This window comes from Schistocerca piceifrons, chromosome 8, assembly GCF_021461385.2.
Source record: "Schistocerca piceifrons isolate TAMUIC-IGC-003096 chromosome 8, iqSchPice1.1, whole genome shotgun sequence".
In the NCBI taxonomy this organism is placed as follows: Eukaryota; Metazoa; Arthropoda; class Insecta; order Orthoptera; family Acrididae; genus Schistocerca; species Schistocerca piceifrons.
Window position 1 is genome coordinate 479,487,931 of NC_060145.1, and position 144,179 is coordinate 479,632,109.

The window sequence follows — 144,179 nt, forward strand, 5'->3', positions numbered from 1 at the left end:
CTGATTTGATGCATCTCTCTACACAAGTCTATCCTGTGCAAGCCTCTTCATCTCTGAAAACTGCAGCCTACATCCATCTGATCCTGTCAACCAACCCCTTCTTTTATTCAAGTTGTACGACAAATTGCTTTTTTTCTCTGTTCGATTCAGTACCCCTTAGTAAGTGATACCCTCTGCCCATCCAATATTCAGCAGTCTTCTGTAACGCTACAGTTTAAAACCTATTCTGGTCTTGTCTAAACTGATTACCATTCACATTTCACTTCCGTACAAAGCTACACTACAAATACCCTCAACTACTTCACTGGAGTAGCGTATTTTGTTTGGTTGCCGCGAATAAAATTCAGAGAATAACATTAAGTTAGTGAATGTCATCTCGTATAACTTACTATTGCGGGGAAACTATTGGTTAAAAAGTTTGATTATTTCAAATTGTAAGTCTCATATCGCAGCATGACGACGAGGTGGTTATCTTTTCGTTATTCTTCATCTTTATTACGATACTTCAAAACTGAGTAACTCACTGCCCGTTGTTCGAATAATTTGCAGTTAATTAAGAATCTGAATTACGACAGCTAATCTGAGGGAAGCAGAAATTGGCAGTCTGAAATTGTCGTCATATTTCTAAATGCGTCTCTCAACGATCTGTACAAGTGTTTTAAAATTTTGTATATTACTCCTCAAGAAATTTCTGTATGCCATTCAAGGAGTGGTACCTGGTGGGTAGGTGGTCAGAGAGCGCACAGGATAAGGTTAAGGTTGTGGATGGGGCCGCAAACAGTTACTGTGAGTCGCACAATCAAACATATAACTTTATTTTTCTGAGAACCACTGATTTACACATTGGCTTAAAAGATGACAATTAAACAATACGGCTGAAAGCCTACTTTAAAAAAACTTGAGATGCTTTCTGGACTGAAGGCCCAAAACCATACAGCAAACCGAAGAACGGCTGAAGGCCTGGCTTAGAAATCGAAAACAATTAAAAATAGAAGGTAAAAAAAGTTGTAAAAACATGCAATGAAAACAATTAATGGCTGAAGGCCTACACTACACGTCGGAAGGACAACTATAATTAAGGCACATTAATAAACAACTTTTTAACCAAGAAAATTTCTTTTAAAACTTCAACAGAACGTAAGAAACCTGATTAACTTATTGCACGGATGAAGACCACAAACAAATTTGAAACAACGGCTAAAGGCCTGAACAACAAGTCAGATAAATAATCTAGAATAAACCCCTTGCTTCTTATTAAAAAAAATTCCCTTAGAGAATACACGTGACTGAAGGCCTTATTAAGGGGTTCACGCCAATCCTCGGCTGAAAGCCACACATAACACATGGAAGAACTAACGGCTTACGGCCTGAATTACAAACAATTTCAGATAGAACAATTTCTAAGAAAAAAATTTTTTCTCTAGGACAGTCAGTGGTCAAAATTTTTATTTAACACGGATGAAGGCCTTCATGTAAAATTTAAAAAAACGGAATTAATACGCGGCCATAGGCCTTGTACAATAGTTAAACTAAAATGAAAATCAAAATTTAAAACAAACAGAACAAGTGGTGCTCAGAAGTGTTCCAAGGGTCGGCCTGGGAAGGTAGCTCAAACGTGAGGTGAGACAGGCAGTCAAGAGTTGAAGTTAGGTAATCTGATGGCAACCCAAACTAGGGACGGCCCAACGACCGACCAACAATTTAACCAATTTCCTTCTGTCCGACCAACGGCATGATGGTGGAGAATGTCGGCCGAGGACGAGAATACGAACAGCACTACGCCTCTAGAAATTGGCGTCTAAAAACAGGCAGGGGAACAATAATCACTCTAAGCAAATACGAACCAAACAACTTAAAGGGCTGTCGAACTACAAGCCGTGCTGGACTGCAACAACGCGACGAGGAAAAGGGACACTGCCTACAAACTACGCTAACGACCATGGCAGGAAAGTGGGGCGTTAACGGCCACAGGGCAGAAAACACTGCTAGTTCACTTCACTGATAAGTAACAGTCAATTTAGTAATTAGTCACGACATAGGAAGATGTCTGCAAGATTTCGCTGACTCCAACACATCATACGACGCTGCTAGTCCGAATGGCCAAGGAGACAACAACCCGCAAATGAACGGAGAGGTGTCACAATAGTTGAGGTTTCATAACAGATTAACTGATCACTCAACTTCAGCGTCCAGGTTCCGTAGGCAACGAACTAGTCGCTCTCGCAGCTACGCCTCACGATCCGACAGCGTGTGCTCACCGCCAGCGGCCCTCACTTGGCCCCGCGCCACAGAGACTTGCTTGCTGATCCGTCCCAGCCGACTCACTGCATCCAACACGCAGACATCGTTACAATAACTTGTCGGTCGAAACCTCAAGCTGCACACGGTTCCGCGGGAACACTTCCACAAACAACTCGAACGATACTAAAAGTAGTCACTGAGGAACAACAAGGACGAATCACAAGTCGACGCGCGCGGAGAACCCAGAAACGGTCGGCGACCAAATACACGTCGTCCGATAAGACGACCGACCGAACGAACCCACCAAGGTCGTCCCACTCAAGTGATGTGTGTCGGCAAGGTTCGGGCGAGTCATGGCAGTCCTGACCTCACTCTTGCTGCTTCCCGTCTCCCTTCGGACGCACACCGACCCAGAGACACTGGCTAGGACCCAACCATGCAGAGGGAACACTTGGCCATTGGCCACCTGACATCTCCGCACAAGCAAGGAACCGTCCCACGTCCCACAGGATGACCAACTGAAGGGGACTGGAAACGTTCGGGCGAGTACTCGCTGTCCGGACCTTACTGGTGCTCAACTCCGACTGAACTCACAGCACACGGCGGCCCGGAAATACTAGCAGTCGCATAAAAGATAGTACGACAGTGCTCTTATCGATAATCGCTGCTGTTGCCACTCACGGGCAGGCAAGCCAGAAACTCAGTGGCGCCAGTAAATCGAATAAGGAACGAGACGACAATACCGCAAAGATAAGATGTCAAGTAATAAACGGCACGAACACGATTCGCGGACGGCTCAAGGAGATCGTGTCCATGTCTATATGATCTTCAAAAGACCTTTACCTATTTCTCGCTAGTGAAGACTCGTTTACCACTCTTCTGAATTATATCGAAGTATCCAAAGAAATAACATTTTTCGCCCTACCACGCAAAGAATCGAGTTCCCATGCATGTTTGATATTGACTCAAGGGAAAAAGAAATCTGAAAGTTGAGTCGTCTGCTGCGCCGCTGGAAAACTTTCTTTGTACGTACGAAATAAAACTGCATACCATGCTGCGTTTAACATTACGCGTAAATAATTGAAAACCACAGATTTCGGATTCATATGTTTTTTTTCGCTTTGCAGTTGTTCTGAAACGATTGTAATCAACTGGATGTTACTCAGTCGACCTGCATGTCCCTAACCACTTATCCAGCCGGCGAATGGGAGCTCGAATGCGAGCCACGTTTCGTTTCTGGCGAACCTTCACATCGCTAAGAGGTGAATACTAGGTTAAAAGGCAAAGTGAAAAACAAGTGACCGTGCCAGGATTCGAATCTACAACCTTTCAGCTTCTACCAGACCATCACACGAGATGCGAATTTGGTAACGCTTTGTACTGCCACAAGACACTGCTACTCTCTCGAGTAATGGCGGCAGTTCGCTGGGCCCCAGTGGTATCACTTTCACAATTCAACTATAATGCGTCATAATTCTTTCAACTTGAACTAAATATTTATAAATAATATACAAAACCAATGCTCGTGAATCAGGGTATCTATTAATCAAAACCGGATCACAATCCCCATATTTGTTTCCACAGATACTTACGGACGAGGAAGCAAGTTCAGTTTACATACACATAGCGATGTCAAGAAATTCCTCTTTTTCGTAAATTCGTTTCTTGCGATAGTTAGTTTACATATTTTTATATCCCCTCTTTTCGAGTATCATCAGTTTTTGCCGTCCAAACAGCTAAACTCATCAACTAGTATTTCATTATCTAGCTAATTCCTTCGTCACAGTCTGATTTATATGGACTACATTCTTTTACATTCTTTTAAACTGCCTGGTGTTCATCTTATAACCTCTTTCCAGGACACTGACCATTCCGTTCAACTGCTACTGCAAGTCCTTTGCTGTCTCTGACACAATTACAGTGGCGTCGGCAAACCTCGAGGTTTTTATTTCTTTTCCCTGAACTTTAATTTCCTTTCCAAATTTCTCCTTGTGTTACTGTACTGTTTGTTCGTTGTACAGACTCAAAACATCTTGCATAGGCTACATCCTTATTTCAGTGCTACTGCTCTCAGAATCGCTGCTTCCCCTTCAAGTACTTCGATTGTTATAACTGTAATCTGGTTCCTGTAGAAGTGTGTAAATAACCTGTATTTTTTTCCCTGCTACATTTAGAATTTCAATGAGTGCATTCTAGTCAACAAAGTCAAAAGCTTTCCCTAAATCTACAAACGCTGTAGAAGTAGGTTTTCCTTTCTTCATCTGATCTTCTACAGTAATATGTAGGGTAAGTATTGCCTCATGTGTTCCTACATTTCTCCAGAACCCAAACTAAGTTGCCCACAATCGGCCTCTGCCAGGTTTCCCATTCTTCTACAAATAATTAATTAGTATCAGCGTTTTACACCCATGACAAATTAAACTAATGATTCGGCACAGTGCCATGGTGTAATGTGAGCAGCCCTACATGGTGCCACAGTGTAACGTGAGCAGCCCTGCATCGTACCATAGTGTAATGTGAGCAGCCCTCCATGGCACCATGGTGTAACAAGAGCAGCCCTGCATGGTGCTACGATGTAACGTGAGCAGCCCTACATGGTGCCACAGTGTAAAGTGAGCAGCCCTGCATGGCGCCATGGTGTAACATGAGCAGCCCCGCATGGTGCCACGGTGTAACGTGAGCAACCCTGCATGGTGCGACAGTGTAACGTGAGCAACCCTGCATGGTGCCACAGTGTAACGTGAGCAGCCCACCATGGCACCACAGTGTAACATGAGCAGCCCTGCATGGCACCGCAATGTATCTTGAGCAGCCACAACAGAGACAAGAACGTTGAGAATAGGAAGAGTAGGAGAAAGAGATTAGTGTTTAACCTACCATCGACAACAAGGCCATTAGAGACAGAGCTCAAGCATATTAGGGAAGGCTGGGGATGGAAATCTGCCATGTCCTTTCAAAGGAACCATTCCGGCATTTTCCTCAAGCGATTTAGGGAAATCATGGTAAACCTAAATCAGTATGGCCAGACATGGGTTTGAATAGTCCAGAATGCAGCTCGAGAATTTGCTGGGGTAGATGAGTCAGTGTGTTCCAAGGCTGCATGCTGCGCTCACTGCCCTCACGGTCACGGAGATGATTTTATGGTAACACTTAAGTGGAATAAATGTATGTCCCACTCATGCCATTTCATTAGTGAGCAGAGCGCCAACAGGACAGGCCTTTACCACCGAACTCCTCGCTTTGAAATCAAGCAACCCTAAGCGTCTCGGCCCAGGACCTTACAAGTCCTAAAGACTATCTGATGACTGCTAAGCAACTCCATTTCGAGGGTGTTGCTCATTTAACCATTATTTGCCTGAAAATACAAAGAAAGTTGGAACTAAAGGTGGTTGCGGTAGTAGAAACGGAAGTTTCTTGTCGCGCACATTTCAGCTAAAGGTATATGCCTTTCAAATGTTCTTAAACATCTTGTTACCCACATACAAGGCTCAGGAAGAGATACAACCATTGACAGCTGGCATAGTTGTGTCCGGCATGGCAGGACCTTGATCAACTTGAAACTGACTAAAGGGAGACTGCACAAGAATAAACGCGAAATTCCTCCTGAGCTCCTGCCCAATAAATACAGAGAAGTTGAATTCAAGTTTTCTTTGTTTAACAAGACAATGTTTATGTGTTTTACGTTCCCATGAAGTCTCACTGTTTAGTTCTAATATAAGCAATGTTGACATATGTGAAGATACAGGTGTGTCCAAAAATATGTGAGTCTATAACTGCACTAAGGGATAGCTAGACGTGTGCGAACATCTGTGCAACGCGTAAAATAAGTACATGGCCCCTCGCTATGTTCTAATTTTTTAACGTCTGCTCATTTAAGTCTTATCTTCTTTACAAAATGGTCCCAATAAAAAGATAAAGTAAAAGCATATTTCTTAAGGAGCTTAATACTAATATATAATGGAATGATTCTCAGGCAATTAGCAATAGCTAAATAGCCCATATTATTAGAGAGGACGAAGTTGTGTCTGATGGGTACAGAAACAAAAGCACCAAATCAGCAATAGCAGGAGGAGCATCAAAAACACGTGGAGATACGAACTGGGCCAAATATTGCAGAAAATAAAGTGACGTCACATTGCCCTTAACATTGTGTGCTACTTGTAGGGGAAGTGTGTGCGAAACGCTTCCCAAAAATGTTTATCAAACTGAGGTATTTTGATGCTAAAAAACTTTTGGGCTATAATTCGTAAACACTGTTTACGTACGGTACTAGTATTTCCTTTATTTTGCACGTAACGTGTGATTAAGTTCCAATGAGTAAATGCTGCCTGTGTTTAAAGAACTCAGTTTTTTAAATTATTTCCTTTTTATCAACGAACAATTGTTCTTATTAACTAAAAATATAGTTTTAAATAAAATTACATAAATATAATTTAAAATATATACATAAACATAAAACATCTCCCAAGTGGAGCACAGTTGTCAAAAAAGAGAGCGGCAAAGTTGTCAAAGACCAGTCGCAGGTCACCTGAGTGCTGAATGTTGTTAAACCTTCTACACCCTTCATCCCTTCAGCATCAAGTTTTCAAAAAGCATCAGACCAAAACGACATGCGGAAGGTATAAAATTACCTCAATTCTGGAGTGGATACGTACATAACGTAAAAACACACGAAAGTGAAGAACCAGAGAGAGAGGACATATGCGAAGAAACTTAAAAGCTTGGTTTTGCGAAGGATACGTATGATAAGGTGGGTAATCCTGTGGCAAAAAAGTAGAACTATCAACAAGAAAAAAAATTGTGCCTGGAGAGAAGGCTACAGTGCCTTTGCAACAGGAACGGAGAAGGTCAACGTCAGAGTGCATCGACAGGTTTCTGCGAGAAACCGGTACACGTTACAAAACCGTGAAACGTATATCCGAACGTTCTGCTCTTTTACAGCACAGCTATCTGATCAAATCTGTGAAGCTGAAATATCCCACTACTGGAAAAAAGTATAGTTTACAATTATAATGAGATTTCTGTAGATGCTATCATCGCATAAATTCCACGCCTAACAAGGTATCTTGTTAGCTACCGAAGTTCTAAGAAACAGAGCCTGTTGGTTGGACATATTTAAGGGTCTTACTGTTCGTTACTGAATATTTTTCCGAAACTGTTCAGAATTTCATTTTGACATAGAGATTTACCTTAACTTTGTGTGGTTTAGTAGGATCATGAGAGATGAGTTTTTAAAAACTCGAACCATTTAAGAATCATCTTAGGTCCAGTATGAGTCAAGCTCTGCTCTCTAAATGGCTCTGAGCACTATGGGACTTAACATCTGTGGTCATCAGTCCCCTATAACTTAGAACTACTTAAACCTAACTAACCTAAGGACATCACACACATCCATGCCCGAGGCAGGATTCGAACCTGCGACCGTAGCGGTCACGCTGTTCCAGACTGAAGCGCCTAGAACCGCACAGCCACACAAGCCGGCTCTGCTCTCTAGTTTGTTAGTTTTGACAATCGAAAGAAATACAGCTACAGGTGACGATTTTTACCCACTTTTTCAAAATTTGCTTCAAAGTTGGAAGGGAGATTTATCTTTTGGATCTGTAGCTCTTGTATTTCTTTTCGTGTTTGCAGTTAAATTATTGGATGAAGGTTCCGCCTTTTATGAAAAAAACGTTATTTTTTCGTTACCCAGAGATGTTTCGGCACCTCTATGCCATCATCATGGGTATCGTTTATTGAAAACTGTAAAAAGTGTATATACATTAGGTTGTAACTGATCTAACAAAGTGAGGTCTAAAGAAGATTTTTGTTCATTTTTCTTCTTATCGTGATTTTACATTATATGGTTTTGCAGGACCATCTGCATGGTGTCCTGCATTGATAACTTATCATCTGCAAACCAAACGATGCAATATTTGTAAACAATGTCCACATGCAAGATACAAGACTGCAACAATACACACACAAAATAAAATGGCACATTCTCGCCTACAATAACAGAGCTGTCCACAGAATAGTCAACATATTGAAGAAACGCGGACTTCAGATAGAATACAGGACAGACAACACAACACAGAAAAACTCAAAAAACAGAAGACACACGCAGATAAATTCAACAGATCAGGAAATATTAACTCACACGCAACACTTGCCAATGAGATAGAAAAAACATGCAAAACTTTTAAACAAGACACTCAGAACACCTCAGAGCCCTAAAAAGTAACAGTGCCTAGAGCACATTTGCTGACCACCCAACAGTCCGTAACCAACACACAATTACAATAGCAACAGATTTTAAAATACTTACGTCCGGCCACATTCTACACCACAAACTGACAGTAGAAAAGAAATTTCACATGTAAGAGGTAACAGCAGAAGGTAAACAAGTTTTAAATGAAACACTACACTCTGTTAAGACACAATGTTTAATACACTGAAGGAACTTTACAGAAAAGGAAACACAAACAGCTAAAGGAGCTTACACACACACACATACACACATACATGCACGCGCGCGCGCGAGCACACACACACACACACACACACACACACACACACACACACACACACACACGCACGCAGAAAGAGAAAAAAAAAGCAAACAAAATTCAAATTCGGCGCCAAACACTCTCGCTAGCAAATGAACGCCGATGGAATTGGGAAACACTACAACATAGTGCTCACTGCGGTTTCTGAAGTGAAAAGGCATTTGTAAAACCTAAATTACGCAAAGTACATTAATATATGTGTGCAGTGCTCTCAGAATGCGAAAGAAGAAGGATCAGGCACAACAAAACGTGAGTAATAACGAATATATACGCAAAGCATTTTGCCATTCCAAAATAACGTTTCTTAAAAACAAGGGCTGTGTTAACTTGCAGTGAAATTCACATTTACATCGCTTAAGTTTACAGACGACAAGGTATCAGTGCAAGACACCATACAGATGGTCCTGCAAAACCATATAATGTAAAATCGCGGTAAGAAGAAAAGCGAACAGAACCTTTCTTTAGGTCTCACTTTGTTAGGCCAGTTACAAGCCAAAATATGTTCACTTTTTACAGTTTTCTATAAGCAAAACTCACTGGTGATGGCACAGAGCTGTCAAAACATGTTTCGATAATAAGAAAGAAAATAGTGTTTTTGTATAACAGGTGGAACTTATAACCAGCAACCATAACAGGGACTTCTAAGCTACATGCTGAATTCGCTTGTTAGTAAGAAAGTGTTTGAGTTTGGTACTGCTTCATTAATCATCAAGTAAGTGATTTATTTACAAAAATGTGTTTTAATTATTTTATTCCATTGACAAAAACTATTTAAAAATATGTAACCTTATACTTCACTTATTTAATCATTTGCATCAGAAAATTGCTTGCACCCAACCAAAAAATTATCATATGATGTTTTCGTACAATTGTTGCCGGCAGGATAGTGGGGTGGCGACTTTAAACTCGACATCAGGTGCCAAAATACAGCAGGTACGCCCCTGAATGTGATTTTGGTTAATGCTGCAAGGCTACATGCGTCACTCATGAAGACTGTTTCTTTGCGACTCCTGCCAACTGTGGTTGCACCCACGGTACGTCTGTCTGTATTGATGCGCGTTACAAACTCCTCTCAATGTGATGTGTGCTTCATGGTGGGGCGGCATAAAAATATTATTATATTATCAAAATGAGTTAAAATGTGTTTTCTATTTTTCCTACATATTTTCAATTTTCCTTGGACAGATTACTATTGTAAAGAAGTGAATAATGAAACATGTCAGAGTTTAATTAGGGAAATATACATGAATTAATAACTGCTTTAATATTCACTTCACCCGAAGCGTAATGTCCCCCTCCAACTATGATGGACAATTTGGTATTGTAATAAATCCCAGGTTAGATCTTGTAGTCTTGGGTTGCCTTTGCTGAATGAATATATATATATATTTTTTTTTTCTTTATTGTATTTCAATTCCCCATCGGGGCGGGCTGGCAGCAGCATATGCACTGCTCTTCAGCCGAAAGACATAGAACAAAACAACAGAAGACATTTAAAAACAGCAAAGGAGAGAAGAGGGCGAACATAGATATAAAAAAGGGAGAACATCATGGAAGGCAATATACAAAAAACGGGGTGACTGTAAAATATAGATAAAAAAACTGTTTAAAAGTAGCACACACAAAAAGCCACACACTGCGATGATTAAAAGAACACAAGGCACAGTATGACTGGAGCATAAAGGTGTTGACGGATGGCATAGCACACAACATAACACTGACGGCGAACCTCAAGGCAGTACACAATTAAAATCACACCTCTTGACGCACACGAGAAACAGCACTAAACACAACACTGACGTGGCACACTGATGATGATCAATACAGAGGATCTGCCAGGTTCAAAGAGATGAGGGAGACCTGAAGAAGGGAGGGAGGGGAAGAGATGGGGGAGGGGAATGGGGGGCGCTCGGAAGAGGGCCAGGTAGGGTGGGATGTGGGAAGGAGAGAGGCAAGTATAGGGTGCAGGGTCTCAGGGGAGGGGGGGATGGAGGAAAATCCGCTTTGGGAGAAGGAGGAAAGAGGAGAAGGGGGCCCTGGGGAGGGGGGGGGACAAGGCCGGGTTATAGTTGGAAGGAAGGGTATATGTCACGGCGAAGTTCGTCATCCGGGAGGGGGAGGCGTTGGAAATTGCCCTGATGAAGGAGATGGAGGGTGTGGAGGTGGAGAGAGGGAGGGATACAGCGATAGAGGCGCGGCAACAGGCGGGGGGTGGAGAGGAAGGAGGAAACCAGAGGGTGGGGGGGATCAACCCTGCGAACAATGTAAAGGATGCGGAGATGTTGGAGGAACAAGAGGAGGTGGGGGAAGGGGATCAGTTCATACAGGAGCCGTGTGGGGGAAGGAAGGCGGATACGGAAGGCAAGGTGGAGCGCATGGCGTTCAAGGATTTGGAGAGCCTTGTAAAAGCGGGTGGGGGCGGAGATCCAGGCGACGCTGGCATAACAGAGGATAGGACGGATGAGGGATTTGTAGGTGTGGAGGATGGTAGAAGGATGCAATCCCCATGTCCGGCCTGACAGGAGTTTCAGCAGGCGGAGGCGGGAATGGGCTTTCTGCTGGATGGTCAGGAGATGAGGGGTCCAGGTGAGGTGTCGGTCAAGGGTGAGGCCAAGGTATTTCAGGGTGGGGGTGAGTTGGATAGGACGACCATAAAGGGAGAGGTAGAAATCTTGGAGGCGAAAGGAGCGAGTGGTACGGCCTATGATGATTGCCTGGGTTTTGGAGGGGTTGAGACGGAGGAGCCACTGGTTACACCAAGTGGTGAACAGGTTAAGGTGGGTTTGGAGGGTATGTTGAGACCGTTGAAGGGTAGGATAGAGAGCCAGGAAGGCGGTGTCATCAGCATATTGGAGAAGGTGAACTGGTGGGGGTGGTTTGGGCATATCAGCTGTATACAAGAGATAAAGGAGAGGGGAGAGGACAGAACCCTGGGGGACGCCAGCTGTGGGATAAAAGATACGGGAGTTGGTGTTGTGGAGGGTGACATAGGAAGGACGGTGCGAGAGGAAGGAAGCGACCAGACGGACAAAATTGATAGGCAGGGCGTAGGTTTGGAGTTTAAAGAGAAGACCAGGATGCCATACACGGTCATAGGCATTTTGGAGGTCAAGGGAAACAAAAATGGCGGAGCGACGGGAGTTGAGCTGGAGGGACAGAAGGTGAACAAGGTTGAGGAGTTGGTCGTCAGCATGAATGAATATTGCATACGTTTGGTATTCAATAAGAAATATGCGGAATTAGTTGTGGGACGTCGTGGAATATTCCACCCTCCAACCCTGTAGTTTCACGGAGTTCCGAGATGTGGTGGTTCTATACAGTGTGGTCCATTGATCGTGACTGGGCCAAATATCTCACGAAGTAAGCGTCAAACGAAAAAACTGCAAAGAACGAAACTTGTCTCGCTCGAAGGGGGAAACCAGATGGCGCTATGGTTGGCCCGCTAGATGGCGCTGCCATAGGTCAAACGGATACCAACAGCGTTTTTTTTTAAAAATAGCAACCCCCATTGTTTATTACATATTCGTGTAGTACGTAAGGAAATATGAACGTTTTAGTTGGACCACTTTTTTTTTCGCTTTGTGATCGATGGCGTTGTAATAGTCACAAACATATGGCTCACAATTTTACACGAAAAGTTGGTAACAGGTACGTTTTTTAAATTAAAATACAGAACATAGGTGCATTTGAACATTTTATTTCGGTTGATACAATGTGATACATGTACCTTTGTAAACTTATCATTTCTGAGAACACGTGCTGTTACAGCGTGATTACCTACGAGTATAAATACCACATTAATGCAATAAATGCTCAAAATGGTGTCCGTCAACCTCAATGCATTTGGCAATACGTATAACGACATTCCTCTCTACAGCGAGTAGTTCGCCTTCCCTAATTCTCGCACATGCATTGACAATTCGCTTACGCATGTTGTCAGACGTTGTCGGTGGATCACGATAGCAAATATCCTTCAACTTTCCCCACAGAAAGAAATCCGGGGACGTCAGATCCGGTGAACGTGCGGGCCGTGGTATGGTGCTTCGACGACCAATCCACCTGTCATGAAATATGCTATTCAATACCGCTTCAACCGCACACGAGCTATCTGCCGGACATCCATCATGTTGGAAGTACATCGCCATTCTGTCATGCAGTGAAACATCTTGTAGTAACATCGGTGGAATATTACGTAGGAAATCAGCATACATTACACCATTTAGATTGCCATCGATAAAATGGGGCCAATTATCCTTCCTCCCTTTATGCCGCACCATACATTAACCCCTCCAAGGTCGCAGATATTGTGGATTTCTATTGCCCAATAGTGCATATTATGCCGGTTTACGTTACTGCTGTTGGTGAATGACGCTTCGTCGCTAAATGCGTGGGATCAGCCGAGCGGCCTAAGGCGCTGCAGTCATGGACTGGTCCAGGCGGAGGTTCGAGTACTCCCTCGGGCATGTGTGTGTTTTTTTGTCCTTAGGACAATTTAGATTAAGTAGTGTGTAAGCTTAGGGACTGATGACCTTAGCAGTTATGTCCCATACGATTTCACACACATATAATTTTTTTTTTTTGTCTTCGTCCCGTAGTTTCTCTTGCGCTCACTGGCAGAACTGTACACGACGTTCAAAGTCGTCGCCATGCAATTCCTGATGCATAGAAATATGGTACGGGTGCAGTCGATGTTGATGTAGTATTCTCAACACCGACGTTTTTTAGATTCCTGATTCTCGCGCAATTTGTCTGCTACTGATGTGCGGATTAGCCACGACAGCAGCTAAAACACCTACTTGAGCATCATCATTTGTTGCAGGTCGTGGTTGACGTTTCACATGTCGATGAACTCTTCTTGTTTCCTTAAATAACGTAACTATCCGGCGAACGGTCCGGACACTTGGATGATGTCGTCCAGGATACCGAGCAGCATACATAGCACACGACCTTTTCCGCAATTGGTAAACGGTCCATTTTAACACGCGTAATGTATCACGAAGCAAATACCGTCCGCACTGGAGGAATGTTACGTGATGCAACGTAATTATACGTTTGTGAGTATTACAGTGACATCTATCACAAAGCGAGAAAAGTGGTCCAACTAAAACATTCATATTTCTTTACGTACTACACAATACATAATAAAAAATGGGGGTTCGTATTTTTTAAAAAAACGCATTTAATATCCGTTTGAATATGGTAGCGCCATCTAGCGGGTCAACCATAGCGCCATCTGGTTTCCCCCTTCAAGCTAGACGAGTTTCCTTCGTTGTAGTTTTTTCGTATGATGCTTATTTCGTGAGATATTTGGCCCGGTCACTAGCAATGGACCACCCTGTATATGGTTTTCAAAATAGTGTCTGCAGCGGATGTGCGTTCCAAGCAGAGACGTGTCATTGTGTTTCTTTCAGCGGAAAACAAGAGCACTCAGATATTCACAGACGCTTGCAGAGTGAACCGCTGGGTGAGGCGTACGTCGTCATCGCAAAAAATGTCGCGCAAACCAGTCCATCTGCCGTGCGCCCGCCGGCTGCACACAGCTGTGCCTCCAGCAGTGCTGGAACGTGCGGCAGTGCGTTGCGTCCAGGGAGCGGTACAGACAGTGCACTGGAGACTGGAGAAGGTCCTTCCAGTCAGCTAACGTGGAGATGGCTAACGGGAAGTGTGAAAGAGTTATAGAACGCTGACGGGTAATAATCGAGCAAAGATAAGACTTGAATAACTGCAGTCTTTAATTGCTCGTCTGAGTCACTTTGGATAATGACTTGGATGAAATTACACTAGTCCTGATTGCAAAGTCCCATGGAGGGAGGTACACGGCTACGTATGAGCGTGAGGAGAGCCAGGGCAAATACAAAAAGTCCAGCTCCCAGGCCAGAGCTATACAGGTCCCTCTTGGACCGCTGTCTGTTCTGAACTGTCCCACGAGCTACGCCACCAACGCCGTTGTACTGGGCGGGCAGACCACACTGCTGGCGCCTCTGGACACTGTCCTGTGCGGCCTCTAGTGCGACCACATCATGCTCACTGCCAACACACTGCGGCACTCGCGGCTCAACAAGTCAGCTCACGTGATACCTCGTGAGTGTACATAACATTTATGGCCAATGCCCAAACCCACGCCCTTCCTGTGGCGTCTCCTTTGAACTCTCAGAGCTTTCAAGGTAAGTTATTCGTTCTGGCTCCTGTTTGGTAGCCTTCCAGGTGTTGCATTTTTTTAAATATGCGACAATTCTCTTTCGAGGTGATCGTCTAATCACGATCAAACACCTCGCTGCCGGCCGGAGTGGCCGAACGGTTCTAGGCGCTACAGTCTGGAAACGCGCGACCGCTACGGTCGCAGGTTCGAATCCTGCCCCGGGCATGGATGTGTGTGATGTCTTTAGGTTAGGTTTAAGTACTTCTAAGTTTTAGGGGACTGACGACCACAGCAGTTAAGTCCCATAGTGCTCAGAGACAAATACCTCGCTGATCTACTGGATGTCTCTGTTGGCAGTGCTGACACATTCGTCCACAGTGGCGGCTCATAGGTGTATACTCTGAATTAGCGTGTGCTCTATATGGTTCTAAGCATTATGGCACTTAACATCTGTGGTCATCAGTCCCCTAGATTAGAACTACTTAAACCTAACTAACCTAAGGACATGACACACATCCATGCCTGAGGCACGATTTGAACCTGCGACTATAGCAGCAGCGCGGTTCCGGACTGAAGTGACTAGAACCGCTGGGTCACAGCGTCTGGTCATGTGCTGTATAATAGTTATGCTCATCAACATATTTGTACAGCTTCAACTGTTGTCAATAATAATAATAATAATAATAATAATATAAGTATTAATAATAATAACGTTAATAATAATGTTAATAATGTCCATAATTTGTCTGAAAAAAGGATGAATTGTTTTTGAGGAATTCTGTTGTTTTGTACATAATTGAGCCGTGGCTGGCTCGCGTCATGCCTTGTTTTTTATCATTGGTTGCAGTCCATTGGTGCCTTATTATTTCTTCGGTTACCGCCTTAACGCTGCTGTCTTCTCTCCGTTAGAGCCAGCAGCAGAGTGTATCGATACTAGTACTGCCGTACTATCTTTGGTGTGGGGGATACATTTTCCGGCTGTGCAGTCTGTGGCAGTCGGCCGGTTGGGACAGAGCAGCGAGGAAGTCTCCGTGGCGCGTAGTCAGGCCGTAGCCACTTGTGGCGTGCACGCGCGCTTAGAGTTGTCAGGCGCTTCTAGAGAAGGTTACGAAGTTCGTCGCCCATCGAGCCTGCATGCTAAAGTTGAGTGCTCACTTAACCTGCTATCAAGCCCCAACTGCTGTCACTCCTCTTTCTTCGATCCTGGTTGCCGCTATCTGGGAGATTCCTGCGAGCAACAACGTGTGTGCATTGTAGTTGGCTAGAATTGCAGCCGTCTTCCTGTGTGGTGTTTAATTTAATTCGTTCCTTCATTAATGAAGTGTACCAGCGGTGTCTTCTGACTTGTGGCCGTTGACGTTCCGGTTACCTGCCTTTGTCGGCCGGCCGGGGTAGCCGAAAGGTTCTAGGCACTACAGTGTGGAACCGTGCGACCGCTGCGGTCGCAGATTCGAATCCTGCCTCGGGCATGGATGTGTGTGCTGTCCTTAGGTTAGTTAGGTTTTAGGAGTTCTAAGTTCTAGGGGACTGATGCCCTCAGAAGTAAGTCCCATAGTGCTCAGAGCCATTTGAACCATTTTGCCCTGACCGTTGATGTAGTTTTTGGCAGTGTATTTCCTCGTCCAGCACATCGTGTAGTTCGACAGATGGGGTAGTTTTGGGCGTTTATTCTGACTTGGCTGGATTGGGCATCAGAATCCAGAACGTTGAGCTATTGACATGTTGTTGTCGTTTTGCTGGACTGGTGGAGCAGAACTGATCTTTTTGATTGGTTCGTCGACTGGCTTTCGGTTGGGTTGCCTTCCAATTAAGAGGTTGTCGGTCTGGCTGCCTGTCTCACCTAAACGTGCGTTAGTGTTACTTTCCCAGGCTGACCCTTGGAACTTTGTGAGCGCAGCTCCTTGTGTTTCACATAGTGATTTCCTTTATAGTACTCTGTGTGGCCTTCATCCGAGATTTAGCTTATTAAAACTGCAAGGCTTTTCTTCTTAGGCCTTAATCTCTAAAAAAATTGTTTCTTGTTTGGTATATGGCCTTCAGCCGAGATTCAGTTTTTCAAAATTAAAATTGAAAATTCCTTGTGCCTAGGCCTTAAGCCGTAAATTTGTTTCTAGTTGGTAAGTGGCCTTCAGCCTAGTTTCAGTCTTTCAAAATTAAAATTAAAAATTCCTTGTGCCTAGACCTTAAGCCATAAATTGGTTTCAAGTTGGTATGTGGCCTTCAGCCGAGTTTTCAGCCTTTTGTAATCAAAAGTTGAAAAAATTTGTCTAGGCCTTGAGCCATAAGAAATATTTTCTAGTTTTTATGTGGCCTTCAGCCGAGTTTTCCAGCTTAAATTAAAAATTGGAAATTTTTTTGTCTGGGCTTTAAGCGTTTTGTTTGGGCTTCGTATGTGGCCTTAACCGACAGTTATGCGAAGCATTTTAGGATAAAGCCTTTAGCCTATTTTAGTTGAAATTTGGAGGCTCTTCCCATTAGGCCTTTAGCCATAAAATTGTTTTCTGCATAGTGAGTGGCCTTCAGCAGAGTTTTAATTCTCTTAAATTAAAAACTGAAAATCCTTGTCTTGCCGTTATGTCATAAGATTGTTATTCTTTAGAATGAGGCCTTCAGCCGAGTTTCACACTAAATATTTTAGGATAAGGCTTTCAGCCTTTTCAAATTGAAAGATCTTCTTCCTAGGCCTTAAGCCATTAAATTCTTTTGTTGATATGCGGCCGAAAATCTTTGTCTCGGCCTAAGCTGTAACACATTTCTTGAATAATGTGAAGCCTTCAGCCGAGTTCTACGGAAAATATTTAAGCTAAGGCTTTCAGCCTATTTATATTGAAGATAAAAAAAAATTTTCTAAAGAAGTGAAACCTCCAGAAGAACTCCTGTACCTCAGTTCCTTTCTCAGGCCATGAGCCTTGCATTTTCGATGTGCCCTTCAGCTGATCTAAATTAAATCAAAGGAGGTCTTTCGTTAAAACTTTGAGAGTTTTGATTCTTGCTTGTGTGATTGTGTGTTTTAAGAAATAAAGTTTATATGTTGAGTGCAACTGACAGTAACTTATTTTGGCACCTTTCCACAATTACCGGGTGATCAAAAAGTCAGTATATATTTGAAAACTGAATAAACCACGGAATAATAGAGAGGTACAAATTGACACACATGCTTGGAGTGACATGGGGTTTTATTAGAACAAAAAAAATACAAAAGTTCAAAAAATGTCCGACAGATGGCTGGCTCCTCATCTGATCAGAATAGCAATAATCAACATATCAAAGTAAGACAAAGCAAGGATGATGTTCTTTACAGGAAATGCTCAATATGTCCAATATCATTCCTCAACAATAGCTGTAGTCGAGGAATAATGTTGTGAACAGCACTGTAAATCATGTGCGGAGTTATGGTGAGGCATTGGCGTCGGATGTTGTCTTTCAGCATCCCTAGAGATGTCGGTCGATCACGATACACTTGCGACGTCAGGTAAGCCCAAAGCCAATAATCGCACGGACTAAGGTCTGGGGACCTGGGAGGCCAAGCATGACGAAAGTGGCGGCTGAGCACACGATCATCACCAAACGACGCGCGCAAGAGATCTTTCACGCGTCTAGCAATATGGGGTGGAGCGCCATCCTGCATAAACGTCATACGTTCCAGCAGGTGTTTATCAGCCAGTCTGGGAATGATGCGATTCTGTAACATATCGGCGTTTCTATCACCCGTCACGGTAGCAGTTACAAAACCAGAATCACGCATTTCCTCGAAGAAAATATGCCTGATAACGGTAGACGTGGTAAATCCAACCCGTACCGTGACTTTCTCGTCGTGCAATGGAGTTTCCACGACAGTTCTAGGATTTTCGGTAGCCCAAATTCTGCAGTTCTGGGCGTTGACAGACCCTCGGAGCGTGAAATGAGCTTCGTCGGTCCACAACAAGCTACTCAACCAATCGCCATCTTCCGCCATCTTTTGAAACGCCCACACCGCAAATGCCCTCCGCTTCACTAAATCGCCTGGTAACAGTTCATGATGCCGATGGATTTTGTACGGATAGCATCGGATAACATCAGTGCCAACCAAACAGTAGTATATGGAATGCCGGTGCGACGTGTGACTGCACGAGCGCTGACTTCCCCGGGCATAGACGAACCCGCTGCAGTCTCTATTTCTTCCTGAATTGTCTCAGCAGCATTACGCCTTGTGCTCGGTCGGCCACTAGGGGGTCTATCGTCTAAATAACCCGTGGCTTCGAACTTCGAAATCATTCTCGCCACAGCTTCGTTTGTCAACGGACCTTTACCCGTTCGAAACCCCTTCCTATGGCGATAGGATCGTAACGCTGAACTAGCACATTCCCCATTCTGATAATACAGCTGCACTAAAAGCGCCCTTTCAGGTAACTTCGATATGCTGCGACTGCCGGCGCATCTGATTCTCTCTCTTATTACAGCTCCTTCTATACACGATTGTCATGCGGTATTCACTGACGTTTTGCTGTCCAGCGCCATCTGTCGGACATTTTGTGAACTTTTCTTTGTTCTAATAAAACACCATGTCATTCCAAGCACGTGTGTCAATTTGTACCTCTCTATCTACATTATTCCGTGGTTTATTAAGTTTTGAAATTTATACTGACTTTTTGATCACCCAGTATAACCGCATCCGCTCTGTCCTGCTAGCCCAGTGATTTCACTGAGCAACAACAAAGGCTAATCACAAGTCGACACACACAGAGAACCGATAGGCGGTCGGCGACCAAATACATGTCGTCTGATCAGACGACCGACCGAACGGCCAAGCAAGGCCATCGCCACTCATGTGTATCGGCAACGGTCGGGCGAATCATGGCTATCTGGACCTCACTGCTGCGCCCCGACTCAGCTCGATGTCCGTTCGGAACCTGGAGACACGGTGACCCGCGCACACTGGCTCGGACCCACCATGCAGAGGGAACACTGGCCCATTGGCCACCCGACATCTCTGCACAAGGGAGGAACCGACCCACGTCTGGCAAGATGACCAACTGACGAGGCCCAGAAATGGTCAAAAGACCAAATACACGTCGCCTGATGAGACGACCGACCGAACGACCAACCAACTGTCGTTCCCGCTCGAGTCTCCTTCCGTCGGACAGTGCATGTGTGTGGCCAGCGGTCGGCAAGTACTGGCTGTCCGCACCTCACTGGCGCTCTGTCCCCGACTGCTTCGACCCCTCGACTGAACTCCGTGCCTGACTGAACTTCAATGCTGCTGCATCCCGACTCCCGACTTCACTGCTGCTGCGCCCCGACTGAGATCCCAACTGCCACACACAGCACTCCTGCAAAATATATCCACCACACCACAGATAGTACAGCAGTAGTAGTATGGATACACTCTGCTGCTGGCATTCACGGAGTGAAGACAGCAAGGTTATGGCGGTAACTGAAGAAGAAATAAGGCACCACTGGACTGCAACCAATGATAAAAAACAAGGCATGACGTGAGCCAGCCATGGCTCAATAATTAAGTACAATTTATGGCAAGAACGCAATAATGTTTAAGCTTTCGTTACTATCCGTTTCGCACTTTTGTGTAAGTGGGAATTTACGTTCTGTTGATGAAACCATATTTAAAAAAGTTTTTTTTACAGCTATCAGTTTTAGGCTGAAATTCGTCCATGGAGCATGGAACAGAGCTTGTTCCGGAGAAATATTGCATACGTAAAACGAAAGACACACATTCTGGAACACGAAGAACACATTCAGACAGTTCGTCGATCGCCTCACAGAAGCACAGCCGTCAGTAGATTCAGGGAACAGACCAACGTGCTGTGTTGTGCTGTGCTGTACTGGACTGTCCAGGCAGGGCCGCTTAACCAAAGGTGTTAACATGTAAACATCCTGCTCGGCATCTGTCTACTGCATTATTTCGATTGTATCCCATCATATTCGTTGCAACCAAAGATAATTACTTAGGTGCGAGAGTTTGAACTGAAAACTACGTATAGATACAAGCTCACCTTATGAGCAGAATGCAATAATTACTTATAATTATTACGCTGTGAATGCATAAATGAAATATTCAGTTGAACGGACTACAGATATGGCAATCAAGCGGAAAAGACACCATATAGTTATTCAGTCAATTAACAGAAACTTCGTACAAACAAAAGTAGAACACAACCACTATGTACAACACAAGAGGAACAAAAACCAGTGCTTACAAAAATTCGTATCGTCGTTATACAAGTAAAACAGTATGTAACTGCGATAATACTGAACTCTCATGATTGTTTGATATAAAAAAGGGAATTACAAGTATCCTGTCGTCATTACGTATATAAATAATTTGAATCACACAATTTTATGGGTTCAGTCGTCTCGTTAACAACAAAAACAGTGTAGATACCCTTATGTACAAGTAATCATCCTGACTATTGAATAAAAATGGGTGTAAAAACCACATTGTCATTACATCTGTAATAATTTAAACGCACCTGAAATACAGTTGTGTTTTTCGCTACTGAATACAAGCTCCATGGCCAAGAACAAAGTGGGCATTATTGTTGTCAACAGCAAGCACCGTACCCGAATGTAAAAACCCAGTTTCCAAACAAAATACAGACCACATACCGTCGATGTTTCTATATATACATCTACATGAATACCTGCAAATCACATTTATGTGCCTGGCAGTGCTTTTTAATCTTTTCGGAAAATGTGCAAGGTCTCTAATTCATGTATTACTTAACGAATTCATTTATGGGCTGAAGGTCGGGCACCCTTACATTACACCCACACAACAAATTAGTCTTATTATACACTTCTTTGTTAAATGTTCGCTGGTAGTCATGCTTATTTGCAGTACAGATAAATTTGATCCACCATAAGATCAATAGATGTCAGAAGCATGAATAAATGCTACAGTCCCACAATCGACGATGATGTGCTTTATGGTTCTCACCGAATCAAATGGATTACTGTATGATAAATTTCAAAACTTAATGTACTATATCTCTTTTATAACCCCACAAAATAGGTTTAACTATCAGTATAACTATAACATATACTGATGTCTCATCTACTGTTACTATGTAGTGAGTGAATTGGAAATCTATGGAGTGTGCTATTGCCTAGCGGAATTTATGCCAAGCGATCGTGGATAAAAGTCTGCTGCAGTATGCTGCCCCCTGGTGGCACTGACGTAAACTTGTAGCTGAGTGGTGAGGGCTAGCTGTGCACGCCGTAAACCGTGCACATTGCTTATCAAATCCGTAAATACACTGCTGGCCATTAAAATTGCTACACCACGGAAATGATTAGCCTTTCAGAGCATTCACACAAGGTTGGCGCAGGTGGCGACACCTACAACGTGCTGAAATGAGGCAAGTTTCCAACCGATTTCTCATACACAAACAGCAGTTGACCGGCGTTGCCTGGTGAAACGTTGTTGTGATACCTCCTGTAAGGAGGAGAAATGCGTACCATCACGTTTCCGACTTTGATAAAGGTCGGATTGTAGCCTATCGCGATTGCGGTTTATCGTATCGCGACATTGCTGCTCGCGTTGGTCGAGATCGAATGACTGTTAGCAAAATATAGAATCGGTGGGTTCACGAGGGTAATAAGGAACGCCGTGCAGGATCCCAACTGCCTCGTATCACTAGCAGTCGAGATGACAGGCATCTTATCCGCATGGCTGTAACGGATCGTGCAGCCACGTCTCGATCCCTGAGTCAACAGATGGGGACGTTTGCAAGACAACAACCATCTATCTGCACGAACAGTTCAACGACGTTTGCAGCAGCATGGACTATCAGCTCGGAGACCATGGCTGCGGTTACCCGTGACGCTGCATCAGAGACAGGAGCGCCTGCGATGGTGTACTCAACGACGAAACTGAGTGCACGAAGGGCAAAAGACATTTTTTCGGATGAATCCAGCTTCTGTTTACAGCATCATGATGGTCGCATCCGTGTTCGGCGACATCGTGGTGAACGTACATTGGAAGCGTGTACGGCAGGTCCCGGCGAAGATTCGAGTCCTCCCTCGGCCATGGGTGTGTGTATTTGTCCTTAAGATAATTTATGTTAAGTAGTGTGTAAGCTTAAGGACTGATGACCTTAGCAGTTAAGTCCCATAAGATTTCACACACAATTGAACGTTTTTGAAGCGTGCCATACTGGCGTATCACCCGGCGTGATGGTATGGGGTGCCTTTGGTTACACGTCTCGGTCACCTCTTGTTCGCATTGACGGCACTTTGAACAGTGGACGTTACATTTCAGATGTGTTACGACCCATGAGTCTACCCTTCATTCGATCCCTGCGAAATCCTACATTTCGGCAGGATAATGCACGACCGCAAGTTGCAGGTCCTGTACGGGCCTTTCTGGATACAGAAAATGTTCGACTGCTGCCCTGGCCAGCACATTCTCCAGATCTCTCACCATTTGAAAACGTCTGGTGAATGGTGGCCGAACAACTGGCTCGTCACAATACGCCAGTCACTACTGTTGATGAATTTTGGTATCATGTTGAAGCACCATGGGCAGCTGTACCTGCACACGGCATCCAAGCTCTGTTTGACTCAATGCCCAGGCTTATCAAGGCCGTTATTACGGCCAGAGGTGGTTGTTCTGGGTACTGATTTCTCAGGATCTATGCACCCAAATTGCGTAAAAATGTAATCACATGTCAGTTCTAGTATAATATATTTGTCCAATGAATACCCGTTTATCATCTGCATTTCTTCTTGGTGTAGAAATTTTAATGGCCAGTAGTGTATTTGGCCTGTAAGGCAATTACGTCACGCCAGTTGCGCACGCGCACAAACTCCTTTACAATGTGCCCAAGGGAAGGTGTGCTCACGACCCTGTTGGCAAGTTTCACCGAGTCTAGAGGAGCTGTAGCGCCGGAGGTTTAAGTGCCATGTCTTTCAGATTGCAGAATCTGCGTTACTTTTAACAGGATTCAAAGAAAAATAACTAATAAAATCGCAAGGTGTAAAAGTCAGGGTGTTCACGTGCTCTTGTGCTCTTACACAACAGCCGGCCCTGCTCGACCACCAGATGGGGTTCTCACAGGCGTGTGCCAGTCGAGTTCCTAGCTACCTTACAGAAGACCTTACAGAGCAACGAATGACCATCTGTGCGGAATTTCATGCACGTTTACTAGCCTTATAGTGCAAATTTTTTTATCGGACATCGTTACAGGCGATGAAACCTGGCTTCATCACCTCGAACCAGAATCAAAGCGGCCTTTTTATGGAGCGGCGCCACTCCGCCTCTTCTTGGAAGAAAAACTTCAGAGCCACACTCTCAGCCAGCATGTCATGGCGGCGGTGTTGTTGGATTCTGAAAGGGCCATTCTGTTTGATGGCCTTCCTCACGGTGCAACAATCTATCTCTCTCTCCTCCCTCGCTACATTTTAATCATTCATTTTTCTTCTCGAATGCCTGATAAACCGATTGTGATAAACATGTTAAGCTTACAATTGACGTGTAACAAGAAGTGAGTGAGTTACCGTTTTGCACGCCCAGTGTCTCGGCTCGTCTTGCAGTTACTGCTGCGCCGGCCACACTCCTTGGGTTCCACCGTACAGAGCCAGCGGCACGTCTGCTTCGCCTTGCGGTCGCCAGGTGTCATCCCAATCAGAACGTTTGCGACCACTGAAACACATCGCGCGACGGCCGAGAAATATGAACACACTTATAAAATGGCACACAGAGCTAACGGAAAGTTTGAGCACTCCAGTGAGAGTCAAGAAAGCCATAAACTTTAGTCCTCGACGCCCTCACTCACTCACACACACACACACACACACACACACACACAGGCTCCCAAACGTGTACGCACACACACAAACCTTGCCTACACTTCCTTTGTAAAAATTGCAACATCCAGAAATAGCAAGCACACTACACATCCTAAGCAAGTAATCGACCCTACGCACATGTATAATATACAAACACGTTCGCAGACACACTATAGCATTTATATCTTTGGCCAGGACAAGGCTTAAAAGGGCTGGGCTTTGACGGAGCAGTTATCTGTACTCAAGTGATTAGTGTGAAAAGGATTCTCACGTGATTATGCCCACACGATGGAAATCAGCAGACTTTGAACGCGGAATGCACTTGGAGGTAGACACATCGCCCCTGTACCTTAAGAAACATTCAGCACTGCAGTTCCAAACACGTAATTCGGAAGTTTCTGCTGATTGCACAGGTGAATGCCAGAAAAGGGAATTCCCTTCGAAACATTTCCAATTGAGACCCCCACCCCCCAACGACTTCGTACCTTACTGTCGGCTTGTCTGCCACGTGACTAGAAATGCTTGGGACTGGGACTCGAACAGTTCACTCTGCTCTTTGATGCAGAGAATTAAACGTGCAAAAGACTCACCTGACTGTCTGGTTTGGACCTTGGAGCAGATTGAAAGGTCTAAGCCAGAGACTGAGACAATTCTACTAAGGTATCAGATGCGAATTTGTCGATCTCCGCTATCAGACAAAGAATTTTAGGGTTCACCATAATAGGTGCCTACTGGAGTAGTGGATTACGTGTGGCGTGCACATGGAGGTTTCTTAGGTTACAGAAATCCCCCTCCCCCTTTTCGGATTAGAGCCGAATTGCCTACCTAATTCGAAAATACATCCGCAACAATGTCCTCAGAGAATTCTTGTCATTGCAGATCCAATGTAGAGCGGACTGATATTATATTACTAAACTGCAGTTGCATCCAGGGAAAGGTACCAGAATTAGTATCGTGTATTGAAAATTATAATGCACATTACACTGCGCTGAGTAAAGACAGGGGACACCCCCTAATACCATGTCGGACCTCCTTTTACCCGGAATAGTGCAGCAACTAGACATGAAAAGGATATCGGCCCACTCTTCGAACGTGCAGGTGGTATGTTGACAGCTCCCTCTAGACGTTCCCTTCTGTGAGGACGCGTCAGAGGTACACATACAGTAAAGCGCACTCTGCCGAAGCCTTCTGTACACCGTCTTCCTCGCTACAACTCGTCCAGTGGATGCTACCAGGTCAGATGTCAGTTGCCCTGCAGAACTAAGGCGGTACCGCCGTTTCTCTACAGCCAAACAACGATTTTGTCTTTCTGATGTTACACGTGGTCGGCCGCGCCAGAGGTCTTCGGGATAGTTTCGACCTCTATAAACTGTCGCCATATCCGAAAAATAACAGGACGACTCATAGCAAGCCATAGTGTGGTGGGGTTTCGCGTTCCGCTAAATAGGTCAGGTGTCCACTACACACAGGAGGCGGCTACACGTGTAGCAGGGGCTGAGTGGCATGGACTGAGCGGTTTTTTAGGTTAGACAGTCTTGGGAAAGATTAAAAAGGGCTCCAGTCTCAAAGGGTACAGGGCAAAGAAACGACGAGAATCGACCAAGCAACTGTCCGTATTGTAGTTGTAAATTGTCGTAGCTGTGTTGGGAAAGTACCAGAGCTTCAAGCGCTGATAGAAAGCATTGAAGCCGAAATCGTTATAGGAACAGAAAGCTGGCTAAAGCCGGAGATAAATTCTGCCAAAATTTTTACACAGGTGCAAACCGTGTTCAGAAAGTATAGAGTAAATAAATTAGGTGGTGTTGTGTTTGTGTCTGTTGGTAGTAGTTTATCTTGTAGTAAAGTTGAAATAGATAGTTCCTTCGAATTACTATGGGTAGACGTTATACACAACAGCCGTAGCAAAATAATAATTGACTCCTTCTACCAACCCCCCGACTCAGATTATATAATAGCTGAACGCTTCAAAGAAAGCTTGAATCTCATTACAAATTACTACCCTACTCATACAGTCATAATTAGTGGAGACTTCAATCTACCCACGATTTGTTGGCGAAAATACATGTTCAAAGCCGGTGGTAGGCAGAAAACATCTTCCGAAATTGTACTAAATGCTTTCTCTGAGAATTACTTTGAACAATTAGCTCATGAGCCCACGCGATTTGTAAATGTTTGCGAAAACAGACTTGACCTCTTAACCACAAATAATCCTGATCTAATATAGAGCGTCATGACGGATACAGGGATCAGTGGACACAAGGTCATTGTAGCGAGGCTCAAAACTATGTCAAAATAACCAATAAAAATAAACGCAAAATATATCTGTTTAAAACAGCGCATAAAAGTTCGCTTGATGCCTTCCTAAGAGAGAGTCTCCATTCCTTCCAAGCTAATTATGTAAGTGTAGACCTGATATGGCTCTAATTCAAAGATACAGTATTGACATAAGTAGGTAGATTCATACCGCATAAGTTAATAAGAGACGGGACTGTTCCACCATGGTACACAAAACACGTCGGAACATTGTTGCAGAAGCAAAGAAAAAAAGACATGCCAAATTCAGAAGAACGCAAAATCCCCAAGACTGGCTAAGTTTCACGGAAGTTCAAAATTTAGTGCGGACGTCAATGCGAGATGCTTTTAATGATTTCCACAATGAAATATGGTAGAAAACCCAAAGAGATTCTGGTTGTATGTAAAGTACACCAGTGGCAAGAAACAGCCAATACCGTCACTGCGAGATAGCGATGGAAATGTTAGCGATGCTGGTGCCACTAAAGCGAAGTTACTAAATACAGTTTTCCGTAATTCCTTCACGAAGGAAGACGAACTAAATATTCCAGAATTCGAAACAAGGACAGTTGTTAGCATTAGTGACATAAAAGTAGATACCTTACGTGTTGCGAAACAACTCAAATCACTTAAGAAAGGCAAGTCTTCCGGTCCAGATGGGTATACCAATCAGGTTCCTTTCAGAGTATTCAGACACAATAGCGACTTTCTTAACAATCATATACAACCGCTCACTTAACGAAATATATGTTCCTAAAGACTGGAAAGTAGCACAGGTCACACCAATATTCAAGAAAGGAAATAGGAGTCACCCTTTGAATTACAGACCCATATCACTGACCTCATTTTGCAGTAGGATTTTGTAGCATATAGTGTACTCGAACATTATGAATCGCCTTGAAGAAAATGACTTATTGAAACATAACCAACACGGATTCAGAAAATATTGTTCTTGTGCAACACAGAGATGCTTTATTCCCATGAAGTAATGAGTGCTGTCGACAAGGAATCTCAAATCGATTCCATACTCCTAGATTTCCAGAAGGCTTCTGATACCGTTCCTCACAAGCGACTATTAATCATATTGCTTGCACATGGAGTATCGTCTCAGTTGTCTGACTGGATTCGTGAATTCCTCTCGGAGACGTCACAGTTCGTAGTGATAGACGGTAAATCATCGAGTAGAACAGAAGTGATATCTGGCGTTCCGCAATGTAGTGTCATAGGCCATCTGCTGTTCCTGATTTCCATAAATTATCTAGGTGATAATCTGAACAACCCCCTTAGATTGTTTCCAGATGACGCTGTAATTTACCGTCTAGTAAAATCATCAGACGACCAATTCCAATTACAAACTGATCTAGAGAGAATTTCCGTACGGTGCAAAAGTGGCAATTAGCACTAAACAAAGAAAAGTGCGAGGTCATCCACATGGATACTAAAGGAAATCCGATAAATCTTGGGTATACGATAAATCGCGCAAATCTAAGGGCTGTCAATTCGACTAAATACCTAGGAATTACAATTACGAGCAACTTAAATTGGAAAGACCACATAGATAATATTGTGGGGAAGGCGAAACAAAGATTGCGTTTTGTTGGCAGAACACTTAGAAGATGTGACAAACCCACTAAAGAGACAGCCTGCATTACACTTGTTCGTCCTCCGCTGGAATATTGCTACCTTACCAGGTAGGATTGACGGAGGACATCGAAAAAGTGCAAAGAAGGGCAGCTTCTGTAAAGTTTGGAAGATAGGAGACGAGGTACTGGCAGAAGTGAAGCTGTGAGGACCGGGCGTGAGTCGTGCTTCGGTAGCTCAGATGGTAGAGCACTTGCCCGCAAAAGGTAAAGGTCCCGAGTTCGAGTCTCGGTCAGGCACACAGTTTTAATCTGCCAGGAAGTTTCATGTCAGCGCACAATCCGCTGCAGAGTGAAAATCTCATTCTGGAAACATCCCCCAGGCTGTGGCTAAGACATGTCTCCTCAGTATCCTTTCTTTCGGAAGTGCTAGTCCTGCAAGGTTCGCAGGAGAGCTTCTGTAAAGTTTGGAAGGTAGGAGACGAGGTACTGGTAGAAGTGAAGCTGTGAGGACCGGGCGTGAGTCGTGCTTCGGTAGCTCAGATGGTAGAGCACTTGCCCGCGAAAGGCAAAGGTCGCGAGTTCCAGTCTCGGTCGGGCACACAGTTTCAATCTGCCAGGAAGTTTTAGTATGAAAATGGTTCGATGAACCCTCTGCCAGGCACTTAAGGGTGAATTGCAGAGTAACCATGTAGATGTAGATGTAAATTTAGATCAGGCGTCATCAGTTTTCGAATGCCCTGTTCCCATTCTACCCATAGCCCCCAACCTGAGATAGGCTGGTAGAGCTCTTCTCTGCGACATACTGCACCATCTGTGACTGTGTACACAGCGATTGTGGATGTGGGACTTCTCGGCAAACACGATCCCGTTTGATTGCTACTCTGACGTCATCACTGGCTTGGTTGTATGTAGACCAGAGTGCCATCTTTCGTTCCGGACACGATCGTATGGACACCTGTTGACAGTTTGTATGATTATATCGCGAATTAGACACAGCACGAAGAAATAGTGGTCTGTTGCTTTATTTTGGACACCAGTGTATGTTGTTCGAAGCTTAAAGTGACGACACGTGTTTCCCTCACCCTTTTCGTGTAATCCTTTGTGAAACTCTCGCTAGGCAGTGATGCTTAGTTACCGTAACAGAGAACAATTGCCCATGAAAACATAATAGGAAGTCACAATCTCTGACTTCCCTTACAATTTTTACACTCTACAACTCCCTCTACTACGATGGAGGTTACTCCCTGATGTCTTGATATATATCCTATAATACTGTCCCTACACACCATATCGCAAAAATTTTGATTGCTTCTTTTTCAGTTTCCTCTAGTTAATGAATTACTTTCTTATATTGCTGTACTTTAGACATATAAGGGACAACAAAATGAAAACAAGACAGTTCGAAAACAGGAACTCAACTCTTCATTATTTTAAAAGTAACTGACACAACTGTTAAAATATTTATCCCACTGTGAGACGAGGTGGTCGCCTTCTGTATCCACCTTCCGTCCCCCATATGACTCCTCTGTGACCTCATCCCCTTCCCCCATCTCCTCCTTTTCCTCCAACATTTGCACACCCTTTACACTGTCCACAGGCTTCATCCCCCCCCCCCCGCCGCCACCTGGATTCCTCCTTCCTCTCCACCCCCCTCCCATTGCCGCGCCTCTATCGCTGTATTCCTTCCCCTCTCTACCTCCACACCATCCATCTCCTCCATAAGCGCAATTTCCAGCACCTCTCACTCACGTATGATGAACCTTGCCAGGATCTCGACCCTTCCTACCAACTGTAGCCTGGCCTTGTTCCCCCCCCCCTTCCCTAGCGCCCCATTTCTTCTCCCCTCCTCCACTTGAAGCTGTTTCTCGTCCTTCCCCTCCCCTGAGTCTCTGCATCCCCTCCTCAGCCGTTTCCCATTCTTCCCTCCCTTGCCCCCTTCAGCGCGCCCCCACTCCCATCTCCCCTTCTCTCCCTTCCCCCTCTAACACCCCCCCACCACCTTTCTTCCCTTCTCCCTTGTATCCATACTGCTAGGAGATCCTCCCAGTTTGTTCTTTGTCATCATGTGCTATGTCATTGTTGTGTCTGGTGCTGTTCTACAATGACATCAAGTGCTGTGACTTTAATCATGTGCTGGACTTGTGCATAGTGTTGCTGTCTGTGGTTGTTTTGTGATATTCCACCCGTCGCCACTTTTATGCTCCAACTGTACTTTACCTTGTGTTTCTTAATCGTCACAGAGAGTGGTTATTTTAGATTTTTATCTCCATTTTTACAGTCATCCCCTTTGTATTTTATATTCCATTATGTAACCCCCTTTTTTAAACCTGTTTCTCGCCATATTTCCTCTTTATGTTGTTTTAAATGTCACCATGTAAGCGCAATTTCCAGCACCTCAGTCTCTCGGCTGAAGAGCGGCTCCTATGCTGCTGCCAGCCAACTCAGATGGGGAGTTGAAATGCAATAAAGAGAAGAAAAAGAGGAGAACATTGCTTTCATGGAAAAATATGTGAGGTATGGAGAATTTGTAAAGGATTTGCAGTGAAAGTTTTCCAATACACTCGAAACGATCTTGCCAACAAGTGGGTTGACATTTTGTTGGCAGGTTGTTTTGACTATGCTAGAAATGTTTCGCTAGGAAACCCTTACACATCCTGCATACCTCAATATTCGATTTCCATATTTTTAGAGTTGTCAAGAAGGACATTAGAGGCCATAGATTTGCTTCAGACGAAAAAGAGCGCCCTTGGGGACTAACATGATTCGGTAGACAAGTGCAAAATTTTTCCATGAAGGCACTGAACACCACAGTTTACTTAATTTTTTTCAATCTTTCACCTTTTCATTTGACTGCCCCTTATATACTGCACTGATATTGTTATTAAAATAGTATGCATATGGCATATTAAATGTGGGGATGACAGCAAGACAAATTTCGAGATGGGGGAGGGGGGAAGAAACAATAAAATAGTATGAACGCTCTTTCTCCTCCCCAGAACCAAACACTTGATCTACATTTGCTGGTTTTAAGGTAAATAGTAGTAGATTAAGACAGGAATAATTTTTTTAGCGAAGTTTGCTAAGGAAACGAATTGTAAATTGACTGCTTCTGATAATCCTAATGAAAAACAAAAAACAGACAACTGCAATTAGGATTCGTGTTCTGAGGGATCTGTGCAAACTTAATTGTATGTATATAGATAACAATAATAATTTCGTGTGGACTAGTATGCAAGTTTTCCTGTTGGAGACCTGCGAGTCCTTAATCTACGCCAGTTGCCCACGTGGTGAAAGTTGACAAAGTAACGTGGAATCCGAACCACGTGTCGTTGCTGGCGATGTCTCACATTGTTGAGAGGTGAAGGCTAGGTTAAAACGAAGACTGAAAAATTCGTGGTTCGACCGAGATTCGATCTGGCTAAATCTCAGTTTCCAGGCACGCCCTTTACCGCCTTTTCTTTTGTTGAAAGCTAGAGTGTAAAAACGTGACCCAGGTAGCGTTCGATCCAACAACCCTTCGTTTCCTAGCCAGACATTTTACCGCTTTTCTATGCTAGGTTAAAAAGCAGAGACAAAAAAATTGACACAGTACGTATTCGATCCTACCACTTATTCGCTTCTGACCAGACGTTTTTCCGTCCTTTTCATTATTATTATATTATTATTAGAGACAAAGCTGCCTTGTTTATTATGCAGAGTCAAATTATAAAATAAAAAACGTTACACCCAGACCTGTAAGTGAACTACCCAACTCGAGCCCTCCAACGCAAAACTCTACTCACTACACTGTATTTATTTATTTTCATTTTATTTTATTGTTTAATGCTGAATATCTGTAGTGTTATGTATCCACTACCCATCAGACAGCACTGTAAGTCAAGTCATCTCTCACATGAGTGTTCGTATACAGTTTTGCTACAGAGCATGGCATTACAACCCTCTAGCATTCGCACCTGGCTTAAGCCTATGCCCTGCCGATGAAAGGTAGAGGTGAGCATGTTGTCAAAAGAGTCCTTAAAGTGGCTGGCTGCTCCAGTAGGCGGTATGCATGAACTGGTGAAACGCAAAGTGAGGGTTCCCCATAACCAGAGACCACGGAATGTACAAAATAACCGAGCACCCAGATTACTGTATTGTTTTTCGTTTTCTGAAAAAATAAAGTTACAAGCCCCCGAATGATATCAGTGGCGTAGACGGGGTCAACAGATCTGGTATGGAAAGCCAAGTGTTATGGAGCCAGTTCCAGTTTGCCAAAGGCGGGTAAGTCGATGCTGGATGCTGTCTATAAGAGCACGTTTACTACATCTACATACATACTCCGCAATCCATCATACGGTGCGTGGCGGAGGATACCTCGTACCACAACTAGCATCTTCTCTCCGTCTTCCACTCCCAAACAGAACGAGGGAAAAATGACTGGCTATATGCCTCTGTCGAGCCCTAATCTCTCTTATCTTATCTTTGTGGTCTTTCCGCGAAATATGAGTTGGCGGCAGTAAAATTGTACTGCAGTCAGCCTCAAATGTTGGTTCTCTAAATTTCTTCAGTAGCGATTAACGAAAAGAACGCCTCCTTTCCTCCAGAGACTCCCACCTGAGTTCCTGAAGCATTTTCGTAACACTAGCGTGATGACCAAACCTACCAGTAACAAATCTAGCAGCCCGCCTCGGAATTGTTTCTATGTCCTCCCTCAATCCGACCTGAAAGGGATCCCAAACGCTCGAGCAGTACTCAAGAATAGGTCGTATTAGTGTTTTATAAGCGGTCTCCTTTACAGATGAACCACATCTTCCCAAAATTTTACCAATGAACCGAAGACGACTATCCGCGTTCCCCACAACTGCCATTACATGCTTGTCCCACTTCATATCTCTCTGCAATGTTGCGAAAAATGGCTCTGAGCACTATGGGACTTAACATCTGAGGTCATCAGTCCCCTAGAACTTAGAACTACTTAAACCTAACTAACCTAAGGACATCACACACATCCATGCCCGAGGCAGGATTCGAACCTGTGACCGTAGCAGTTGCGCGGTTCCGGAATGAAGCGGCTATAACCGCACGGCCACCGCGGCCGGCGCAATGTTACGCCCAAATATTTAATCGACGTGACTGTGTCAAGCGCTACACTACTAATGGAGTATTCAAACATTACGGGATTCTTTTTCCTATTCATCTGCGTTAATTTACGTTTATTTACATTTAGATTTAGCTGCCATTCTTTACACCAATCACAAATCCTGTCCAAGTCATCTTGTATCCTCCTACAGTCACTCAACGACGACACCTTCCCGTACACCACAGCATCATCAGCAAACAGTCGCACATTGCTATCCACCCTCCCCAAAGATCATTTATGTAGATAGAAAACAACAGCGGACCTACCACACTTCCCTGGGGCACTCCAGATGATACCTTCACCTCCGATGAACACTCACCATCGAGGACAACGTACTGGGTTCTATTAGTTAAGAAGTCTTCGAGCCACTCACATATTTGGGAACCAATCCCGTTTCCTCGTACCTTAGTTAGGAGTCTGCAGTGTGGCACCGAGTCAAACGCTTTCCGGAAGTCTAGGAATATGGCACCCGTCTGATACCCTTCATCCATTGTTCGCAAGATATCGTGTGAAAAAAGGGGGACTTGCGTTTCGCAGGAGCGATACTTTCTAAAGCTGTGCTGATGCATGGACAGCAACTTCTCTGTCTCAAGGAAATTCATTATATTCGAACTGAGAATATGTTCGAGAATCCTGCAACAAACCGATGCTAAGAATACTGATCTGTAATTTTGAGGATCCGTCCTTCTACCCTTCTTATATACAGGCGTCATCTGCGCTTTTTTCCAGTCGCTTGGGACTTTACGTTGCGCAAGAGATTCGCGATAAATGCAAGCTAAGTAAGTAGCCAATGCAGTAGAGTACTCTCTGTAAAACCGAATTGGAATCCCATCAGGACCTGGCGATTTATTTATTCTCAACCCATTCAACTGCTTCACAACCCCAGGGATGTCTATCACTATGTCCTCCATACGGGAATCTGTACGATCCTCCTGCGTGAAAGATTTCTCAAATGCTAAATTTAAAATTTCAGCTTTCGTTTTGCTGTCTTCCGTTGCCAGGGCAGATTGATCAGTGAGTGACTGGATGGAAGCCTTCGACCCGCTTACCGATTTTACGTAAGACCAGAATTTCCTTGGGTTTTCAGCAAGATCTTTTGCTAAGGTATGACGGTGGTAGTGGTTGTATGCTTCGCGCATCGCTCTTTTTACAGCAACACGAATCTCTACTTTTGCCTGTCCTCATTCTCCCGATTTTTTGTACCGCGAGCGCAACTGTCTTTGCTTCCTGAGCATTCTCCGAATTGCACTGTTAAACCACGGTGGGTCTTTTCTGTCCGTAACCCACTTTTTCGGCACATACTTCTCCAATGCGTGATTTACAATGTGTTTAAAATTTGCCCAAAATTCTTCCACCTCCATCGTACCGGAAGTAAATGAAGTCGATTCATTTGCTAAGTGGGATGCAAACAACTGCTTATCTGCTCTTTCTAGTAAGAATACTCTCCTAGCCTTCTTGACCGACTTTTAAACTTACGTAACCACAGTCGTAATGACAACATCATGATCACTAATCCCTGTGTCAACACTGACATCGTCGATGTGGTCTGGTCCGTTCCTGGCTACCAGATCCAAAATATTTCCATTATGCGTTGGCTGTCGATTTAGCTGCTCAAGACAGTTTTCGGACAATGTGTTCAAAAGTAATTCACACGACGGCTTGTCTGTACCATCTGTAATGAATCCATAGACATCCCAGCCTATACTAGGTAGGTTGAAGTCGCCTCCGACTAATATAGCATGATCCGGGTACAGAGTGTAGACTCCCTTTGCATGAGTCTAGAACTGTCACGGTGGAACCTGGTGGCCGATAATAACACCCAACAATTAACTTTATTTCTTCTAGCCCTGTTAAACATGTCGAGATAGCTTCACAATCACACTCTACTTCGACCTCAGTAGACACAATATTTTTGTCAACCGCAATGAAGACACAACGTCATACGGTGTGTAAGCTGTCCTTCCGATACACGTTCCAACCCTCACTAAATATTTCAGAACTTCCTATCTCAGGGTTCAGCCAGGTCTCAGTCCCGAGAATAATTTGCGCGCCACACGCTTCCTGGAGTTTAGTAAATTCAGGAACTTTATTCCGAACACTCTGAAAATTTACTGCTACATTTGTCTGTGTTACCGATTCAGTCCGATGCAAACGGTCATCATTGGGGATCAAATTATTTACCGCTCTGTACAAAGAAGAGACCACTGTCGTGGAAAGAAACGGGAAACTAATACTGTTCCACACTGTCTTCCAGAGGACAGCAGTTCTATGGGAGTGGGACAGACAATCCTTTCCGAGCGAGCTAGCACAGACCAGCTCGCAGGTACCGGCCGCTGCAGTACCCGCTGCGGAACCCGAACAGCCCACGGCAAGGTAAGATTCTCTAACGTGTCGTAGTTTAAAATCAAGGCGACCAATATTAACAGGTAGAGCAAGACTTGGTGGGCGCACATGTCAGAATAGCAAGTCTTTAAATTATATGATTCCTGGATAATAATCAAAACCGTGTACCGAATGTATAAACTAGAGGGAAACCCCCGTAAGATAGTGTTTCTCGCGTCGTGATCGCATAGCGCAACCTAAATGTGTAACGTCTCCATAAAAACCGGCCAGACAAGAGCGGAATTTTTTTTTCCATCATCGCATGGGCAGTGTAAAATAACTTACACAAGACAAATGCATCCAAGATGCGAACGTCTTGGAGAACTGTAACATGGGGCCTATTGTTCCCCCCCTAGACATTGTCAATTTTCCAGTTAGGTGTCACCATTTTAAGAGGGTAACAATCAACGATGACACCCAATGGCGTACGCCAGCCTACAGCAGTAGCCCACGGGCAGCAACGTCATAGAAGCTCGCTAGTGCGAGAATTTTATTTTTGCCCCCGTCAGGAACTCAAAAATAGTTTTACATTGGAAACTCACTACGACGGAGAAGGACCACCACGTCTGGATTCGCCTGAACAGTAAGGGTTGCACCAGAAACACTCATTATACGTAACTGCAATGGGAGACGGCGAAGCAGTAGTTCCAGAGACGGGACAAGTAAGGAAAGCGGGCTGCCCTAGGGCACACACCGACTAAACGCGATCGACGGCGTCAGCTGACCACCGGCAAGTGTCTTTGCGACGATCTTATGTGGGAGAGAACTACACGAGCCTCAGGGTGAAATCGATTACCTGCAACGCACAGGTAAAATAACTACGAGAAACATGGTGAGATGCCATGTTAACATCTAGAAAAGCAGGGCACAGTGGGCAGAAATGGCTGCAGAAGCTGAAATCACTTCTCCGATACTGGAGTCAAAATTGAGCGAGCAGAAAGACGACTGTGATGTTCGTCAGTCACATTCGCCAACGCAGAAGATAATCTGCTATTTATTTCCGTCGCTATAGTTTTATAGTTAAAATTAAGCAAAGTGAGAGGACGAAAAGAATTCACAGAGACACGGCCGTGTTGCTTCGGTATTAATATTAAAGTCTACAGGCACAGTTCTCCCCTGTGTAACCTCGTTTAACATCGTCGTAAACGTAGCACCCAAGAGGGCCCAAAAGTGGGCATAAAACTGCTTAGAGAGACCATCCGGGCCGGCAAGGGTGGCCGAGCGGTTCTAGGCGCTACGGTCTGGAACCGCGCGACCGCTACGGTCGCAGGTTCGAATCCTGCCTCGGTAATGGATGTGTGTGATGTTTTCTCTAGGTTAGTTAGGTTTAAGTAGTTCTAAGTTCCAGGGGACTGATGACCTCAGAAGTTAAGTCCCATAGTGCTCAGAGCGATTTTGAACCAATTCACTTAAATCGGGACAAAAATTATAATGTGACGTCTGATTTCTTGGACGTACAACACAATTAAAATCACACACAGTAGCTCAGCATTTGTTTGTTGGTTAAGGGCTCTGGCGACGCCGGGGTTCCTGAGCTGGGGACTCGCAAACCGCGAAGCTCTGGGCATGTTTCAGCAATCACTGTCCGGTGTGACGGTGCAACGTCGTGTACCACAGGGAATGGGGATCTTGGCTTGACCGCCGAGGTCGCGAAGATTACAAAAACTCTCAGTCTTACGATGTCCTGCGTGCCAGTGTGATACATACTTGTTGTGGTGGAACAGTCATTAGCGGGCAACCTCTGGTGAACCTGCCGCGCCTTAGTTATATAAGGTTTACTCAGTCATGCTTTGTCTGGGCGGACTGTTCGTTTCTCAGCTGCTGGTGGGATCACTATGGCATCCACGACTTTCTATGAACTTCCTCCCGAAAATTTTGGTTGTCTGTTAGGTAGTACTCACAATCATCCTTCAAAGCGAGACAGACCTCGTGAGAAATCTCCCTCAAACGTTCAGGCACTGTGTCGTAACACGGAGCACCCAGAGTGTCAAAATGTCTGTTGTGATCAGAGGACAAGATGGTTGGGAAAGTATCGCCCTTCTATACCCAGAAAGACCTTGATGTATCGGCTGCAGTCTAAAATCTGTTAAACATTTGCGTAACGGCACATTGCTATTCGAAACAGCCACATCACTGTGAGTTAACAACCTCTTGGAGTCCAAAGTTTTGGGTATCCTACTGCAGCTTCCCCCATGAACCATGGACCTTGCCGTTGGTGGAGAGGCTTGCGTGCCTAAACGATACAGATAGCCGTACCGTACTTGCAACCACAACGGAGGGGTATCTGTTGAGAGGCCAGCCAAACGTGTGGTTCCTGAAGAGAGGCAGCAGTCTTTTCAGTAATCTGGATGATTGACTAATCTGGCCTTGTAACAGTAACCAAAACGGCCTTGCTGTGATGGTACTGCGAACGGCTGAAAGCAAGGGGAAACTACAGCAGTAATTTTTCCCGAGGGCATCCAGCTTTACTGTATGGTTAAAATATTGGGTAAAATATTCCGGAGGTAAAATAGTCCCCCATTCGGATCTCCGGGCGGGGACTACTCAAGAGGACATCAGGAGAAAGAAAACTGGCGTTCTACGGATCTGAGCGTGGAATGTCAGATCTCTTAATCGGGAAGGTAGGTTAGAAAATTTAAAAAGTCAGATATAGTGGGAATTAGTGAAGTTCGGTAGCACGAAGAACAAGACTTTTGGTCAGGTGAATACAGGGTTATAAATACAAAATCAAATAGGGGTAATGCAGGAGTAGCTTTAATAATGAATAAAAAAATAGGAGTACGGGTAAGCTACTACAAACAGCATAGTCAACGCATTATTGTGGCCAAGACAGACACAAAGGCCACGCCTACTACAGTAGTACAAGTTTATATGCCAACTATCTCTGCAGATGACGAAGAAATTGATGAAATGTATGATGAGATAAAAGAAATTATTCAGGTAGTGAAGGGGTACGAAAATTTAATAGTCATAGGTGACTGGAATTCAAGAGAAGGAAAAGGGAGAGAAGGAAACATACTAGGTGAATACGGATTGAGGATAAGAAATGAAAGAGGAAGCCGCCTGGTAGAATTTTGCGCAGAGCATAACTTAATCATAGGTAACACTTGGTTTAAGAATCATGAAAGAAGGTTGTATACATGGAAGAACCTGGAGATACTAAACGGTATCAGATAGATTATATAATGGTAAGACAGAGATTTAGCAACCAGGTTTTAAATTGTAAGACATTTCCAGGGGCAGATGTGGACTCTGACCACTCTCTATTGTTTATGAATTGTAGATTAAAACTGAAAAACTGCAAAAAGGTAGGAATTTAAGGAGATGGGACCTGGATAAACTGAAAGAACAAGAGGATGTACAGACTTTCAGGGAGAGAATAAAGGAACAATTGTCAGGAATGGGGGAAATAAATACAGTAGAAGAAGAATGGGTAGCTTTGAGGGATGAAATAGTGAAGGCAGCAGAGGATCAAATAGGTAAAAAGACGAGGGCTAGTAGAAACCCCTGGGTAACAGAAGAAATCTTGAATTTAATTGATGAAAGGAGAGTTTAAAAATGCAGTAAATGAAGCAGGCAAAAAGGAATATAAACGTCTCATAAATAAGATCGACAGGAAGTACAAAATGGCTAAGTAGGGATGGCTAGAGGGCAAATGTCAGGATGTAGAGGCTTATCTCACTAGGGGTAAGATAGATTCCACCTACAGGAAAATTAAAGAGATCTTTGGAGAAAAGAGAACCACTTGTATGAATATCAACAGCTCAGATCGAAGCTCAGATCTAAGCAAAGGAGGGAAAGCAGAAAGGTGGAAGGAGTATATAGGGGGTCTATACTGGGGCGATGTTCTTGAGGACAATATTATGGAAATGGAAGAAGAGGTAGATGAAGATGAAATGAAAGATATGATATTGCGTGAAGAGTTTGGCAGAGCACTGAAAGACCTAAGTCGAAACAAGGCCCCGGGAGTAGACAACATTCTATTAGAACTACTGACAGCCTTGGGAGAGCCAGTCCTGACAAAACTCTACCATCTGGTGAGCAAGATGTATGAGACAAGCGAAATTCCCTCAGACTTCAAGAAGAATATAATAATTCCAATCACAAAGAAATCAGGCGTTCACAGATGTGAAAATTACCGAACTATTTAATAAGTCACAGCTGGAAAATACTAACGCGAATTCTTTACAGACGAATGGAAAAACTGGTAGAAGCCGACCTCGAGGAAGATCAGTTTGAATTCCGTAGAAATGTTGGAAAACGTGAGGCAATACTGACCCTACGACTTATCTTAGAAAAAAGATTAAGGAAAGACAAACCTACGTTTCTAGCATTTGTAGACTTAGAGAAAGCTTTTGGCAATGTCGATTGGAATACTCTCTTTCAAATTCTGAAGGTGGCAGGGGTAAAATACAGGGAGCGAAAGGCTATTAGAATTTTTACAGAAAGCAGATGGCAGTTATAAGAATCGAGGGGTATGAAAGGGAAGCAGTGGTTGGGAAGGGAGTGAGACAGGGTTGTAGCCTCTCCCCGATGTTATTCAATCTGTATATTGAGCAAGCAGTAAAGGAAACAAAAGAAAAGTTCGGAGTAGGTATTAAAATCCATGGAGAAGAAATAAAAACTTAGGATCGCCGATGACATTGTAATTCTATCAGAGACAGCAAAGGACTTGGAAGAGCAGTTGAACAGAATGGGCAGTGTCTTGAAAGGAGAGTATGAGATGAACATCAAAAAAAGCAAAACGAGGATAATCGAATGTAGTCGAATTAAGTCGGGTGATGCTGAGGGAATTAGATTAGGAAATGAGACACTTAAAGTGGTAACGGAATTTTGCTATTTGGGGAGCAAAATAACTGATGATGGTCGAAGCAGAAAGGATATAAAATGTAGACTGGCAATGGCAAGGAAAGCGTTTCTGAAGAAGAGAAATTTGTTAACATCGAATATAGATTTAAGTGTCAAGAAGTCATTTCTGAAAGTATTTGTATGGAGTGTGGCCATGTATGGAAGTGAAATGTGGACGATAAATAGTTTACATAAGAAGAGGATAGAAGCTTTCGAAATGTGGTGCTACAGAAGAATGCTGAAGATTAGATTGGTAGATCACATAATTAATGAGGAGGTATTGAATAGAATTGGGGAGAAGAGGAGTTTGTGGCACAACTTGACCAGAAGAAGGGATCGGTTGGTAGGACATGTTCTGAGACATCGAGGGATCACCAATTTAGTATTGGAGGGCAGCGTGGAGGGTAAAAATCGTAAGGGAGACCAAGAGATAAATACACTAAGCAGATTCCGAAGAATGTAGGTTGCAGTAGGCACTGGGAGATGAAGAACCTTGCACAGGACAGAGTAGGATGGAGAGCTGCATCAAACCAGTCTCAGGACTGAAGACAACAACCACAACAACTGCAGCTGAACAGCACCGCGCCCCTAACTACTGTCAGGCAGTGATCACATGCAGTGACATTATGCACATGAACACTGCAGAGCAACAGGAGGAATGGGCTGACGATGGGGTCACTGAGGTGAAGCAATTAATGCATCATGTTGATGAAAAACTGGGAAAATCAGACTCATTTACACTGATGTTGAGATCGCCGGCTTTGCTGGATCATATTAAGGCTGGGTTTTTAATAAAGCCATGCCATACTTCCTCAACCCTATGAAGTGTTTCATGTGCCAGAAATTCGGGCACACGACTCTCGCGTGTAACAGAGGAGCTACGCGTGGTACAGTGTGGTATGGGCACCGATGCTGATGGAACTACATACACCTTCCCTGGCCTTTATGTCATTTGATCAAGGTCTACATCCAGCTTGGAGCAGAGAGTGTATGGTGTACAAGGAGGAAAATAAAAGGAGGAAAAGAAAATCGAAGAGTTAAAGGTGACTAAACGTGTATATGCGCTGGAGCGAAAATGATGTGCAAATCGCTTCAAACCCAAAGCCCCTCACATCACTCTCGAAGAATCCCTCGACTATGAATGTTTCCACCCAGACGTCACCTGTGGACCCTCATACCAAGAAATGCTTTTGCAAGGACATCTGTGGCAGCGACAGTTCAGATGAATCTGTTGCCGTCTCCACGCACACTCCTACCGTCACCACTGCTTCATTTCCTGCCGTTGCTGTCTCCATCCAAACTCCAACGGTGAACACAACTTCGCTCCTGATATTGCTGTCTTCATGTGAACTCCAACAGTGACCACTGCTCCCTCTCCTGGTGCTGCTGCTACTACGTTGGCAGGGCAAGTGCTACACGTTGGGACGACACAGCATACCTCGGCGTTGTTGAATCTGAAGCAGAAGACTAAGGTTAAGTGAACTAACAAGAAGGCAAAATCGAAGCAGATGGATCGTCAGGTCGAGGAACACTTAGAAGATGACGACACGGCTTCGATGAACCTTTGAGTCTACTCGGTTTTCTACCTTCTGTAGCGGGTTCAAGCAAGAGGAAAACATAAATCCCCCAGACAAATGGCTTCTGTGCTTCAGTGGAACATGAACGAGTACAGAACACAAACGGCGGAGCTGAGACTGTTGGCACAGGAGGAGCCCCTTTGTCTGCGTCTACAGGAAAGGCACTTTAAACATCCCTATGCTCAGGGATACAGTCCTCATCGGAAAGATTACTGCGGTGGAGACAGGGCGGAAGATGGAGAGGCTATCTTTGTGAATGACATGTAATCACTTCTCTCTCCCTCAGTGCACTTATTCAGGTAGTTGTTCTCACGGTACATATTCCATTTGCTCTTACCATCTGTAGTGTGTATCCGTCGTCCAACGAAATTTGGGATACGGTCGGTCTTTCTTAACTGATTTCACAACTCCCTCCACCCTTCCTACTTGTAGGAGATTTTAATGCTCACAATGTGCCATGTGGATCTTCATCAACATGCCCCAGGCGTAGGGTTGTCGAAAGCCTTACTATGTCAGAGGAGTTATGCCTATTTTAATGCTGGTGGTAGTACATACTTTTGGACTATCATGAGGTCTTCTCGGCCATAGCCTTTGCTTTCTGTTCTCCAGCCCTCGTCGATGCTACACACTGGAAAGTGGTCGCTGACTTGGATTCCAGTTGCCACTCCCCTATCTGGATTCACCTCTCAGATAGAGCTGTCCCTGAAAGGAAGCTGAGCGGACTGGAGACTGTTTTTGAACGTCGAGGTAGGGTACAGGACTGGATGGCTCACCACCATGCTACTGATGCGTCCATCCCCAAGTCTTCAAACCGAGCTCGGAGGCGGCATTTCCCATGGTGCAACAATGAGTGTCGCTCCACCGTCAGGGAGCGACGCATGGCCCTGTGACGATTCAAACGTCAACCTTGTTCTATGAACCTCTCAGCTTTCTGAATCGTGAGCGAAAAGGCACGATAGAAAATCAGTGAGAACAAGTCAAGTGTTTCTGGGCTCGATCAATCGTTCCGCTAACTCTTCAAAGGTATGGGAAGCCATAGTAAGGATATATGGCAAATGTTCCAGACGACCTGTAACTGCCGTATTTCGGCAGGGGTATCTACAAGAAGAACGATAGCGAATGCCAAAGCGGATTACTGTGGTTCGATCACTGCCAATGGAAATCGACATCCAGCTTTCCGCCGCCATCGAGCATTGGTGGAGGGAGCTGGTTGAAATTTTAATTCTACCGACACCGAGGATTACAATCGCCCTTTCTCCATGTGAGAGATTTAGTGTACCCTGTCTCGGGTCAAGGATACTGCCCCAGGTAAGGATCGAATCCCATACAGCATGTTACAGCACCAGGACTCATAGGGAATACTCTTGTCCCTTTTTAATGCGACTCGGTTGACCGGGGACTTTCCTGACTCGTGGAGGTTAGTGTCCCTTCCAAAACTAGCGAAAGGCCACATGTTGGCCAATAGTTATCGCAGAATGGCCCTCACTAGATGTATAGGAAAGACACGAGAACACATGGTCAACTGATTTGGGTCCTAGAATGGCTGGACCTACTTAGTCGCTTCCAGTGTGGATTTCGGAGGTATCGTTCAACCTTTGAAAACAACATCCTACTAGACAAGGAGATCCAACAATCTACACATACAGCAGCTTGTAGATGTCTTCTTCGATCTTGAGAAATCGCATTATAGAAGCGACGCATTCTGACAAACAAATCCAGTTCCCTAATCTCACTGCAGTTAAAACAAAGCACTACGTTTAAAGAATTCATTGTGACCCTGTCCTAATTACAACGGTGGTTCCCTAAACGTTACGAGGACACTATCAGTCTTACATCTGTTTTCAGTCTGTTTTCGAAACCGCTCGCCGTTTCAGGTGAAAGCGTGCCACACATGTGCAGATGGAACTGATGGTTTTAATGTCAAACTCCTTTACATTAAAAATTGCCAGAACTTCTGCATTCGTTTCAGAGTTTTCACGTCTCAATAACGAGGCTCCAAACGTGTTGCACTATTTCGATCGACATATTTATGAGAAAGATCTTTTCTAGATTATGAAATTAAATAAGTGATGACTACGTGGCAACTCAAGTGCCATAGTCTGCGGCATTGTCTACATCTGTCCTATGCCGTCGGTTTGTCTTCTACACGCCAAAAATAATTCAATAACATTGAAAATTTCTTTCATTGTCATCTTTGTCGTTCCGAAATGTGGACTGTATAACCAAGTCTTACGTAGTGAGACTGCGCTGCCATTTACATTCGTCACGTTCGCAGTTTTCCCTTCACCGCTCTCCAATCGCTCAGGGAACGTGGCATGATAGTGGTGGAAATATGCAGCAGGCATAAATGACAAGGCACTGGCTGCGAGTTGAAATCTTGGCCGCCCTGACCTACGGCTATTGTTGGGTTTGTTTGTGAGTATCAAAGTATTATTTAGTGATTTATTTATGGCTTATTTGGCCCAGCTACATTACATCTGGCAAGGAACAACACAAAAGATATTGCACAAACATTCACATAAATAATAATAATAATAGTAGTAGTAGTATGACAAGTCTAAGCAGCAGACCAGTATATTGGAGAGATGGCTGTTGTGGCAGAAGGTGGTCATTAACTGCGATTGGAAGTTTTGAAGGAACTTAATTTCTCCTATTTTTTGAGGAATATTGTTCCAAAGTCGGGTTCCTGACACAGAAAATGATTTAGAGAACATGGCAGTGTTATGTGATGGTACAGAGAGGATTTTACATTGTTCAGATTGTAGTGTAAGGGCTGAAGCTAAATAAGAGCGAGGGTAATGGTTGAGAAGACGATAGAGCAAACGTAGCGTATGATAATCTCTACGCTTATCGGCACGCAGCCTTGGTAACGGTTCATAGGCAGAGGTGATAAGGTCGAAATAGCGTGCATCACAACTATATTGCACACAAGCATTCATCGCCATTCTAGCCTCCATCAGCTTTCGTACGGAACTCCCTGGATAGTAGCATCATCATAGTCAAGTCCGAGTGGTATTACCGACTCACCCATCTCCTTTTTAAGTTCTAAAGAAAATACTTTTTTTATATTTCTGTAGTGAACGAAGTGATAATGAGTCTTCATACAAATTAAAGTTTTATTATCAATGCAGTCTAAGTGATTGTCCAGGATTAGCCCAAAGTTCTTTGCAGAAGAGCAAAAGGTTATTCCTGAACCGTTCAGAAGTGAGGGTGGAGAACATTCTCTGAACTGGTAATAAGTCTTTTGTGAGCGACTAAGTTTGCTTTCTCCGCACTCACATAGATAAGGCAAGTAAATCAGCATTCACATGATGGATGGCTGTATTGAACTTGTTGGACTCAGATATAACTGGAGGTCGTGAGTGTGTAGGTGATTCTGCAATAGGAGAGAATGGTTAACACATCATTAATGTATAATGAGAAAACTTATGGTCCCAATACTGATCCTTGTGGAAACTCTGATATGACATCCCCATATTGCGACCTTTTAATTCTGTATATATGTATATATGTAAGGTGTGAGTGAAACCGTTGTACAGCACTAGAAAAAAATATTGACTTGTGAGTTTAGCAATTACAGCATCAAAATCGACAGTGGTGAAAGCATCGCTGAAATCCAAAAAAGTGCATAATTGTAGCTGTTGTTCGTTCATAGATTGTTTCAGTTCGTCAGTCACTATTATAGGAGTGATCGTAATGTTGCGATTTTTCTGGAAACTCGACTGGTATACGTTTACAAGGTTATTTGATGTTAAACCTGTTGGTACACTGTATATTCTAAAACTTTGGATAATGCAGGTAGAATGTAAATGGGTCTGGAGTCGGGAAGTTGTTTGGCAGATTTCTTCTTGGGTAATGGTTTCATGAGTCCCTGCTTCAGGGACGTGTAGTAGAAAAGTAGAGAGGAAAGCTTAGCACAAGATAAGAAAAGTAGAGTAGAGAGTAAAATGTTCAAAACATATTACTGTTAGAAGATATTGAGAGTGTAGTTAAATACGGACTAAAAGCTTAGCAGAAGATGAAGAAAAGATTCAGGACAGTATCAAACAAGGTGCAAGAATGATTTCTTTTAATATCCCTTAGTTCTTAGAACAATGATGCCTATACAGAGCGTTTCACGAGGACGAGTAAATATTTTAGGAAATTGTACTATAGACTAATTCAAACGAAAGATTACATGTAACATGTGGTGCTATTTTTATTGGTTACAGAGATACAGCTGGTTACACAGGAAAGTTTCTTGTTATAGGTTTATTTATGGAATGGCAGTTTTGTTTTTAAGTTCTAAGTAGAGGATTTTTCATCTGTGACTGTGACCTGTTGGCCACTTCTGCTGTATCATTTAAGCATATCATGTGTCTTTAGAATTATGTGTTGGCTGATGTAACACAAGATATGTCACATGTGTGCGAGTTTTCCAGTGGAAACACTGCTTTTAGATAATACAAAACATGATTTCCTTATGGCAAACTACCAGATTTCTCGTAGTTTGATAATTAGAGTGAGGTTGGTGCACTGCCCTACAGTCATACCTCACCTGAACGTGGTGTGTGTGAAGCAGACGAAGTTGTTCAATTGGGTGAACGTACTTGTAGTCCTTCAACAACCACACACAGAACTGCTAGAGATACCAGTGTTCCACATACAACCTTAGAGAGGAACTTAAAGGACGATTAGGATTCTGTCAGTGCCTAGTTGTAAATCATTGAGGAGTCTCATGAATACTGCTAACTAATGAGGCTAGTGTGGTGTGCATACTGTAAGACCTTCGGTACACACACCATCAGATTATATGACTTGTCGCTCTAACGAAGTATGCGAGTGTCAGCAACATGTCTCGTGGTCTTATCATGGCGTGTTTATCTTCTGCCGTTAGGTCAGACGATAGAAATGCCACTTGCACGCTTAGAAAAACGTAGATGTTACGTAACTTGTTTCTGGATGCTGTTTACAATTGACAATCTGAAGTTCCTTTGGTCTTGGTACGTTAATCATATTCTCACATATCTCTGATACTTGACAAAATGTCTGCCTCATGATGACTAGGTGTTGTGTGATGTCCTTAGGTTAGTTAGGATTAAGTAGTTCTAAGTTCTAGGAGACTGATGACCATAGGTGTTAAGTCCCATAGTGCTCAGAGCCATTTGAACCATTTTTTGAACTTGACAAAGTGTCTATACATTTATCTTCATGGCAATGTACAGGAATATGATAATCTTATTAGGCGCAGACCGAAACTTGACTATAGACTGGTACAGACTAATGCAGACTGGTACAGATTGGTGCAGACAAATGCAGACTGACCAATCAGAGGTCTGTACACTCGTTATAATACCTTGTGCGTTCACGTATCACTGTGCGAGTGTGATCCGCGAGGAGAAAACATTCTACGTTACCAGCAATCTCATTGGCTGCGTTACATATTAATACACAGATCACCGGAAGCAGAATTTGGTCCGTCTCTAAGGCAGCGCCATCTCGTAGTTCATTAACGGACGAGCGCTGCGCCTGCGCTGTTGTGCTTAGCGGGGCGCGCTCTAGTGGGAAAGTTGTGTAAGCGCTGACTACGCGGAACTATGTACACAACAGCTAGTTTCACTCCTGACGCTATCAATAACACCCATAACTCACTTAGATAGATTGATGTACACCGAGATGGCAAAAGCCATGGGATAGTGATATACTCATTTATAGAAGTTGGTAGTATCGCATACACAAGGTACGAAAGTGCAGTGCATTGGCGGAGCTGTTTTTTGTACTCAGGTGATTCATGTGGAAAGGTTTCCGGGGCGATTATGGCAGCACGACGGCAAGTGACGGACTTTGAACCTGGAGTGGCAGTTGGAGCTAGACGCATGGGACATTGCATTTCGGAAATCGTTAGGAATTCAATACTCCGAGATCCACAGCGTCAAGTGTATACCGAGAATACCAAATTTCAAGGATTGTCCCACACCACTCCCAGCACAATGGCCGACGGCCTTCACTTAACGATCCTGAGCGGCGGCGTTTGCATAGAGTTGACAGTGCTAAGAGACGAGCAACGTGGCCTGAGGTAACCGCAGAAGTCAGTGTGCGACGTACGACGTACGTGTGCGTTAGGAGTGCCTATGCTAACAGAACGACATCGCCTGCAGCGCCTCTCCTGGGCTGGTGACTACACAGTTGGACCCGAGACGACTGGAAAATCGTGACCTGGTCTATTGACTCCCGATCTCAGCTGGTGAGAGATGACGGCTGGGTTCAAGTGTGAAGAAGACCCCGCGAAGCCATGGACCCAAGTTGTCATCAAGACACTGTGCGAGCTGGTGATAGATCCATAATAGTGGGCTGTGTTTACATGGAATTGACTGGGTGCTCTGGACCTGCTGAACAGATAACTGACTGGAAATGGTTATGTTTGGCTACTTGTACACCATTTGCAGTCATTCATAGGCTTCCAGTTTCCCATACAAGGCTGGAATTTTCGTGGATAACTACGTGCCATTTCACCAGGTAAAAATTGTTCCCGATTTGTTTGAAGAACGTTCTGGCCATCTCGAGCGAATGATTTGGCCACCCAGATCGTCGGACATGTCCCAATTATGGGGCACAATCGAGATGTCAGTTCGTGCACACTTGGGTAGTTATGGACGACTATATAGGCAGCACGGCTGAGTATTTCTGCAGGGTACTTCCAACAACTGTTGATCCATCCGACGTCGAGTTACTGCACTACGCGAGGAAAAGGACATCCGACCGATATCTGGCGGTATGCCATGACTCGTAACGCACTCGTAACGCACGTAACGCATTCGTAACGCACATCTATTGTCTGACGTAACCCACGAGGCTTTTTCGACATATTCATTGGGTTCCAAAATTAAAACAACAAACCGCTATTTCCCAGTGTGGTGTCTAGCTCACGATATAATCATACAAACTGCCAACAGGAGTCCGTACGATCGTGTCCTGCACGGATGATGGGATTCTGGTCAATGGACAACTACGCCAACAATGATGTGAGGGCATCTATGTTTGCCCTGTACGCCCACATCCACAACCACTGTGCACACAGTCACAGACAGTGCTGTACGGCACAAAGAAGACGCTTACGAGGTTCCCTACGGCGGAGGGCCATGGGAAGAATGGAAGCAGGACAGTAGCAAAATGATGTACTCCGATGGCTTAATGTTAATTGTTCTGTTGTTTTTCTGATGTGGCGACAGTTTTTAGAGATCGAAACTGTATCCCCAAGACCGAGCGGGGCCGACCACGAGTAACATCAGAGAGAAAGAACCGTTATGTGGTTGTAAAAAGCGTCGCTACTGCCTTAGTACTGTACGGCAACAGGCATTTGAGCTCACAGCATCCACTGGACGTGTTGAAGCGAAGCAGGCGGTGTACAGAAGGCTTCGGCAGTGGCCTTTATTCTCAGAGACCTGCTGTATGTGTACCTCTGACTCGTCTTCACAGAAGGGAACGTCTAGAGTGGAGCCGTCACTACGCCACATGGACTGTCGGACAGGGGCCAACGTTCTTCTCACAAATGAATCCCGATTGGTCTGGACAGTGACTCTCAACGATGGAGGGAACGTGGAGCACGATTTCTGGAACCAATCATTATAGAAAGAGACCGATATCGGGGATGATCCTTAATTGTGTGGGCGGTGATTATGTTGACCACTTAACCTCCTCTTCATGAAGCTCTATGTTTAAATCGACAAGGTTTAACAGCTGTCAGATATCGTGACGAGATTTAGGACTTCATGTACTGTCGTTGTGCAGTGCTGCAGACCCAGACTTCGTATTGATGAAGGATATGTTGAACCTCATAGAGCACGGGTGGACGATGTTTTTTTGAAAACGGAATATATTGCACGCGGGACTTAGCCTGCACGCTTCCCTGATTTGAATCCCATAGAGCACGGGTTGCATCACGTCAGCATCTACCAACCACTCTCAAAGACTTGCGAGCAGCTACACAAAAAGAAGCTGAATTATTGTCTCAACAAGAGACATCACATCAGTCACAGAATGCCCTGTCTGCACTGCTGCCAGAAGCGGTCCCACACCATACTGAGCGCATTAACCAGTTGTCGGAATGTGTGTGTAAATCCGCTGGGTTGGATTAAAACGAAGAACATTTTTGTCCACCGTTATGCATTTTTTATATTCTTCCTGCTTTAATTTCACCTGATTTACTGTTTGTGGCAACCTAGCTAAATTTCGATTTGTTACTTTAATTTTGGACACCAGTGTACTATAGAGAGCACTTTGCTTTAAGTTTGTTGTGTGATATGACAGGCAATCGGTTAATTCGGCCTGCTGTGTTACCGTGTCGTCTTACAGGGCGCCGTAATCCGGAAGTCCTCAAAAACGAGTTCTCATGTTTATCGGGGAAGGCGTTTCTGGCTACAAGAATCGGCATGTTCTTGCAGCCTAACAGGCCTCTACACGTTTTCGTTGTCAGCTAATGAATAAATCCAACATTCCTCATAAGATGTATTTGAAAAAATGGTAACGTTTCTTGACTGCCAAGGTCCTCGGACCTTACCCTTTCATATCAGTGTCTGTTAGGATGATTGAAAGGCGAAGTTTGCGAAGAAAATTTAAAGGCGACAAACGAACTTATGATTCGGATTATGAATACTGCTCCTTGATAAAAGACGTCAGGCGACGCCAGAAGAGCTACACATTGACAAGAGAGTGCAGTAATTCATTGAAGTTGGAAGAGTGAATTTACAAAAGTCAACTTGCAGCTTAATCATTTGCATAACACCTTCCGTGTGCGATATCACATGTTGATACCACCCTACTGGAGTCTCAAAGTTGGCAAGTGCAACGCAAGTTTACGTCAGATGCCGCTAGGGATCATGCAGTAACTGGTGGACCCAATGGTGCACGCACACTGAACCACTCCTCCAATGGCTCCGTACGATAAGCGCCCCCCAATATACAATGGCCAGCAGCAGCCACGCAGCCCACTCACACTCGGAGCGACTTTGCTACTTGACGCTAGACAGACGCGGCCTAGTCGCGACTCCGACACCACCTTTTGTTCAAAAATGTCTCTGAGCACTTTGGGACTTAACTGCTGAGGTCATCAGTCCCCTAGAACTTAGAACCACTTAAACCTAACTAACTTAAGGACATCATACACATCCATGCCCGAGTCAGGATTCGAACCTGCGACTGTAGCGGTCGCACGGTTCCAGACTGTAGCGCCTAGAAGCGCTCAGCCACCCGGCCGGCCCCACCTTTTATGCTTTGGTTCGTAGTACCTCTTACTTGTTGACATTGAAAGCTAGACTCTATTTTGTGCTGCATTATTTGTAATGAGTCTTTGCACACTTGGAGATAGACAAGTTAAGTAAATCTCATATTTACTGTGTTAACTCGTTTAATGATTGTGTAAGGTGGCAACGGCCTTGCACCTTACATGAGTCCATTTAACCTGACACTATAGGTTTTGTTGGAGTAATACTTTAAATTACGGTGTAGGAAATCTATGTGGAAAGGCATCGGCACGCGAGAATTCCGCGATTTGGTAATTATAAGATTTTGTGGAAAGGCAGTACGCGGGACGGAGCTCGGCAACGTCCTCACCTAGCCGCCGAAGGCCACAGCCTTACGGTATGATTGGTGAACTAGGGAATTCTGTAATCCGGTTAGAGAGGCCACAGCGGTCGCCCTCTGAGGGACGTGCGGCGGCAGGTGTTCAAGTGTTTACCAAAACAGAGCAGTGGATAGCTGGACGGACTTTCCTGAGCGTGCTCTCGCCTATGTCCCACTAATTGTACACCTTCGAGTAGCTCAAGTGGGGCAGGCCAGGAATTGCAAATAACAAACATTCAATGCAAGAATCTGTGGTCGCTACGACGGGAAATCTTGCCGGGAAAATCTCTAGTGGTCTCTTGGGAGAAAATTTCCAGTAAACGTGTTATTGCCCACACCTGTGGCCCTACCCAGAGGGCGAGGGCGGAGTTTACTCGTGAAATTTTGTAGAAATAAAAGAACTGTGGAAAAGAGTTCTATTCTCAGGCTGTACATTGGTGAGAAAATATGGGTGAAGAGCGATCTTACTGGACTCTCGGTAGAGGCCTTCCGTTCTGGGCTCTCGTGCTGAGAGGACGTTAGCCAAGTCGTCTCCCCTCTTGGTCTTTCGTTCTGAGTGGACGTTAGCCGCGCCAACTCATTGCTGGCGTAAACATTGTCGCAATTAGGGAAGTTTACGGACAGCAGTCTGGTGTTCGAATAGGGTAGGATTGTAATTTCCGAGACGCCACACGCAGATCGCGCGACTTCACCGGCGCCGTCGGAGACCGGCGCTACAACAGGAATGTTACGGTCAGATCGTTCCCGCTTCAGCCTGTGTTAGGAGTAACGTTAAATAGTGGGCTCAATTGCAATTGCTGTTTCCACAGAGGTTTCACAGTACTTTGGAGTGGTATAAGAGTTTTGGACCGATTTTAACACAGTTACTGCAAATGCAGGTTAGGAGGATAACATGTAAATTGTTCATTATGTTTTATTCCGCATTTATCTGAAGGTTATAATAAAATTATTGTGATTCAGTAGAGCCTTTTCTTTCAGTAGTTGATCCTGAATTCACCATTTTGCTTTATTTTATTTTGTGTATGTGTTTGATGTCATTGAACACCCTAAGTGTTCGTAATCGTTTATGTTCGGAAGTAAAAATAGGTGTGATTTATCGTCAAAACTAGCACCGCAGATTAATTAGGGGTGACAGGGCCACATTTAAATCTAGCGTTATCCATTTTTGCGTATAGTTCCACTCCCAATTTCTCTGTAAGTTATTTGTCAGGGGCGAACACATGCAAAAGTGGGACAAGCAACGGGTGGGGTGTTACAATTATTCTGCTCCTGTCTAGCTTTTGTACTACGACGGTTGCCACATAACTTTGTAGCCCACCAATGCTTACCGTTGTGTAGGAAGTCGTACACAACTCTACGACACTATGAGTATTCGAAAGTTCCTGGCAGATCAAAACTGTGGGCCGGACCGAGACTCGAACTCGGGACCTTTGCCTTTCGCGGGCAAGTGCTCTACCATCTGAGCTACCCAAGCACGACTCACGCCCCGTCCTCCAAACTTCACAGGAGTGCTAGTTCTGCAAGGTTCACAGGAGAGCTTCTGTGAAGTTAAGTAGGAGACGAGGTACTGGCGGAAGTAAAGCTGTGAGGACGGGGCGTGAGTCGTGCTCGGGTAGCTCGGTTGGTAGAACACTTGCCCGCGAAAGGCAAATGTCCCGAGTTCGAGTCTCGGCCGGGCCCACAGTTTTAATCTGCCAGGAAGTTTCATATCAGCGCAGACTCCGCTGCAGAGTGAAAATCTAATTCTGGACTGTGAGTATTCCTTTGGGTTATATTCTGACGGCTGTACCTCTGTAACCAGTAACAGTGGAACACATGTTATATGGAACGTTTTCGTTTATTAGTCTGCGCTACAACCTCCTAAGATGCTTACTATTCCTCGTGAAACGTTGACAGTATCGGCGCGGCACTCACACTGCCCTGGGGTCCACGACGCCGGCGCCCACGGGCACGGTGTGGCCCATCGCCTCCAGCGCCACCAGAGTCTGCAGCTCCGCCAGCCGCTGGTCCGACAGCCGCTTCCACCTGAGCACACAAACAGACGCCAGCGCTACATAGCTTGCTGCCCGTCTGTGGCGACCGCGTACTGCACAAGAGCAACGTGTCCACATATCCTACCAGCAATTAGAGACAAAAAACAAATAAAACCGATTTAATGCAATTTATATCCTGACATGCATTTCTGGTTTCTTTATGTAGATAATTTTCCTTAATATATACACTACTGGCCATTAAAATTGCTACACCAAGAAGAAATGTAGATGATAAACAAGTATTCATTGGACAAATATATTATACTAGAACTGACATGTGATTACGTTTTCACGCAATTTGGGTGCATAGATCCTGAGAAATCAGTACCCAGAACAACCACCTCTGGCCGTAATAACGGCCTGGGCATTGAATCAAACAGAGCTTGCATGGCGTGTACAGGTACAGCTGCCCATGCACCTTCAACACCATACCACAGTTCATCAAGAGTAGTAACTGGCGTATTGTGACGAGCCAGTTGCTCGGCCACCATTGACCAGACGTTTTCAGTTGGTGAGAGATCTGGAGAATGTGCTCGCCAGGGCAGCAGTCGAATATTTTATCAAGAAAGACCGGTACAGGACCTGCAACATGCGGTCGTGCATTACCCTGCTGAAATGTAGGGTTTGTCAAGGATCGAATGAAGGGTAGGGTCACGGGTCGTAACACATCTGAAATGTAGCATCCACTGTCCAAAGCGCCGTCAATGCGAACAAGAGGTGACCGATACGTGTAACTAATGGCACCCCATACTATCAGCTGTGTGATACGCCAGTATGGCGATGACGAATACACGCTTCCAATGTGCGTTCACCGCAGTGTCGCCAAACACGGATGCGACCATCATGATGCTGTAAACAGAAGCTGGATTCATCCTAAAACATGACGTTTTGCCATTCGTGCACCCAGGTTCGTCGTTAAGTACACCATCGCAGGTTCTCCTGTTTGTGATGCAGCGTCAAGGGTAACCGCAGCCACGGTCTCCGAGCTGATAGTCCATGCTGCTGCAAACGTCGTCGAACTGTTCGTGCAGATGGTTGTTGTCTTGCAAACGTCCCTATCTGCTGACTCATGGATCGAGAAGTGGCTGCACGATCCGTTACAGCCATGCGGATAAGATGCCTGTCTTCTCGACTGCTAGTGATACGAGGCCGTTGGGATCCAGCACGGCGTTCCGTATTACCCTCTACATCTACATCTACATCTACATCCGTACTCCGCAAGCCACCTGACGGTGTGTGGCGGAGGGTACCGTGAGTACCTCTATCGGTTCTCCCTTCTATTCCAGTCTCGTTCGTGGAAAGAAGGATTGTCGGTATGCTGCGCATGCGGAGCTGGTTAACATCACAGCCCCGGAAATTTTATGAGACAGCCATTTACCTCCTTGTGTCACAGTGGACTTCAGGACTTCACACATTCAAGCCGTAAAAGCTGGAGTCTCATGAAAAAGCTGGGAGGAGCCAACCACAGGAAGCCAGTATCCACCCAAACAAAATCAGCAAGAAACTCAGGGATAACGCCAAGATAACAGTGACTCCTGAGCAAAAAAAAAAAAAAAAAAGAAAAAAGAAATCCCAGATGGTTGTGGCACTACAGGAATGTGAAGAAAAAGCCGCCATGTTCACGGCAGCAGTCCAAGAAGAAGCGGTGAAGATGGCACTCCAACACACATGGGCAGGGAAGGCACTGGACCAGACAACATCCTCCCTGAATTTTTGAAAAATCTTGGACCAAAAGCGCTGAAATGGCTATGCAAACTATTCACGAGAATAATGGAAACCTGCGAAATCCCCAGAGAATGGAAAACAGCCAAAATCATTGCCATACTTAAACCAGGGAAGAATGGAACTGACGCAAGGTACTTCAGGCCGATCTCATTACTGTGTATAACCTACAAACTGTTTGAAAGGATACTGTGGGAAAGACTTAAACCAGTACTGGAGGAATAACTATCAGTGGAGCAAGCAGGATTTAGACAAGGAAGAAGCTGCTGCGACTAGGTGCTGGCACTTACCACACACAATGAACGAGGCTTTCAGGAAAAAGAGGAAACAGGGATAGTCCTCATTGACCTGACATCAGCGTACGACACTGTATGGCTATATGGTCTCATGTTAAAACTTTCAAAGATAGTCAAATTCAAAACAACGTTGAAGCTCATGAACAACATGCTGAGCGAAAAGAAGTTCAGGGTCAAATTATATGGTGAAACCAGCAAGTGCCATACAGTCATGCATCTAAACAACAAGGAAGCGAGAAGGGAACTGCGCCTAGTTATAAATGGTAAAGCTGTCAGCCACGAGGATTTCCCAAAATATATCGGTATTAAGCTAGATCGCAGCATGACTTTCAGCCAACACCTAACTGATACTGCCCAAAAGCTAAAGACAAGAAATAACTTGCGCCACAGACTGGCAGGCACCACTTGGCGTTGTGATGCTGCCACTCTGCGAACTGCTGCACTGTCACTGGTGTACAGCGCTGCAGAATACTGTGCCCCAGTCTGGAGCAGAATCCCGCACGCCAAAAAAGTGGATGTACAACTACATGCCACTCTGAGAACCGTCACCGGCACTCGCAGGCCAACCCCCGTTGAGTGGCTTCCGGTGCTGGCAAACATCGCTCCTGCTTCTATACGTAGAGAGAAAGCAACCCAGGGCACAGTAGAAAAAATTGAAGCAAACCCAAGCCTACCCATACATGCCGACATGGGAGGACCCACGAGACTTAAGTCCAGGAAACCTATCGTCTGGAGCAGAACATTGGGCATAGAGGGTCTCGATGCTGAATGGAAGAATGCATGGCAGGGTCTGAGAAGAGGCGTCGTGGCAAACCATCACCTAATCCACGACCCAACCAAAAGGGTTGGAGGCTTCAATCTCAACAGGAAACACTGGTCGGCTCTAAACAGGTTTCGCACTGGAGTTGGACGATGCAGACAGCAAACAACCAAATGGGGCTATACAGACGATTCGTGTTGTGACTGTGGCGAGGTACAAACAATGGACCATCTTCTGGTTTGTAACATTCATGGTTTCAGATACGGCTCTCTGATGTCGCTCCAAACGTTAACGGACAATGCCAGAAAATGGCTCCATAATCTTAATGTTACTGTGTAATTAATTGTCTTCAATTTATGTGATTTTTGTCCCATTTAATGTAATAATGTATTTTCCCTCACATAATTGTAATGTAATAACTCATATAATTTGTTTCCACATCGTAAGTTCCAAACGTTTATTGTGATTTATATTAATCTTATCTGTTCTTTGTAAAATGTATCTGGCAGATCGAACGAGAACTAAATAAATAACAGTGGGACTAGTGTCTCAACAGCCAGAGTCAGCCTTATACTAGACTGTGAAGTAGCGGCTCCGGTCTCGTAAACTGACAAACGGCCGGGAGAGCGATGTGCTGACCACATGCTTCTCCATATCCGCATCTAGTGACGCCTGTGGGCTGCGGAAGAAACGGCGGCCGGTCGGTACGGTTGAGCCTTCCAAGGCCTGTTCCGAGTTTAGTTTTTTCTCTGAATAATACTAGACATTTTGCAAGGTTGCATTACTCAGTCATCTTCATCTACAACACGAGATGCCGTTGTGGTTCGCCATGATGCGACTGAATTCTAAAACTATACCTTGTGTTGAGGGATACAGTCTAAAGATTTCTCAATGTCATCCCTTTTGTTGTTATATGCAGGCAGTAAAGATAAGGTGACTTTCTCTGAAGAGGGTTCCAAAGTTTGTACAGCTCATCGTATTATGAGAACCCTATTCAGGTGTCTACGAACGACTTTACCGTACAAATCAACGCACGCTCAAGCAGACTATTTTATAGAATGTGGGCCATCGGGAACTGTAGTCGATAAATTAATCCACTTTCATTTGAAGAAAAGCTATCATTTTCTGAGGAATGCTTCACCAGTTCAGCTACGTCATCCACTGTATACTATCTTTGCTCCTTCTTTAACTTCCTGCTAACAATCCCGAGATCCCTATCATTCGGCATCAACGAGTAACCTCTAATTAGAAAAAAATTTAATTTCATTGAATCATACGATCTCACACAGTGCCGTCATCATCCTAACCAGAGTATTATTTTTGTTCTGTATAACATTTTTACATTCTTGCGTATCAAATTTTGGATGCACCAGTGCAACATCGCACACACATTATTTGAACTCTTTCCTCTCTTACCTTCATCCCGTCATCCCGTCATTCCGTTATCCCCTGATGTGTGGTTAAGCACAGCAGAAACTTCCACGTAAATTATCTGAAATAGTAGATGTCTTCAACAGGAATGTGAGGTAAAGAGATGTTGACCATGGCATCAATTTAAAAAAGTGGAATTCTCTTTCCGGATGAGAATGTGAAAAGAGTGATCGTCGCCAAACTTCTAGTGCATAAGCGCAGCGCCAAAAAGTTTTAGACTTCCAACATTTTAACTATATATGACGGCAGTATCTGTTCCCGAAAGAACAGTTACCGTGGATGACCATGCAGCTTTGCTAGAAATAAATGATAATTAAATGAACACCCTAGCTGCGAGCAGGCGTCGATGTACTTCATTCGGGACATGTTGAAAATGTGTACCCCGACCGGGACTCGAACCCGGGATCTCCTGCTTACATGGCAGTACATCAACGCCTGTTTGCAGCTAGGGTGTTCATTTAATTATCATTTATTTCCAGCAAAGCTGCATGGTCATCCACGGTAACTGTTCTTTCGGGAACAGATACTGCCGTCATATAAAGTTAAAATATGGCTTCCCGGCCATTGACCTTCTTGTGCGAACGCACACGCTATGGCTTGGAAGGAAAGAGGCGTTGGTAGGTCTCTGGAGGGAGTTGGGACCCCATCTACACACACACAAGTCTTCTAATTCTCGTAAATTTCTGGGAGGGGAGCGGCGAGCAACGACTCGGGGGGGGGGGGGGGGGGGGGAGGCACCAAATCAACTGGAACAACTCGCCACTGTGTTTCTCGAACCACACCATCACACTCTTCAACCAGTGTACGATACTCCTTGGCCGTCATGGTGTCTTGCACGAGCTCCACTGCAGCCATGGATGCCCACGTGAATTTTTCTCAGATCGTAATGGATTCGCCGCCAGCTTGTCTCCGTCCTGTAGTACAGGTATCAAGGAGCCTTCCACATTCTACAGGGTGAAAAGTATTTAAACCGACAAACTCTGGGAGGTTGTAGGAGACATCAAAACAAATATTTTTCCCTAATGTCACATTTTCCTATGAGGTGTATTTAAACCGGTAGAGGAAGATTTCTCTGGCGGCAAATTAATTAAACCAACAAACACTTTTCCATTTTTTTATCACCAAGAGACAACACATTAACACAACCCAATTTCAGTTACAGTAGATTTTCAAAAATGTCTCCATTGACACGTAAACAAAGGTTACACCGTCGGATCATGTTCTGTCTGACACGGGCAAAAACCCCAGGAGTATCCTGAATTGTTTCTGCTGCTGCTACAAGATCATCTTCTGGTGCAACAGGAGTTGCGTAAACAAGGTTGCGCATCTCTCCCCACACAAAAAAAGGCTAGATGGGACATATCTGGGGATCGAGCTGTCCATGGTACAGGACCACCTCTGCCAATCCACGTTTCTGGCAACCGCCGGTCCAGGAATCGACGCACACGACGACTGAAATGTGGCGGCGCCCCGTCATGTTGGAACCACATGCGTTGTCTTGTAGAGAGCGGGACGTCTTCCAGCAACTCTGGCAATGCTCTGTCGAATAAATTGTAATAGTGTCTGCCATTTAATGGTCTAGGTAGCAGATACGGCCCAATTAAACAGTCCCCAACAACACCGATCCACACATTAACGAAGAACCGCACTTGAGCGCTAGTAATTGTGGCATGTGGGTTATCCTCACTCCAAACATGCGACTTGTGCATGTTGAAGTCTCCATCACGCACGAACGTTGCTTCATCGGCAAACAACACAGAGGATGGAAATGTAGGATGCATTTCACACTGTTCCAGGTACCACTCCGAAAACTGTGCTCTGGGTGGATAATCAACTTGTTTCAGGTTGTGGACACACTGTAAGTGAAATGGACGTAACAATTGCTCTCGAAGGACTGTTCTTACATTCGTCTGATTCGTCCCCATGTTACGTGCAATTGCACGAGTGCTGATTGAAGGATCCCGCTCCACATGCTGCAAGCACATGCTGCAAGCAGCGTTCTTACCAAGCGACGGCGTCCCTGTCCAGGTAATCTGCTAAATGACCCGGTCTCACTCAGACGGTGGTACACAGCAGCAAATTTCGTATGATGCGGGATACGGCGATTAGGATATTATTGTTGACAAACCCGCTGTGCAGCTCGTCCGTTGTGGTGCGCTACTTAGTACGCACGAACCAGGTGTATCGCTCCATTAGTAAACAGAGAGAATGCACTACTACATTGGTGGACAGCAGTTGCCTACAACTGAAGAGTGTAATACGCCCTCTAACAACTGAAGAGCGTAATACGGCCTCCACCGGTTTAAGTAATCCTCATAGGAAAAAATGACATTAGGGAAAAATATTTGTTTTGATGTCCCCTACAATGTCCCAGAGTTTATCGGTTTAAATACTTTTCACCCTGTACACACGGACAGCACACCCACTGACACTGCATACATCGTAGGTGTGTCTGACTAGCAGTCATTGCTCGACAGGTGACGCTGCTATTGTCTGGACGGTTTTACGTCAATAGTACGTCGGAGGCCATAATGTTCTGGCTGATCAACGTATTTTTATCTAGAATAGTCTTAGCTATCACGCTTCTCAACGTAATCTAAAGTTAATCTGGCTATCTGCAAATGAAATTAAATGTAGAGAATACTTATCAATAATACTCAGACTGGCTTTGTCACAATCACACAATGGCTAACTGTTGCATATCGAAAACTAAACGACGTTAGAAAACGGCTCTACTGAATTTATATGAAACTTTTGTAGATGGAAACTGTTTCTAATTTTCTCTCAGATATTCGTTTAGACCCTACAGTTGTTTCCTACCTCGCAACGGATAGTTGGACTCTACTCTATCTGCGTATTGCAAAAGTATTAAGTGCGTAATCCTTTTAATGCTGCACGAGTAACTTGTACAAACATGTCCTATAATCTTTTCTCAACACTGCTATACGCCACAAAAATTATTTTTAAGCACGATATTAAATAACGCAAGATTTACTCTATGCTTTCCTAATGGAAATATTTTTGACTAACAGTGGAAGTAGAAAGGTAATTTGGATGCTGAACACATGACTGATAATTCACCCTGGATACCAAGTAGTAGATACTGATAAACAACTATGACAGCCAAAGAATACGCATCACTCATGTATTCGGGTGTGCAAAGATGCTTACAGTGGCAAACATACCAAACAAACTGAATACTTTGAAATATATCGAAAACTACACATCGGATTAAAAAAGTTATAATTCCAATTTGTTTGTCTCGGATGCGATATGCAACGATACCACACTCGACCTGTGCGTGGGTGATGGGGCCCAACTTTGAAATCTTCACTGGAAAACCCCGTTTATTATTACGATTCTACATGAAAATCTGCACCCGTCTTGTCTGAAGCATTTCCTTCGTTTCGCCGCATTTGGCGCTGTAATCGGAGGAGTAGAAATGGGCACTCAATCATACTTTCCGACCTGCTACTCAATGACCACTGAATATCCAGTGGCACGTGGGACACCACCTCTATGCTGCGACGGTAGGACAGACCAGTTTTTCATATCTTCTAACTGCAAACCCCATTCGCAATTCTGTATTACTCCAATATATCGAACAGGGGACCACTCGTCACGCCACGGTGGCCGTGTAGACAACTACGACTATCATAACAGGCAGTACACTGCGACCGGAGCTCACGTATCGTGCAGACGTAGCGACCCTAAACATTACAGTACTTGCCCAGTTTTTACTGCCTCCACACCTACTTATCATTTTGAGACAGACGTGCAAGTGGATGATAAATGTTACAATCACAGAAGAAAAAATTGAAATAATGCTGATTTATGGAGGATGTAGGAGAAATGTTGAGACTTTTGTTGCCTTGTATGCCGAGTGCTTTCCAGAGAAAGCTCTCTCTCGTTGGTTTTTTTAAGTGAACGCCTTTATGACTGATGGCAGCGTACACACCTGCAAAAGGAAACGAAGCAAACGGTCTACAGGAGAAGCTAATGAAATAGCTGTACTAGCGGCAGTGTAGCAGAACACACGGATAAACGCCCGGCAACTACACCGTGATTCCGGTATGTTCGTAGATAGTGTTGTCACACTATTGCATCGTCATAAGTATCATCCAACCCACGTGTTACTGCATAAAGAAATACATGACGCCGATTTCCATAACTGGGTAGTGTTTTGTGAATGAGCACGTCTACAAGTGCAAAAGAGCCCCACTTTCTTTGCTGAGGTACTATTTTCCAATGAGTCTACATTCACAAACCATGGTAGTGTTAACCAGCGTAAGATGCATTACTGAAGTGTAGACAATCCCCACTGCTTACGGCAAGTTGACCATCTATGTCTTTGGTGGGTTAATGTATGGTGTGTCATCATGCGGAACAAACTCAATGGACCGTCTTTTATAGACGGCAGGTTGAATAGACGCAGATATCGATTGTTTTTGGAACAGGAACCACCGGTACCACTGCAGGACATCAGAAACGCGTGTGCTGACATTTCCGTAGATATGCTTCTCTCCTGCGATGGTCATTTGAAAAGCGGATCACTAAGTATACTGAAGTTGGCGGTGCTATTTTTGAACAATTACTGTAGTTGGAAAAGCAGAGTAGCTTCCGCCTCGAGCCACGACCACAGTGCTACGTCGAGTAGTCCCCTTTTCGATATGTCTGAGGAATACAGCGTTGCGAATGGGATTTCCGGTTAAGAAATAATGGCCTGTTCTACCTACGTAGGGTGGAGATAAAGCCTCACGTCCCATTGGATATTCGAGGGTCATTGAGTAGCATGTTGTAAATTACGATTGAGTGCCCATTTCTGTTCCTCCGATTACAGTGCCATCCGTGACGAAACGAAGAAAATGCTTGAGACAAAACGTATGTAGATTCTGCAGTAGAATCGTAATCTGCAATAAAAAACGAGGGTCCCATTGTATATTTCAAAGTTTCCCCGAGCCTCGGATACACGGGATGGGATGAAGTCGGCGGGGGTCGAGAATGGTATCATTGGCTGTCCACCTCCGACTTTAAACATATTGGAATTATAACTTCTTTTCATCTGCTGCGTGGCTTTTGAGATATTTCTGTGTCTTCAATTAAAGTGAACACCCTGTGTTCATCTTTTAAAGTTAGCTGCAAATGTAATGCATTGCGAATACATAGAAAGAAGGATCCTTTATTGTATGATTATATAATAGAGGAACAAACACTGGTAGCAGTTACTTCTGTAAAATATCTGGGAGTATGCGTGCGGAACGATTTGAAGTGGAATGATCATATAAAATTAATTGTTGAAAAGGCGGGTACCAGATTGAGGTTCATTGGGAGAGTCCTTAGAAAATGTAGTCCATCAACAAAGGAGGTGGCTTACAAAACACTCGTTCGACCTATACTTGAGTATTGCTCGTCAGTGTGGGATCCGTACCAGATCGGGTTGACGGAGGTGATAGAGAAGGTCCAAAGAAGAGCGGCGCGTTTCGTCACAGGGTTATTTGGTAACCGTGATATCGTTACGGAGATGATTAGCAAACTCAAGTGGCAGACTCTGCAACAGAGGCGCTCTGCATCGCGGTGTAGCTTGCTCGCCAGGTTTCGACAGGATGCGTTTCTGGATGAGGTATGGAATATATTGCTTCCCCCTACTTATACCTCCCGAGGAGATCACGAATGTAAAATTAGAGAGATTCGAGCGCGCACGGAGGCTTTCAGACAGTCGTTCTTCCCGCGAACCATACGCGACTGGAACAGAAACGGGAGGTAATGACAGTGGCACGTAAAGTGCCCTCCGCCACAGACCGATGGGTGGCTTGCGGAGTATAAATGTAGATGTAGATGTAGATACTTGTTTTCTGTGCCGATCTCGTGATCACTTTTCGTTGGCTGTGCACTCTCAAGTAAGTTAAGAGGAATCCACGTATGGCATTGCCAGATGTTTTTACTTTCATCTCTTGTCTTTCAGTGTTTTATTGAGTTGTAAAAGGCGTGAAAGGCTATTACACCACTTCGATGTGTAACCGTCCGCTTCGAAGTGTACCCGTACTTTTTCAGATACGCTTTGCTAGATATGTTTCTGCGTCTGCTATTATGCTGTGTGTAGTTATTCACATTGAAAGCTCTGGTCTCCGTTCTAGAAGACTCTGGTCTAACACGTCGCAGACTGATTCCCTACCTGCAGTAAATGCAAAACTGAAGGCGCTGCCAGACCTGTGATATCGTGCAAACAGGTTTCTTTTATGCGCCGTTTCCGACTTATTTAGCATTGGAATTAGGCAATAAGGTCGTTGCGTGCACAAATTCATACACTCACACGTGCGCGTAACACATCTAATGGTCTGTGAGTTACCACAATGCACATTACCAGCTAAAATATGCCTTTTTTTGAAAATGATAAATTTAAGCTAGTTGAGCGAAAGATACGTTTGTTCGATTTGAGGAAAGCGAACGAAGAACATGTCTGACGACACTGTTTCCGGCAGGCTGCAGCAACTTGCACGTAAGGCGACCTGATTCGCTGACTTCGATGCTAAATAACTCGGTAACGGCGTAATTTATCGAATTTTTTCTTATTATTACTCACAAGGTAACATCCCCATCGCACTCCCCTCAGATTTAGTTATAAGTTGGCACAGTGGATAGGCCTTGAAAAACTGAACACAGATCAATCGAGAAAACAGGAAGAAGTTGTGTGGAACTATGAAAAAATAAGCAAAATATACAAACTGGGTCGTCCATGCGTAAGATAGACAACATTAAGGGTAATGTAAGAGAGGAGCGCCGTGGTCCCGTGGTTAGCGTGAACAGCTGCGGAACGAGAGGTCCTTGGTTCAAATCTGCCCTCGACTGAAAATTTTATCTTTTTATTTTCGGTTTATGTGAAAAACTCTTATGTTTTCATCACTTTTTTTGGAGTGATTATTACATCCACAAGAAAACCTAAATCGGGCAAGGTAGAAGAATCTTTTCACCCATTCGCCTAGTGTACAAGTTAGGTGGATCGAGAACATATTCCTGTCATGTGACGCACATGCTGTCACCAGTGTCGTATACAAAATATCAGACGTGTTTTCCTGTGGAGGAATCGGTTGACTTATGACCTTGCGATCAAATGTTTTCGGTTCCCATTGGAGAGGCACGTCCTTTCGTCAACTAATCACACGGTTTTGCGGTGCGGTCGCAAATCACAGACACTAAACTTATTACAGTGAACAGAGACGTCAATGAACGAACGGACAGATCATAACTAAAGAATGCAAAATTTTCAGTCGAGGGCAGATTTGAACCAAGGACCTCTCGTTCCGCAGCTGCTCACGCTAACCACGGGACCATGGCACTCATATCCTGACATCCTCCTTAATGTTGCCTATCTTACACATGGACGACCCAGTTTGTATATTTTTGCTTATTTTTTCATAGTTCCACACAACTTCTTCCTGTTTTCTCGATTGATCTGTGTTCAGTTTTTCAAGGCCTATCCACTGTGCCAACTTATAACTAAATCTGAGGGGGGTACGATGGGGATGTTGACCTGTCAGCACTGAGCTTTTTAGATAGTTCCCGACCGCCCTGCGTACACAGTGTATGGTGAGCGCCTGATGACCCAGCAACACGCCACGCAGCACTGCCCGGCAGGTTGCCGCCATACCGACGCGGCTACATTTCTCTGCGACATCCCGTGCAATGGCGTTTATCTTAAGGCATGTGGATTTCCTGATGACAATATTTGTGGATTTTGGGAATTAATGTAGCCAGATAGGTGAAACCAAGCCTCATAAGTCAAAAAGGTTCGTTCTAAAACACCATGTCGGTTTATAAATCCCTGAAACCATGAACGACACCCAATTCCCTTCGCATGGTCCATACAGCGTGACTTTTGCACAGCAGTAATTTTATACGGACACAGCCCTAGGTCTTTGGTTACGGCATTCTGTGCTGGGGTACGGCAGCCTTTAGGCTTTTGCGATAATCTTCTCACTAATTATGATGGACTCTGCAACGTTACGTTCGAAATATCGTGAAACTTCCGTTCTGTTGAACTTGTGACCCTACCAGTTCGTGGTGCATCATGAACTGAACCTTTTGTCTGGAATTTGCAAATTAAATCACATATAGTGTCACGATGTGTATGTCTCGAAGCAGGAAAACGCAATCTAAATTGCCGCCTCACATGCACCGTAATGTTACCTCCTGTACGGAAAACCTCTTCCATTAAAACTGCTCTCTCTGCAACAGAAAGCATTCGCACTAGACTCAGGTCTTACAAGAACTAGACGATAACACGACTAACAGCAGCAGTGACCGCGTAACACTACTATCTCCAACCTACTACTGCGGGTCCACGGAACACGAGCAGGCTAGATTTGAACGTCCTCCCAACCTCACGCGACCCGTAAAGCGAAACACGCGAGGATCGCGCTGTGCAGAGACATAAGTGCAGCCAGCGCAGTAACAACGATGGCAGCTTGAACTAACAACAGTAAACAACGGATACCCATTATATTATCAGGCAGCGTTCAGTAGTGAACGGGCGGCGGAAGTCAGTTGACGTTGTTGTGTCACAAATCGCAGTGGAGCAACGATCTGAACGTTTATAAATTGTCCGTTGAAGATATTGCTAAGAACATTTTCAAGAAGAGAAAAGTTTGTGTTTGCGCCAAGTGCGTCCCGCACACGGTGATTCCTCAACAGAAACGACGAGACGTGGACGCCTGAAATGAAAGATGCGGAAAATCTTTCCCGGAAAATATCATCGCCGATGGCAGGATTTGGTGGTATAACTACGAATCTACCACGAAACGAGAAACTGTAGAAGACATCTCTGGTGGTCCGTCAGGACCGAACCAAGGTTGATTTACATGCGTAAGTTGAACAACATCTACAACTGGACTGTTCATATGTATAAACGAACGTTCCTTGAACTGTACTCAAAAGACACCATTTTAACTTTTCTCTATTTTTTATTACTCCAGGTAGGAATCTTTAAAAAGTGATGAGGTATGACCTGTTGGCAGCTAGGCGTAAGGGTACAGTACCCTTACACATTATGATTGTACAGGATGCGAGTGCATAGTAGTTGCGCAGTCCAGAGACTGGTTTGATGCAGCTCTCCATCCTACTCTATCCTGTGCAAGCTGCTTCATCTCCCAGTACTTACTGCAACCTACATCCTTCTGAATATGCTTAGTGTATTCATCTCTTGGTCTCCCTCCACGATTTTTACCCTCCACACTGCTCTCAAATACTAAATTAGTGATCCCTTGTTGCCTCAGAATATGCCCTATCAGCCGTTCCCTTCTTCTAGCCAAGTTGTGCCACAAATTTCTCTTCTCTCCAATTCTATTCAATACCTCCTCATTAGTTATGTGATCTACTCATCTAATCTTCAGCATTCTTCTGTAACACCACATCTCGAAAGCTTCTATTCTCTTCTTGTCCAAACTATTTATCGTCCACGTTTCACTTCCATACATGGCTACACTCCATACAAATACCTTCAGAAACGATTTCCTGACTCTTATACTCGATGTTAACCATTTTCTCCTCTTTAGAAACGTTTTCCTTGCCATTGCCAATCTACATTTTATATCCTCTCTACCTCGACCATCATCAGTTATTTTGCTCCCCAAATAGCAAAACTCATTTACTACTTTAAGCGTCTCATTTCCTAATCTAATTCCCGCAGCATCACCCCTTTTAATTCGACTACGTTCCATTATCCTTGTTTTGCTTTTGTTGGTGTCTATCGTGTATCCCCCTTTAAAGACACTGTCCATTCCGTTCAGCTGCTCTTCCAGGTCCTTTGCTGTCTCTGACTGTATGCATTATACCCTACAATACAAAGTTTATCCCTGACGCCAACAATGCCTGTCAGGAAGCACAGCAGATAGAGGAAAAACACGTTACTTCTTGGCGAGCGACACCCCTGTCAGGAGATAAATGTAGCTTCTCTCTGCTGTGATAATTTCGTAGTAGCAGCTCGCTGCAATAGTCTGGATGTATTTTTATACATATGACAGTGCAAAGTGGACCACGGCCTTGCCGCAGTGGTCACAATGATTCCCATCATGGTTAAGCGCTGTCGGGCTTGGCTAGCACCTGGCTGGGTCTGCCGACTGCTGTTCGCAAGTAGGGTGTACTCAGTCCTTGTGAGGTCAGTTGAGTAGCTGCTTGATTGAGAAATAGCGACTGGTCACAGAAGCTGACAACGGCTCCGGGAGAGAGAGGCACTGCCCACATGCCCCTCCATATGCGCATCCAGTGGCTAAACCGGCGATCGGTCAATAGCGTTGGGTCGTCAAGGCCTATTTGGAAGAAATTTGAGTTTTGTTTCATAATGCTTGTTGCATTCTTCACTGAGATGACAAAAGTCATGAAATAGCGATATGTACATACAAAGGACCTGTATCCACGGACCCGAACAACCAACCAACTCGCGCACGCGCGCCCAGACCGTGACATCGCTGGCCACAGTTCCTGTCGCGGCCGTCGGCGTCTCAGAGCGTTACCGCCGACGGAAGAGGTCGCGCCATGGCTGAGCTCGGGTCCGCAGCGCCCTCCGCCTTTTGCATATAAGGAGGAGCGCTGGCCCCGAGACGAACAAAAAAAAAATGGTTCAAATGGCTCTGAGCACTATGGGACTCACCTGCTGTGGTCATAAGTCGTCTAGAACTTAGAACTACTTAAACCTAACTAACCTAAAGGCATCACACACATCCATGCCTGAGGCAGGATTCGAACCTGCGACCGTAGCGGTCGTGTGGTTCCAGACTGTAGCGCCTTTAACCTCTCGGCCACTCCGGCCGGCCGAGACGAACAGTCTACTGTCGATTATCTATCGCTAGCCTTTCGTGGAGTTTATAGCGGAGCCGTTGCAGTGTGATATTTGCTATTGTATTCGACTAGGCTCAGTACGCGGATTACTCCTGGATATTACTTGGACTTGTATTGCTGGTGCACGTATCGTCAGAAATAAAGATAAGTTATCTCTTCATTCTAGCTGGCGCAATTCTTCTCGTTAATTATTTTTCGGCCAACAGACATAGCTACATCCTGGTCACTACCCACGCTTTATACAATTTGTGGTGGCTGCCCCAAAAGTAGCGCCGTGGACCTTGGGTTAGGGAGCCGTCACAAAAAAGAAGGTAATAGTATCGCACACACAAGGTTAAAACGGCTGTCTATTGGCAGACCTGCCATTTGTACTCATGTGGTCGTGCCCGCATGACAGGTATGAACAGACTTTGTGCGCTAAATGGTAGTTGGAGCTAGATGCATGGGACATTCCATTTCAGATATCGTTAGGGAAGTCAATATTCCGAAATGCACAGTATCGAATAGTGTGCCGAAAAACACAAATTTCAGGCATTAAGTCTCACGACTCAGGGGCCGTTGGCCTCCACTAAACGACCGAGAGAAGATGCGTTTGCGTACACTTGTCAGTGCTAACAGACAAGCAACACTGCGTGAAATAACCGCACAAATCAATATGAAAGGTATGGTGAAATTTGGTATTATTGGCTTATGGCGCGAATTCCTTTGCTAACATCGCCTGCAGCCCCTTTCTTGGGCCCGTGACCACATCGGTTGGACCGTAGACTACCGGAACATCGAGACTTGGTCAGATGTGTGCCGATTTCAGTTGGCAAGAGCTGATGGTAGAGTTCGAGTGTAGCGCAGATCCCACGAAGCCATACACACAAGTTGTCAACAAGGCACTGTGCAAGCTGTTTATGGCTGGAGAAGGGTGTGATGTGGCGTGAACCGATTACTGACTGGAAATGGTTATGTTCGGCTAATTGGAGGCCCCTTGCAGCCTTTCATGGACTTCATGTTTCTAAATAGCGATGGCTTTTTTATGGCTGGCAATGCGTCATGTCACCAGGCAACAATTGGTTCCGATTGGTTTGAAGAACATTCTGGAAAATTCGAACAAGAGATTTGGCCCTCCTGATCGTCCGACATGAATCCCATGAAACATTTATGAGACATAATCGAGTGGTCAGTTTGTGCACAAAGTCCTGCACCAGCTACACTTTCGTAATGATGGACGCCTGTAGTGGAAACATGGTTCAATACCTCTGCAGGGGACTTCCAACGATTTATTGAGTCCCTGTCACGCTGAGTTGCTGCACTACGTCGTGCAAGAGGAGCTCCGACATCGTATTAGGAGGTATCTAATGGGTTTTGTCATCTCAGTGTATTTATTCAGTAAAAATCATATTTCGTCGACTTCAGCTAGTCATTTTCTGACTCAAAAATACAGGAAGATCAAAAAGTAAGTATAAATTTGAAAACTGAATAAATCACGGAATAATGTAGATAGAGAGGTACAAATTGACTCACATGCTTGGAATGACATGGGGTTTTATTAGAACAAAAAAATACAACAGTTCAAAAAATGTCTGACAGGTGGCGCTTCATCTGACCAAAATAGCAATAATTATAACAAAGTACGACAAAGCAAAGATGATGTTCTTTACAGGAAATGCTCAATATGTCCACCATCATTCCTCAACAATAGCTGTAGTGGAGGAATAATGTTGTGAACAGCACTGTAAAGCATGTACGGAGTTATGGTGAGGCATTGGCGTCGGATGTTGTCTTTCAGCATCCCTAGAGATGTCGGTCGATCACGGTACACTTGCGACTTCAGGTAACCCCAAAGCCAATAATCGCATGGACTGACGTCTGGGGACCTGAGAGGCCAAGCATGACGAAAGTGGTGGCTGAGCACACGATCATTACCAAATGACTCGCGAAAGAGATCTTTCAGGCGTCTAGCAATATGGGGTGGGGCGCCATCCTGCATTAACATCGTACGTTCCAGCAGGTGTTTATCAGCCAGGCTAGGGATGATGCGATTCTGTAACATATCGGCGTACCTCTCAACCATGACGGTAGCAGTTTTGCAGCCAAGCGCGATCTGTTGGACATCTTGTGAACTTTGTCTTTTCTTTTGGTTCTAATAAAACCCCATGTCGTTCCAAGCATGTGTGTCAATTTTTACCTCTATATCTACATTATTCCGTGGTTTATTAATTTTTCAAATTTATACTGACTTTTTGCTCACCCGGTAGACAAAAATAAAGAAATAAGCAGGTGTTAAGAGGATGAGGCACACATACAAAGGGAACAGGTCTTGTAATTGACTTATTAAAAATAAGTAGAAGTTTAGATGTCAACGACCTTGCCGCAGTTGTTAACACCGGTCTGCCGAGCGCTGTTGGCAAGTCGGGTGCACTTAGCCCTTGTGAGGCAAACTGAGGAGCTACTTGATCGAGAAGTGGCGGCTCCGGGAGAGCGGTGCGCTCACCACATGCCCCTCCATATCCGCATCATATGTGGGCTGAGGATGACACGGTGGTCGGTCGGTGCCTTTCGGCCTTCATGGCCCATCCGGGAGGAGTTTAGTAGAAGTTTAGATGTCCACTGCCTTTCGCTAAGCTGGACTTACAGTTTCAAGCCTTGCGCTGTAATCAGGATCGAGAAAGAGTATACCTGTCGGACGAGTGAGTGTCGCTCGCAGAGACGGAGAGAGCTAGAAGCGCGACCACGGCCAGGGCTGCAGTCGAGGGTGCCATGGCTGCGGGCAGACTACGCGGCATCTGGCGCACACAGCGGCCTATATACCCTCCCGCGAGCGGCTGGCGCTATTAAGGCAAAGTAAACGTCCGCGGCGTGCGCGGTCCATCTGGCTGATGGGTTCCACGCTGCAGGCCGACCTCTTCCCGTCCCTGCCTGTTGCCAGACGCCGAGCTGCTGTGTCAGCAGAGAGGGGTCCCGTGTAGCGCTGGCCGGGTCGTGAGTGCCCTCCTCCACCCACCTCTGGACAAGCGGAGGAGGGGCCGTAGTTTATCACTCCAACCGCTTCCGCAGGACGGTTTTATAGCTTTCTATGAGGCCGCAGTATTGCCTCTTCAGTAAAAGTCCGATGTGTTTAGCCGGTAACCGAGGCACGTGCACATAGAAGTAAAACTGACTTCTTTCCACACAAAAGAAGCCACGTCAAGGTCACTTACTAGCGTTTTACGCCTGGCGGGTCTAGACGCACTGCATTATTTTCTCACCAAGTAGCTATTGTGCTTACAGTCATTCGTTGGCCAGCCTGGAGTGGCACTTGAAGACAGCAAAACGAAAGCCGAAGTTTAACGTACCGCGTTTAAGAGATCGTACGCGCAGGAGAATCGTACAAACGTAAATATCATCGTTTGACCATCGCAAAGACTCCCGTCTGGACGACATAGTAGTAAGCATCCCTGGCGCAGAGAAACAACTGATAACTGAAAGAGATGAAATCAAATGAGTCGCCATGTCAGGACGGAATCCCAGTTCAGTTTTACGAAGAGAACTCTGCTGCCCTGGCCGCTTACTTAGCTTGCACTTATTGCAAATCTCTCGCCCAGCGCGATGTCCCAAGCGAATGAAAAAAAAGCAGGTGACTCCGTTGTGTATACGAAGCGTAAAAGAACAGACCAGGAAAAATATTCTGATTTAAAATATAATAAATTTCCTAGAGACGGAAAAACTCATGTTCACGAATCACCAAGGTTTTAAAAAGCATCGCTTGCGTGAACATCCACTTGTCCTTTTCTCACATGATATGCTGCCGACTATGGATGAAGGGAAATAAGCAGATTCCACATTTCTAGATTTCCGAAAAGCATTTGGTACGGTACTCCACTACAGGCTGTTAACATAGATACGAGGATACAGAATAGGTTCCCAGACATGTGAGTGTCTGGAAGACTTCTTAAGCAATAGAACGCAGTATGCTGTCATCGGTGGCCAGTGCTTACAGAGGCAAGGGTGTCGTCAGGGGTGTCCAAAGGATGGCGGAGAGAGTGGGCAGCGATCTGCGGTTGTTTTCTGATGATGCTGTGGTGTACGGTGACTGGAGGAGGATACGAGACGACTTACACAGAATATATAGTTGGTGCAATGAATGGCAGGAAGCTCTAAATGTAGAAATCTGTAAGATGATGCGGATGAGCAGGAAAAAACAAACGGGCAATGACCGGATAAAGCATTAGTAGTGTTCCGTTTGACACAGCCACGTCGTTTAAATATCTGGGCATAAAATTGGAAAGCGATTTCAAATGGAACACGCATGTGAGGATTGCACTGCAGAAGGCGAATGGTCCAACTCGATTTATTGGGATAATTTTAGGCAGGAGTGGTTCAGCTTTAAAGGAGACCGCATACAAGACGCTAGTGTGACCTATTCTTGGGCACTGCTCCAGTGTTTGGGACAAGCACCAGGTCGGATTAGAAGCAGACGTCGAAGCAATTCAGAGACGGACTACCAGATTTGTTACCTGTAGGATCGAACAACACTCAGGTGTTATGAAGATGTTTCGGGAACTCAAATGGGAATCACTGGAGGAAAGACGACGTCCTTTCCGAGGAACACTATCGAGAAATTTAGGGAACCGGCTTTTGGTGCTGACTGCGCTGCGATCCTACTGGTGTTACCATACATTTCGCGTAGGGAACACGAAGATGACATACCAGAAATTAGCACTCACATGGACGATACAGACAGCCGTTCTTCCGTCGCTGTCTCTCCGAGTGGGAAAACAGGAAACGAATCGAGTAGTAGTGGTTACTTTGGCACTCAGGTCTGTGCTGAACTCTCTCAAAAGAAGGTGATGGAAATTGACTACTGATATAAGATCATAATACATAAAGTTCATGACCTCCCCATGAACCATGGACCTTGCCGTTGGTGGGGAGGCTTGCGTACCTCAGCGATACAGATAACCGCACCGTAGGTGCAACCTAGCCCGTGGTCTAGAGATAGCGTCTTTGATTCATAATCAAAAACGTCTTCGGTCCAGGGTTCGATCCCCGCAACTGCCTGAATTTTGATAAATAATCAGCATTGGCGGCCAAAGACTTCCGGCATAAGAAGTCAGCCTCATTCTGCCAACGGCCTTGTCAAAGAGGGCGGAGGAGCGGATAGAGGTTCAGGGCACTCTCTTGTCCTAGGGGTGGGAAATTGCCCCTAAAGGCGGAAGAATCAGCAATGATCAACGACATGAGGATGCAGAAGGCAATGGAAACCACTGCATTAAAGACACGTAACGTGTATCCACAGGACATGTGGACTGTAATTGAAGAAGTGTCATGATGATCTCTCCATTGGCAAAATATTCCGGAGTAGTCCACCATTCGGATCTCCGTGAGGGGACTGCCAAGGGGGAGGTTACCATGAGAAAAAGATTTAATAACCAACGAAAGGATAACGTTCTACGAGTCGGGGCGTGGAATATCAGAAGCTTGAACGTGGTAGGGAAACTAGAAAATCTGAAAAGGGATATGCAAAGGCTCAATCTAGATATAGTGGGGGTCAGTGAAGTGAAGTGGAAGGAACACAAGGATTTCTGGTCACATGAGAATCGGGTAATATCAACAGCAGCAGAAAATGGTATAACAGGTGTAACATTCGTTATGAATAGGAAGGTAGGGCAGAGGGTGTGTTACTGTGAATAGTTCAGTGACCGGGTTGTTCTAATCAGAATCGACAGCACACCAACACCGACAACGATAGTTCAGATATACATGCCGACGTCGCAAGCTGAAGATGAACAGATAGAGAAAGTGTATGAGGATATTGAAAGGGTAATGCAGTATGTAAAGGGGGACGAAAATCTAATAGTCACGGGCGACTGGAATGCAGTTGTAGGGGAAGGAGTAGAAGAAAAGGTTACAGGAGAATATGGGCTTGGGACAAGGAATTAAAGAGGAGAAAGACTAATTGAGTTCTGTAACAAGTATCAGCTAGTAATAGGGAATACCCTGTTCAAGAATCACAAGAAGTGGAGGTATACTTGGAAAAGGCCGGGAGATTACATCATGGTCAGACAGAGATTCCGAAATCAGATACTGGATTCTAAGGCGTACCCAGGAGCAGATATAGACTCAGATCACAATATAGTAGTGATGAAGAGTAGGTTGAAGTTCAAGACATTAGTCAGGAAGAATCAATACGCAAAGAAGTGGGATACGGAAGTACTAAGGAATGACGAGATACGTTTGAAGTTCTCTAACGCTATGGATACAGCAATAAGGAATAGCGCAGTAGGCAGTACAGTTGAAGAGGAATGGACATCTCTAAAAATGGCCATCACGGAAGTTGGGAAGGAAAACATAGGTACAAAGAAGGTAGCTGCGAAGAAACCATGGGTAACAGAAGAAATACTTCAGTTGATTGATGAAAGGAGGAAGTACAAATATGTTCCGGGAAAATCAGGAATACAGAAATACGAGTCGCTGAGGAATGAAATAAATAGGAAGTGCAGGGAAGCTAAGACGAAATGGCTGCAGGAAAAATGTAAAGACATCGAAAAAGATATGATTGTCGGAAGGACAGACTCAGCATACAGGAAAGTCAAAACAACCTTTGGTGACACTAAAAGCAACGGTGGTAACATTAACAGTGCAACGGGAATTCCACTGTTAAATGCAGAGGAGAGAGCACATAGGTGGAAAGAATACATTGAAAGCCTCTATGAGGGTGAAGATTTGTCTGATGTGATAGAAGAAGAAACAGGAGTCGATTTAGAAGAGATAGGGGATCCAGTATTAGAATCAGAATTTAAAAGAGCTTTGGAGGACATACGGTCAAATAAGGCAGAAGGGATAGATAACATTCCATCAGAATTTCTAAAATCATTGGGGAAAGTGGCAACAAAACGACTATTCACGTTGGTGTGTAGAATATATGAGTCTGGCGATATACCATCTGACTTTCGGAAAAGCATCATCCACACAATTCCGAAGACGGCAAGAGCTGACAAGTGCGAGAATTATAGCACAATCAGCTTAACAGCTCCTGCATCGAAGCTGCTTACAAGAATAATATACAGAAGAATGGAAAAGAAAATTGAGAATGCACTAGGTGACGATCAGTTTTAGGAAAAGTAAAGGGACGAGAGAGACAATTCTGACGTTACGGCTAATAATGGAAGCAATGCTAAAGAAAAATCAAGACACTTTCATAGGATTTGTCGACCTGGAAAAAGCGTTCGACAATATAAAATGGTGCAAGCTGTTCGAGATTCTGAAAAAATAGGGGTAAGCTATACGGAGAGACGGCTCATATACAATATGTACAACAACCAAGAGGGAATAATAAGAGTGGACGATCAAGAAGGAAGTGCTCGTATTAAGAAGGGTGTAAGGCAAGGCTGTAGCCTTTCGCCCCTACTCTTCAATCTGTGCATCGAGGAAGCAATGATGGAAATAAAAGAAAGGTTCAGGAGTGGAATTAAAATACAAGGTGAAAGGATATCAATGATACGATTAGCTGATGACATTGCTATCCTGAGTGAAAGTGAAGAAGAATTAAATGATCTGCTGAACGGAATGAACAGTCTAATGAGTACACAGTATGGTTTGAGAGTAAATCGGAGAAAGACGAAGGTAATGATAAGTAGTAGAAATGAGAACAGCGAGAAACTTAACATCAGGATTGATGGTCACGAAGTCAATGAAGTTAAGGAATTCTGCTACCTAGGCAGTAAAATAACCAATGACGGACGCAGCAAGGGGGACATCAAAAGCAGACTCGCTATGGCAAAAAATTCATTTCTGGCCAAGAGAAGTCTACTAATATCAAATACCGGCCTTAATTTGAGGAAGAAATTTCTGAGGATGTACGTCTGGAGTACAGCATTGTATGGTAGTGAAACACGGACTGTGGGAAAACCGGAACAGAAGAGAATCGAAGCATATGAGATGTGGTGCTATAGACGAATGTTGAAAATTAGGTCGGCTGATAAGGTAAGGAATGTGGAGGTTCTACGCAGAATCGGAAAGGAAAGGAATATGTGGAAAACACTGATAAGGAGAAGGGACAGGATGATAGGACATCTGCTAAGACATGAGGGAGTGACTTCCATGGTACTAGAGGGCAAAAACTGTAGAGGAAGACAGAGATTGGAATACGTCAAGCAAATAATCGAGGACGTAGGTTGCAAGTGCTACTCTGAGATGAAGAGGTTAGCACAGGAAAGGAATTCGTGGCAGGCTGCATCAAACCAGTCAGTAGACTGATGACCAAAAAAAAAAAAAGAGAGAGACGGCGTAGAACTACCACTGGGCGTCACTCCCGTAATCAAAGGTTCCTCCCTTTTCTCCAAATGAGTAACGGCGTCAAGTATCCGTAGTAAAAATGATATTTAACTTTCTGAAAATCTGTCATCTGTGAAAGACAGCGATATGTGAAACTTGTTATTATTATCTGTTGTAAGAACAAAGATGTTAATGGCTATGAAATGTAATGGACCGGTGTAAAAAAAGCTGTCTTGCTACTAAGTCCCGTAGGCGATTAGATCTTGTTTGGAATAAGGTGTTTCTTGATCGATGTAGCTAAGCTGAATTATTAAATGCGAATCTGATATGTGTGTGTACACTGAACGTCGTTAAAAGCATTGAAGGTATTTTGTTGTGTTAAGATCACGTCTTATGAAGGACCTGTTTCCTTAAAGCGTTTATTACCGATTCTATCAAGAGTTGCAGTATTTACATTAGGCGAATAGTTTCGTTCATTTTCAAGCCTGGCCTACTAAGGCCGTCCAGACAGTGCCTGATCCTAATAATAAACATCAAAGTGGCAACACATTACTCATAAATATGTGCAGAATGAACGCCAAAATCCACAAGTGCCTCTCACCAAGTCGAAAACAATGAAGTCAATCAGCTTGATTTTGAGGTGTTAAGAGGCATGTGTGGTTTGTAGTACTCATTCTGTAAACATTTATAATGCATGACTTGCCACTTTGACGTTTATTATTAACATAAGGCACTGTCACTAGGCACTGTCAGTAGGCTAGATTGAAAATGAACCTGTAAGGTTCGAAACTAGTCACGTAACATACCTGCTGCAATTGACAGAATCGTTAGTAAATGCTTTAAGAATTTAATAAAGTTGCTAGTTCCCTATCAACAAAATGCTGAAACTGAAGAGCCTCTTTCATTTTAGATAAAAGAAAAGATAAATTTTATTCGATTCAAGTGAGATAATTAAATAATTAAATTTTTCGTTTGGTTCACGATTATGGCAAAAGCCAGTTTCTGCGTGGTTACTTTTTGCACATCACATTCATTAGAAGTTGCAATCACTTATTTTTCTCCAAGTCCGATAACTTTTCTGAGTGCGATATTCCGAAAGGAAACTTCACTTAATTTGACGGCCAGTAAATTAGCAAACGAATTGTTTCAGATAACTGTGACCATACATATTTTGCAGTTTTAAAGTAAATGAAAGTTAATAGCATTATTATCATCCTTGACTTTTACGAAAGTAAGTGAGACTAAACCAAAGATATAATTTGGTCCCAATTTTCTCATAGCGTTACAGGGTAAGAACAGAATTCGAGTAAATAATTTTATTTGATCCATTATAAATGGTTTTTGAGTCTGTAATGTTATCTCTGTGAGCTACCTGTAAGAAGATCTTTGTAACTGTTTTGTTTAAATAAGATATTTTCGATGCGTAAAGTGTACAACAAGTTGTGTGTGATGTTAAGTGTGTGTGAGACTCTACACAAATGGACCATTAGAAAACTGTAAGTACAAATTGTTCTAAATTTTAGCCACTAACCTCACAAAAAGAATTGATACCCAACTAAAAATCGCGTTTCTTATGTATTACAGTAAAAGTCAACAAAATGAAGCAGACTCACACACACTGACAACATCAAAAGAAATGGCTTAATACACACCAAAAAAACGCACTTGAAATTGGGAATTATTCATTGAAACGCGTCGTGCGAATAGTAAAATAAAGAAAAATCGTGACCGGCAGCAGAAGATTTATTTATTTATAAACAAACCTATTAAATAATTTTACGTAACTTTTGACGCTCTCGATCATGAGATTCAGCATACAAAGTCAATTTGTTGTAGTCACAGGTTGTTATATGGTAACGTGTTTCTCCAAAGTAGTCCTAGGTCACGACAGTGTAGTGCTGAGTGTCTGCCAGTCGGTTGAGTGCAATCAGTTCAGTAAAGGTGGGTCAGTGTGGAGACTTGACGGCATGAAAGAAAAGAGACATGGTATTAGGACGTGTCCAGGAACATGCCGTGAAAGAAGAAGCCTGATTTGTCGATGTATTGTCGCTGGTTGTCCAACGTGTCTACAAGCAACGTTGTACCCGTTGTACCAATCACAGCCGCGTAACGCGGCGTAAGAACAGCGGTAAAAAAGAAAAAAATTTAAAAAAATAAACAGTCACCGAAGGAGGCGGGCAGCGGCGCTCTCGCCCTGTCATCGGTAATCGGTTTCAGACCGTACACGAATTGCCGCTATCAGTGAATGCAGGTCTACCTCCCAATTTAAGAGGGAACAATGTGAAGGAAACTGCCCGCTGTGGACATTTGCAGAACGGTACCGCGCAAAAGGCCATTATTCACAGCGGCACTTCAAACTGAACGTCTTCGTGAGAGCAGAAACAACAAATTGGATGAAACTTTAAACATGGCTGCATTGTCAGCGACCATTAAAAGGTAAAATTGAAACAATTACAGCCCTCGGTCGTGAAAATGAAGTCTTTTTGATCTAGGTTTCTTAGAAGTGGCAGAGAACTAGGTCAAAAACATTTCATTTTCGGGAGCGAGGGTTGTAATTGTTTCAATTTTAAATTGGATGGAGCTGAATACAGGCGTCTACCTCGGTCCGATGCGTCGCTATTTTCCCCCTGTTCAAATGACGTGCCGAGCGCACCGACGGTCCAAAAATGGTTCAAATGGCTCTGAGCACTATGCGACTTAACTTCTGAGGTCATCAGTCGCCTAGAACTTAGAACTAATTAAACCTAACTAACCCAAGGACATCACACACATCCATGCCCGAGGCAGGATTCGAACCTGCGACCGTAGCAGTCGCGCGGTTCCGGGCTGAGCGCCTAGAACCGCTAGACCACCGCGGCCGGCCTCGTCATGACACTTCTTCAGTTACAGGCCACATGTCCTGTGGATACACGTTACACGTCTTTAATGCCGTGATTTCCATTGCCGTCTGCATCCTCATGTCGTTGATCATTGCTGATTCTTCCGCCTTTAGGGGCAATTTCCCACGCCTACGACAAGAGAGTGCCCTGAACCTCTGTCCGCTCCTCCGCCCTCTTTGACAAGGCCGTTGGCAGAATGAGGGTGACTTCTTATGTCGGCAGTCTTCGGCCGCCAATGCTGATTATTAATCAAAATTTAAGCAGTGGCGGGATTCGAACCCTGACCGAAAGTCGTTTTTTCAATAAGAATCAAAGACGGGTGCAGACTACTGTCTCAACAATATGAAATCGAAGGTATCACCATCCCCTTTGCTCCCAAAGAAGTTCCACTGACAACACACAAAATAAAAAAACAAAATGCCTCCTCGCCCTGATGGCATCCACCCCGTAACCGTCAAACAAGCTGCTCCACTTATCGTACCATACCTGACAGACTTACTGAATGATGCTCTTCTAGAAGGACGAATACCGAACATACGGAAGATGGCAAATGCAGTTATAATAAAGAAAACGGAGGACAAAGACCCGACTGACTCTAAGACATACAGACCAATAGGCCACATCAGTTTGGTTTTCGAGCAGATAAATCCATCGACGAGGCAGTAAATAGGGTCATAGAAATGACACAGGCTGTACAAGACAAATACATAGTAGTAATCCTAATTGACTCATACTATGAGATCAAAAGTATCCGGACACCCCAAAAACATACGTTTTTCATATTAGGTGCATAATGCTGCCACCTACTGCTAGGTACTAAATATCAGCGACCTCAGTAGACATCGTGAGAGAGCAGAATGGGGCGCTCCGCGGAACTCACGGACTTCGACTGTGGTCAGGTCATTGGGTGTCACTTGTGCCATACGTCTGTACGCGAGATTTCTACAGCCCTAAACATCCCTAGGTCCTCTGCTTCCGGTGTGATGGTGAAGTGGAAGCGTGAAGGAACACACAGAGCACAAAAGCGTACAGGCCGACCTCGTCTGTTGACTGACAGAGACCGCCGACAGTTGAAAGGGTCGTAATGTGTAATAGGCAGACATCTATCCAGACCGTCATACAGAATTCCAAACTGCATCAGGATCCACTGCAAGTACTATGACAGGTAGGCGGGAGGTGAGAAAACTTGGATTTCATGGTCGAGCGGCTGCTCATACGCCACATATCACGCCGGCAAATGCCAAACGACGCCTCGCTTTGTGTAAGGAGCGTAAACATTGGACGATTGAACATTGTGGAGTGACGAATCACGGTACACAACGTGGCGATCCGAAGGCAGGGTGTGTGTATGGCATTCACCCAAAAATGGTTCAAATGGCTCTGAGCACTATTGGACTTAACTTCGGAGGTCATCAGTCCCCTAGAACTTAGAACTACTTAAACCTAACTAACCTAAGGAGATAACACACATCCATGCCCCAGTCAGGATTCGAACCTGCGACCATAGCAGTCGCGCGGTTCCCGACTGAAGCGCCTAGAACCACTCGGCCACCGGGGCCGGCGGCGAATGCCCGGTGATCGTCATCTGCCAGCGTGTAAAATTTGGAGCCGGTGTTGTTATAATTTTGTCGTGTTCTTCATGGAAGGGGCTTGCTCCTCTTGTTGTTTTGCGTGGCACTATCACAGCAAGGCCTATATTGATTTTTTAAACACCTTCCCAATTTTGTAGAGCAATTCGGGGATGGCGACTGCATCTTTCAACGCTATCGAGCACCTGTTCATAATGCACGGCCTGTGGTGGAGTGGTTACACAACAATAAAATCCCTTTAATGCACTGACCTGCACTGAGTTCTGTGGAGCACTCCGCGAAGAATTGGCTGCCATTCCCCAAGAAACCCTCCAGCTCCAGATTGAACGTATGCCTGCGAGAGTGAAAGCCGCCATCAAGGCTAAGGGTGGGCCTGCACCATATTGAATTCCCATATTACCGATGGAGGGCGGCACAAACTTGTAAGTCTTTTCAACCAGGTGTCCGGATGCTTTGATCACACAGTGTAGGTGGTGCTTTCGACAACCTTTGGTGGACGGCGCTCTTTGGAAGACTTAGAGAGATGAGTGTTCCACTGACTCTGTACAATAGCACCACAGATTATTTTAAAAACATAATAGTGAATTGGAAGACTGGTTGTCAAAAGGTTATAAAGAAGGTAACAAAAGGTTTTCCGCAAGGATCAACATTCGGACCGATTTCCTGGGACATAGCCACACAACCACTACTGAATGCACTGGAAGACAACGACATGTCTAGCGGGCTGACCGCGTACGCTGATAACCCTACGGTCGTAGTATCGGCAAGCTCCAGGTCCCAACTAGAATGTAAAGCCACGCAGCTCCTCGCTTGCATCGGTGAATGGTACATGAACCACAAACTCACAATAGCAACAAACGAAACTCTTTACCTACTTCTAAGAGGTATGCTGAAAGGAAATGCAGTTATGAATTTAAAGAACATATCTATAAAAAGAAAAGCTGTGACAAGATACCTTGGCGAACATTTGCACTTTAACGAACATGCCAGACTGACAATTAACAGAGAGACGAAACTCATGCATAAAATTGCAAGACTGAACACTGTAAGATGCAGACTACCCCTTCAGACAATGACATATTACACAGCACTCTTTGAGACAGCAACTTGTTTTCCGGCTAGTGCTTGGGCACATCGATTGTGCTTAGGTACGCATAAAACCACTGTGAGGCGCAGCCAGAGGAGTGTTCTACTTCAGAATCTCGGGATTTTTCGGCACTACCTCGATTGAGGCACTGTGCTTGGTACTGGGAGTTTTCCCTATAGACATTACAATTCGCCACGGAGCAGCTGTATACTGGTTGAAGAGGGGAAGACGCAACAAAATAAGAGAAATAACTGGGCAAGACATAACCGACAAGCGAAAATTAAACAACTGGAGAATTGATACATGGCAGATAGAATGGGACACAACTGATAAGGGAGGGTGAGTCTACTCTTTCTTCCCCACTATAAGAGAGCGGATGAATCCAACAGGGGAATGGTGCACTTTCTCACGGGCCATATCCCGTATTCTGTGCATGTCCACAGGTTTGAAATAAAACAGACTCACACTTGTGCCTGTGGTGGGAATAGGACATCTGGACACGTAGTGCTCATCTGTGATGCCCTAGTGCACGTAACACCGTGTTTCGGAAACCAGGACATACGACTGTTAATACGCAGACAAGGTGACTGGAACTCTAGAAACAACATCGCAGACGAAGTATCGCGAGCACTGTATGAGTCATACAAACAGCAGAGACCATACGCTAGAGTAAGGCAGGTTTCGCATCGGACAGATCAACAGTACGCGGTAAGCTCAACAGACACAAGCACAGACACGGGATGGGATGCTGTATCACACACAGGAATTGAAGACAAGATAAGCATACAAACATAGCAAAAGTAATCGAAGGTTCTACAACACTAAACCGAATCAATCTGAAAATGTAACTCCCTATGTAACTGTTTGTTGTACCATTTCATAGTATGTAATACTCTCTGAAAATTTGACATTTCTTCTTCTTTCTCTGCATCAAGTGTGACTGGCTCGAAGTTTTGCCGACCCCTCGCACCTGATGTAGCTGACTATGACGTTTTAAATCTACTCCAAATCCCCACTGTTACCGCAAGCTCGGGAATAAATTATGACCTAACTAATCAATATAGTGAACTGAGCTTTACCACTACTAAGACAACGTGTGTAACAGATGTAACCATACACGCAGAAGGTATAAAGGGAAAAACAGTTGGATCATATCCAAGTCAAACTGCTATCTCCTGTTCCTTCCATTAAATACACGTTTAATAAATTTAAAATACATCCACAACCTATTATGTATCTTATTTATTATCATAATCTATGTTAGCACAAGTTTAAACAGAATTGTGTATATGCATTTGTACTTATTATACATAAATATTTTTTCTGTTTTTTTTAAATGTGTCCTTTTGTAAAATTTTCATCAAAAAATGTACTAGTAATGAAGCTGAATTTGTATGAGATAACATGTAAAATCACACGATGTACGAACTGCTATATAAAACAGGCAGCATGTCTTTACTTGAGAAGTAACTAAATAAATAGTAAATAAATAACCCCCCCTCCCCCCCCCCCCACACGATTCATCGCTTCTCTAAAGACACCATGTGGCGTCAAACGCAGTGAACATGATCTGATGCACACGAACTTCTAAGCTGTGGCGGGCTTTTTTTTTTTAAACAGCCGTAGGTACGTGTCAGAGGGTACGTCCCACTTTACCACTTATTAGGGTTTCGTCCCGTTCCATTCACGTACGGAGCGTGGGAAGAATGACGGTCTGAATTCCTCTGTGCGAGCACTAATTATTGTAATCTTCTTCTCACGATCCCTAAATGAGCGATTCTTAGGAGAATGTAGTATATTCCTAGAGTCATCATTTAAAGCCGGTTCTTAAAGCTTTGTTAAAAGCCTTGTAGAATATTCCTAGAATCGTCATTTAAGCCGGTTCTTGAAACTTTGTTAACAGGAGTTCTCGGGACAGTTTACGTCTACTTTGAAGAGTCTTCCAGTTCAGTTCCTTCAGTTTCTCTGTGACACTCTTCCACGGATCAAATAAACCTGTGACCATTCGTGCTACCCTTCTCCGTATACGTTCAATATAACCTTTTTGTTCTATTGGTAAGAGATCCACACGCCTGAGCAATATTCTAGAAGCGGTCGCACTAGTGATTTGTATGGAATTTCGAATATCCTCTGTAGACAGATTACACTTCCCCAGTATTCTACCAATAAACCGATGTCTACCTTCCTCTTTACCCACACCTAAGCCCATGTTGCCATTTCATTTCATATACCTGCAATGTGTTACACTCAGGTATTTGTATGAGTTGCCCAATTTCAACAGTGACTCATTGATATTACACTCATAGGATGCTATGTTTTTGTTTTGTTTTTTTTTTCGTTGTACGAAGTACACAGTTTTATATTTCTGGACATTTGAAACAAGTTGCCAATCTTTGCACTCAAGATAAGATTCAACATTTATGCAGCTTCTTTCACATAATACTTCATTGTAGATAACTGCATCATCTGCGAAAAGTCAGAGGTTATTATCAATATTGTCTACAAGTTCATTAATTTACAACATGAACAGCAGTGCCCCCAAACACTTCCTCGGGGCACACCTGAAGTTATTTCTACATCTGCTGGCAATGCTCCACCCGAAACAATATGCTTGGTCCTCTGTATCAAAAAACCCTCAATCCAGTCATATTCCGTATAATGTAGCGATGCGTCTCTTTTGTGTCCTTAAATTCGCTAAATGTTAGTCAGTTGTGACTGTTCAGAGACTATTGCGAACGAAGTATCACATAAAACAATTTCACGTAAAAGGTACAACAGACGAAACAATCTATGGTTGGTAGAGACCGGCCGCTTATGTGGTGCGAAGAAATCAGATCGCAAACTGAGAAGGTGCTGCGTGTGGCCTGCATAGGCTAATAGAAGAAGACGGTTTTCCACAGAAATGGGTTTCCGGTATCGTCGCCAAGTTTCATCCGTCCGGAAGAGTGAATCACGTTGACGAGCTTTGTTTCAGACACATAACACATTCGTGATTTATCTAAAGTTCACATCTTCCGTTCTCTGTCCTCTTCAAACATTTACGGACCATTTTTTCTTTGCGGAGATACTTCTGGCTGTTTCGTGCACATGAACATGCTGCAGCAATGGATAGTGCGAGAAATACAGCAAGGTAGTGGATACTTCGTTTCGCAGCAAGAGGGTCTCCACCATAGTTTCTCACAGACGCTAGTGATTATCTTATTGCTGAACTGCCTCACTGTTGGTTTGGACGAACTTCCTATTGTGACTTTCCTCTTCCTAGGTTGCCCCCACCGTCACCTGACGTATGTGCACATGAGCTTATGTCAGAGATAGTGCATTTCTGCCTCCACTGCAACTTAATAAGAAAGAGTCGCAAGGAAGGATAATGGAGCAGTCTCTAATGTCGACCGTGTCAAAACTTTGACTATCACATTGACATCTGTATTGTCACAAAAGATGTCCTTATTGAACGCCTGTAAATTTAGTTAAAAACTTGGATGGAAACTGTATCCACAGACATGTGTCTATTTTCTGCTTGTCTTGCAGTTTTTGGGCAGAGGTCTTGTGAAAAAAGTGGAGGTGCGGCAAAACTGAAATCTTATCTACTTGATACCACCCTCTGAACCATTTACATTGCCGTTGGTGGGGCGGCTTTCGTGCCTCAGCGATACAGGTAGCCGTACCGTAGGTGAAACCACAACGGAGGGGTATCTGTTGAGAGGCCAGACAAACGTGTGGTTCCTGAAGAGGGGCAGCAGCCTTTTCAGTAGTTGCAGGGGCAACAGTCTGGATGATTGACTGATCTGGCCTTGTAACACTAACCAAAACGACCTTGCTTTTGTGGTACTGCGAACGGATTAAAGCAAGGGGAAACTACAGCCGTAATTTTTCCCGAGGGCATGCAGCTCTACTGTATGGTTAGATATAATAATTCCAATCCCAAAGAAAGCAGGTGTTGACGGGTGTGAAAATTACCGAACTATCAGTTTAACAAGTCTGGTTGCAAAATACTGACACGAATTCCTTACAAACGAATGGAAAAACCGGTAGAAGCCGACCTCGGGGAAGATCGGTTTAGATTCCATAGAAATGTTGGAACACGCGATGCAATACTGACCCTATGAGTTATCTTAGAAGATAGCAGACAGAACAAGGTTGCTATAAACCAGTATCATCTCATTTCGACACATCCAGTCTCTCTCCCGGGAAGCCAGAATCTACAAGCTTCCAAAGAGCTGTAGGTTTCAGCAGGGCGCAAGAGAGCTAAACATTGGTGAATTGAGTTGAAATAGTAACAATAAGTTCCCATGCTTACGGGTTCTACTATTATTCAAAAATTATCAGTGCAATCAATCATTAACAACCGATATTGACACTGCAACAACCTTTCTACCAGCCTAGTAATTTAGCTCTTTTACTTTCAGTTTAGTTAAGTGATATAAATAAAAAATAAAAATAAATACATTGTTTAATTCATAGAACGTGTCTTCAGTATTTCGATTAACTACCACAGTAGCACAGTAAAGTCAAAAAATTTAAGCCGGCTGATACTGCACGATTCTCCCCTAAATCTGATTCCTGATGACTTACAGGGAAGGGGAGTTCCCCATAAGATTATGAAAATTTAAGAAAAACTGTATCACGTAGCAGAAACATCGTATTGCAGAAAGACTGTTCAGGGTGGACCAGTACGGACGAAAATATGGGTACTGCATCACACATGGATAAATATACTACAGGTTCATATAAACTACGAAAGAAACTATTACCATAAAGCAACGAACAAATGAATCAGCCACTGAGGTAAGAACGTAACACTGGGTGTTGTGTGATGTCCTCAGGTTAGTTACGTTTGAGTAGTTCTAAGTTCTAGGGGACTGATGACCATAGAAGTTAAGTCCCATAGTGCTCAGAGCCATTTTAAAAGAACGTAACCATTTAATAGGTGGACAAAGGATTGTAATTATGGAGTATAGCCTTGACACAGGTGGATGGACATGTGAAAATATAGCAAGAAACTCTATTGCGGATACGGCCAATGACTGAGGGAATGATTGGACGTTAAAGAAAGAACCCAAAAAATTAAGTACAGACGCCAGAAGAATTACAAAGAAGCGTAATGGAAGTAACTAGTTGGCTGTTCATGGCAAAATTGTGCCAAAAAACCTCAGTTGGCAAGTCTTGGTTGCCCCTCGATTCTGTGGTCTCATTACCTTCTCTTACCACTCCTATACGGTATTAATGTGAAAGACGGAGGCGGTATTGGCTGGAAATTATGAGTCCTGGTCGACTTATGTGCTCAGTTCTAATATGGAGACATCCATCTGCGAGATCCCTAAGCAGCAATAGTGCACTCTCTTCGACCATCTGGTAGCAAGGATTTACCCATCAATTGCCTGCCAGCGAGCAGCTTCTGGCAGCTCTCAGAAACTGCGCTGCTTCTGCCAGCGTAGGAATCTCACTGGCCAATTGGAATAGATCTTGCGAATTCAGAGCAATAATAATTATCTAAATAAGCTGAACTCCTACTCTCACGGACCCTTTCTCATGGTTAACCAGTAGTGGTCTGACGTGAGTAGGAAGCCATAAAATCTCTACCACTCCACGATAGCTTTCGAACCATGGCCATTTGAGGAACTTATATGTAGACACGTGCGGGAAAGCGTGCCTTCTACAGAAATAACTATTGTGAGCCAAACAGAGTGCCCTTTACTAGCATTTTAAGCGAACATTCTTTCATGGCATGATCACTGGTCAATGGCCAGTCTTACGTTTCCCCCGCTCTGGTGCCTACAGGTAGATTCATATGTTGTCCTTTCCAAAAGGATTCGTAGTGTCTCACACAATAGAGTTTTGTTACAGACAGGCTGCCCTACATTTCCTGCAGTGCTGAGATGGGACATAGTGAATTCTGCATCTTCTCCTGCTCAGGAAGACAGCTTTCACCCATGAGCACGTTTATGACATCTCCTAGTCCTTTTAAGTAACATATCGTGTTGCATGGGCCTGCTAGAAAGAGGTCTAAGGCTGCAGAAAATAACAGGTTCCTCTCACTGTAATAAAATGTGAGGGAAGATAAAAGTAATCAGATGTGCAATCACTGGCCATATTGAATAAGGGCTACAGTTATGGTGCAGTGTTAAAGGACTGACTACACTGACTATTGGCGTGCGCGTGTTACGTTATACAGTTTGTTGTAGATAGTTTGGTGATAAACCGCTACGTAACGTCTGTCCCACGTTTTGCACTGTATATACCCTTAATCACCTACAAATATAATCATATACTGTTCCTACTAAGGTGTACATGCATAAAATAAAAATTTAGGTATTTCCCGTCAAAACTAACTTTACAGTTTCAGTGGCCGGCAGTTTATCATCCAAACGTGGTAAGTTGTTAAGCAGGTCAGCCTGCCACTGAATATACTTCTATGAGCCCGATTACTCATTTTTACTACATATTTCGTCCATTTACACTTGAATAATATGTTTACAATTGTTATGTATACTTACCACACTGTCTTGCACTGGCATGGCAAAACCCTCAATATTATTATTATTATTATTATTATTATTATTATCATTATCTTTCCTTTCTCAGACGTTATGTCTGGTTAAAAATGGAAAGTGATGCAGACCTTGATCAAGCGTGACTTCCTCTTAACTGTATGGTATATGTTACATTGCATTTAAGAACTTTCGGGTAACTGAACATGTATCAATAATTACAGACATCTGTAGTTGTATATATACGTTTGGATGTAGCTGTATTGCGTTGATGTACTGGTGGATATTGTGTGGTATGACTCCTGTAGTTGATAGTATAATTGGTATAATGTCAACTTTATCCTGATGCCACATGTCCTTGACTTCCTCAGCCAGTTGGATGTATTTTTCAATTTTTTCTCCCATTTTCTTCTGTATATTTGTTCTATTGGGTATGGATATTTCGATTAGTTGTGTTAATTTCTTCTTTTTATTGGTGAGTATGATGTCAGGTTTGTTATGTGGTGTTGTTTTATCTTATAACAGATACACTTGAATAATATGTTTACAATTGTTATGTATACTTACACACTGTCTTGCACTGGTATGGCAAATAATTTGTATTCATCATTCTCCAGTACATTTTGTGGTGCATACTTGTATGTGGGAACGTGTTGTATGGCAAGTTGTTGATGTATTATTTTTGCTCCATTGTCATGCCTTCTGGAGTATTCTGTCTTTGCCAGTATTGTACATCCGCTTGTGATGAAATCTACTGTTTCTATTTGTTGTTTGTAAAGTCTGCATTTATCTGTAGTGGTATTGAGATCTTCAATAATATGCTTGCTGTAATATCTGGTGTTATTGTTTCATCATGTATTGCAATCATGAATCCTTCCGTCTCACTGGCTGTGTTAGATCATACGGGCGCTTGCCATGTAGTGTTTTCTTTTTCCAATTTACTTTCTTCGTATCTGTTGATGTTATATGATCCAAAGGGTTGTAGAAGTGGTTATGAAATTGCAGTGGTGTAGCCGATGAATTTATATAAGTGATTGCTTTGTGTATTTTGCTAGTTTCTGCTCGTTCTATAAAGAATTTTCTTAAATTGTCTACCTGTCCATAATGTAGGGTTTTTATGTCTATAAATCCCCTTCCTCCTTCCTTTCTGCTTAATGTGACTCTTTCTGTTGCTGAATGTATGTGATGTATTCTATATTTGTGGCATTGTGATCGTCTAAGTGTATTGAGTGCTTCTAGGTCTGTGTTACTCCATTTCACTACTCCAAATGAGTAGGACAATATTGGTATAGCATAAGTATTTATAGCTTTTGTCTTGTTTCTTGCTGTCAATTCTGTTTTCAATTTTTTTGTTAGTCTTTGCCTATATTTTTCTTTTAGTTCTTCTTTAATATTTGTATTATCTATTAATATTTTTGTTTGTATCCTAGATATTTATAGGCATCTGTTTTTCCATCGCTTCTATGCAGTCGCTGTGGTTATCCAATTTGTAACCTTCTTGTTTAGTGTGTTTTCCCTTGACTATGCTATTTTTCTTACATTTGTCTGTTCCAAAAGCCATATTTATATCATTGCTGAATCCTTCTGTTATCTTTAGTAATTGGTTGAGTTGTTTATTTGTTGCTGCCAGTAGTTTTAGATCATCCATGTATAGAAAATATGTGATTTTGTGTTGGTATATTCCAGTAATATTATATCCATTATTTGTATTATTTAGCATGTTGGATAGTGGGTTCAGGGCAAGGCAGAACCAGAATGGATTTAATGAGTCTCCTTGATATATTCCACGCTTAATCTGTATTGGCTGTGATGTGATGATATTTGAATTTGTTGGGCTATTAAGTGTGGTTTTCCAATTTTTCATTACTATTTTTAGGAACTGTATCAATTTAGGATCTACTTTGTATATTTCCAATATTTGTAGTAACCATGAGTGGGGTACACTATCAAAAGCGTTTTGGTATTCAATGTATGCGTAGTGTAGCGACCTTTCTTTAGTTTTAGATTGATATGTGACCTCTGCATCTATAATCAATTGCCCTTTACATCCTCGTGCTCCTTTGCAGCAGCCTTTTTGTTCTTCATTTATAATTTTGTTCTGTATTGTATGTGTCATTAATTTCTGTGTAATGACTGCAGTTAATATTTTGTATATTGTTGGAAGTCATTTTATGGGGAGATATTTTGCTGGGTTTGCTGTGTCTGCTTGATCTTTAGGTTTCAGATAAGTTATTCCTTGTGTAAGTGTATCAGAGAATGTGTATGGGTCTGTAATGTAACTGTTAAACAATTTAGTTAGATGTGAATGTGTTGAGGTGAACTTCTTTAGCCAGAAATTTGCTATTTTATCTTTTCTAGAGGCTTTCCAATTGTGTGTAGAATCAATTGGTCGGGTGACTTCATGTTGCAAAATTATCACTTCAGGCATTTGTGGTATCATCTTGTATGTGTCTGTTTCTGCTTGTATCTACCGTGCATGTGTGTTATGTTGCACTGGGTTTGACCATATGTTGCTCCAGAAGTTTTCTATGTGTGTAATGTTTGGTGGATTGTCTATTTTAATGTGTTTGTTATCTATTCTCTGGTAAAACATCTTTTGGTTTGTGTTGAATGTTTGGTTTTGTTTCCTTCTATTTTCACTTGTTTTGTATCTTCTAAGTCGTTTGGCCAATGCTTGTAATTTCTGCTTCTTTTCATCTAATAACTCTATTGCTTCTTGTTGTGAAATTTTACCTAGCCTTTTTCGTTTTTTGTCTGATATTTCATTTCTTATAAATTGTGTTAGCTGTCCAATGTCTTTTCTCAGTTTTTCTATTCTGATCTGTAGTCTGTGTTACCATGCTAGTTTTGTGGGTTTCTTCTGTGTGTTGGTTGGTTCTGATCTCTGCCTATTGTGTATATTTAGTGTAGTGAGTGCTCCTATATAAACCACTAGTTGCAACTCTTCCATAGTTGTATTTTCAATTATTTTGTTGTGTATGATTGTGTTGATAGTTGTTATTGTTGTTTAGACTTGTGGGTTATTTGGTGGTCTATGCAAGAATGATCTAATGTCTGTATTTGTGTCTTTGTATTTTATATATGTCAGCTATAATTTTTCTTCTATATCTAACATGCGTGTCTCTTTGTGTTCTATTTGTGCTTGTTCTGGTGGCTGTCTTAAGATTTCGTTTTCCTCTAATTGTTTAATTGATGTGTGTTGTTCTTTGTCTGTTTGTTCTGGGATGTTTGAGTCCATTACTGTGTTTTCTTCTTCTTCTGATTGCACATTATTTTGTTCCAGTATTTGTTGTACTTGTTGTCTGATGTTTTCTAATTCTGACTGGGGTATCCTGTTAATTTTTATTATTACATGGGTCTGATCAACTAGTCATTGTTCTGTTAAAAATGTTAATTCTGGGTATCTGGTAATAAATGTTGTGTATACTTGTGATCTGTATATAGTTGTGTTGGTTCCTAAGTTTGTTGCTTGGTAATAACAGAACATGATGTGTCGGTTAACTTCATCTGACCATCTCATCCTCTGTCTTTGTTTTCCTTCTAGAGTGGTTGCAGGAAGCATATCCTACAAAACATCTCTGTTTGGATTTAAATCATTTTCCATGTTGTTACCATTGTGGATGCGCATAGGGTTCAAGTGTTGTCCCCGACCATGACAGTGCTTGTCCGAGGCTTCATTAGTTCTGTCCTGAACCGATTAATCACATTAAAAGGGGGGTTAGCCCTATTAGTGGTTTGTTCTTTTCGTCGCCTTTTACGACTGGCAGAACATACCGGAGGCCTATTCTTTTCCCGGGCCTCCACGGGGTTTATTATTATTATTAATATTATTACTATGCCTTTTATGGTTATTACTTTAATTATAACCAATATTATTGTAAATGTTACACATATTTTACTGAATAGCAGGTATTTATAAAAATCAGATGCTAAATTGAATAATGGCCACAAAGTGTAATGTTATGTAGATAATTACACCAATAGATAACATACCATAAATAACTGCCAGTAGACGAATAAATGAGTTGAAAACATGGTATGCAAATTGTAAAAGCGGCAGGGTTTTTGTTTCCAGAGTGACATGATGGAAGCAGCCGGAAATTTCAGTGATCACAAAACGAGGGGCTTTCCTGTGATGAGAGCTGTGTAGTTATCACTGTGAATTTTGGCAATACTCTGTCCATAGTGCGAGGAAGGAAGTAAATGTGTGAAAAATAGATTCCTAAGTATTATAATTTTATTATTACAAAATGAAACAATCATATGCTACTACTGCACAATAGGCAGGCGATTAAGCCATGTACAGTCTTTAAAGTTCCTCTTTATGTCATGTTAGCGCGCTAGTGAATCTCCTAGTATCGTTCCACAAATTGCAGCTCGATTTCCTTTGTGGGCAGCAGCAGTACATTTCTGGTGTTGTAGGTGACATGCCTGGTTGTGTTCTTCGTAGGTCGCACGCAACACTTGGACAGGATGTTCGCAAGACCCACTTTGGTCTGCAGTAAACCGAGTCTCATACCTGCAAATCGAAAAGAGGGTGTCACCCTGATTATCAAAAACTTTATTACAGCAGATCAAGATTCCATGGAGTTTCACAGTGAAGCACTTCACAATGCATATTTCACCTTTGTTTAACATTCTGAAAAGTGTAAAATATTTAAGCACATTAATGTTTCTGAAAATTCCAGAACTAAGAAGACTAAATGTGAGTGAAGTACACTTGACATCAGGAAGTAGGTACAGGGAGAAACTAGTTATTAGAGTTACACAACTGTTCATGATCCGTGATTTTGGGAATTCATTACCGTACGAAGAACTCTCGCTGTGCTGTACTTCTTAACCACAGTGCACGTCAAGCGGTTCTGATGACATTCCCGGTGATTTTTTTCGCCGTCTGGTTTGTGTGCAAGTTCAGGAACGTTCTAGCGCTGTTACTGGAGGAGAAAACGTTTGAGGGAATACAGTAGCTCAGTGAAGATACACTAAAATGAAGGACGACGGAGAGAAGGTTAAAATACTAAATTTAATCTTCAGAAATTGAGTAGTCGACAAAATTTTATAGTGAGATGATCATTCGCCGGTGAGAAGCAAGGGTAGGATCGTCATGATCCCACTGACAACACCTGTCGTTTCCCACAACAGATTGTCTCCACAATCTGCTGGGCAGCGCCCCGAGGGCAAGTGGCATGGGGTTTCGGCGTCCTCCTACCCTGCCACTGTACGAAGTGGCATAGCGGTAAGACACTGTACTCACGTATGGGAGGACGGTAGTTCAAATACAGATGTGCACATCCAGATTTATGTCTTCCAAGGTCTCCCCAAATATCTTTGGTCCAATGCTTCTTGTGAAATATAGTTAGACCACTTGTTACACCATCTCCTTTTCCTTGCCTTCCAAGAGGCATTCGTCACAGTTCTGCACTGTCGTTTAGCGATCATAACACGAGCCTATCATCACTCAGACCATATTAGTGGCTAGATTCGGAGATTCGTTGCAAAGAGAACACTACATGTCGTTCTTAACGGAACAAAATGTTCAAATGTGACTGTAAATTTGGGAGTACATCTAGCGAGTGTTAAGGGTCGTTACTGTTTTACAATGTAATCCCACCAGACTAGATGTTTGGCGCCCACGCAAAACAGCGCACTGCCTGTTTTGGAGTGCTGTAGGCCGGATACCTGGCAGTCATGTGACCCTCGACCCACGACATAAGTAATGGTAGTGGTATGATGTCTACGTTAGAGCCGCTTTTCTGGATTAGAGTACAAACAAGGAACCTCTTGAGTGCGAAGTAGCAAGCTCAATCTTCGGTAAGTGTCATTTGAAAGTGTTGTGTTGACAGTTATGACAGGAGAAATATTAGCTGACAATGACTCACCGTGTGCATCGTGAGGGCGACAGAAAATGAGTGTCTAGCAAGTGCAGAGATCAACCTTCTACGGGATATATGTACCACACTTCACTAGATGGACATAGTTGACACTTACGAAATCTTCGAAACAAATCATTAGCTTGCACCATGAACACGGAATGCTACAGTGATCACAAAGGTTCGCCCCATCAGATTCGAAGGCGAACTCCTTGGAAGTTACAAACAGGGTAGGATTTTCAGCTTGGTGTCCACTCTTAAAGAATGCATATAGAATCATACTGGTGTAGCACGGTGACGAGAACTGATGGAATGTGATCACATGCAACGGAATACGAAACGGCCTGTAGTGTATCATGAAACTGGCTATCTTTTAAGGCGCAGCTGCAGATAGTGCGATAATGTGTTTTATAAGTGCGGAAAAAAACAGACATCCAGAGGCTGAATTTGCCAAGTGGTGCCAGGTGTATGAATTGCAATGTGACACACTTTTCAGGAAGGATAGTTTGCTCTTAAGGAGTATGATTTTTATATGCAGACCAGGATTCAAGCAGAAGAAAGTTATTTTGACCAATTACTGGTCAGAGACAGTGGTCATACCATAGTTGTAGTTCTCTTACGCCCATTTTCCCACTCTTGCTTGCTGTGACGTAAATATTCCCTACTGCCCTTTCAAGCCCACGTACACGTGAATTAATCGTAGGGGCAGAGCACCACCAACCTCTCTCAACACAATAAATAACTTTGCAGTCAATTTACCATCCAGATTAACAGTCGGCATAATTGTATGTGACTGCTTTGAGGGATTGATGTTAGTCGATCTTCATACAACACTCTTGTACCTCTAATTTCCAGGGTCCCTTTCATATGCATTTCCTCTTCAAATCCCAATTCGTCAGAGTTGAAACTAGTTCCTTATGATCAATGGGATAAATTTGCTTATCTCTTCAACAAATTTTTGGGATGATTCCGCAGTTTGTTGTGCATCGTCAAACTGACCCTTTTTTAGAAATTTCTTGATGTTACGTCTTTCCATTCTGTAGCTCTGTTTGAAGTTATGCAACCATTCACTGCTTCCTTTGAAATCATTACACTCAGTGCCGCGCGCAGTCTGATGTGCATAAGGTTGTAGGTTACTAACACACACATCCTGTAAGCTGTATCGAGCACCCCTGAAACGCGGAAACACTGGGTTTCGTAAGACGTGCGTCTTGTCCTCGCTTGAATATCGGTAGTTTTTCTTTCATACTACACGACGATAGTGCTGCTGACTTACTCGAAAACTATTCCTTTTTTTTTCTATGCAGCGGATGATCTTCCATGTACGTGATTACATTTAGTACTCGCTGCTTGGACACTGATGCCGGTCGGAGTGGCCGAGCGGTTCTAGGCGCTACAGTCTTGAACCGCGCGATCGCTACGCTCGCAGGTTCGAATCCTGCCTCAGGCATGGATGTGTGTGATGTCCTTAGGTTAGTTAGGTTTAAGTCGTTCTAAGTTCTAGGGGATTGGTGACCTCAGAAGTTAAGTCCCATAGTGCTCAGAGCCATTTGAACCATTTGATGAACTACCTGTTTCAACACCACTCTCACTTAAGCACGTACCGTCATCATTGTACTCCTCATGTACATTGTCCCCACAGTCGATTATATACGATACCACACATTTCACTGATTCGTTTTTCATATACGCTAATCTTTCATCTGCTACTTCTTTCTCACTCTGCGTTTCCTCAGGTTCCTTTGTGACGAAATGTCAATTTCGGCTACTGTTATTACAGATAAAATGCAATGTTTGCTTTGTTTATCGTTTCCATTGCTCTGCTTTGTACGAACAGCACTAGCACTGTGAGGTACTCGCCTCATGCTGCGCTCACTATTGAATTCCTTCAGTACCGCCCCTTTTGCCATTAGCTGTCAATATTGTGATCGCGTAGTAGACAATATTTGGGGCGTCGCATGCCGTAAATATTGTTGGCCTTTTACGACCTCACAGCCAAGAAGTTCCTTGTAAATCGACACAGAGAGACACACAGTGACAGAGAAGAGCTACCGTGCTTTGACGTGATCGCGACCACACCGTGTATACGGTTGCCCGATTTGTTGGTAGCTCAGCGCGGACGGTGGAACCTGTCTACAATCAATGATGTACCAGACACAGAATATGCAGACGGCGTCAGAATAGTGGTCGTGAGAACATCCTAACAGATAGAGACAGGAGCTGAATGTCACGCCTTGTCAATGACAATCGGTCGCAGAACTGTAACGTTTCCATCTCAAACAGCTTACGAACGGACAACACGTCATCATCAGGCGTAGTCCGGTGTTACACGGTATTACAGCGCGACGTCTCAGAGGGGGTGACTGATCTTTTGCCCAGCGTCCTTGTTGCATAAAATATTTCTAACAAATGATATTATTACTGTGCCAGTTCTCACCGTTGGAATTCACACTCACGTAAATTCGCAGAGCGGCGCACGAAATGTGTTACCAATTGTTTCTTTCCCTCTTGGAGCTCTACAGCAGTACCAGTAGAGCTTAGTAAAACAAATGAGTTACGAAACGAAATTCACGACACTGCCGCTAGGAGACTAGTAAGCAACAATGGCTGACAATGGAAGCCTGACGACACGGCAACGATCGGTAATTGTGTTACTTTTTCATGAAACGAAAAGCCTTGTTGTGACTGTTTTCGACAACACGATGGGTCACTTGCAAGAAGACCATCCACAGATTGTGCGATAAATTTGTACAGGAAGGAACAGTATTGGAAGCGAAGCGACCTCGGCCTAAGACCGTTTGTTCGCCGCCGAAGAATATTGAAGCGGTACGAGTTGCTGTACAGAGAAGTCCCGGGAAATCGTGTAGAAAGGCAGCAGTGCAACTGGGAATATCCAGACGCTCCGTTCAACGCATTCTTGAATTTGACCTCCATGTGTACCCATACAAATTGACCTGTGCACAGAAGCTCACTGAAGAACACAAGCAGCAGAGACTACTGTTTGCTCAGTGGGCGGAGTATAGGGACGAAACTCTCAACGTTTGGTTTTCAGACGAGGCGCATTTTCATTTAGACGGTGTGGTAAACAAACAAAATGTACGCTTTTGGGCCTCCGAAAACCCACAAGTGCTTCATGAACGACAACATTATCCTCCGTGGATTACAGCATGGGCAGCAATTTCCAGTCACGGACTTATTGGACCCTTTTTCTTTGAAGAAACTGTGAACAGCGAGTGTTATTTGAGCACGCTTCGCAATAGCTTCATTCCACAGCTTCTTGCTACTGCCTTGTCCTTCAGCACGCAGTGCTTCATGCAAGATGGAGCAGGGCCACATACTGCAAACACTGTGTTGGAGTTTTTACACGAGCATTTCGAGATGCGGATCATTTCACTCAGGTCTCCAGATCGCTTCAATGACGGACAAAATTGGCCCCCCAATAGTCCAGACCTCAATCCGTGTGACTTTTTTCTTTGGGGGTACCTAAAGGAAAAATCTTCCCGAAACTTCTACGTGATTTAATGGAGCTCATAAGACTTATTCTTCAATTGCAGTGAAATTACGGAAGACATGTGCCGTAGGGTAATCACTAACTTCAGTGTTCGTTTGAAGGAAGTTAGGAAACGAAATGGTGGACATATTGAGCATGTGCTGAGTTAGAACAAATCTCCATGGACGGCTCTTCATTGTAGTATATGTTCCTTTCAGATTGTATTGACAATAGAGTTTATATTCAGAAACAAAATGGTAACACATTTCGTGCGCCATCCTGTATGATCTCTTTTAAAAATTACTATATTATATCCTCTGTCGTAACGTTGGAAGTGGTTAACTTCTCATCACAAACAGTGATAAGTGGGCCTGAATACAGCTGTGTCAGTAACAGTCAAGTAGGCTAATGAAAGGAACGCATTGTAAAGTGTATTTTATCCAGGGAAACACCTTCTAACATTCTGCGTGGTGTCTGTTTGCTCTAAATCGTGTCTCCCTACCACTTTCGCGCAACGACGCTCTGAGCATGTTTTTTGGGGAATTTGACTAGTTTGAACCTGGGACCTGTTGCTGGTAAGGAGACGACAGACCACACATGACATATAGAGTTCAGAAGAGTTCAGTGCGACTAGCGATGATATAATCAAATACTTAATGAGTTCAGCATCAGCTCCACTGCACTCCCTGTAAAAGAATCTCAATACGAACTAAATTTAGTGGAAGGGGTTCAAGGCTTTCCTATTTTTAGTTAGCTGGTAAAACAACGTCGAGAAAGTAGTTAAGTTTACCATTGGAATTTATATTCTACTCACAAAACATTGTTTATAAATTGCACTATTGATAAAATGAAATATTCTAATACAGGATGATAAAAACCAACTGCGTTCAACAAAAACGTGAACGAATATTCCCTGAATGGGTTACCAAGTTCTATAATGGATCGAAGGATGACCTATGGCATATCACATCTATAATCTAGGTTTAAGTTTCATAAAAGAGAAAACTATCAACATGGTCTACAGTGACCCTCAATTATCTTCAATTACTTTTTTAACTTGTAAATTACAGTGGCTGATGTGGCTTCTCAATAATTATATAACAGAAAAATCATCGCGTTCCAGATTTTATCTTCTAGTAGCAAATGTGAATACCATTTCTTTAATTGACGATCGACACTAGTATTACGCAAAAATGGGATGTAACAGATGAGACTTCTGCAGTTCTGAGTGAAGCCTTATGACTCTTATGCGGCATCGCGTGCGTTCAATATCTTGTCGGTGGTTAGTCAGTGTCAGGGGGCGGCGGGCGACGCAGCTCCACACACCTCGCCGTCTCGGAAGCAACTCTTTCTAACTTCTCTTTACTATAGTTTACCGAAGTTGGTTTAAGAAAAGCTATCTGGCTGTGTTTTCATCTGACCAATCAGGGTCTCAGTGTTAACCTTAAGCTCCGCCAACAAAAATTCTGTCTATCCAATGAGAAACGTTATACTTTAAATGGTGGGGCAATGTTTTTAATGTTTGTGTGGTGTGCGTACTGTAAGACCTTCGGTACACACACCATCAGATTATTTGACTTGTCGCTCTATGCGAGTGTCAGCAATATGTCTCATGGTCTTATCGTGGCGTGTTTATCTTCCGCCGTTAGGTCAGACGATAGAAATGCCACTTGCACGCTTAGAGTAGCAGATTGACGGTGACCAACTTTAAACAGAACTTGATTAATTTTCACACACATTTATTAAAATTATAACAAGCCTAAAAACTACTTAACTTGGTTCTGGATGCTATTTTCAATTGACAATCGGAAGTTCCTTTGGTCTTGGTATGTTAATCTTATTCTCATATATCTCTGATACTTGATAAAGTGTCTATTCATTTATCCTCATGGCTATGTACAGGAATATGATAATCTTATTGGGCGCAGACTGAAACTTGACTATAGACTGGTACAGACTAATTCAGAGTGGCTAATCTGAGGTCTGTACACTCGTTATGATACCTCGCGCGTTCGGTTATCACTGCGCGAGTGTGATCTGCGAGGAGAAAAGGTCTATGTTAGCAGCAATCTCATTGGCTGCATTACATATTAATACGCGGATCGGCGGAAGCAGAATTTGGTCCGTCTCTAAGGCAGCGCCATCTCGTAGTGCGGACACGGACGAGCGCTGTGCCTGCGCTGTTGTGCTTAGCGGGCCGCGCTCTAGTGGGAAAGCTGTGTACACGCTGACTACACGGAACTACGTACACAACAGTTTGCTACGTAACAGAGACGCGTATATTCTCACGCTAAAACTTGCAGCTGGTTTGGCCCTTTTAGTGTTATCGTAAGATCTATGCTGTTCTTCTGGAGGGCTCTATCTTTTAACATGGGCTGGGTGGTGGTCTTGGCGGTCGGCGTGCGATGTGGGTGTCCCTTATCGTAAGGCCTTCTAGCTTACACGACTCTGCTCTCAGCTTCTGTTCTCGTTTCTCCCCTCGGAACTGCATCTGTTTCACGGTGGGAAGGTATGACATGGATTTAGGAGTTCTTGTGTTAGTCTGTGGTATTCCATTTGCTCACTTGTTGATCGTATTACTTTGGTTAATTTAATGTCAGGATTTATTCGGAGCTATGTCACATACTGCCGGATTTGCTATCATTTCAGGGTTTTCATGGAAGGTGTTGGAATTGCCTGACACCTTACAACCTAACAAACTAAACTTAATTGTAGAGTAGACTTTTTCGTCCACATTTCGTTGCCTACTCTACTCCGGCTTCTGACTATAGTTGTATACCTATATTAATGTGTATCACGAACAGCAGTAGCCAATACAAACCTATGCAGATGTGAGGCCCGTCGCCGAACGGCAGGCACACGTAGGGGTGCCTCTCGGCCTTCTGCTCCTCGGAGAACCTCTCGGGGTCGTAGCGCTCTGGATCAGGGAAATGGTCCGGGTCGTAGTGAAGGCCGAACAGGCTGACGACGACTGCCGTTCCTTTGTCCACGACGACGTCGCTGTCCGGGATCTTGTAGGGCTCCACGCAGTCGCGGTTCAGGAAAGGCAGTGGAGGATACTTCCTGAGCGTCTCTGTCGGAAAGTGGGAAAAACGGACTCAGTCTGAAGCTGCTGGAACACACCTCAACTCACCACTGGCGTGGAAGCTCATACATGTTGGAGGACTCAAGTGGTTTTGGTATAGTATGGACTACGATTTATAGTTATTTATACGTCAAGTTCCGTAGGACCAAATTAAGGAGCAAATCTCCAAGGTCATGGAACGTGTCAGTACATGAAATTACAACATAAAAGTAATAACAGATAATAATAAATGTTTATGAACCCGAAAAAAGTCAGTCAATAAGATGCAGTCAACAATACAATAAGAATCAGCTTAATATAAATGATTTGCCCTCTAGTATTAAAGGTAACTCTAAAATGTTTCTGTTTGTTGACGACACCATCTTGGTAGCAAAGGAGTTGTGTGCAACATTGGCTCGGCTTCAAATAGTGGAGTACACGACCTAAGTTCATGGCCCGTAGAAAATAAAGTAACGCTAAATCACAGTAAGACTCAGTTTTTACAGTTTCTAACAAACAATTCGGCAAAACCTGACGATTTAATTTCACAGAACGAGCATATGATTAGTGAACCTGAACAGTTCAAATATCTAGGTGTTCAGATAGATAGTAAGCTTTCGTGGAAAGCCCACGTTCGGGGTTTTTACTGTTCGAATGATATCTGAGGTGAGTGATCGTTCGACACGAAAATTAGTCTACTTATTTTCATTCGCTTATGTCGTATGGTATTATATTTTGGGGTAATCTTCCCACTCTAAAATGATATTTTTGCCTCAGAAACGGACGGTTCGGGCAATAAGTGGTGCAAGTTCACGAACCTCTTGTCGACCCCCGTTTACGAGTCTGGGCATTTTGACATTGGCCTAATTCAAAAATTTTAGGAGGAATCCAAGCGCTTTCAAATCGAAACTGAAGAGTTTCCTCATGGGTCATTCCTTTTATTCTGTCGAGGGGTTCCTTGAAAAATCAAGCCGGTTCTTATTGTATTCTTGATTGCATTTACTTAATCTTATGGACTCACTTTTTTCGGGTTCATAAACATTTATTTTTATCCGTTATTACTTTTAGGATGTAATTTCATGTTGTGACACGTTCCATGATTTTGGAGATTTGCTCCTGTATTTGGTCCTACGGAACTAGACGAGTAAATAAATAAATCCGTAATTATGATTGTAAACGTTCAAAATGGTACATACATAATAATCTATTCCAGAATATATTAATAGACATTTTCATGAACACGACCACAAACCTGTTGGAATATCTATTATTCCGCAACTACTTTAATTAAATTCACATCATTATCCGATAGACTTTCGACTTTATAGTGACATATATCAAATGCATAATTTTTAAAAATATGATACATATCAAGTTGATTCTTTGGTTATAAGTAGATCTGGAGTATGCCATGACATCAAATAGTGTAAAAGTCTGCTAGATGATGAAAAAAAGCTAGTTGCAGCCTATAACGTGATGATGCGTCAGTCAATCAGAACATGTGGTGGCATACTCTGTTCGTCCTACACGGTGGGACACCTTACCGCGCACCACAGCATCATCAGCAAACAACCTCAGATTGCTGCCCACTCTGCCCGCCAAATCCTTTATGTATAGAGGGAACAGCAGCGGTGCTATCACACTTCCCTAGGACACTCCTGACGATACCTTTGTCGCTGATGAACACTAGCCGTCGGGGACAACATACTGGGCTCTATTGTTTAAGAAATGTTTGAACTACTCATATATCTGTCAACTTTTTTCATATGCTCGTATCTTCGTTAACAGCCTGCAGTGACGTACTATGTCAAACACATCTGTCTGTTGCCCCTCATCCACAGTTCGCAGTATATCATGTGAGTAAAGACTGAGTATTGCATAGCGGATGCTTTCTAAAACCATGCTGATTCGTGGACATAAGATTCTCGGATTCAATAACATCTATTATATTCGAACTGACAACATGTTGTGGTTCTGGACCTTGATCTACCTCGCTGCATGTGGAAGAAGTGTTGGGCGGCCTCGATTATCATCCAGGAAGATTTTGATCATGATTCAGGAAACGTTGGTGTCACCAGCCTAAGGCAAATTCATTCATTTATGAGTTTGTGAGTGCAGATCCATATCGTCTTTCTGGTTTGCTGTGGTTGTGGGATAAGTCATGATCAATATCGTATAACATTCATTAACTATGTCGAGAAATGTGGGTGGTTGTTTGTCTATGTAAAAATTAGTTTTATAGAGGTTTAGCGCATTCCATTTCGTGGAAGTATTTTCTGTGTGTGGAAAATCAAGGATTTGTAGAATATGAGTTTTAGGTATATTGTTTTATTATGGAGCATTTTCTGAAATTTGTATTTGCACAGAAAGTTGGGGAGGTATATCCATTTAACTGCTTAAAGTTGTTTCCTAAATTGTGACACTATGGGACTCCATGGGTATTGTTTTTTTTAAGGGAAGGTTTTAATGTTATAAAATATGCAGTCCATTTTGAAGGAAAGCATCATACCCATCTAGACCTAACGCTACGACCCACTTATTACGTCCCACGTACATAGTTTGATTTTTATGTAGTATAATCTAAAAAATAAGATTATATAAATATGACAATGTAATTATGTCAGAGACAGCAAAAGGACTTGGAAGAGCAGTTGAACGGAATGGACAGTGTCTTGACATCAACAAAAGCAACACGAGGATAATGGATTGTAGTCGAATTAAGTTGGGCGATGCTGAGGGAATTAGATTACGAAATAAGACACTTAAAGTAGTAAAGGACTTTTGTTATTTGGGGAGCAAAATAACTGATGATTGTCGAAGTAGAGAGGATATAAAATGTAGACTGGCAATGGCAAGGAAAGCGTTTCTGAAGAAGAGAAATTTGTTAACATCGAGTATAGATTTAAGTGTCAGGAAATCGTTTCTGAAAGTATTTGTATGGAGTGTAGCCATGTATTGAAGTGGAACATGGACGATAAATAGTGTGGACAAAAAGAGAATAGAAGCTTTCGAAATGTGGTGGTACCGAATAATGCTGAAGATTGCTGAAGATTAGATGGGTAGACCACATAACTAACGCGTAGGTACTGAATAGAATTGGGTAGAAGAGACATTTGTGGCACAACTTGACTGGAAGAAGGGATCGGTTGGTAGGACATGTTCTGAGGCATCAAGGGATCACCAATTTAGTATTGGAGGGCAGCGTGGAGGGTAAAAATCGTAGAGGGAGAGTGCAGATTCAGAAGGATTTAGGTTGCAGTAGGTACTGGGAGATGAAGGAGCTTGCACAGGATAGAGTAGCATGGAGAGCTCCATCAAACCAGTCTCTGAAGGCCACAACAACAACAAATGTGGTATATGAAAAGAGCACTACAATTCAAAATATTTTTGGTGACTTATAACAAGTAAGAATTTGTGGATACAACAGGGTTAGGGATTTGAATATTACATCGTATTGTCGTTCTGATTATAACGTGTAAAGACCAAGCACCTCTTTTGTGTATTTGACTGATTGTTAACATGGAGCGGCGCTGATAATTGTCCACAACAGCAATGAATCCCCTTTACATAACACAGTTCCTTTTGGACAGGCCTCATTCCTTCAGCTGTCTGCCTAGCAGCCAGTTCACATTCGTTTACAGTACATAGTGTCCATCTAGCATTGAGTCTGTATAGCTGATCAGGTTCATACCTACTACTGGGCCGGAAGTGGGACATTGGAATTGAAAAACGTCCTGTAATTGTAGCTCTGCATCAGAAAGGCTTTTCTAGTAGGACAACAGCACAATCTACAGTGGTGTACACATTCCAGCACTTCACGCAAACTGGTGCCAACATAAACGTTTCACCATCTGGAACACCACGAATAACATCACACAGGAAAGGTCAGTTCATGGGAGTATAGAGTAAACGTGAGAGGACTCGTACTGCACCTAAAATTCGCGACGAAATACGAGTATGTGAGCAGTTCCAATCAACACTGCAATGCCGTCTACCTAATTATAATAATGGCTTGTGACGAGGGCCTCTACCTGAACCTGGTTGAACTTTAATACGCTAACACAATCGTAATGGGCAGAGCAACATAAAAACTGGAGAGTGCAGCAATAGTCCAAGGTGTCGTTCACGGACGAATCTAAGTCTGAAGTATCTGCAAGCCATCATCGAATGTTTGTTCGCCGACTTTGTGGAGAAGATATGAGTAGTCAGGGTGTGTCGCGAAATGTGAAGCAATGCGAGAGTCGGTCATGGTTTGGGGATGTTTTACCGGTAATAAATTCAATGATTTATGGAATATATAAGAAGTAAGAATATCAGAGGATGCAGGTCAACAACGCAGTTGCACCTGGTCGTTCATTCTGCTGCAGAGCAGTGATCCCAAAAACGCTTCTAAACTGCACAAAGTGTACGTGAATAGCAAAGAGAAATGTCGAAACTGTTGAATATTATTTGTCCAAGTCAGTCACGTGACTTAAATCCCACTAAACTCTTGGACCGCAGCATGTGCAAAAAGACTACAAAATCTTATCTCCAGAATGCCAAGAGTTTGTGCAGCTACTCTGAGGGCAAAGGATGCGTACTTCGAAGAAGCTAATATATAAATCATACTGTGTTATACTTAATGATAGAGAGAGAAAATACACTTCGTTTGTCTATTTAGTTCGAGCGATGCGTATGTGAACTGAAATAAAGCATATACTTTTTACCACGAGTGGTCGAAAACTTTTGACTGGTAGTTTAGATATTTAAAAGATACAAAAAGCACAAACTTTGTTGGCCAGGTGTTTACATATTGCTGTCGTGAGCATCTGTGCAAAGTTGTTCAAAGAGTGTGAATCCACCTGTAGGCGACGCGGTATTCGACATCTGCACCTCATCACAGAACCTCGGAGGCTCACCCGCTCTGTGAAGTAGGCTAGTCGGCGAAAGGTGGCAGAGCACGATCCTGCCGCAGGAGCAAGTGTTTCTGGACACGCCGATAAAAGCAACTTTTTGGAAGAAGTGTCTCCGCAGCACAGGACCCCTGTCTGTTCGCTGTTGACCCAACAACACCATCATTTACGACTGCATTGGGCAGAGGATCATCTAAATTGGGCCGTGGATCAATGGAAACGCGTCGCCTGTTGGGCTGGTTCACGTCAAAACGTGGACCACTCTACAGACGCAGGTCGGTTTTGGCAGTATTATGCTGCGGAGGGGTTAGGGGGGACATTCATCTAGGCTCCCTTTGAAATTCTCGCAGCTGCGAGCTACGTACACACCACTGTGGACCACCTGCATCTCCTCGTGATTGATGCGTCTCACAGCGGTAGCCTCTTCCAGCAGGCTGTCAGTGTCTCGAGGTCAGAATCGTGCTACAGTAGTTGCATGGTAAAGTCCCGTCGATGTCTAGACCACGAAATAACGCCTGGTACAAACCCGATGGACCCCATCTGGAAGACTTCATCTCCGCACCCACGTTCCACCTGTCCGTTATTTACCAAACTTGCTTGTTGTGTCCGTAGATAACTGGTGCCACATACCTTCGGAAACCTACTGAGGCCTTGTCGAGACATTGGGATGCAGATGGGCATTAGAACCCAGATCTGCGCCTCAAGAGGCAGATCCGCTAACCAATACACCACCTTGGTGAAGTGGCTTTTCATACCTGCATGGACTACCCTAGCAACGCGTCCTCCCCAATTAAAACAGCTACTCACGCCTCAGACCACTTCTATTCGCCCTACTCGAGTAGGATTGTTGAAGCTCTCCAGCTGCATCCTGACCTCGGTATGAATTTTCATTCATCACTTCAGACTGCATATCAGTCTTGTTTGAGACTTGAAAAAGACTCTGGAACCATATAATTACATACACTACTGGTCATTAAAATTGCTACACCAAGAAGAAATGCAGATGATAAACGGGTATTCATTGGACAAATATATTATACTTTAACTGACATGTGATTACATTTTCACGCAATTTGGGTTCATAGATCGTGAGAAATCAGTACCTAGAACATCCACCTTTGGCCGTAATAACGGCCTTGATACGCCTGGGCATTGAGTCAACAGTTTACAGGTACAACTGCCCATGCAGCATTATCCTTCTGAAATGTAGGGTTTCGCAGGGATCGAATTAAGGGTAGAGCCACGGGTCGTAACACATCTGAAATGTAACGTCCACTATTCAAAGTGCCGTCAATGCCAACAAGAGGTGACCGAGACGTGTAACCAATAGCACCCCATACCATCACGCCAGGTGATACGCCAGTATGGCGATGAAGAATACACGCTTCCACCGCGATGTCGCCAAACACGGATGCGACCATCATGATGCTGTAAACAGAATCTGGATTCATCCGAAAAAATGACATTTTGCCATTCGTGCACCCAGCTTCGTCGTTGAGTACACCATCGCAGGCGCTCCTGTCTGTGATGCAGCGTCAAGGGTAACCGCAGCCATGGTCTCCGAGCTGATAGTCCATGCTGCTGCAAACGTCGTCGAACTGTTCGTGCATATGGTTCTTGTCTTGCAAACGTCCCCATCTCTTGACTCAGGGATCGAGACGTGGCTGGACGAACCGTTATAGCCATGCGGATAAGATGCTTGTCATCTCGACTGCTAGTGACACGAGGCCATTGGGATCCAGCACGGTGTTCCGTATTACCCTCCTGAACCCACCGATTCCATATTCTGCTAACAGTCATTGGATCTCGACCAACGCGAGCAGCAATGACGCGATACGATAAACTGCAATCGCGATAGGCTGCAATCCGACCTTTATCAAATTCGGAAACGTGATGGTACTCATTTCTCCTCCTTACACGTGGCATGACAACAACGTTTCACCAGGCTACGCCGGTCAACTGCTGTTTGTGTATGAGAAATCGGTTGGAAACTTTCTTCATGTCAGCTTATTGTAGGTGTCGCCACCGGCGCCACCCTTGTGTGAATGCTCTGAAAAGCTTATCATTTGCATATCACAGCATCTTCTTCCTGTCGGTTAAATTTCGCGTCTGTAGCACGTCATCTTCGTGGTGTAGCAATTTTAATGACCTATAGTGTATGATTAAAGGCACCTATGCATGGGTTTCAGGAAGGATCTCTCATCTTCGTTCGATGCTATTCCAATACAATTAGATAATCTCTGTAATCTTGTTCGAGTTTTGGAGGAATACGGAATGGACTGAGACGTGAATGGGAATTTGGACTGAGGACGGAGGAGTGCTAGATTCTTCCGTGAAGGTGGGAAAATCCACAGCGTCAGGATGGCGTAGTGGTTAGCACCTGGGTTCGATTCCCCGCCTTGGTCCAAATTTTTATTCGTCGCTTCTGTCTGCAAATTTACATGTTTGAGACTTGAAAAAGTCCTTCGAATCATACATTTTCATTTGAGTGATCATTATGTTTTGTCCCATCAGTGCATGTTCAGTGTTTCCTCTGAGACGACTATTGCTTCTGCAATGGCAGCGGACAGGCGACCACATCCACACTCAGCGACCGTGCGGGACGGTAGTTACCAAGGGGGCTCCTTCTCGGTTTTTATTCCTAGTCTTTTTAGAGCTGTTGATGTTTGAGAGAAACTCGAGTGTACTGACAAACGAAAGCTGTCCACAGTTGCAGTTCCAGCTACCTGTGAAAGAATTACTTTTGATGGTGACTACACATACGTTTCCGCGTAGCCTGCTCTGAATTTTTTTCTCTCTCCAACAAGAGTCAAGGCCACTGGTTTTTCTGCTCTTTTTGGATGCTGTGTCATTGACATCAGAACCTTGAAACCCTCCTGGAAACTCGGATTTCACGCGGAAGTCGTTACCGCCGCTATACTAATTGAGAGTGTCCCGGATGTGGTAATTGCAGGCAGTAGTCACAAGAAACCTTTTTGAGTGCTGCTGAGTACATAACTTTATTACAGAGGCGATTAAAAGCGCATAAACCGTGACACGTCGTGGTTTTTTGATGCTGGATTGCAATTAATCTGAAGCGCCTTAGCTTCCTTAATAATCGTAAATTCTCCAACACAATACGAGAACGGAGAATTCCGGGAGCATCGCGAGCGAGATAACGATGTTGCCCAAGAGCTGAGCGCAGGCTGGGCTCCCTAAGCGTTCGCTGTGAGCTGCAGTCTGCGCCTGCTTGCTGGTGCTGCCTGTCATCCTGTGGAGTCCACCTGTACAAACCTTAGCTTGCAACTCCCTACCGACCACCTCGTTTGTGCTTATTCGTTGAGGGGATATAAAGCTTCAAGGCAATCAACAATTTCCTCTCTGATCATTAAAGAACGTAATTTCTTACTAGTAAAACCGAGTCGATATAACTGACGAACTTCTCATTGTTGTGTTTAACAGTCGTGTAGAACATTTTAAAGGAGATCACATTCGCCTCTGAGTGTAAACATTATTTATTTCACAATTATAATCTCGGCTTTAAGGTCATTATCAAGTGGTACTGCAATACCTAATAATTTAAAAAATGGAGCACAGAGTGTGCAAATAGAACTGCACGCACATACCATGTACACAGTACCACATTTTGCTTCAATAAATGTCAAACTTTTAAAACCTCGGACGTGTATACATATCTTCGCCGGAACTGCCTCTTTCCACTGTAATAATACAGCAGCATTGCAGGAGAGCTACGTTCCGTACATAGGCAGATGATATAAATTACATGAACTATTGCCAGTGTTAACACCCGTAACACAAATCGCAATAAGCCGATGTTCTTACACACTGAAGAGGTGAAATGAGGAATCTGGCGTTAACATACATACACAAGTCATATTGCTTTCCTCTTGTCAGGGACTGTACGTTCTAAGAAGAACGATTGTAAGCTTAGTATCATAAAACAATTTTACGTTTTGTTGACAAAGTACAACTTTCTATGTAATTATACAGTCGTGCAACGGAGAGGGACTGAAACGGAAAATTTATTCATAACAGAGTAGCGTAAAAATAAATATTTTGTCTGTCCTTAGGGCTGAAAATGGCTAGGGCGTACATGGCAACAGTAATCTTACACATCACCTCGCATGGCTGTAGACTACACCTGATGAAACAGTACAGAGGGCACAAGATGTTCTCTCATTTATCCCTATAACAAAATGAGATAGAAGCTAGAAAATACAGGAAATGTCTTTTTTACCAATCTCTGATGTGTGAAATGTCGTGTAATTATGCAAAAACCTACTGTGGCCTTGTCGAGACACTGCGATGCAGAGTCGCCATTCTACTGCGTTCCAAAGATGGACTAACACGTTATTAAGCAGGTGCTCACTGTGATGCAAAATAGAGTAACGAATAATGAAAAATTTTACCAAGAGTGGCATTTGAACCCAGATCTGTGCCTCAGGAGGTAGGTGCGCTAACCAATACACTACCTTGTGACTATAATCATACAGTTCCGTGGTGCTTAGAATATTATAGGAATAGAAATGGAAATGAAGTCCCATGCTTCTTTACAGAGCGTAGGGGAACGATGCGGGAGACCCGCACCGCCTAACTAGGCAAGGTCCTAATGGAGGTGGTTTGCCGTTGCCTTCCTCCGACCGTAATGGGGATGAATGATGATAATGAAAACAACACAACAACACCCAGTCATCTCGAGGCAGGAAAAGTCCCTGACCCCGCCCGGAATCGAACCCGGGACCCCGTGCTCGGGAAGCGAGAACGCTACCGCGAGACCACGAGGGTCGGACAGAATATTATAGAGAAAGGCCCAAAAAGCAGTACAACATTGCGCAAGGGGTTTCCAATTAGAAGTTATGAAATACTGACCCATGAAACACTAGTAGCATGGAGGTGGGGTCCCACGTGACGTTGGATATTCAAGGACCATTAAGTAGTATGTCGTGAATTACGATTGCGTAGCCACTTCTATGCCTACGATTACAGCCCCATCTGCGGTGAAACGAAGAGAATACTTCAGACGAAACGTATTTAGATGTTGCCTTAGAATAGTAATGTACAATAAAAACTAAGGTTCAAATTGAAGATTTCGAAGTTGCCCCTGCCACCCAATTATGGTGTGGGCTGGGGGTCGAGTGTGGTATTATTAAATATCCCGCTCCGGCATAAAGAAATTGTTGAACATTGAGCTCCAATCACACGACTAGGTATTCCTGCGTTGACTCAACGACATGGTCAATTATGATTGCAGTGGGCACATCATCACTGAGTTTCCACCGTGGATCTACATCTATATCTACATGATTACTCTGCTATTCACAATAAAGTGCCTGGCAGAGGGTTCAATGAACCACCTTCATGCTGTCTCTCTACCGTTCCACTCTCGAATGGCACGCGGGAAAAACGAGCACTTAAATTTTTCCTTCCGAGCCGTGATTTCTCCTATTTTATCGTGATGATCATTTCTCCCTATTTAGGTGGGTACCAACAGAATGTTTTCTAAATCGGAGGAGAAAAATGGTGATTTAAATTTCATGAGAAGATCCCGTCGCAACGAAAAACGCTTGTTGTTTTAATGATTGCGACTCCAATTCACATATCGTGTCTGTGACACTATCTCCCCTAATTCGCGATAATACAAAACGAGCTGCCCTTCTTTGTACTTTTTCGATATCATCCGTCAGTTACACCTGATACGGATCCCACACCGCACAGCAGTACTCCAGAATAGGGCGGACAAGCGTAGTGTAAGCAGTCTATTTGGTGGAGCTGTTGCACCTTCTGTTTTGCCATTGAATCGCAGTCTTTGGTTTGCTTTACCCACAATATTATCTATGTGATCGTTCCAATTTAGGTTATTTGTAATTGTAATCCCTAAGTATTTAATTGAATTTACAGCCCTCAGATTTGTGTGACATATCGCGAAATCGAAATTTAGCTGATTTCTTTTAGTACTCATGTGAATAACTTCGCACTTTTCTTTATTCAGGGTCAACTGTCACTTTTCGCTCCATACAGATATCTTATCTAAATCATTTTGCAAGTCGTTTTGATCATCTGATGACTTTACAAGACCGTAAATTACAGCACCATCTGCAAACAATCTAAGACGGCTATTCAGATTGTCTCCTATGTCGTTAATATAGATCAGGAACCATAGAGGGCCTATAACAGTTCGTTGGGGAACGCCGGATATTACTTCTGTTTTACTCGATGATTTTCCGTCTATTACTACGAACTGTGACCGTTCTGACAGGAAATCACGAATGCAGTCGCACAACTGAGGCGATACTCCGTAGGCACGCAACTTGATTAGAAGACGCTTGTGAGGAAAGGTGTCGAAAGCTTTCTGGAAATCTAAAAATATGGAATTAATTTGACATCCCCCGTCGATAGCACTTACTATTTCATGAGTATAAAGAGCTAGTTGTGTTTCACAAGAACGATATTTTCTGATTCCGTGCTGACTATATGTCAATAAATCGGTTTCTTCGAGGTACTTCATAATGTTCGAATACAGTATATGTTCTAAAACTCTACTGCAAGTCGACGATAGTGATATAGGCCTGTAATTCAGCGGATTACTCCTACTTCCCTTTCTGGGTATTGGTGTGACTTGAGCAATTTTTCAGTTTTTAGGTACGAGTGGTTGTATACAATTGCTAAATATGAAGCTATTTTATCAGCATACAATGTGGATTGGGAGCCTTGCCGTTATTAAGTGATTTAAGCTGCATTGTTACACCGAGGATATCTACTTCTATGTTTCTCATCTTGGCAGTTGTTCTTGATTGGAATTCAGGAATATTTACTTCGTCTTCTTTGGTGAAGGAGTTTCGGAAAACCGTGTTTAATAACTCTGCTTTAGTGGCACTGTCATCAGTGACTTCACCGTTGTTATCACGCAGTGAAGGTATGATTGTGTCTTGCCACTGGTGTGCTTTACGTATGACCAGAACCTCTTTGGGCTTTCTGCCAGATTCCGAGACAGAATTTCGTTACGGAAATTATTAAAAGCTTCTCGCATTGAAGTACGCGCCATGTTTGCAACTGTAAAACTTTGCCAATCTTGGGGATTGTGCGTTCTTTTAAATTTGGCATATTTTTTTCCATGGGGGATCAGTACCACCACTTATTAATTTATGTGGTATATATAAACGAGAGGCCTGTCGAATGAATCACATTCCTCGTTACACCAGGTCGACGATTGGGTCCTTACACGCCGTCATCCAGGCGAATGGCTACACGAAATGTGCACCGTGCCACAGATGCAGGCTGGTGAGGGCAGAATTACGCTGTGTGGTACATTGAGTTCGACTTCCATGGGATCTATGGTGGTAATAGAAGGCATCGTCACTTTATGCTTGAAACCTGGCGATGACATCTTCCAGCAGGATAACAGACCGTGTCTCAGGTCAGAATCGTGCTGTAGTGATTTGACGGTCATTGTAGTGAACTCACACTGGTGTCTTGGCCATCAAATGTGCCTGATCTGTACCCATTGCAACAGACTTCGGGCGCCAGCTGCGTGCTCGTAAACCACTATCACGTTTTTTGCGGGAATTGCTTGACCTGTGCGTTGGCATTTGGTGCCACATACTTCTGGAATCATGTAAAGGACTTGTAGAATCCATTCCCAGCAGAATCTCTGTTGTACTGTGTCCAAAAAATAGAACAACACGCTATTAAAGAGGAGATCATAGAGTTTTGCCTCGTCGGTGGTTTGCAGGTGGTCTGCAGCAGGATTAACGTAGCCTGCAGCTGTCATGGTGCCTTCGATTACTACCTCAAGTTCCACGGAAGCTCAGGTGAATGTTCCCCACTGTCACCGCCGGCCTCTGCCAGTGGCGCTCTACACATATTGAGCACATGTCCGCGTGGAGAGCGGTCATGTACTGCTGAACCACACGTTCAGCAGTGCGCGCTGCATGGTGTGCTGCGAAACACTCGTACCTGCACCAGCACTGTGGTCTGTCGTTAGACCTGCCATAGGTCGCCCCCCGTCCTGCCTTACAGGGCGGACAAGCGTCCGATCCCCGTGATGAGGCGTGGATGCCTGATACCTTTGTCGACTGCTCGTTGTTTCACCGGCCTTCAGCCATTTCCCATAGACGCTCGTGGCAGTCGCACGCGACTTTTTTTTTTGTCTTTATTGTGATTTTAAACACCTTATACAAAGGCGGTCTGTCAGCAGCACAATACGCCGCTCTTCAGCCTTGAGTTTGACAACAAGTAGTACATAAAGGTGGCACAGAGTAGACAGTAAAAACGGTGGGCAAAAAATGTAGACACTAAAAATCGAAAAAACATGGAGCCGTTCACGCTGGACGAGAAACATCACTAACACGAGGCGACACGGTGCACATAACATGGATGATGGCGACGGCACGTGAACGGTGGCGGCGTGACGGCGAACAACACTACACACAAACGAAGGCACACACACGAAATACTGACGGTGATGATCTCCGGCGTGCGAATGTTCACTGAGCGTGTACGAGTCTCGCACGCGAGCACCCAACCGGCTTCTCTTTTCCCCAGATGCTTGTTCCCATTCGCCGACCCATATCAGTATCCCTTTCCCAAAGTCACTTATGTCTGTAGGTATTCGCATATGGAATCCGTATCGTCGTTACAGCAGTTCCTCACCCTTTTCTGCTTCGCTTATACAGCGTGGTCCATTGATAGTGACCGGGCCAAATATCTCACGAAATAAGCGTCAAACGAAAAAACTACAAAGAACGAAACACGTCTAGCTTGAAAGGGGAAACCAGATGGCGCTATGGTTGGCCCGCTAGATGGCGCTGCCATAGATCAAACGGATATCAACTGCGTTTTTTAAATAGGAACCCCCATTGTTTATTAAACATTCGTGTAGTACGTAAAGAAATATGAATGTTGTAGTTGGATCACTTTTTTCGCTTTGTGATAGATGGCGCTGTAACAGTCACAACCGTGTAAGTACGTGGTATCACGTAACATTCAGCCAGTGCGGAAGCTATTTGCTTCGTGATACATTACCCGTGTTAAAATAGACCGTTTACCAACTGCGGAAAAGGTCGATATCATGTTGATGTATGGCTATTGTGATCAAAACGCCCAACGGGAGTGTGCTATGTATGCTGCTCGGTATCCTGGACGACATCATCCAAGTGTCCGGACCGTTCGCCGGATAGTTACGTTATTTAAGGAAACAGGAAGTGTTCAGTCTCATGTCATACGTCAACCACGACCTGCATCAAATGATGATGCCCAAGTAGCTGTTTCAGCTGGTGTCGCGGCTAATCCGCACATCAGTAGCAGAGAAATTGCGCGAGAATCGGGAATCTCAAAAACGTCGGTGTTGAAAATGCTACATCAACATCGATTGCACCTGTATCATATTTCTATGCACCAGGAATTGCGTGACTATGACTTTGAACGTCGTGTACAGTTCTGCCACTGGGCACAAGAGAAATTACCGGACGATGACAGATTTTTTGCACCCGTTCTATTTAGCGACGAAGCGTCATTCCCCAACAGCGGTAACGTAAACCGGCATAATATGCACTACTGGGCAACGGAAAATCCACGATGGCTGCGAAAAGTGGAACATCAGTGACCTTGGCAGGTTAATGTATGGTGCAGCATTATGGGAGGAAGAATAATTGGCCCCATTTTATCGATGGCAATCTAATTGGTGCAATATATGCTGATTTCCTAAGTAATGTTCTACCGATGTTACTACAAGATGTTTTACTGCATGACAAAATGGCGATGTACTTCCAACACGATGGATGTCCAGCACATAGCTCGCGTGCGGTTGAAGCAGTACTGAATAGAATATTTCATGACAGGTAGATTGGTCGTCGAAGCACCATACCATCACCCGCTGAGAGGAATGTCGTTACACGTATTGTCAATTGCACTGAGGTTGACGGACATCATTTTGAGCATTTCTTGCATTAATGTGGTATTTACGGGTAATCACGATGTAACAGCATGCGTTCTCAGAAATGATAAGTTCACAAAGGTACATGTATCACATTGTAACAACCGAAATAAAAGGTTCAAACGTCCCTGCGTCCTCTATTTTAATTTAAAAAATCTACCTGTTACCAACTGCAACTGGGTTTTCTCTTTGATGCTAGTCAATTGTCAGGATGAGCATTACCGCAAAGGGCATTTGATTCTGAAGCATTATGTCAGGTTGAAAAACAATAAATAACTTTTTCTCTCATAACAACATTTGGGCAGGGTGGGTTCTTCCTTGGCTCCGGTATGAGGTAGAATGAAGCAGCATTTTTACAAAAGATAACTTTTATTGAAAGTTTTGTACAACAGTTTCCTTACTGGATTGTTCTGACTGGGAGAGCGGCAGCTGTGTCGTTTGCGAAGCCTTCTGCTTGCATGAGCGGCGGAGTCTGATTCCGCCTGGCGGTATGTATCTCGTGTCGCCGTCTCGACCAGTTGACTGGAGACCCGCATCGTGCTGTGGCCCATTTAGTTATTGAGAATGATGTCGTGACTCAGATGGTGATACCTTGGATGTGGCGTCCCAGTGTTTCTCTTCTCTATGCGGCCGCGTATGTCAGTGTTGTGCGTCGGCCAGCGGAGCGGCGCGGTGGGGGAAGGCCAGTGTCCCAGACTCGAACAACAGACTCCAGCTTGTCAGTCTTCGGCTGTCAGATCTTCATCACCAGCTTATCGGTGACTGCCGATGTGAGGCCGCCTCCTTCCCGTCCTCACGAGTCACCTTGGTACGTAAAAATCAGTCTTCAAATATCTTCTGACTTCTGACTTCTGGCGGTGAGGCTGCTGCTTGTTATTCCATTACAGCGGCGGACTTGGTGCTTCTGTGTACGATGTAGTCTCTTCCTGCATGACGGTCTTCAGCACCGACTGAAATGTACTGGAACTCGTATTTATTCACTTCAGTTCACTGGAGGTGAACAACTTCACAGTCATAGCCTCTTCTGTCACATTGAAAATCTTCTCGAAGAATCTTCTTAACGTCGGTAATTGGCTCTTGGAATGTAGGCGAGGGCCTTTGATCACATGTGACAATTGAGAAACACGTGAGCCGGTTGGGCGATGCACTGACGGCTGAATCGACAGCGTCCGCTTATGTGGGGAGGGCGATGGCTTCTCTTGAATGTGCTGACTTGCAAGCGCCGGACGTTACCACTGCTGCTCTGTCCGCTGTTTGCCAGTGTGTAATTCTTCTAAACTAAACTAAGTTTTTCATTAATTTTCTAATTTCTACTTCACTTCACATTGATTTCACTAATTTATTTACCTATCTTAAGTACCACTCAACATTCCTCCACTCTTCGGAGAAATTCGCCCTCGAATTTACCACTTGACATTTCTCCCTCTTCATGCGGCAAAAGCACTAACACAAACAATGAAAACTCTCGACTTAGACGATTACACATGCTTCACATATGTTGAAAATACTTCATCACTTTACTAAAGCACTGTGCGTTCATGAATCCATAGTTCACACATAAATCGTTATAATAAGTGTAACAAATCTTGATGACAATGAATAAACAAAAATAGATTTTTCACTTAGAAAATTACATTGCAGCACCTGTTTAATCTACCCTATATTTATGCAAGAATATCTATTCTACAGTATTGTTTATTTAACATGAGACTGTTTAATAAAGACTGAAGTACAATAAACAAAATTAATGCACTAATGCTCAAAAGTAACCCCTGAAGTACACCAGTTAAGAGTGTGGTATCCAGTTAACAGGGATTTGATGAAGTGGTATATTATTATTTGGCTTATTTTTTCGTCTTAAATAAAAGAAAACTGTACAAAGCAGAAACACCAACACAAAGGTTCCAGGTATACCCGTTCCTATCATTATAATTTTAGTTTTGTGTTCACTTTTTAACTTTAAAACATGTTGCATAACATTGGCATCAATTTTGCCTTGCTGTGAGTTTATGAAAATATCTAATGACTTCAGAAGGGAACTGTCAAGGGAGTCATTGAGGTAGGATAGGTTTTGTGTAGGAAATGCTTGCATGGCGTTTTCTGAAAAAGGCAGACAACATGGTTATGGACCTGCCAACCTATTAAAAACAAAAGCAAAGAAACGAAGGAATACATTGTTAACTACAAGATCTACATGTTTCTACGCTCAATTTTTTTTCTTAAAAAAATAAGCCATTATCATTTATTAATTATTTACATATGTATATTATCCACAGTCTACTAAGATTCCACTAGGACATTCGCACCCTTGGTCGAAGATTGTATGGTGCCATGTCTGTATGTTGTGCTGGCGTGGCCACTCTTTTTCCTTTTCGGGAACTTCCTCCAGCCTTCGGAAAAGCAGACACTATTGTTGAAGGAATTACATCTGGAGCGCCCTGAAAAGATTTTAAACGACTTGCATGGACAATAGTAGTTCGGGTGGGCAGTTGCAGTTTAACGTTGACTGGTGACGTGATCTCAATAATTTGATGAGGACCTCTGTAGTTTGTTATTAATTTCTTCTTTTTTTCCTTTTTCAATTTATGGGGTTGACAGCATCACCCACTGACCGATTTTGTGATTTGGATATTTAGCTTTGGCATTATCTAATCTTTCCCGTCGTTCCAAAGCCTTTGTATTAAATTTTTGAACCTTTTTCCATACGTCCTTCATCCTTCGACAGAAATCTTTTACTGTTTCTCCGACTATTCCGTTTTTCTGCCTGACTACATCAAAAGGGGACAGCATTTTTCTCCCATAGACCACTTCATAAGATGACATGCCAGTTGCTTCATGCGTTTTGGCGTTGTTTACCGACACGATTATTGGTAAATACGTATGCCAATTAGAATGTTGTTCGTTAATATAATAACTAAGCATCTTGCCAATTGTCCGATGAAATCCTTCTGTGCGTCCGTTGCACTGAGGGTGTAACGGAGTTGTGCGTAATTTACGCACTTTTAATAAGTGGCAAAGATGTTTCATTAATTCAGACATAAAATCAGATCCCTGATGTGTGATAATAGCTTCAGTTACGCCAAATTTAAGTATCCAGTTGTTAACTAAAGCTTGGTCAACTGTATTTGCTTGCTGATCTGGGAGACTCACCATAGATAGATAGCGCGAAATGTGATTTATAATCGTAAGAACATACTTATTACCAGCAGGTGTTTTATGAAATGGTCCGTAGGCATCTACTCCGCAGATTTGAAATGGACATGAAGCCTCGAGGAGCTTCTGTAAGGGTATTTTTAAACGAGAAATTTCAGCTCGTTGTGCGCATGCAATGCAATAACGAACGTACTGCGCAACATCCTGCTTTCTAGTTTGCGACTAAAATATCTCTGCGACGCGTCTTTCGGTTGTCGGCTGTCCACCGTGTCCTGCAAGGATATGATCGTGGACCTCTGCCATTATTTCTTGTCTAAGGTCGTATTCCGCCTGTTTATATGTCTCTGTATTTGAATACGAACGCCTATAGCAGTTTCTTTGGCGCTTTGTTGTTGAAAAGGAGGGAATTCGGCAACTGTTGGTAGTTTCCCGAGTCCTGCTTCAGTTGTAATTTGGTCCGTTTGCATTTTGCCATACTCTTAGGTTAACGAACACACGGTTATTGTGATTTGATTGGTCTTGCAGTGAGGTGTTGCAAGTACCTTTAAGGACAGATCCTATTGGACCTTAGGCTCCAGACGATCCTGATTAAGTGATCGCTGTGCAGCTCGGCCTCAGTATATGGGAGTCGAGGTTGCATGCCGAACCAGCTGACCTCCAAACCGTCACATTTGCCATCTGCCAGCTACAGCGATCAACACTGCGGTCTGTTTAATTTCAATTACCACGGTAACGTTTATTGTGTATGCGATCAGCAGAGAAACCCTGGCTGAAGCGTACTGGTCCCGCATCGCTGTGTTTCAGCGCTCATCACTACGGCATCGACATTCACGAGGCCCTCGCAGCCTACTGTGCTACCGTGCACAGTGAATCCGATGCTATGATGCATGCTGCAGCAGCGCAGCCCACAGCAGGTGATATCCAGCTGGCGACGTAGGCAGTTCGACAAACGTTTTAATGAACCAGAGTACACTCAACACCATGGACACACTACTGGCCATTAAAATTGCTACACCAAGAAGAAATACACATAAACGGGTATTCATTGGACAAATATATTATACTAGAACTGACATGTGATTACATTTTCACCCAATTTAGGTGCATAGATCCTGAGAAATCAGTACCCAGAACAACCACCTCTGGCTGTAATAACGGCCTTCATACGCCTGGGCATTGAGTCAAACAGAGCTTGGATGGCGTGTACAGGTACAGCTGCCCATGCAGCTTCAACACGATACCACAGTTCATCAAGAGTAGTGACTGGCGTATTGTGACGAGCCAGTTGTTCGGCCACCATTGACCAGACGTTTTCAATTGGTGAGACATCTGGAGAATGTGCTGGCCAGGGCAGCAGTCGAACATTTTCTGTATCCGGAAAGGCCCTTGCAGGACCTGCAACATGTGGTCGTGCACTATCCTTCTGAAACGTAGGGTTTCGCACGGATCGAATTAAGGGTAGAGCCACGGGTCGTAACACATCTGAAATGTTATCCTTGTCAAAGATTTCAACTATCGATTGTCGTCTTGTAAAAGATAAAAAACTCTTTAGCGTTTCTGTAGAGCTACTGTCCATATGTCGCTAAGTTTCATGGTCTCTTCTTCGCTATTAATATTATGCCTATGTTTACATATTTCAATGGCTTCAATGACTTCATCGATAGAAGAATACAGTTTCTCTCCCTTTTGTTAAAAAAGCAACAGATCAGATCGGAAATATTTTACAGAAACTTGGCATTAGACCGGTTTTTAGACTAACAAAGAAAGTAGATCACGCACTTCGATCAGTAAAGGATAAACGCCCTCTTCTATCAGGGCGCACGTGTCGTAAATTTTATATTAGAACATGTTGTGTTGGCAGAAGAGCCAACACCGTGTTACTAGTGGAGGCCGAAATGCACCCGTTTTAGCTCACGCAGGCTGGCGTGAGGAAGGAAGGACTATACTGACGTGAGGTCTGGAACATGACAAGGAATTAGAATTCAGAAAGCGGACGTAATTAGTTTTATACTTAACTTTCATCCATTAATGATCAACGTCGCTCTTGACGGTACATGATTCACAATATTATCTGTTCAGAATACTTTCTTGAAGAATATGGCGCCTCGCCAGGTCGTAGCAAATGACGTAGCTGAAGATTATGCTAAACTGTCGTCTCTGCAAATGAGAGAGTGTGTAGACAGTGAACCATCGCTAGCAAATTCGGCTGTCCAACTGGGGCGAGTGCTAGGAAGTCTCTCTAGACCTGCCGTGTGGCGGCGCTCGTTCTGCAATTACTGATAGTGGCGACACGCGGGTCCGACGTATACTAACGGACCGAGGCCGATTTAAAGGCTACCACTTAGCAGGTGTGGTGTCTGCCGGTGACACCGCAGAACAACCAAAATAAGCGTGATTACACGAGTAAAGGAACAGAAATGTCTTTGCTGACAAGGGAAAATAGACAAATCGGCTGTAGCAGAGCATGTTCTTCAGCCAGGACGTCACAATGTTACGTTTTCTGAAACAAAAATTTTATCTACGACGACGAATTATATTCCAAGCTTATGTAGCGAAGACATTGAAATACACTGAAGCGCCAAAAAAACAAAAACAAAAAACAGAAAAACTGGCATAGGCATGCAAGGCATGCAAATTCAAATACAGAGGCATGTAAACAGGCAGAATACGCCGCTGCGGTCGGCAGCGCCTATATAAGGCAACAATTGTTTGTCGGAGTTGTTAGATGGGTTACTGCTGTTACAATGGTAGATTATCAAGATTTCACTGAGTTTGAATGTTGTGTTACAGTCGGCGGATGAGCGATTCTACACAGCATCTCCGAGGTAGCGATGAAGTGGAGTTTTCCCGTACGACCATGTCGCAAGTATATCAGGAAGCCGGGAAAACATCGACATCGCTGCGGCCGAAAAAAGATCCTGCAAGAACAGGACCAACGACGGTAGAAGAGCATCGTTCAACGTGACAAAAGTGCAATCTTTCCGCAAATTGCTGCAGATTTCAATGCTGGGCCATCAGTAAACGTCAGCGTGCGAAAAATTCAACGAACATCATCGATATCGGCTTTCGGAGCTGAAGGCCCACTCGTGTACTCTTGATGACTGCACGACACAAAGCTTCACGCCTCGCCTGGGCCCGTCAACATCGACATCGGACTGTTGATGACTGGAAACATGTTGCCTGGTCGGACGAGTCTCGTCTCAAATTGTATCGAGCGGATGGTCGCGTACAGGTATACAGACCCCCCTCGTGGCAGATGTGACGGTTTGGCGGTCAGCTGGTTCGGCGTGCAACGTCGACTGCCATATACTGAGGCCGAGCTGCATAACGAGCACTGCATCAGCATTGTCTGGAGCCTCTGAAACCAGTTACGTGTAACTGTCAGCTTCCTCTATATACTGCAGGTTTTTTGAAATCAGGGGACCATCTATGTCGTGTCTAGTGATGTTGCTTTTAATCAGCTGGTGAATTACTTATCTCATTGCATACGTGACCCAGTGTGTACTTTATAGTGTCGCTGGCTTGCTCAGGAGATTGATACAAGAGACACCTTTAAGTATCTGCTAACCAGATAAAACAGGACGTTAAATTTTGTGCTGCGAGCTGTTTAACTCACAGTGTGACAACGTCTTCCAAGATGGCCTCTACAGAATGCGACCACTGCAGCTTGTGATACTTTCCCAGGCGCTACTGATTTCAGGTCATTTGTTGGCTTATCAAGATAACGTGACCTAAGAAAGTGTGGCGGTACCTTTGCAGACATTATTCCGTGCCTAACAGTCTCCAGGTATTGCGCATTCGCCTGTATCAACAAATGACAATTGGAACTGCCGTCTGTGAAGATAAATACAGCTCATATTGAGATACCCTTAACTAAACATAGTAAACGAGAATTTTGTGGCTGTGTCAAGTGTCTTACACGTGAATTTGTGTTCTCCATTACCTAGAGCTTTTATATTTATTTAATGTGTTGTTAACTCATCGACTTTAGCCTTTCCGTTAATGTCACCGTGGTGAGTCGATATTTTTTAAGTACTAGACTCCAGATTCTGTGACGCTGACATTAGCAGTCACATTGTTTAACCGTTGTTGCTATGTGACTTAAGTGTGTTATCCACTATCACTGCAATTATTTTTTGTCTGCATATGTCGTAACTACTTAGGTTGTCATATGCAGCGCAACTTGTAACTTTACTTCTGTATATTTTTATAACTTTTAAAATTGTAATAAGTTTACAATTATGTCTGCAGCTTTCTATAAATTACAAAATATCATCATACAGCAATGTATTGCTTATCAGTTTGTGGAAATTGCACCAAATTGTAAAGTAGCTTCTACAAAGGCGCACTTGTGTGATATTCACCTCGTCCGTCATATACCCGGAACTTTTTTAAAAAATCGTGCTTGGACAGCTGGTATAGGAGACATGTAATAACCTTGCATCAAGGTATCTTGTACCACAGTTTTGTTATTACAGTGCACCTGCTATTATACTTAATTTTATCTCTGTATAATTTGATATTGTATCCATGCTTACTGAAACTGGTAATCGACAATAAAGGTCGTTTAGAGGCGATATTAGTTAAGAAGTTCGTCGTCTCTCAAGAAATTATTATAGATCGCCCATTACCATTCAAGATCAGTAAACTAATGCGGCAGATTTTGCTAGAAGATGTCATTGCATGGTGATATTTGTTACAGTTTTGCTGTGATGTCAATTTGTGGAGAATTTGTTATAATTTTGCTGTTATAATGTGAATTTGTTGCATTTCTTGTGTAAAGTTGTTATATATTGGGCTGTTTGCTACAATTTTCATTAATGTGCTGATGTATGGAGGCTAAAGAGTCGTGTAGTCTTTATTGTGTGATGGTGTAAGCCAGCAGTATAAGCAAAAGATGAAAAACATTTTGTACTGGTGAGTGAACTAAATACCCTACCATGGAAGTCACTATAACGTTTGGCTGACTTTGATAACGGTTTTATCTGAAGTAAGTTTTTGTCAATTTTAGGCAAAGGAATGCCACTGTTTACTTTCCTAAAAAGATCAAACCGTTCTCATCAATATGTGCATTTTCAGCTGAAAGTTAGAACAGAAGCAGTGTTTAGTAATATTGGAGATCAAATTTTTGTGTTATTTGATAAATTTAATGCATGCCACAAAGATCGAACAAAGCTCGTCGACAAACCGACAACAAACCGATAATTCTTTCAATAGTGCGAATAAGCACTACTATGTTGATAAGTAATACAGACAATTTAGAAGTGTTAATATTTAATTTGAGGGTCTATTGCTCCTTGCAAAGCTATGTACAAGAATCGAACTTCGGCTGTCGCCAGTGTACCTTAAGGTGTAAGTGTAATTAGCCAATATGCAAGCCATATGTGTTTTATATGTTACAGAACAACCAAGTTATGACGGTAGTACCATGCACGTTTTGTGCTCGAAATCTCACTATTTTGAGAAACAATTTTATTTTGGTGCAAAGAACACATTTTCATTTGATATTAGAGATATTTAATTATGTATTATGGCAAGGTACCTGTGTGTAAGTTTTTCTACTCGATATCTTTTCTTATTTTGATAAATAATTTTATTTTGGCGTAACGATCAAATTTTTGTTTGCAACCAGAGATCTGTGGTGCAAAGGAATATCAAGTGTTAAAACTTGTTCCACTATTGTCTTTGGCCATTCTGTAGTCTATACAATACAAAAGTGTTACAACGGAATAGAGATTTCATCAAAATGCCTTCTACCCATACGTTTCTCGGTCAGGTCGTTTATCTTTGGTTATGTTGTGTGTTTACATCTCTTTTTTGGGAGCATTACAATTATATTTTGTTATTAGGTAGTAGCTGGTTGCGGAAATACATTTTATAGATGTTTTAGAAAGCCTTGATACCATTGTTCCGATTGGTAAATGTCGCAGCCTTCAGATAAACTTCGTTTTTACTTTATCTCTCGTGGGGTTAGAATAAATGCCATAAAAAGTAATAACAGTAAGATAATATCATCGATTGTATTTTTGCAGCATAGAACACGAGAAGACGATAAGGCGCTGATACTTCGCCCTTCGAACCAATACTAACCTAGCCTTTGACAGGAATGCCAATATCCTTTACGTAGTCTGACATATACTTTAGATGTGGAGATATCATTGTAACCCTTAAATGTGTGTGTGTGTGTGTGTGTGTGTGTGTGTGTGTGTGTGTGTGTGTGAATTGATGATATATATTTTATAAGATGCGAAAATAACGTTGACATAAACATTGTATTGATGTTGAAGTTTAAGTCTTCTTGCAGATATGTTACACGTTGAATTAACACTGTAACTCTCGACAAGCATCATATGTTTTATGGAACAATATTTAATTGTACCATACATCTATATCTTCACACATACTCCACAAGCCACGATATGGTGTACGGCTGGTGGTACTACGTATCATTACTACTCATTTCCTTCCTTGTTTTCCTCGCAAATAAAGGAAGGGAAAAACGACTGCCTATATACCTCCATACGGGTTCTAATTTGCCTTATCTTGATTTTCTAATCCTTACACGAAATACACGTCAGTGGCAGTAGACATGTTGTGCAGTCCGCTTCAAAAGCTTGTTCGCTAAATTTTCTTACTTTGTATCACGAAAATAACATTGTCTTCAGCATCTGTGAACCTTATTGGAGTTCATAAAGCATCTCCGTAGTACTCACATGTTGATCGAACCTACCGGTAACAAATCTAGCAGCACGCCTCTGAATTGCTTCGATGTCTTCCTTTAATCCGACATGGTGGAGATACCTCGAGCAATGGGATAGGTGAGCTACACGTCTCTAAAATTCTCCTAATAAAGTGGAGCTGACAGTTCGCCTTCCCTGCTGCCGTCCTTACGTGCTCATACCACTTCGTATTACTTTGCAACGTTACAACTAGATATTTAATCGACGTAACTACGCCAAATAGCACACTACTAATGCTGTACTCAGATATTACAGGGTTGTTTTTCCTACTCATCTGCATTATCTTACATTTATCTACATTTGAAAAAAGCTCTCATTCATTACACGAAATATAAATTCTGTATCCTTCAATTGTCACTCGATAGCGATACTATTGCACATACCATGGCGTCATGTACCAAGTGTTTTGGATTGCTACTCACCCGATCCATTTGATGGAACACTTCCCTGGGACACTCCTGACGATACTCCTGTCTCAAGTTACACTGGTATTATCAGTATCTTTATGTATTTGATAAATAATAGGACTCTTTCAAACATGGCGCCAACTTAAGCAAAATTGAGGTAAAGCTTACATAGTTTTGACCTGGAAATACCGCAGTGTTATCAACATCTTTCTTTATTTTTAACATAACGCGAACTACAGACAGATGGTATAATTTCGACCAAGGTTTCATAAAGGCTGTTAGCACATGTGAGCTAGTTCAGCAATCTTGTATATTTTCAGTTTGTTATTTTTTCCCAATTTCTCATTAGAAATACCGTGTTAGATGCTCCATCTTGAATTTTTAAATTTCCCACCTCCAACATCTTGCTGGCATCAGGCATCCAAGGTAATTGACGACGTCATTGCCCCTGACATGTAGGCAGCCTACTTGCCTCATGCTAGTTGAGTGGATCTGGCGCTGAATCACTTTTGCATTTCTTCTGCCTGATATTCGTTTCACAACATTATCTGCAAGAAAGTTTGTAGAACATTTTTCCACACGAGCAGCAAATCATTTGGGGCCGAACTTTGTACCCTCCTTCATACATTAGCTGATGTTCCTTGCGCTTTTGTTAAGGCATTTAAAAATAAAGCAAGATCTATTGGGTGTGGTACTGAGTTGGTTTCGTTACTAATCATCATCCATTTCATGTACAGATTTGGACTAGGACACCTCTGGCACTGCTCATAGCTTGGCTCTCCCAATAGCTGCTTGCGTAGTTTGAGCTTGATGTCGGCCTTGTGTATCAGTGACGCAAGCTGTCGTACACTCGGCGCACAACACTCGGTGAGCATCCAGGCAGCACTCTAGTCAACCTTCCTTATTCTGAACGTACTAGTTCGTCGCTGCCGTCGTTGTGGTTACAAGAAAATGCCATGTGATGGACTGAGGCGATCCGAAAAACCATTCTCGATACAAGCATTGAGCAGCTCCACCATTTTGTACCACACCGTGAAATGGTAGTGTTGAAAGTCATCCGATCTTTCGACTTACCCTACTGGCCATTAAAATTGCTACACCAAGAAGAAATGCAGATGATAAACGAGTATTCATTGGACACATATATTATACTAGAACTGACATGTGATTACATTTTCACGCAATTTGGGTTCATAGATCGTGAGAAATCAGTACCTAGAACATCCACCTTTGGCCGTAATAACGGCCTTGATACGCCTGGGCATTGAGTCAACAGTTTACAGGTACAACTGCCCATGCAGTGTCAACACGATACCACAGTTCATCAAGAGTAGTGACTGGCGTATTGTGACGAGCCAGTTGCTCGGCCACAAATGACCAGACGTTTTCAATGGGTGAGACATCTGGAGAATGTGCTGTCCAGGGCAGCAGTCGAACATTTTCTGTGTCCAGAAAGGCCCGTGCAGGACCTGCAACGCGCGGTCGTGCATTATCCTGCTGAAACGTAGGGTTTCGTAATGATCGAATGAAGGGTAGATCCACGAGTTGTAACACATCTGAAATGTAACGTCCACTGTTCAAAGTGCCGTCAATGCGAACCGAGACGTGTAACCAATTGCACCTCATACCATCACGCCGGGTGATACGCCAGTATGGCGATGACGAATACACGCTTCCAATGTGCGTTTACCGCGATGTTACCAAACACGGATGCGGCCATCATGATGCTGTAAAGACAACCTGGATTCATCCGAAAAAATGCCGTTTTGCCATTCATGCACCCAGGTTCGTCGTTGAGTACACCATCGCAGGCGCTCCTGTCTGTGATGCAGCGTCAAGGGTAACCGCAGCCACGGTCTGCGAGCTCATAGTCCATGCTGCCGCAAACGTCGTCGAACTGTTCGTGCAGATGTTTGTTGTCTTGCAAACGTCTCCATCTGTTGACTCAGGAATCGAGACGTGGCTGCACGATCCGTTACAGCCATGCGGATAAGATGCCTGTCATCTCGACTCCTAGTGATACGAGGCCGTTGGGATCCAGCACGGCGTTCCGTATTACCCTCCTGAACCCACTGATTCCATATTCTGTTAACAGTCATTGGGTCTCGACCAACGCGAGCAGCAATGTCGCGATACGATAAACCGCAATCGCGATAGGCTACAATCCGACCGTTATCAAAGTCGGAAACGTGATGGCACGCATTTCTCCTCCTTACACGAGGCATCACAACAACGTTTCACCAGGCAACGCTGGTCAACTGCTGTTTGTGTATGAGAAATCGGTTGGAAACTTTCCTCATGTCAGCACGTTGTAAGTGTCGCCACCGGCGCCAAATTTATGTGAATGTTCTGAAAAGCTAATCATTTGCATATCACAGCATCTTCTTCCTGCCGGTTAAATTTCGCATCTGTAGCACGTCATCTTCGTGGTGTAGCAGTTTTAATGGCCAGTAGTGTATTTTGCATCCAAGCGGTGCATTTGTGGATGTGGTTTCCATATCAAAACTTTATCTACTAAGTCTCCTCTACAGCTCTTCGGAGCCTGGAGTTCAAACTGTGAGACATCCTAATAGATAATGTTCAAATGCCCTCAAGGACACCGAGCGAGGTGGCGCAGTGGTTAGACACTGGACTCGCATTCGGGAGGACGACGGTTCAATCCCGCGTCCGGCCATCCTGATTTAGGTTTCCCGTGATTTTCCTAAATCACTCCAGGCAAATGCCGGGATGGTTCCTCTGAAAGGGCACGGCCGACTTCCTTCCCTAAACCGATGAGACCGATGACCACGCTGTCTGGTCTCCTTCCCCAAACAATTAACCAATCAATCCCCAAGGACAAAACCTTGACGAGGCGGGGGGCTCAGTACTCAATAATCCAGACGACCAAATCGGTGCAGTCTGTTTCTGATATCTGGTGAGATAAATCATTGTTAAAAGAGGAATATTTATGTTTTACACCTGCTCTTATTCACATAACATTATCAATAGCATCTGCGTCATTGAACCGATTTTTTCTGTTCCTATCACAGATAATCATACTTTTGAAACATCACTGACATTCCATTTCTATTATTTCCCTTACACTTTTAAGTTACAAATCAAAACATTTATTCCATCTGAAAACGCTTGCTTGAGTAAGAAAAGATGATTTTTTGAGGCTACGAAGCTAGTGAGGGATGTAGTAGCGATGCCGCAGTATACGGAAAGTCCTACCCCCTGGCGTTTGCCTACTGTAGCATGTTCCACAGCGGAACGGACTTTGCTCTTTGCAGTTCTGGTGCCTGATTCTGTTTTCGACTGCCCTTCCTAAGCGCAAGTCGCGCTGAGCGAAGGGGAACGACACTGCGTTAATTCTGTCCAGCCCATGACCCGAAGCTGCGTCTCCAGGCTTAAGAACCACGCCGAGTTTAGGCGCAAAATACACTACTGGCCATTGAAATTGCTATACCAAGAAGAAATGCACATGATAAATGGGTATTCATTGCACAAATATATTATACTAGAACTGACATGTGATTACATTTTCACGCAATTTGGGGGCATAGATCCTAAGAAATCAGTACCCAGAACAACCACCTCTGGCTGTAATAACGCCCTTGATACGCCTGGGCATTGAGTCAAACTGAGCTTGGATGGCGTGTACACGTACAGCTGTCCATGCAACTTCAACACGATACCACAGTTCATCAAGAGTAGTGACTGGGGTATTGTGACGAGCCAGTTACTCGGCCACCATTTACCAACGTTTTCAATTGGTGAAACATCTAGTCTGGAGAATGTGCTGGCCAGGGCAGCAGTCGACCCCGTACAGGACCTGCAACATGCGGTCGTGGATTATACTGCTGAAATGTAGGGTTTCGCAGGGATCGAATGAAGTGTAGAGCCACGGGTCGTAACACTTCTGAAATGTAACGTCCACTATTCAAAGTGCCATCAACGAGACGTGTACCCAAAGGCACCCCATACCATCACGCTGGGTGGTACGAGTGTATGGCGATGACGAGTACACGCTTCCAATGTGCGTTTACCGCGAAGTCGCCAATCATGGATGCGACCATCATGATGCTGTAAACAGAACCTGGATTCATCCGAAAAAATGACGTTTTGCCATTCGTGCACCCACCTTCTTCGTTGAGTACACCATCGCAGGCGCTCCTGTCTGTAATGCAGCATAAGGGGTAACCGCAGCCGTGGTCTCCGAGCTGATAGTCCATGCTGCTGCAAACGTCGTTGTACTGTTCGTGCAGATGGTTGTTGTCTTGTAAACGTCCCCATCTGTTGACTCACGGACCGAGACGTGGCTGCACGATCCGTTGCAGCCATGCGGATACGACGCCTGTCATCTCGACTGCTAGCGATACCAGACCGTTGGGATCCAGCACGGCGTTCCGTATTACCCTCCTGAACCCACCGATTCCATATTCTGCTAACAGTCAATGGATCTCGACCAACGCGAGCAGCAATCTCGCGATACGATAAACCGCAATCGCGATAGGCTACAATCCGAACTTTATCAAAGTCGGAAACGTGATGGTAGGCATTTCTCCTCCTTACACGAGGCACCAAAACAACGTTTCACCAGACAACGCCGGGCCAACTGCCGTTTGGTATCTTTCTTCATGTCAGCACGTTGTAGGTGTCGCCACCGGCGCCAAACTTGTGTGAATGCTCTGAAAAGCTAATCATTTGCATATCACAACATCTTCCTGTCGGTTAAATTTCACGTCTGTAGCACGTCATCTTCGTGGTTTAGCAATTTTAATGGCCAGTATTGAGCGACGTTCGGTGATTTTAGCGTCAACTTGATCTTGGTAACAGAAAATTTCACTGTATTATCTTTGAAAGCATAAGTAAACTCTCTGAAACTAAGTGCATCTGCAAAAGTGAGGTATTTTTATGTTACGCATTCGCTCTGTGCTGATGGCAGGAGCTGATTCCAAACTCATGCAACACACAGTCGCTTCTTTATGGAAATCATTTTTTACTGCTTGAATTTTGATATCAGCAGAAAATATAAAAAAGTACAGCACTGAGCTGCAGAGAGCAAAGCATAAGTAGAAGCTCTTCACAAAATATAACTTGTCCTTACTGAATCAGGCGTCCCCTGAAATTGTGCACGTCGGCTTCTCCTTTTCCGATTTAATTTCCTTGCAAATATTTTTTATCCATACCTTGCCACTGTACCCAAAAAATTGTCTTTTCACACGGTCTTCTCACTGGAAGTCAAGCATTGTAAAATGATTCAGCTAAATCTGATTTACACATCTGACCCTCTGTTTTACTTTCTGCTGTTATTTCATTAAAAAACAATCGTGGCCCCTCTTGAGCTGCTGATCTGTTTCAAATAAAGAAAACACAAGGAAAACATTCTCCCACGTCGTAAAGCCTACGAGGCGTAATTCATTCAAAACCATAGAAGTTCGTTCTATCGATGCAAATGCAGTCATTGCGGTACTTTATCAACATTTCGCGTCGAACACTATCCGTAATAATGAGAACAAAGTCTTCTCTCTTTAGGAGTCAACGTGTTGAGCTGCTTACATCTTGTGGCTTGACACACACAGGTTATCGTAGGTGCTGCTCTCGTTAATCCACGCTTCTACACTGGTACCATCGTCTCATGACATCTCGATGTAGTTTATTATATTGCTCAGTGTGTTACAAATGTATCTTGTCGCCACATGAATTTGCTACATTTTGGAATCAGATAGTGTGTCTCTTATTGTGTTATGTATTCCATGGAACCGAGTATGTTACAAATGTATCTTGTCGCCACATGAATTTGCTAGATTTTGGAATCAGATAGTGTGTCTCTTATTGTGTTATGTATTCCATGGCACCGAGTGTGTTACAAATGTATCTTGTCGCCACATGAATTTGCTAGATTTTGGAATCAGATAGTGTGTCTCTTATTGTGTTATGTATTCCATGGAACCGAGTGTGTTACAAATGTATCTTGTCGCCACATGAATTTGCTAGATTTTGGAATCAGATAGTGTGTCTCTTATTGTGTTATGTATTTCATCGAACCGAGTTCCGTTTGCTATGTCAATAGCTAGCAAGTTTCTTCCAGTTTCTGTCACGCCTAAATCATTTATAACATTCTGATGACTCACATGAGTAGTCACGTTTTTGTTGTTGCAGCTACCATCTCCAGACATGGTTACTTCGGTGCTTGTAGGACAGGCAGTGAGAAATACATTACGATCCACGATTTTTTACGTTAAGTGACAACATTTTTCCCCCAGTCTGCTGCTTCCTGTTACTGATTTTCTGCAATAACTCACATTCAGTCCCTTCTGAGGAGATAGACACGTTATATGTCAATGCCAAGCGATCAGAACAGTATTCCTTGGCAACGAGTGAAAGATCGCGCAAAGGATAGTTTATTTTCTTACTACAGCCATTCTTTTATTCAACATAAATGCATGAGATGATGGTTAGACGGTCCGTCTGCAGAGAATAGTTACTTATTTAAATGGTGATGTTATTTATGTTTCCAACTTTGGACTTTTCTCCATTAAGCTAACGCTGTGCACACCTTTCCACTGCAACAACAGTACGAAAGATCTCTGAACTGGTACTTCCAACACAATAGGCTGTCTTCTTGCTACACACTTACCAACGTTTTTATTCTTTCTTTGAAATCAGATAAACAATCAAATCATGATTGCCGACATATTCGTCATTAGAGATTCCGCGTTACAATTACAATATAATACAAAAAAATTTCGCATTTCTGTTGTCATTTTGCATCCAGAATACATTTTTTTCGCTGGGATATTTTATGTGTGATATTTTGATATCTGGTTCCATATGGATATGATTGGTTGCTTATGCAGCTGAGCAGATCTATCGATTATTGAATACTGATCTAAACTAGCCATCATATAAATCGATCTGCTACTAAGAGGGCGAACTTTAAACCAAACAAATCTCATTGTCAGACCCAGAAATCTTCTGAACGTGGATTGATCTCAGAAACGTACCAAAATTGTAATCAGCAAGAAATAAAACTGGTACATCCGAAAAAGGATTTTATCAAGTCGGTCTTCTCTAATCTGCCTTATATGTTAGTAATTCTGCAAATATTTTGTTATGTCACGACAAATGAAACTTTTGCCTGACCGCTTTACCGAAGAATAGGAGAAAACATACAGTTTGGATGACTCTTGGGACTTTATCAGACAGCGTAAGTGAACTGGCTGGGAAGCAGCAGGAAAACAGTAATCAGACAGAAACAGTAATTTCGATTAAACTTTATTTTCGGAAGAAAGTCTACTTAATACGAAGTTATGAGGGCTACGTGAAGCATAGAAGCTCCGAATCTTAGTATCGATGTTTGAGGCTGAGTCTTGCAGCAATCGCAGTGTGCGAAGCCATCTTCATTACGGAAGTGGTGGAGCTGGAATCTCTTTGGTCGGCTGATCATTTCGCTGGGAACTTTCTGGGCATTCTTTGTCGTAGTATACCTGAAAAAATGAAGAGACTGTTTTCATTTACCCCTACTAAAAACCAAATGAAAATATATAAATATTTGTAAAAAGTGGCTCATAGGATTTAAAATGCGAATATATTTTTTCTATATCTCAAAAAGAAAAGCTGGTGTCATAACTAGACAAAATCTGCCTTATAAGTATACAGAAATGAATGTATCATTTGTGGGACCAAAACGTACAATGTTCACTGAAGTTAAGGGTCTCTGAAGTATCGACATTGCTGTTGTAGTAGTTGTTGTTGTGCTCTTCAATACAAGGACTGATTTGATGCATCTCTCTACACAAGTCTATCCTGTGCAAGCCTCTTCATCTCTGAAAACTGCAGCCTACATCCATCTGATCCTGTCAACCAACCCCTTCTTTTATTCAAGTTGTACGACAAATTGCTTTTTTTTCTCTGTTCGATTCAGTACCCCTTAGTAAGTGATACCCTCTGCCCATCCAATATTCAGCAGTCTTCTGTAACGCTACAGTTTAAAACCTATTCTCGTCTTGTCTAAACTGATTACCATTCACGTTTCACTTCCGTACAAAGCTACACTACAAATACCCTCAACTACTTCACTGGAGTAGCGTATTTTGTTTGGTTGCCGCGAATAAAATTCAGAGAATAACATTAAGTAAGTGAATGTCATCTCGTATAACTTACGATTGCAGGGAAACTATTGGTTAAAAAGTTTGATTATTTCAAATTGTAAGTCTCATATCGCAGCATGACGACGAGGTGGTTATCTTTTCGTTATTCTTCATCTTTATTACGATACTTCAGAACTGAGTAACTCACTGCCCGTTGTTCGAATAATTTGCAGTTAATTAAGAATCTGAATTACGACAGCTAATCTGAGGGAAGCAGAAATTGGCAGTCTGAAATTGTCGTCATATTTCTAAATGCGTCTCTCAACGATCTGTACAAGTGTTTTAAAATTTTGTATATTACTCCTCAAGAAATTTCTGTATGCCATTCAAGGAGTGGTACCTGGTGGGTAGGTGGTCAGAGAGCGCACAGGATAAGGTTAAGGTTGTGGATGGGGCCGCAAACAGTTACTGTGAGTTGCACAATCAAACATATAACTTTATTTTTCTGAGAACCACTGATTTACACATTGGCTTAAAAGATGACAACTAAACAATACGGCTGAAGGCCTACTTTAAAAAAACTTGAGATGCTTTCTGGGCTGAAGGCCCAAAACCATACAGCAAACGAAGAACGGCTGAAGGCCTGGCTTAGAAATCGAAAACAATTAAAAATAGAAGGTAAAAAAAGTTGTAAAAACATGCAATGAAAACAATTAATGGCTGAAGTCCTACACTACACGTCTGAAGGACAACTATAATTAAGGCACATTAATAACCAATTTTTTTAAGCAAGAAAATTTCTTTTAAAACGGCCGAAACCTGATTAACTTATTGCACGGATGAAGGCCACAAACAAATTTGAAACAACGGCTAAAGGCCTGAACAACAAGTCAGATAAATAATCTAGAATAAACCCCTTGCTTCTTATTAAAAAAAATTCCCTTAGAGAATACACGTGACTGAAGGCCTTATTAAGGGGTTCACGCCAATCCTCGGCTGAAAGCCACACATAACACATGGAAGAACTAACGGCTTACGGCCTGAATTACAAACAATTTCAGATAGAACAATTTCTAAGAAAAAAATTTTTTCTCTAGAACAGTCAGTGGTCAAAATTTTAATTTAACACGGATGAAGGCCTTCACGTAAAATTTAAAAAAACGGAATTAATACGCGGCCATAGGCCTTGTACAATAGTTAAACTAAAATGAAAATCAAAATTTAAAACAAACAGAACAAGTGGTGCTCAGAAGTGTTCCAAGGGTCGGCCTGGGAAGGTAGCTCAAACGTGAGGTGAGATAGGCAGTCAAGAGTTGAAGTTAGGTAATCTGAAGGCAACCCAAACTAGGGACGGCCCAAGGACCGACCAACAATTTAACCAATTTCCTTCCGTCCGACCAACGGCACGATGATGGAGAATGTCGGCCGAGGACGAGAATACGAACAGCACTACGCGTCTAGAAATTGGCGTCAAAAAACAGCCAGGGGAACAATAATCACTCTAAGCGAATACGAACCAAACAACTTAAAGGGCTGTCGAACTACAAGCCGTGCTGGACTGCAACAACGCGACGAGGAAAACGGACACTGCCTAGAAACTACGCTAACGACCATGGCAGGAAACTGGGGCGGTTAACGGCCACAGGGCAGAAAATACTGCTAGTTCACTTCATTGATAAGTAACAGTAAATTTAGTAATTAGTCACGACATAGGAAGATGTCTGCAAGATTTCGCTGACTCCAACACATCATACGACGCTGCTAGCCCGAATGGCCAAGGAGACAACAACCCGCAAATGAACGGAGAGGTGTCACAATAGTTGAGGTTTCATAACAGATTAACTGATCACTCAACTTCAGCGTCCAGGTTCCGTGGGCAACGAACTAGTCGCTCTCGCAGCTAGCGCCTGACGATCCGACAGCGTGTCCACACCGCCAGCGGCCCTCACTTGGCCCCGCGCCACAGAGACTTGCTTGCTGATCCGTCCCAGCCGACTCACTGCATCCAACACGCAGACATCGTTACAATAACTTGTCGGTCGAAACCTCAAGCTGCACACGGTTCCGCGGGAACACTTCCACAAACAACTCGAACGATACTAAAAGTAGTCACTGAGGAACAACAAGGACGAATCACAAGTCGACGCACACGGAGAATCCAGAAACGGTCGGCGACCAAATACACGTCGTCCAATAAGACGACTGACCGAACGACCCACCAAGGTCGTCCCACTCAAGTGATGTGTGTCGGCAAGGTTCGGGCGAGTCATGGCTGTCCGGACCTCACTCTTGCTGCTTCCCGTCTCCCTTCGGACGCACACCGACCCAGAGACACTGGCTAGGACCCAACCATGCAGAGGGAACACTTGGCCATTGGCCACCTGACATCTCCGCACAAGCAAGGAACCGACCCACGTCCCACAGGATGACCAACTGAAGGAGACCGGAAACGGTCGGGCGAGTACTCGCTGTCCAGACCTCACTGGTACTCAACCCCGACTGAACTCACTGCACACGACGGCCCGGAAATACTAGCGTTCGCATCAAAGATAGTACGACAGCGCTCTTATCGATAATCGCTGCTGCTGCCACTCACGGGCAGGCAAGCCAACAACTCAGTGGCGCCCGTAAATCGAATAAGAAACGAGACGACAATACCGCAAAGACAAGATGTCAAGTAATAAGCGGCACGAACACGAGTCGCGGACGGCTCAAGGAGGTAACGTCCATGTCTATATGATCTTTAAAAGACCTTTACCTATTTCTCGCTAGTGAAGACTCGTTTACCACTCTTCTGAATTATATCGAAGTATCCAAAGAAATAACATTTTTCGCCCTACCACGCAAAGAATCGAGTTCCCATGCATGTTTGATATTGACTCAAGGGAAAAAGAAACCTGGAAGTTGAGTCGTCTGCTGCGCCGCTGTAAAACTTTCTTCGTACATACGAAATAAAACTGCATACCACACTGCGTTTAACATTACGCATAAATAATTGAAAACCACATATTTCGGATTCATATGTTTTTTTTTCGCTTTGCAGTTGTTCTGAAACGATTGTAATCAACTGGATGTTACTCAGTCGACTTGCATGTCCCTAACCACTTATCCAGCCGGCGAAGGGGAGCTCGAATGCGAGCCATGTTTCGTTTCTGGCGAACCTCCACATCGCTAAGAGGTGAATACTAGGTTAAAAGGCAAAGTGAAAAACAAGTGACCGTGCCAGGATTCGAATCTACAACCTTTCAGCTTCTACCATCAGACCATCACACGAGATGCGAATTTGGTAACGCTTTGTACTGCCACAAGACACTGCTACTCTCTCGAGTAATGGCGGCAGTTCGCTGGGCCCCAGTGGTATCACTTTCACAATTCAACTTTAATGCGTCATAATTCTTTCAACTTGAACTAAATATTTATAAATAATATACAAAACCAATGCTCGTAAATCAGGGTATCTATTAATCAAAACCGGATCACAATCCCCATATTTGTTTCCACAGATACTTACGGACGAGGAAGCAAGTTCAGTTTACATACACATAGCGATGTCAAGAAATTCCTCTTTTTCATAAATTCGTTTCTTGCGATAGTTAGTTTACATATTTTTATATCCCCTCTTTTCGAGTATCATCAGTTTTTGCCGTCCAAACAGCTAAACTCATCAACTAGTATTTCATTATCTAGCTAATTCCTTCGTCACCGTCTGATTTATAGGGACTACATTCTTTTACATTCTTTTAAACTGCCTGGTGTTCATCTTATAACCTCTTTCCAGGACACTAACCATTCCGTTCAATTGCTGCTGCAAGTCCTTTGCTGTCTCTGACACAATTACAGTGCCGTCGGCAAATCTCGAGGTTTTTATTTCTTTTCCCTGGACTTTAATTTCCTTTCCAAATTTCTCCTTGTGTTACTGTACTGTTTGTTCGTTGTACAGACTCAAAACATCTTGCATAGGCTACATCTTTATTTCAGTGCTACTGCTCTCTGAATCGCTGCTTCCCCTTCAAGTACTTCGATTGTTATATCTGTAATCTGGTTCCTGTAGAAGCTGTAAATAACCTGTATTTTTTCCCCTGCTACATTTAGAATTCCAATGAGTGCATTCTAGTCAACAAAGTCAAAAGCTTTCTCTAAATCTACACACGCTGTAGACGTAGGTTTTCCTTTCTTCATCTTATCTTCTACAGTAATATGTAGGGTTAGTATTGCCTCATGTGTTCCTACATTTCTGCAGAACCCAAACTAAGTTGCCCACAATCGGCCTCTGCCAGGTTTCCCATTCTTCTACAAATAATTAATTAGTATCAGCATTTTACACCCATGACAAATTAAACTAATGATTCGGCACAGTGCCATGGTGTAACGTGAGCAGCCCTATATGGTGCCACAGTGTAACGTGAGCAGCCCTGCATCGTACCATAGTGTAATGTGAGCAGCCCTCCATGGCGCCGTGGTGTAACAAGAGCAGCCCTGCATGGTGCTACGGTGTAACGTGAGCAACCCTGCACGGTGCCACTGTGTAATGTGAGCAGCCCTGCATGGCGCCATGGTGTAACATGAGCAGCCCTGCATGGTGCCACGGTGTAACGTGAGCAACCCTGCATGGTGCGACAGTGTAACGTGAGCAACCCTGCATGGTGCCACAGTGTAACGTGAGCAGCCCACCATGGCACCACAGTGTAACATGAGCAGCTCTGCATGGCACCGCAATGTATCTTGAGCAGCCACAACAGAGACAAGAGCGTTGAGAATAGGAAGAGTAGGAGAAAGAGATTAGTGTTTAACCTACCATCGACAACAAGGCCATTAGAGACAGAGCTCAAGCATATTAGGGAAGGCTGGGGATGGAAATCTGCCGTGTCCTTTCAAAGGAACCATTCCGGCATTTTCCTCAAGCGATTTAGGGAAATCATGGTAAACCTAAATCAGTATGGCCAGACAGGGGTTTGAATAGTCCAGAATGCACCTCGAGAATTTGCTGGGGTAAATGAGTCTGTGTGTTCCAAGGCTGCATGCTGCGCTCACTGCCCTCACGGTCACGGAGATGATTTTATGGTAACACTTAAGTGGAATAAATGTATGTCCCACTCATGCCATTTCATTAGTGAGCAGAGCGCCAACAGGACAGGCCTTTACCACCGAACTCCCCGCTTTGAAATCATGCATCCCTAAGGGCCTCGGCCTAGGACCTTACAAGTCCTAAAGAGTAGCTCATGACTGCTAAGCAACTCACTCCATTTCGAGGGCGTTGCTCATTTAAGCAGTATTTGCCTGAAAATACAAAGAAAGTTGAAACTAAAGGTGGTTGCGGTATAGAAACGGAAATTTCTTGTCGCGCACATTTCAGCTAAAGGTATATGCCTTTCAAATGTTCTTAAACATCTTGTTACCCACATACAAGGCTCAGGAAAGGATACAACCATTGACAGCTGGCATAGTTGTGTCCGGCATGGCAGGACCTTGATCAACTTGAAACTGACTAAAGGAAGACTGCACAAGAATAAACGCGAAATTCCTCCTGAGCTCCTGCCCAATAAATACAGAGAAGTTGAATTCAAGTTTGCATTGTTTAACAAGACAATGTTTATGTGTTTTACGTTCCCACGAAGTCTCACTGTTTAGTTCTAATATAAGCAATGTTGACATATGTGAAGATACAGGTGTGAATCTATAACTGCACTAAGGGAAAGCTAGACGTGTGCGAACATCTGTGCAACGCGTAAAATAAGTACATGGCCCCTCGCTATGTTCTAATTTTTTAACGTCTGCTCATTTAAGTCTTATCTTCTTTACAAAATGGTCCCAATAAAAAGATAAAGTAAAAGCATATTTCTTAAGGAGCTTAATACTAATATATAATGGAATGATTCTCAGGCAATTAGCAATAGCTAAATAGCCCATGTTATTAGAGAGGATGAAGTTGTGTCTGATGGGTACAGAAACAAAAGCACCAAATCAGCAATAGCAGGAGGAGCATCAAAAACACGAGGAGATACGAACTGGGCCAAATATTGCAGAAAATAAAGTTACGTCACACTGCCCTTAACATTGTGTGCTACTTGTAGGGGAAGTGTGTGCAAAACGCTTCCCAAAAATGTTTATCAAACTGAGGTATTTTGATGCTACAAAACTTTTGGGCTATAATTCGTAAACACTGTTTACGTACGGTACTAGTATTTCCTTTATTTTGCACGTAACGTGTCATTAAGTTCCAATGAGTAAATGCTGCCTGTGTTTAAAGAACTCAGTTTTTTTAATTATTTCCTTTTTATCAACGAACAATTGTTCTTATTGACTTAAAATGTAGTTTTAAATAAAATTACATAAATATAATTTAAAATACATACATAAACATAAAACATCTCCCAAGTGGAGCACAGTTGTCAAAAAAGAGAGCGGCAAAGTTGTGAAAGACCAGTCGCAGGTCACCTGAGTGCTGAATGTTGTTAAACCTTCTACACCCTTCATCCCTTCAGCATCAAGTTTTCAAAAAGCATCAGACCAAAACGACCTGCGGAAGGTATAAAATTACCTCAATTCTGGTGTGGATACGTACATAACGTAAAAACACACGAAAGTGAAGAAACAGAGAGAGAGGACATACGCGTAGAAACTTAAAAGCTTCGTTTTGCGAAGGATACGTATGATAAGGTGGGTAATCCTGTGGCAAAAAAGTAGAACTAATCAACAAGAAAAAAAATGTGCCTGGACAGAAGGCTACAGTGCCTTTGCAACAGGAACGGAGAAGGTCAACGTCAGAGTGCATCGACAGGTTTCTGCGAGAAACCGGAACACGTTACAAAACCGTGAAACGTATATCAGAACGTTCTGCTCTCTTAGAGCACAGCTATCTGATCAAATCTGTGAAGCGGAAATATCCCACTACTGGAAAAAAGTATAGTTTACAATTATAATGAGATTTCTGTAGATGGTATCATCGCATAAATTCCAAGCCTAACAAGGTATCTTGTTAGCTACCAAAGTTCTAAGAAACAGAGCCTGTTGGTTGGACATATTTAAGGGTCTTACTGTTCGTTACTGAATATTTTTCCGAAACTGTTCAGAATTTCATTTTGACATAGAGATTTACCTTAACTTTGTGTGGTTTAGTAGGATCATGAGAGATGAGTTTTTAAAAACTCGAACCATTTAAGAATCATCTTAGGTCCAGTATGAGTCAAGCTCTGCTCTCTAAATGGCTCTGAGCACTATGGGACTTAACATCTGTGGTCATCAGTCCCCTAGAACTTAGAGCTACTTAAACCTAACTAACCTAAGGACATCACACACATTCATGCCCGAGGCAGGATTCGAACCTGCGACCGTAGCGGTCACGCTGTTCCAGACTGAAGCGCCTAGAACGGCACAGCCACACCGGCCGGCTCTGCTCTCTAGTTTGTTAGTTTTGACAATCGAAAGAAATACAGCTACAGGTGACGATTTTTACCCACTGTTTCAAAATTTGCTTCAAAGTTGGAAGGGAGATTCATCTTTTGGATCTCTAGCTCTTGTATTTCTTTTCGTGTTTGCAGTTAAATTATTGGATGAACGATCCGCCTTTTATGAAAAAAACGTTATCTTTTCGTTACCCAGAGATGTTTCGGCACCTCTATGCCATCATGATGGGTATCGTTTATTGAAAACTGCAAAAAGTGTATATACTTTAGGTTGTAACTGATCTAACAAAGTGAGGTCTAAAGAAGATTTTTGTTCATTTTTCTTCTTATCGTGATTTTACATTATATGGTTTTGCAGGACCATCTGCATGGTGTCCTGCATTGATACCTTATCATCTGCAAACCAAGCGATGCAATATTTGTAAACAATGACCACATGCAAGATACGAGACTGCAACAATACACACACAAAATAAAATGGCACATTCTCGCCTACAATAACAGAGCTGTCCACAGAATAGTCAACATATTGAAGAAACGCGGACTTCAGATAGAATACAGGACAGACAACACAACAGAGAAAAACTCAAAAAACAGAAGACACACGCAGATAAATTCAACAGATCAGGAAATATTAACTCACACGCAACACTTGCCAATGAGATAGAAAAAACATGCAAAACTTTTAAACAAGACACTCTCAACACCTCAGAGCCCTAAAAAGTAACAGTACCTAGAGCACATTTGCTGGCCACCTAACAGTCCGTAACCAACACACAATTACAATAGCAACAGATTTTAAAATACTTACGTCCGGCCACAGTCTACACCACAAACTGACAGTAGAAAAGAAATTTCACATATAAGAGGCAACAGCAGAAGGTAAACAAGTTTTAAATGAAACACTACACTCTGTTAAGACACAATGTTTAACACACTGAAGGAACTTTACAGAAAAGGAAACACAAACAGCTAAAGGAGCTTACACACACACACATACACACATACATGCACACACACACACACACACACACACACGCGCGCGCGCGCGCGCGCGCGCGCGCTCGCGCGCGCTCGCACTCACAAAGAGAAAAAAAAGCAAACAAAATTCAAATTCGGCGCCAAACACTCTCGCTAGCAAATGAACGCCGATGGAATTGGGAAACACTACAACATAGTGCTCACTGCGGTTTGTGAAGTGAAAAGGCATTTGTAAAACCGAAATTACGCAAAGTACATTAATATGTGTGTGCAGTGCTCTCAGAATGCGAAAGAAGAAGGATCAGGCACAACAAAACGTGAGTAATAACGAATATATACGCAAAGCATTTTGCCATTCCAAAATAACGTTTCTTAAAAACAAGGGATGTGTTAACTTGCAGTGAAATTCACATTTACGTCGCGTAAGTTTACAGACGACAAGGTATCAGTGCAGGACATCATACAGATGATCCTGCAAAACTATATAATGTAAAATCGCGGTAAGAAGAAAAGCGAACAGAACCTTTCTTTAGGTCTCACTTTGTTAGACCAGTTACAAGCCAAAATCACTTTTTACAGTTTTCTATAAGCAAAACTCACTGGTGATGGCACAGAGTTGTCAAAACATGTTTCGATAATAAAAAATAGTGTTTTTGTATAACAGGTGGAACTTATAACCAGTAACCATGAGAGGGACTTCTA

General features: G+C 43.4%; 1 long non-coding RNA gene across 1 annotated transcript; it reads right to left on the minus strand.

The window, feature by feature from the left end:
• Positions 1-24,427: 24,427 nt before the first annotated feature.
• Positions 24,428-71,934, minus strand: LOC124711206. Its single transcript, XR_007005443.1, has 3 exons — positions 71,852-71,934; positions 54,027-54,137; positions 24,428-24,568 (listed from the first exon to the last, which is right to left on the minus strand). It is a non-coding gene; the product is annotated as an uncharacterized LOC124711206 (long non-coding RNA).
• Between the last annotated feature and the right edge of the window lie 72,245 nt (positions 71,935-144,179).